Source organism: Molothrus ater, chromosome 14, assembly GCF_012460135.2.
Source record: "Molothrus ater isolate BHLD 08-10-18 breed brown headed cowbird chromosome 14, BPBGC_Mater_1.1, whole genome shotgun sequence".
Classification (NCBI taxonomy): domain Eukaryota; kingdom Metazoa; phylum Chordata; class Aves; order Passeriformes; family Icteridae; genus Molothrus; species Molothrus ater.
In genome coordinates this window covers 14265906-14385812 of record NC_050491.2, presented here as the reverse complement: position 1 = coordinate 14385812, position 119907 = coordinate 14265906, and the positions used below count along the sequence as shown (strand labels likewise).

The window sequence follows — 119907 nt, the reverse complement described above, 5'->3', positions numbered from 1 at the left end:
GTGAAACTGGGGGCTATTTGGTACTTCTGCTTGTCCATGGGATTTATAGATTCTTGTGCTTTGTTTAAATCCAGAGCAGGGAGCAGCTGCCTGTGCAGGAGCTGCTGTGGTTCACAGCAAATATGGGAAATGTTCCCTTTTTCCCCAGGCTCAGGTCTGATGGGGTGGGGGCTCTGCACACTGGGGGGCTGCAGCAGGCCCTGCGGCTGGCATTAAAATCCAGGAGGAATGAAGGGATGCAGGACATCCCAGCCGTGTGACAGACACACAGCCCTCACTGGGGGTCCCCTCCTGTCCCCACAGAGGGGGCTCCCAGCTGGGAGCTGGCTCTGCCTCCCAGATCCCATCTAGAGCCAGAAAGGGTTTCCTGATGTGTAACCTCCACTTCACCCCATGCCACACGTGGACGGGGCAGTGGTGGCCTCACAGCCTGTCCTGTCCCCACACAGCTGTGGTGTCCCCACAGTGTCCCCGCTCCTCTGCTGCTCCAGTCCCTTGCCTCACTCCCACCCCCTCAGGGGGTTCTCCTTCCAGGGGATCAGCTCATCCACCCCATCTGCCACACCAGCAGGACTGGCACCACCTTGGCATGGCTCCTTGGGGTGGGCAATCCCTTTTCTCACGGCCTGCTCAGGGCTGGCAGTGCCACCTCAGCTCCCACACCCCTCATGCAGCATCAGAGCCACGCTGTCACCCCCTGGATGTCCAGGATTGCTGTGGGATCAATCCCAGGGGCATTTGGCTGCCTGGGCAGTGTGTCCTGGGCTGGGGTGTGCAGAGGGGCAGAGGAGCAGCTGTGTTTATTTTCCATCTGCTGCAGGGAACAACAGGGGGTATTTTATTTTTTTTTATTAGTTTTATTTTTTCAAGGCTTTGTGTGTTCTTCATCAGCCAAAATCCATCATGTAAACATCCTGCTGTGTCTTTAGGAGGGGGGAGGTGTCCGGCCTCCCACTCTGCAGGGCTGTCTGTCTTGCCCACCCCCAGCCACCAAAGGGGGCACAGGGGAGTGCCAGCATCCCTCCAGCTCAGCATGGTTCCTGTGACCTGGCTGGTCACCCCAAGGATTCCCAGGAATCCCCAGGAACATGGGAGACATCCTGGCTGCAGACTGCTGCCAGTGCCAGCCCCGAGTACAGTGCAGCATCCAACAGGCAAATATCTGCCAAAAATGGCTCAGATGCTGTCCCTTCAGAGGGGGATGAGGTGGTGCCTGCTGGGGGGAGGAGAGAAGGGCATGTCCTGGGGTCAGTGGGTTGGGATACCCAGGAAAGCTCCCAGCCTGCATCCCATGGGCAGTGGAGTTCATGGGAGGCAGAGAGGGCGGGAGGCTGAAAGGTGGAGGCAGGAGAAACACCAGGATTTGGGACCACAAGGACCCTGAGGGTTTGCTCCGAGCATCCCACAGGGCTTTCCTGTCCCCTGCTCCAGGCAGGAGCGCAGCCATCTCCTGCTGGGGTGTGTGGCTGGATGAACCAGCAGTGTCCCAGGCAGGGTCAGAGTGCTGTGACCAGAATCCCAACGAGCAGGGACTCCCTGACCCCTTCATCCCCTCTGCAGCCACAGCCCCACATCCCCTGCCTGCCCAGCTCCTGGTGTGACTCCTGGGGGACACGGGTGACATGGGGACATGGAGCAGGAGAGCAGGAGGCACCGTGCTGGTGGCAGAGGGCTCTGGAAGAATGTGGTCAATCACCCCCTTGAGATTCCCAGTCCCTGGGGCTGTGTGGGAGCAGGAGGGGAGGGGCAGCCCTGGCTGCTGCCAAGGCTTCATCAGCAGGTTTGTTCCGAGTCGTGGCCAGCCTGATTAATCCAGGCTGCCTCTGCTGGGCTGCTCATTCCTGAGCCTGCCAGAGAGCACATTTGGGACTATTATGCACAGAAAATTGTGCAGGTTCTGGCTGAATTGCCGGTGTCCAGGGAAACGGAGCATTCCCTCGGTGGCACTGATGCTAATGGTGCTGCAGCAGGGCCGGTGCCTCTCTGTGGGTGTCAGACACACTCAGGGGACAAACCCCGAGGCTCCAGGGGACACCAGTCCTGCTCTGAACGGGACAGGGAAGACCAACTGCTGGCTCAGAGCATCATCATCTTCGCAGTGGAGAAAGAATCTGACTGTGAAGGGATCAGCAGCCTCAGGCTGAGGGGCAGCTCTGGGGCTGGGGGCTGGGGTGAGGCCTGTGGGGACATCCAGGCTCCAATAGGGACATGTAGCCTCCAAAAGGGCCATCCAGCCTCCAAAAGGGCCATCCAGCCTCCATTGGACCAGAAACACAGCCCCAGCACCCAGGAGAGTTTGGCGACTGCAGCTTGGCTTTGTTTACCCTGCAACTTTCGGCTGTGGCTGGAGTTTGTTAAGGGGTCAGGGGGTTTGGGTTGTTTTCCTGTACTTTACAATTTCCTATGTGGGACTTTATGAGACAAGAGGGCGCCTCCAGACACAGAGACACTTTGCTTTGGGTTAGAAATGGAAGGAAGGGAAGGAATAAATGCACCCAGGCATCACCTCCCCCTCCCTGCTGCCTCTCTCTGCCTCACTATCTCTCCTCAGTCCCTCACCAGCTTCCTCTGGCTTGGGGGAACCTTGTTTAAAGCAAACACAATATATTTTTAATGAGGCCTGTTAATTAGCCCTGGCCCCAGCCTGCTGCACATGGATTCCTTGGAGCTGGGCCGGGGCTCTCCAGAGCTGCCGCCGGCTCTCGCAGAAAATCACGGAATTGCTGAGGCTGGAAAAACCCTCTGAGATCAGTGAGTGCCACTGTCCCCCAGCACTGCCAAGGCCATGACTAACCATGTCCCCAGGTACAACATCCACACAGCTTTTAAACCCCTCCAGGAATGGGGATTCCACTGGACAGCCCTCCCCATGAAGAATTGATCCCTAATATCCAACCTAAAGCTCTCCTGGGGCATTATGAGGCTGTTTCCTCTTGGCCTGTCCCTTGTTCCTTGGGAGCAGAGCCAGACCTGCTTCTTCTGCCCCATGTGCAGGCTGAGGGCAGGTCCCCATCATGCCAAGGTGACATTCCCCCTTGTCACAGCAGGTTCCTGCTGGCATTCTGCTCCAGGCACGGGCAGCTGCTGCCCCAGGACCTGCCCCTGGCACTTGTTTGTGCACAAAGACTGGGGCTGCTGCATTGATAAGGTGCCAGCAGTGCCTTTCCCTGCTCTCCCAGGCCCGGAGGGCAAACATTCTTGGCATATTTGTCATGTTCAGCTCAATACAGCATCCTTCAGAAAAGGAAAAAAAAATCAAATAAAAGCAAATCCGGTTCTTCCACTGCTCCCTTCAGTGTTCTTTCACACTTCAGCTTTTTCGTTGTTCCAGCCCTGAAGAACAGTCTGGATGGGGAGGCCTGGAGAGCTGCAGCCCTCATCCAGATGGGGCAGGGCTGGGGGGGGGGGCTCAGCTTGGGGTAGGGACACTGGAGGAGCCCCCACTGTGTCCCTGATCCCCACGGGGACCTGGGGAGAAGGGAGCTGGAGGTGCAGTGGGGCAGGTGCCCATGAGGCTTGGGGGTGGCAGGGACATGGGGAGGGTGGCACAGGGTGGCCTCAAATGAGACCTCAAGAGCATGGAAAGGGTTTCTCATTGTGCATTTTTATTAAGTTAAACAGAGCTCAAGGATTCCCTGCCACCCTGGAGTCCAGTGGCTCTGCCCACTGTGGTGGCACCAGACCAGTCACCCACGGCTGGCCCAGCACCACCACCTCACCTCATCCCATTTCTCTCCCTCCTCAGTAACCACCCTCCTTTTGTGCGTTTTGTTCTTCCACCAAAGCTCTCAACCCCCCCTCCTGCAGGTTGATAAACACTTGGTTTGAGGTGAGCAGGTGACTTCCATCCCCAAACTCTGTCAGGAGCGGCCCTTCCCTTCCCTTCCCGGCGGTGCCACTCCCGGCACCGCCCATGCCGGGGCTGCTCCCGTTCAAAGGCCACCTGGCTCCGGGGGCGAGAGCTTCAGAGAGCTCGCCCAGCTTGGGAAAAAGCCTCCCAGGCTCTTCTTCCCCAGCTGTTTTTGCCTCCTGAGCCCGGGGGATGAGGCTGTGCTGCTGGCATGGCTGCTCCCCCGCCATGATCCTGCCACCTCTGCCAGGAACACAGCCCCAGGGTGGGATGGGATGGGATGGGATGGGATGGGATGGGATGGGATGGGATGGGATGGGAAAGGGGCCACAGCTGCCCCCAAGATGTGGGTTTGGGGGAGTCCAAGGAGCTGGGGGAATGGGGAAGCAGCAGGAAGGGGTTTGGGCAGATCCCTGCTCCTGTGGGCAGCTGCCCATCCCACCCTGCCAGGACCCAGCAATGCTCACGGCTTTCCCACTCCCATCCCCAAATCCACCCCCAGGAAAGTGATGTTTTTGGAGGAGAATGAAAGGAAAGCCAGGGAACTCTTGCTGTGCTAATTCTGTCAGGGAGCCAAGGAATATGAAGCACCCCTTTGTTTTTTGGAGCAATTATCCTCCACGATTTGGCTTTTGGTATCTCCACGTGTGTGAAATGAGGGATTATATCCCCCTTACCCATGGGGGGATTGCTGCCTCCTCTCCTCGCTGCCCTGTGCTCCCACCTTCTCCTTTCCCCCATTCCTGGGCTGTGCCACACTTGGTACCAGTCCAGCTCCCCCTGCCCTGCTCAACGAGTCTGAAAGATGCAGAGCATCCCTAAAAACAGAGAATCCCAGAATCACTGAGGCTGGAAAAGTCCTCCAAGACTGAGTCCAACCTGTGACCATCCCAACCCAGAGCACTGAGTGCCATGTCCAATTGTTCCTTGGACACCTCCAGGGATGGGGACTCCAAACCTCCCTGGGCAGCCCCTTCCAAGGCCTGACCCTTTCCATGAAAAAAATTGGTCCTGATAATAAATCCTGGTCATGGATGTTTGCTACAACAGAGAGTTCTGGCTGTTTCCCCAAGCCATCACCTGCAGCACCCCAACATCTCCCTGGGATGGATCCCCCTCATCCCAATGCCCACCCAAGCAGACCCATGGCTCCCACTCCTGGATCCAGCTGTGAAGCAGCAGCTGTACCACTCCAGGGAGTCTCTGATGCTCTGGAACTCCAGGATCCTCCCTGGCCACAGCCCCACCCTGAGCTGTGTGATGGGGAGGCAGGAGCTGTGTGCTCCCTGTGCTGGCCTAGATCCCACCATGCAGATTTCCAAGCTCCAGGGATGGGATTGGGGCAGGGAAATGCTCTGCAGTGGCTCCAGAGCCTTCCCCTGCTCTGGCTGCCCCCACGCTTGGCTCTCCATCACAGCAGCTCCTTCCACCATATCCCATTCTGAGCCAAAGGCTCCCTGAGACCCCCCTTATCTCTCCTCAGGGCTGCCAGGTTTTACAAGGGGCTTTACTTTAAAGTGCACAGCAAATCTGAGGAGTGTAAAAGCAGAGCCTGGAATGCTGCAGGGCCAGTGGATGCTGCAGGGCCAGCCCTGTCTGGGGACACAGCTCTGGGGTCCCCTCCATGATGCTGCCCGCCTCAAACGTGACACTGGAAACAGCTGCCAGAGAAAACATTCCTGGGTTGGCTGGATGAAGGATTTGAGCAAAGTTCCTGCCTTTCCTCTCCTCTAAAGGGAGCTGATGGAAAAGATGGGGAGTGGTTTTTTACATGGACAGTCAGTGACAGGAAAAGGGGAAATAGTTTTAAATTAAAAGATGGGAGATTTACATTGGCTACTAGGGAAAATTCTTCTCTGTAAGGGTGGGCAGGCCCTGGCACAGAGTTCCCAGAGAAGCTCTGGCTGCCCCTGGATCCCTGGCAGTGTCCCAGGCCAGGCTGGACAGGGCTTGGAGCAGCCTGGGCTAGCGCAAGGTGTCCCTGCCCATGGCAGGGGGTGGCACTGGATGAGCTTTAAGGTCTCTTCCAACCCAAACCACTCCATGACTCTATGATTTAGCAGCCCTCCCATCTGTCCTTCTCCCATGGAAGGCACTGGAGACCTCACATGCACAGAGGTTGTGGCAGGGAGAAAGCTGGAATGCTCCGTGTGTCCCTGTAGGAACACACGTATGTTCCCTGCAGGGAAACCACAGCAGGATAAACAAGGCTGAGCTCCTTGGGCTGTCCCACATCCAGCTCTGGGGAGCAACTCAGACCCCCCTCTCTCATCCCTCCTGCAGCTGCAGCTGCCTCCGGTTTGCAGAGGGTCCAGGGGGCTGGGAAACCTGGAATCGGCCTGGGCTGAACAGGACGTGAGCAGGAGCATCTGTCCAGCAGTGCTGGGCATGGACACGGCGTTCCCGGGGCCAGGGGAGAGGGCTGGGAGCCAGCTGTGCTGGGGGATTGCATCAGGAGCATCCTGATCCTGCAGTTCCCAGTGCCCCCTGCACAGTGTGACAGCAAGACAGGCTGGGAGAGCTGGGGGGGCTCATCTGGACAAGAGAAGGCTCCAGGCAGAGCCTAGAGCCCTTCCAGGGCCTCAAGGGGCTCCAGGAGAGCTCATAGGGACTTGGGACAAGGGATGGAGGGACATCCATCATGGATGGATGAGAGGGAATGGCTTCCCACTGCCATGGGGCAGGGTTAGATGGGATATTGGGAAGGAATTCCTCCCTGTGAGGGTGGAGAGGCCCTGGCAAAGGGTGCCAAAGAAGCCATGGCTGCCTCTGGATCCCTGGAAGTGTCTGAGGCCAGGTTGGACAAGGCTTGGAGCAGCCTGGGGTAGGGGAAGGTGCCCGTGCCCATGGCAGGGGTGGAAGGACACCCTGGTCTGTGCAGCCCTTTCCAGCCCAAAGCAGTCTGTGATTCCATGGTTCCCTGGGCAGAGGCTCCATGCTCACTCCCCATGCAGCTGGGGTGCTTTGCCTTTGCCTCCCTTTCCTCATGGTTCCAAAGGAAGGTTTGGAAGCAGCAGCTGCAAAAGTGAGGGTGAAAACCAAGAACCTGTGACTTAAATTTGGAGGATTTTATCTGTGTGAAGGTTCTTTGTGCAGTCTTGGAGCTGGTGATCCTGATGGGAGCTGCTGTGATTCCAAGAGGATTCAATGGCAGTTCTGCAGGAGGTTTAGTCCCAACAAAAGAGAGGAAGAACAAAACCACCTGGAGGAAGCAGTGGAACCCATTTCCTATTGGAACGGCTGGGAAGAGCAGGAATCTCTGCCCAAAGCAACGCTGGGCTCGTGCAATGTCTGGCCAAAAATTAGCCTGATTGTTTCTCACTGGATGAGGACCTGAGCAGAGGAATTCCAGCCCTTGGAAAGGGATACGGCAGCCCTGGCGGGTGCAGTGGGTCTGGGTGCTCCCCAACGCCCACATCCCCACCAAGCAATGGATTTCCTTATCAGAAGCACCTGGCAGAGACCCAGCTGCCCAGCTTCATTAAAGGAGCTGTCAGCTCCATGGGATGGGGGTCTCCTGGCACAGGGAGGCGAGGGACGAGCCAGCCCCTCTGCTCCTGGCCTTTCCTCGGGAACATCTCTGCCTGGAGGCTTTAATGACAAAGCCAAATGTGTGTGAGGAGGTGTAAGCCAAGGAGCCCGTGCCAGGTCCTGCTACCTACTTAATACCTGGGGCCTGTGCCGTGCTGACGATTCCCGCCTGGATAATGAATATTTTTAGCACTCTGCTAGAGTGCTTTTAGTGCCCGGAGAGGCCCTTCCTGGCTGGCTCCAAAGGCGGTGCTGGGGCTGCTGATGTTATTCCAAGGATGTCTTCCCCTATACAGATCCCAAAGGACTTGCAGAATATCCTGATCTCTTTCTCTTTTATGATGATTTTTTTTTTTCAACTTTCTCTGATGTAAGCGGAAATAAATCCTCTGCTTTGGAAACAGGGAAAGCTGCCGGGCCCTTCCCGGCTCTGGCACCGGGCACGGAGCGGGGACAAAGGGCAGATCTGTCCCTGTCACCTCCTCCAGAGCCTGGGGCTGAAGGAAAGGTCCATGCTGGGAGCAGACAGGGGGGTTGGCCCTACCCTTTGGTGGGAGCGAGGGGCTCCATCTGGAAGCACTAAGGATGGGGGGAAAGCCGAGTTTCCAGTATTGTGTTTGGCTGGGATCTTGTTGTAGCGACTGCTGTTAATGCAAATCCCGGGGTGATTCGCTCCAGCTCACTTAGCGCGAGGCAAAAAGGCAGGATTTCTCCAGCTGGAGCCAGCAGCCAGGGCAGCAGAGGAGGAGGTGGAGGAGAAAGAGGAGGAGGAGGAGGAAGAGGGCACTGGGATGCCCAGCTCCATGAGCTGCCCTGGGCACTGCAGGGAGGAGCCGGCTGGGGTCTCCTCATGATGTCTGGACATCCCTCTGGGGTGTTTTCTGGGCTTTTGGATTATATTTCTGAAATTTTTGACAGTTGCTATGGTTGCTGTTTATATCCATGACACCGGGGGATGCACACCCACCCTGATCCCTGGGAAAGAGGCCTCACTGCCTGAGCTCTGGGGGTTTTGTGTCCCACCCAGGGGTACCCACTGCCTGCACTCCTCTGCTCTGTTCATCCCTCTCAGAAGAGCTTTTTTCCTTGCAGGTTTAAGTAGGAATATGGGATGGTTGGTGATTCCTGAAGGGAAGCATTGGGGGTTGGCATGGGCAGCTCGTCACAAGCACCCACAGCCACTGGAGGCAGGATCTGCTTTCCCAAACAGATGAATTCCTCCAGCCCTGGAGCACTCCCTCCCCTCTCAGGTTACTCTGCTAATCCCAGCAGGAGAGGCATTGCTGATAACTGGGAGATGCTTCGGGTGGGAGGTGTCGGGATCCTCCATCCAGTGCTGGAGGACGCACGTGGCAGCCCCAGAGTCACTTCCCACCTTGGGCAGAGCTCTGGAGAGCTTCACCCAGGAATGAGAAAATTCCCTGTGACATGGGGAGCGAGCCCTGACACCTCTCTGTGGCTGGGGGCTGGAGCTGTGGATTGCTGGAGAGGGTGTTCCTGCCCTCCCAGGGATCCGTGTCCTGGCCCTTCCCACACCCAGGGCACGGGCAGGGCAGCAGGTGACAATTTGAGCAAAAACTGATCCCATTCCAGGTTCCTGAAGTCACTGTGCCTTTGCAATGTGCTAATTCCTGGGCCCGCACAATAATTGATTCCAGATCCCGGAGCAGTTTTGCAGGAGGGCGATGGATCTTGGCAGCCCTTCCCACCTCCAGCACGGGGAACCTGCAGCTGCAGTGGGACCAGGGCACAGCCCCTGCTGAGGGAGGGATGGTGGGAAGGGCATCAGCCTCCCGGGATGCTGCAGGGCTCAGATCCAAGCTGGAACGGCCGTGGGTGGCCATTCCATGCATCCCACCTCCTGATCCAGCTCATCCTCCCCGGCTGCTGCACGTGTCCCCCACCGCAGGGACATCTGCTCCTGCTCTTCCCTCCCCCCTGCAATCCAGGCCGGAGGTGCAGCTTCAATCTTTCCAAGGGTTCAGGAAGGTCAAAGACTTTTTCCGATGGTTCTCACTGGGCTGTGCCTTCCCCGGATTGCATCAGGGCAGGAGAGTGCTCGTTATCCCCCACATCCGACCCCACGGTGAGCTCATTCCTTGGCCGGGCTGTTCCCATCCCAGATGGATTTATTCACCCCTCTGCCTGTCCCACAGCACGTGGATCCCACAGTGTTTTTCCTATGGATCTGCCCTCCAGGGCAGCTCTAGCTGGAACATCCACAGTGTGTGGGTGAGGGAATGAAACCTCCCCGACCCCCTGCCCATGTACCAGAGCAGGGGGGTTCCAACAATTCCCAAATCCAGGCTCTTCACGGCTATCCAGGGCAGCGCTTGGAGCCCAAATGGAGCCTCTGCGGCTGGGGAAGGTTGTGCTGGGGCAGAAGCAGCTCTAGCTTGTTTTTCCCTCTAATAAAAAACTAATAAAGGAGAAAATGAAAAAATAATTTTCTGGAATTTGGCTGTGTCTGCCTGATTTCCTCTGTCCGATACGCAGGGATGCGGATGTGCTGGCATGTGAGATGTGGGACACTGCGGCATGGATGCCTCAGGGCAGGGATCTGCTTCCCTTTTTCCCTTTCTCCTTTTTCCCTTTTTCCCTTTTCCTCTTTTTCCCTTTTTCCTTTTTTCCCTTTTCCCTTTTTTCCCTTTTCCCTTTCTCTTTTCCCCTTTTCCCTTTTCCTTTTCCCTTTCCCATTTGTCTTCCCCTACTCTTTTCCCTTTAGCTTTTCCCTTTTTCCTGCTCCTTCCTCTTGCTCTTCTCCTTCCTCTTCCTCTTCCCTTCCACTTTTACATTTCCCTCCCCCTATTCCCTTCCCCTTCTCCTCCCTCTTTTCCTCTTTTCTTTTTCTCTTTCCCTGTTTCCCTCCCCTTTTCCCCTCCCTCCTGCTGCAGGATCCCACATCACACCGCGCCTGTTCCATCCCTCCTGCATCCCATCTTTTCCCTGCTTCCCACTCAGTGCCTCCTGCCCTTTCCACCCTCTCCACAGCCACCATCACCCTTGGCAGGGCCCAGCCCCCTGATCCCCCCTTGCTGTTGTGCTGGGCTCGGAGCATTCCCGGGTGTAAATCCCTGCTCAGGGCCCATCCCGTGTTATTTATGCTCCCGCCGGGACCCCGCGCTCTTTTATCCTCCTTTTTAATCCGAACCAGAGAGGGGTTTGGCTTAACCCAGTCTGCAGCATTCCCACTCTGGCCCCTGCCAGCCCTGCTCCTTGGAAATTCAGATAAGGGGAAGATTTATTCCGGCGAGGGGGGGGTTAAGGGAGAGTCACTTTTGGGGGTTCTTTGAAGATAAATTTAACTTGTTCTTATCTGCTGCACTTAACCAAAAGTTAACGCTGGGGGGGCTGTTGGAGGGGGTGGTTTTAATCTTTGGCCTCTTCCATTTTGGGTTCATTCCAGGGACATCCATCTCTCTGGCCAGGTAAAGAATTCCGGTCCCTGCCAGCACTGGGAGAGCTGGAGATGCTGTGGATAACTACAGGATCCTGCCCCCCCTGCAGCACTGACTCATCACCTCTTTGGGGTGGGGGTGGCAAGGGGGGTGTCCCAGCCCTGTGGGGCTCTAATCCCCCCCAGATTCATTGACAGCCCTGCCCCCATGCCTGAGCTAATGAGCACAGGGCTAATTAGCGCCCCACGTGCTCAGGGCCCAGCTCTTGGCGCCAGGAGTTATTAAGGTGCTGCCAGCTGGGATCCCCATGCTGGGAGGGGGGTTCACAGACCCTATCCAGGAGCTGAGCCCTTGCCTTGTCCCAATCCATGAGGATCCCTTTGCCAGACATGTCTCTGCCTTGGTCTGGGGACAGAAGTGCCCCAATCCCTTCAGGCAAGCATCATTTTTGGGGTGACCTGAGCAGGTGCAGGTGACATCCCTGGGGTACCTGTGCTCGTGTCCGGGCAGAGCACATAAATACTTTTTTATTGGTGGGGATTTTTTATTGGTGGGGGTTTTTTTGTTTTGTTTTCGGGTTTTTTTGTTTTGTTTTTGTTTTTTTTGGTGTAGTTTTTTTTTTTCCTATTATTTGTTTTTGGTTTTTTTTCCTTCCACAGTTTCTTGTGGTAGGAAATTTTGGCCAGGATGTTAAAGATTTTCCTTGTGCGAGCAAGGAGAGGGTGAGGTGTAGAAAGCATGGAGAAAATCTTTGCCTCCTGCCTGCGCTCTGTGCAAAGCCAGCCATAGGTTTGCTGTTCCCACATCATTTTGCTGGAGCCTGCCTGGCACCCAGGGCCCCCATCCCAGGAGCGGTGACGATGCCTGGAGCAGCCACGTGTCACTGCAAAGGCCACTTCCCGGGGCTCACTGGGATGCTTGTCCCTGACCTGTGACCTCAAGGTCAGCAGGTATTAACAAACCCCCCATTCCTGGGGGGAAAGGAGCCCCCATCCAGCCCAGGAATTCACAGCTTTGTGGAGTCAGAGCATCCCGGGATGGGCACTGCAGCTCTGGATCCCTCTGCTCCAGGCCCCTCCGGGCCAAGGGCTGGCTCCTATCACTGATTCCCATCACTAATTTATGTCCCAGGGCTTGGGCTGCCTTAATTCACCCGAGGAGGCAGGGCAGGTCCTGGCAGCAGCCGTATTTCTGCCAGAGGTTATCTGGGAATTCCGCCTGGCTCTGCCGGGGGTTATCTGGGAATCCTGCCTGGCTGTTGTGACCCTGCACGGGCTGAGCTGTGCCCTCCCCTGCCAGGGTCCCACTCATCACCCCAGAGCACTCCAGGACTGTCACCTTCCCCCCCAGGGTCACTGGATGTTGACCTGGCACAGACTGTGGGACAGCTTTGGGGCAGGAGAATGTGGGAAAGCAGGGAGGGAAAGAGTTCTGGATGGGGATCCCGGTGGTTCTGCTTCCCAACTGGGATTTCCTACAGTGTCTCCCTTGGCACAGGGGCTATTTAAGATGCTCCGACCAGCAGGAAATAGTTAAAAGCAACCACAAGTGTCCAAAATTTAAATAGAAAGGACAAATGGTGGAGAGAAGAGCTGAGGAAGGGATGAAATCCATGATTTTCCTCAGACTGCACCAGCAGCTCCAGAGGGTGAATCGGTTCCTATCCATGGAGCAATGATGTTTTCCAGGTGCTTTGTGCTCTCTCCATGCACTGGGCTGGGTGGGAAGTGCACAGGAACCATTTCCTCTCCATCCCACCCCCCTGGAAGGTGGATGCTGGTGGGGCAGCAGCGATCCATCAGGCTGAGGACATTATTTGGGTTTCAATCAACTGGAAACGAGGGAGTACCTGCGGAACAGGAGCGGGAGGGGGCTGCATGTGGCTGTTGAAAGGTCGGGGGCCCTGGGGATCTCTTGCCTTCTCCTGATAAATGGAGGCTGTGTGTTCCAACCCCATCCTGTGTCAGCTCCTCTCCACCAGGGAATGGCATGGGGGGACCTTCCTGGATCTCACTGGGGCATCCTCCAGGACTGGCTACGGGTAAATAAAGGTGTCCCCCTGCTCTAACTCTTGGTGCCCTCTTCATTAGGCACAGTGTGTCCTTAGGGATTGGATTCCCAGCAGGCAGGAAAAGCTCCATGTCCCCACATCTGATGTGGTCAGCAGCGACCTCATTTTCCAAATCTCTTTCTGGAGGAGCTGCCCTTCCTGAGCCCCTGGAAATGGGATGTGGGTCCTGTCCCCACAGTGCTGAAGGACAGGATCCCCCTGGGAGCCCTTTTCCACTCACCAGCATCCTGCAGGTATGGCCTGGATGAGCTGGGAGCATCCCAGTGAGCAGGAATGGCCCAGGCAGGACCTCGGCTTTTGGTGGTGGCAGTGCCAGGGCAGGGAATGGTCAGGGAACGGGCAGGGAATGGGCAAGGAACAGGCAGGGAATGGGCAGGGCACAGGCAGGGATCAGGCAGGAATCAGGCAGGGAACAGGCAGGAATCAGGCAGGAATCAGGCAGGGATCAGGCAGGGATCAGGCAGGGAATGGGCATGGATGCCATGAGCCACAAAATTTTGGGAAATCCAGAGTCCTTCCTTTGGAGGGGACATGGGAAGCCCCAGCCCTGCCAGAAAGCAGCAGGGACAGCCCTGGACCTTTTCCAGCAGAGAAGGGATCCAGGAAAGGCAAGGCCGAGGGCAGGAGCCTGCGGAATGGGAGCTGCAAAAGGTTTTTTCAGCCCTGAGGAGCAGAACTTGCCTGGAGGCAGGAGAAAGGACAGGAAACAGAGTAGGCTGAGGCAAGGGTAGGGAACAAAGTCCTCCAGCACTTCAGAGGGAGAAGCTCTGCCAGGGAATTTGTGCCTCCACGAGAAAGCCACAGGCAAGAAAAGGGAAGTGAAGGTGGGAAGGACACTGCAGAGGAGAGGGAGGATTTTCTGTGGCTGATTACTTTGGAGCCAGCATCCCTGTGAAGGAAATGCCAGGGGCGAGGGGCTGATGCTGCAGAGGAGAATCCCAAAATCATCAGCCCCAGGGGCCACCAGCCTCTCCAGGAGTGCAGGAGGATGGAGCAGCTCCTCTGCCAGAGCAAAGGGATTGGGCTGGGAAGTGGCCAAGGAAAAACATAATTGTTGAAAATGCTGATTCATCAACTTTGTCAGGAGCAGATCAGCACTATTTGCCTTTTTCACTGCAAAAAAAAGAGAGACAAAACCTCCCCAAATTATTGAACACGTTTTTCTGTCTTGAAAACCCTGAAATTAAACTTAATGACAGGAAAACATATTAAAAATAAATGACCATCGTGACTGAAACAAAAGCTTGGGAAAATACAGGGGGAGCACATTTGGGTTGTCCTGAGCTCCTCTCTGCAGATCTTTTCCCTTCCCCCACATCATCTTTTAGCTCCTTTTTTTGAGATGTCACATCCCCAATGCCCAGTGTGGCAGCTGGGAATGGATTTGATGGAGAGGAGCCCATCCAAGAGGATGATGAGGACAAGATGGGGAGGCAGGAATCCACAAAGGATCCTGGATGGAGCTGTGAGCTGGGAATTTAACCTGCACCTCTTGACTCACTTCAAGCCAACATTGAACCCATTCTGTATTCTGCTCCCAGGCTTCCCAGAGAGGTATTGCAAAGTCCTTGAGGCGCAACAAGGTGCTAAAGTCATAATAAATAAGGTTTTAATTAAGCTTGTGGTCCCCAAAAAAGACCTTGGTGAAAGATGGGAGCAAATCCCACCGAGGGAATCTCAGCCCTACAAAGAGTGAGGCTGTGTGAGACCTGTAATGGCTCTACCAGAAGGGCTCTCCCTTGGACAGAAAGTGAGAAAAGATGCCTTAATTGCTAATCCAGAGGAATTCGGAGCCACAGGCACAATGTCCCCTCCCCAGTGCTGGGAGGATCGGCAGGGAATTCCTGGAATGATTAATCATGGGACAAACTCATTACAAACATACAGAGGTGAACCCAAAGACTGGAGGCTCCTCTGGAAAAGGGATTTTAGCAGGGGAGAGGAAGGGGCTGGAGCAGCTCTCAGCAGTGACTGCTCTGGGTGACCACGGTGGCCCCAAGGAAGGGCAAGGGGTGGCATTTCCTGGCTGCTGTGGGGAAGGGCTGCTCCTAAGGGAAGATCCCCACTGGAACTCACTGTGCTGGGGGCTGGAGCAGCGAGTTTAGGATCTGGGGAGCTGCTGGATGCTCCATTGGCTGTGCAGGGTGACCACAGGACATCCCTGAGAGCAGGACATGAGTCCGTCATCCTTCTGTCCTGTGCAAGGGAGGGCACATCCCTGCAGGACCCAGGGAAGGGATGTGCTGGGGGGGTGAGGGCAGCGAGAGGGGCAGGAAACTCCAGTGGGAACCTGCTGGGAAATCCAAGAATTGTTTATGTTAGAAAGGATCTCCAGGATCATCGAGTACAACCATAAACCCAGCACTGCCAAATCAGCCTCTTTGGGGAGCTGAAGGTGTCTGGAGAGCTGGGGGGCAGAATGGGGACCCCTAAATGCCACAACCCTGCAGCTGGGAAGTGGCCAGGGCTGGAAGGGATGGCAGGAATGGCAGGAATGGCAGGACAGGTAGGACTGGCAGGACAGGCAAGGCTGGCAGGGCTGGCAGGGCTGGCAGGACAGTGGGCAGCACCTGCCCCCCCAACCCGCTTGCTCAGCAGCATCAGTGCAGCCCCAGGTCATGCTTTCCCATCTCCACAGCACAGCTGGGAGCCTGGGGAAGCTCCCAAAGCCCCGGGCCGTGTCTGGAAGCACTCGCTGAGCCGGAGCCCGGAGGATGGGGAGGGACGGGCGATGAGTGGAGCCGTTTGTGTGCTGGGGACGCTCTTCCTGACAGGAGCCGCCCGGGGGCAGATCCCGGTGTCCCGGGGATTCCTCCGGCTGCCAGGCCGATCAAAAATCCCTCACACCTCCAGGGGAGACGGCGGCGTGGCCATGGCCCGGCCCCGGGCAGCCGTGCAGGGCTTCTGTGGATCTGGGGGTGCTCTGGTGCAGAGCTGGGGGATGTTCCTGTGGCTGGATTTTCTCCTGAGCTGGTGGGAGCAGCTGGTGAAGCTGTGGCCGCTCCTGTCCGGCTGCTCCAGCGTTCTGGAAAAGCCCCGTGGGGTGTCCCAGGAGAGGAGACCTGAGGGAAGGAGGGGTGGGATGCCCTGCATTCACTGAGGGGTGGGATGTCCCGACATTGAGATGGTTCGGGGGTGGGATGTCCCCACATGGAGGTGCCTTTGGGAGCTGGGTTTCCACACATTTCCCTGGATCAGGACAGTTGTGCCCCCGTGCGCTGACCCGGGGAGGCTCCGAGCGGCGCTGGGAGGGGCAGCGCAGGTCCCGATCAAAGCCGGGTCCCTCCCGCCGAGCCCCCAGCGCTGCCCCGGCATCTGCCCGGTAATGGCTTTCAGGTGTCCCACCGGGAACCGGGCAGGGAAGTTCAAAGGGAGAGGTTCAAAGGGAGAGCGGGGGCTCCTGAGCGAGCCCAGGGTGCGGCAGGGCCGGGGGCTGCAGGGGACAGGGACGAGTGGGGGTGTGACACCGGTCTGCCCTCCCTCCTTGTGGCACCCAAAGGCTGATGATTGTTTCCCCCAATTTCACAAAAAAAAAACCCCAAAAAAACACAACCAACCAAACAAAAAAGTCCTATTCCCTGCCCTCCCGATTTTGATGAAAGATTCTGAAAACACGATTTTCCTCATCTCTTTCATGTGTAGGGGAAGTGCTGGTCATTTTCTGGCCAGTCTCACTCCCTGTTTTCCCTCCTCCCGTTTTTCCTTATCGCGGCTGGGCCTGTTCCCCACGTGCCAGGGCTGTGACATTGGCCCGAGGTGGCAGAACCCACACCAAGAGTGAGAAAACGGAGGACATGAAAGTGGTTTTATCTCCCGGGATAGACATTAACACCTTTCACCCCACCTAATGATGCTGTGGGGAGGAAAAACACAAGGAAAGAGCCCAGGAAAGGGGGATCCAGAGCTGCCGGGGAGAGGATGTGGATACCCAGGATGGGTTTGGGTGCTGCTGGATGGCGCTGGTCCCACTTTCCTGGCGGAGACTTTGGCATCCAGGGGCGATGGAGCTGCTTTGGCAGCGAACACCTGCGGGGCTGGGCCAGGGAAAACAAAGGTGAGGTGTGGGATGGAGGGCGAGGGGTTCGCGGGGTCGGCCGGCTCCTTATCTCCCGCACTGTTTACTCCAAGATTAACCCGAGCCTGCAAGATGCGAAAGTCCAAGGAAAAAGCAAGGCTGGGGTGGGATGATCGGGGGCCTCTCCCCCTTCCCCCGGCGGGATGGCCGCGCTCTCCAGGAGGGCTGGGGTTTAAAGTCCAGGCGATTGCCGGGTGATTTACGACTCATTATTCTCTGGTGCAAGAGCTGGTTAATGAGCAATCAGGGGTTGGGCAGGCGCGGGGGAAGGGGGGAATTGCGAGGCATTTCCCTGGGGAAGGGGCTTCTCTCCCTGGGGCTTCTCTCCCCGGGAAGGGAGCAGGGAACAGCGCTGGAAGGCCGGGGAAAATCATTCCCAGCCCCCTCAGCTCAAGGACAGGGCAAAGAATTCCTGGATCTTTTCCATGTTTTACACACCCCCTGCCACCGCGTTTAGCTGTTTCCCCATTACTTTCCAATCATGCCAGTTATCAGGAGCCCATTTATCTGATAATCTGGGACTTGGAATTATTCCATGTTTTTGTAGTAGGTGATAACACTTCCCATCCTGCTGACTCCATTAATTTGTCTGGAATGGTGGGGACGGGCGCAGGAAGCATTCCTGGAGAAAAGTCTCCCAAACCGGGCCAGAACCAGCTGGATTATGGTAAAACCTGGAAGAGAGGGAGGCAGCTCTGCTCCTCTCCTTGCTCACAGCCAGCCAGCCATTCCTGCCCAGCGAGGGCATCCCACTCCCAGCGGGGCCTTGGAAGAGTCAGGATGGAACAAGAGGATTCCCTGCACCCCGTGCCCTCGGGGCTTTGCCTGCCCTTCCCCACAGAGTGCGGCACAAACATCAGCAGATAAAAAAATCCCACAAGTGAACCCCAGGGCAGGGAGGGAGGGGAATGGGAAGCTGAGCCAGACCGGCAATGCCTCGGGAAGGCGCCGCAGGGAATGGCTGTGCCTGGAGCATCCCAAATCCCTGCCAAAGCCCGGGCAGGAGCGGGGCAAGGCAGCCCCTGGCTGACCCCAGCCCTCCTGCGGGATGGTGCATCCGCCTCTCTGGAAGGTTCTGGAGCTCCCATGAGCATTCCCAAAGCTTTGATTCCTGTCCGGAGCGGTCCCGCGGGCCAGTCTGTCCCAGCAGGGCAGGGACAGCCGGTCTGTGGCTCAGGGACAGGGCCCAGCATCAATCACTGCCCCGGGAGGGCTGGACGATGTGCTGCCCACGGGTCACCGCCCGCGGCCAAAGGGCACTGCCCGAGGCTCTGGCTTTGCTCTGGGAAGTGGCTCTGGGATAACAACAGCCCCGGCTCGGCTCATCCCACCTGCAGGGAGTGCGTCCATGGGGCTGGGACAGCCCCGGGGCTCCCAGCCCGGAGCGGGGGTGGGATCAGTGCCAGGAGGGATTCCCAGGGGGATTCACAGAGCTCCGGTCACAGGAGCCACCGAGCAGCCAGGGGGAATTCCCTGCCTGGGATGCCTGCAGGGGATGCTCTGCTGGAGGTGTGGGATGCTCTCCCATCAGGAGTGCTCCCCTGTCCGTGTGGGATGCTCTCCCATCAGGAGTGCCCCCCTGTCCATGTGGGATGCTCTCCCATCAGGAGTGCCCCCCTGTCCGTGTGGGATGCTCTCCCATCAGGAGTGCTCCCCTGTCCATGTGGGATGCTCTCCCCTCAGGAGTGCTCCCCTGTCCATGTGGGATGCTCTCCCCTCAGGAGTGCTCCCCTGTTCTTGTGGGATGCTCTCCAGCCTGTCAGACACATCTGGTGGGGCATAAGTTGCTTTTGGAGATGCTGAGCGAGTTCTCCCATCTTTCCCTTGCATCCCCGACTCCATTAAAGCACTTTTCAGCTCCAAGGTCAGCACAAACCCTCAGCTTCACTCTGTGTTTCAGCTGCAGCATCTCCAGCCCTGCAGCTGGGACCAAAGGGTCTGTCCCAGTCCCTGGCGTGACAGTGGGGACACCAGAGCTGCTGCCACCACAGCAGCAAGTGGCTGCTCTGGGGAGAGGCAGGAAAAGCAAAGCCCAAATCCCAGATCCAGGAGCGCTGGGGGAGACCCAGCTCCTCCCTCCCAACCCCTCCTGTTTTGTCTGGGCTGCAGCTGCGGGGAACCAGCAGAAAGTGGCAGAGCAGGGACAGAGGGCCCAAATCTGATTTAAGTCGGTGCATTAGGCCAGGGATTATTTGGCTCAGGGGCTGCTGGCTGTGAGCAGGATCCCAGGGAAAAGCTTGGTTTGGGATGTGGGGAAGAGCTGCCACTCCCCAGGCCTGGGTCAGATACACTGTAATTAATATCAGCCCGGAATTAGGAGGGATTTGGAGGCAGAATGGCCTGAGACTAAGCCAAACAGCAACGTGATCTCAGCTTTGTCAGAAATCCCTTCCTAAAGGACTGGTGCTCCCTCACAGCAGCGGGGCTGGGAGGCTGCCAGGAACTGTCCCCCCTGTCCCTGGTCATCCAGGGACCCTGCACAGGCCTGGGATCCCCCCCATCCTGCACCCACAGCCCCAGGCATCACCCACAGCATCAGGAAACGCTCAGAGCTCTCACATGGTGCTTCAGAGTGGCCTCTCTTAAGTCCCCTCTGAGGAGGGCAGAAGAATCCTCTTCCTCCCCAGGGATCAGATATCAGGGAGTTAAGCAAGAAACAGGATCCAAGTCCTCCAGTTCCTCTCTAAGCTGCCTCTTACACAATTGGGTGCCCCCAGGATGGTCCCTCTGTCACCCCTCACCTGTGACCCTGTCAGGTGACAGGCTGGAGCATGGGAGGGTGGTGGCTTTTCTGTGGGATCACAGAGCTGGTGCTACTTTTGGGACTTTTGGGCTATTTTGCCATCTAGGACATTGCAGAGAGCCCAGGCTGCAGGTCCAGAGGCAGGAGAGGAGAAGGAGGAGGAGGAGGAAGGTGGGCGCTGGGGCTGCTTTACCCAGAGAAATCCTCGTGTTTGACCCACCCACACTTTTGGGATCACTGTGGGATTACACCAGAGCAGGAGGAGAGGCCCTTCCTGCTCCCCCAGCCCTTGGTCCCTGCTGCTGCTCCAGGGGCATCACACCCCAAACTCCTGCAAGATGGAGCTGCAGGATCAAGTTCCAGGCCTGATTTCCACATCCTGCTCCTTGCACGTGCCCAGGTGCTCTCCCCAGAGCCCAGCAGCCCCAGCTCTCCCTGCCCTGGATTCTCCCAGTCCTTCCTCTCCACACATTTGGCCCAGGCTCTCTTTCCCTATGCCAAAGTCAACACGGCCATGGCCACAGCCCGGTGGTGACAGTCCCCAGCAGCCCATGGACAGGTAGGAAATAAATAATGTCAGGAGATAAACAGAGCAAACACGGCCTGGGTGCTGCATTTCAGGCAATATTTGCAGACCAGGTGTGTCCACCCCACCCTCCTGAGTCACCCTGAGCAGGGTGTGGCGGGGGGGGTGGTGCCCTGGGGGCTCCCCAAAGCTCTTCTGGGGGTGCAGCCCCTGCTTTCCCCACCTCTTCTCCTCTGTGCCCTTAGAGGGGCACCCAGAGCACCCCCGGGTCTGCGCAGGGAGCGTTGCCCCCTCAGCAGACCCCTCTGGTCCTTTCCATGGACCACCCTCACCAGGGTGGATGTCAGGAAAATTGGGGAACCCACAGCACCCTGAGGATTCCCCAGGAGGTTGTGGAAGCACAGAATGGTCTGGGCTGGAAGGAGCCTTAAAGATGATCTTGTTCCAAACCCCTGCCACGGGCAGGGACAGCTTCCACTCGCCCAGGTTGCTCCAAGCCCAGTCCATTCTGGCCTTGGACACTTCTGGATGCTCCTTCTGGAGCCCCCAGTGCAAGGTGATGTTTGATTCAAAGGAACTTTGTGTTCTTTGAACCAGGAACTGAGTTTCCAGATCATCCAAGAGGTTGAGGAGCATCTTTAGGGACCTCAGCTGACCCTGGTGAACCCACAGCCAGCAGCAGGAGCAGCAGGAGCTGCCAGCATGTCCAGGAGTTGTCCCAGAGCAATCTGGCTTTACCCTGCCTTGCTCCCAGCTTTGCCTTTTCCTTCTCTCCTCGCATCTGGCCACATGTGGCTGTGTCACTGCCACACCCTGAGCCTGCAGACTGTGTGCTCCCTACTTCATGAGGGAAGGGCCTGAAGTGTGGCTCACATCCCAAATCCAGCCCTTGGTGTGGCAGTGACAGATCTCTGCATCCAACGGGGAGCTTGGAACGGGCTGGACCCTCTGGCACAGCCTCCAGGGATGTGCAGAGAGATCCCAGGAGATCCCAAGCTGCCCCATGGTCCTGCTGGGCTGGTGAGGGATGGCTCCTCTCTTCCAGGAGAGGTTTGGATGTGGCAGAGATGCTTCTCCTGCTCCTTCCCGGCTCTGCCTTGGCACAATTCCCACAGAGCTGGTGGGGCTGCCCTGACCTCCATGGAGTGACTCTGCTCCACCACAGCCACATCCTGGGATGCTGCACCTCCACTCTCCATCGTGGTGGCTCCAGGGTGTGGCACAGCAAAGGGACACTTCCCTTCCTCCATCCTGGTTTGGGCTGCCTGGACAGGTTGGTATTTCATGGATGCACTGCAAAAATCAGAGCACTTGGGAAAACTCACAAAACAAGACTGAATTCCTAAAAAAAAAAAATCATTTGGGAAATTCCTTGAAGCATCATGAAGTGCAAAGGAAAAAAGTCCTGCAAAGCACAATGAAAATTCTTCTAAATCACCAGGACAATTTCTAGAATTCCTCATTTGAAGAATTTCTAGAAAAATGTGGAAGAATCTGAGAAAAGTCCTTGGCTGAGGTTTCCTGGATGGAGAAGTTTCTCAAAAGTATTTGGAGAATTTCATACCGATATCCTAGACTGAAGAATTTCTTGAGAGCCCTTGTGGGAGTCTTGGAATTCATTGGGATGCTCCTAGACAGGCTGCAGATAAGGAAATGCCAGAAAACTTCCGGGAGAGAGAAAACTCACGGGGAAAATGGAAGACTCTGGGGAAGTTTGTATGTGGAGGAAAGTCAGGGAAGCTCTAGGGCGTTCCTTGAAATATTTCAGATTGGAGAAGTCTTATGAAGCCCTTGAACATTCCTGGAAATGTTCTAGATACAAGTCATAGGAAATTCCTAGGAAGCCTTGGATTGCAAGAAAGGAACATGCCCTCCCCAAATTCACAGGACAAGACCCTACAGCAGCTGTTGTGCTGTGGATCCCAAGAAAGCTCCAGGAATTTCCCAGGAGGTTCCAGGTGAAGGACTCAAACATGGTGCCCACCCTGGCTCCCTTTACTTTCCATCCCAGGTCTGGCAGGATTTGCCTGGAGCTGATCCTGTTTTTCTCACGGATGCGGAGCTGACCCTGCAGATCTGATCTCAGGGTGGTGAGAAGTCTCCACTGGTGACAATTCCCACAGCTCCATGAAGCCACTTGGTGGGAAAAGCATCAAATCCATTATCCAAGGATCCTGTTGTCAGTTTTCCCATTCCAAACCTCTATAACTTTGAGTTATTTGTCTCTTTACCCCCTTTTTCCCCAGCTCATTTTAACTCTCTCCACACAGGTGTTATCCCAAACCCTGGATCAATGTGATCCTTTCCCCCACCATCTCCTCGTTCCCTGGCATGGATCCATCAGAGAGGCAACAGATGAAGGAAAAAAAGGATATTTTTCCTTTTGTTCTCTCTCCTTACTCCAAGAATTCTTAATATTCCACTTGCCTTTTTTGACTCTTGCTAATCATGGGAAGGAGGCTTTCAAAGGGGCTCGGCAGCGTCTCCAAGATCTCGTTAAATCCCAATAATTGCTGATACGGAGCCGCTGCGCGTGGCCGGGTGGGGGAAAAGCTTTTCATGTTCATTACTCTGCAATTATGAGCAGGGAAGTTCATCTGCCATTTTATTGCTTTGCTCCATACGATCATTCCATTCCGCTGCAACTCCTCGGTGCCAGGAGTAATTTGGAGCTGCTCCAAAGTGCTTGGCTCTGCTCTTCCCTCTCCTGCATCATTTTGGGGGGCACCAGAGGAGATTTCTGGCCAAACTCCTATGGGACCTTGTTGAAAGTCTTCTCTCCTGCACAAACAGGCTGTTCCCCAAATCCTGCCATCCTCAACCAGGGATTAAAATTCCCATTTATCCCTGGGCTGCTCTTGCCTCACCAGCCAGGGCTGAGTGACCTTGCAGAGACCTTCTAGAAACCCCAAATATTGCAACCTCTTTGCTCCAAGCCTTGTCCAAGGGCTCAATTACTCTAATTAAGGTCATGTTACAGCATGGCCGGTGTGGACACACCGGCCCCAGGACTGCCAGGGCTCGGTGCTCATCCCACTTTTCTCCTGGAGGCTGGAGACTTGGCAGGTCTCTATCCCAAGCAGTGCATGAGCTGAATGACCTGGAAATTCACGGGCACCTTCAGCTGCTGGGGCAAGAGGGATGATCCTTAGAACCACAGAAACCCTCTGGGACTGTGCAGTCTAACCATGTCCCAGCACTGCCAAGGCCACCACTGACCATGTCCCCAAGTGCCACGTCCACATGGCTTTTAAATCCCTCCAGGGATGGAGACTCCACCCCTATGGCAGGGCTGGACAACCCTTTCCATGAGGAATTTTCCATGATAGCCAAGCAAACCTCCCCTGGCAGGACTTGAGGCTCCCTTATTCCCTGGGAGCAGAGCCTGACCCCTCTGACTGCCCCTTCCTGTTGTGCAGAGCCCCCTGAGCCTCCTTTTCTGAAAACTGAGCCCCCCCAGCTCTTTCAGCCACTTCTGGTGCTCCAGCCCCTTCCCCAGCTCCATTCCCTATCCTGGACTTCCTCCAGCCCCTCCATGCAGCAGCACAAGAGCAGCAGAAGGTGGGGAGGGATTTGGGAAAAGCTCTTTGGACTTGACAAAAGCTCTCGAGGTGCTGCTGATGGTCCTGGCTCCTTTGGCCAACACCTGCCAAGGTCGGACAACTGGAAGGAAGGGGGCGGCCAAAGGGCCTCTTTTGATCCAGATTTTGCTCTTTCCTGAGTGAGGAGTTTGATGGGAATTGGTTTAAAGTAAACAGAGGAGTCCTTGCAGGGCTGGCAGGATCCGCTGGGGTTGGCGCTGCCCCGGACAGGGAGGATGAGGCGTGGGATAATTCCCAGCATCCATAGGATGTTAGTGTTCAGACTTCATCAATAAGACTCTTCTCCTGCGGCTCCCCAAAATGTTTATGGAAGAGATACAGGAAGGGAGGAAGATCAAACCTGCTCTGGCGAGGCCTTGCTGGCTTTATCTGTGGTTTATGAGGTGACCAGACCTTGGCGGCTCTGTTTTAACTTGTTTTGATCTGGCCGTGCTTTATGACGATTATTCTGAAATGTTTTGACAGGCCTCACCCGTCTGGGCCACTCTGCTGGGAGTCTTGGGGCAGTGCTCCCACAGCTTTTCCATAAAAACCCAAAAATTCACAGGGGAAGATGATGCCCGTCCCGAGGATGTGGCACTCATGTCCACCTGAGAAGACTTGACTCACTCATGGCCCTTCCCCCTGCTTGGGGTTTGCTGGTAGTGCCTTTCTGAACTTTGGGAATGGTTTTCCAACAGATGTTTGGGCTCTCATATTGCATTTTTGGTTTTTCCCCCAAAAGTCTCTCTCGTTTGCACACATTTAGTACTTTTAGTTAAAGAATTCCCAGCTGCAAACCACATTTCTTGGAGGATCATTCCTTTGTGTTTCCAGTGAAAATGGGAACATTTCAATAAATCATTCATGGGTTCTTTTTAAGTTTTTTTTATGGCCAATACTTGGAGCTGCTGGCTGGATTTGAGGACAAGTCAGATGTGCCCGTCTGGAGGGTGGTGGGGTGAGCTGAGCTGGGCTCCCAAGGCCAGGGGAGATGTGGGAAGATGCCGGCGGTTCCCAGGGATCGTCAGGATTACATCAGAGGCAGCATCTTCCACACCTCCTGTTTACTGTCCTTCCAGCCAGGTCTCCATCTCGGAGTCCTCAGGAACTGGAGCCTGGAAATAATCATGGAATCACAGGAAATAATCATGGAATCTCAGCATGGTCTGGCTTGGAAGTCACCTTAAATTCCATTGTGTCCCACCCCCTGCCATGGGCAGGGACACCTTCCACTATCCCAGGCTGCTCCAAGCCCTGTCCAACCTGGCCTTGGACACTTCCAGGGATCCAGGGGCAGCCACAGCTTCTCTGGGCAACCTCCAGGCACTGCAAGGGGCTCTGAGCTCTCCCTGGAGCCTTCTCCTCTCCAGCTGAGCACCCCCAGCTCTCCCAGCCTGGCTCCAGAGGGGCTCCAGCCCTCGGAGCAGCTCCATGGGCTCCTCTAGACTCTCTGCAGCAGCTCCAGGTCCTTTTTGTTTTGGGAGGCAGCTCTGCAGGTGGGGTCTCACCTGATCAGGGCAGAATTCCCCCCTCCCTACTTCCCAGCCAGGATCAGCCCAGGCCTTGGGGGGTTCTGGGGTCCCTGGGGGCTGAGCAGGCTCCAGCCTGGTCCTGCTGGGTGTGCCCAGCCCTGCTGTGGAAGCTTGGCATTGGCTTATCCCTATCCAGGATCCTGATTCCTACTGGGAATTAGGGATGTGCTGCCCTCAGCGTGGTCTCTCCTCTGTTCTCACCTCTGATGGACTAAACCTGCCCCTCTTTGCCCTTTGCCTCTTGGGGCAGCTCAGAGGGATTAGAAGATGAGGGTAAAATTGCCTCCTGCTAATTCATGCAGGATAGGCCCAGGTGGAAGGAGGATGGGCCCAGGTGGAAGGAGGATGGGCAGGCAGCGAGCTGAGGCCGTGTTTGCATCTCTGTGGGTGTTTTCTTCATTAAAATGCTGTGGGAAGAGGTTGCCTCGCCTGCCTCCGTGTTTGCTGCTCCTGAGCTGGAAGCAAGAGCCCTTTGTCAGGGAAGGAGTTTTGGCAGGAAGGGCTTTCCGTGGGCTGCCAATGGTGTGTGGGCACTGGCCGTGGCTGTGGCTGCTGCCCATGGGTACCAGGGCTGTGGCAGGGGACTTTTGGACAGTGTGGGTTTGATTTGGGCCACCCTGATGGCAAATCTTGGTGTCCCTTTTAATGGCCAAAGCCCTTTCTGTGCCTGTCACCTGCATTTCTGAGCCCATCTCTCTGAGGAGCCCTCCATCCCCCTTATCTGCTGTGGGTGGTTACTGCCAGGAATTATCATCTGCCTCAGAATTGCTTTGATCTGTTGCTCCCGGAACAGGAAAACACACGTTTTCTCTCTTTATTTTATTTTAAGCATCGTTTATCAGCATAGCAACACCTTTAGGTGAAGGGGCGTGTGGGCAGGGCCCCCAAACCTCTGAGGAAAAGGCTTGGGAGCCCCTGGAAGGATGGGATGGCTCAGGATGGGGGTGGAGGGGACCCCCTGTGCCCCCCAGAGCGGGAGGTTTCACAGAGCCGGGCATCCATCGGGCTCCTGATGCTATCCTGATGCTCTCCCGATGCTCTCTGTGCCTCCAGGCAGGGTTTGCCAGCCCTGGAAGTGCCTTGGAGGCAGCGCTGAGATGGATGCTGCTCACTGAGCTCCTTAATTGCTTTTAGTTGTAGACTTATTAAAGAACAAGATTTAAATAACGTCAGGGGGAGGAAGGAAAAAAACACCTCAATAAAAACAAGCTGAAGGAGAGAGAGGAGAAGCTTCCCGTGGTGCCGAGCGGGAGCTACCCGGGAGGAGTCATCAGCAAAGGCTTCCAGGTTTCCTATTTTTCCTCCAAATCTGCTTTGAGTTTAGGCAAATCCCTGAAGATTGCCCATGAATAGTCATGCGGGAGCTGCCCTTGCCTGTGCTCCAGCCGCTATCCCAAAAAACCCCAGATTCCTGGCAAAAAGGAGATGAGAAAAAGCACCAGCTTTTCCTTGAATATTCCTCATTATTCGGGCAAGGCTTGCAGACACTTGTGCTGAGATCTGATAGGAAAAGATTTGCCCAATTATGGAATGGAAACGGTCCCGGGGGTCGCAGCCAAGGGGGAGGGAGCGGCTGCCGAGGCTCAGCCCGGGCACGACGCCCCTGCCAGGCAGGGAGAGCTGCCCCTGCCCCTCCTGGCACAGCCCCGCGCGTGTGGGCGTCAAACTGAGAGGGGAAAAAATCATCCCGAGCACCTGGGGGAAATCCAGCAGCGAAAAGGAGCCAAAACACAGCGGGAAAGCTTCCCTTGATCACCCCTTGGTGTGCTCAGGGGTCGGGGAATGGGAGATGAGTCCCAGGTTTGCCCTGAGTGATGGAGGCAGATCAGAGGATTCATCCCAAGAAAACAGCCAAGGAAGGGCGTTAGGAGAGGGACTCGTTGTGTCTCCTTGGGATGCTGGGATCATGGCAGGAGGTGGGATGAGGGTGCTCAGGGATCCAGCATGAACTGGTGGCCCTTGGCTTGTCCTGGGTCTCTCAGTGGGATGAAGGATTCACTCAGGGCTTGGAATTCACCCCAGATTGCCTCATCTTTGCTTGGTAGGAAAGACCTCTCCCCCAAGGAATTTTCCAGAAGTTACTCTGGATGTGGATGTTGGGTTTTCAAATATCAAAGGAACAAAGAGCCCTGGGTCACGCGTTTCTTTCCACTGCGTCCGGTAATTCCACCAGCCGTCCCCTTTCCCTGGAATTCAGCTTTTTCAGGAGGAAAATGGCTCAAAGAGGAGGAAAATGGCAACAAAAGGGGGAGAAGACGAGATAGTGAATGAGAAGGAAATGGGAGAATGGGATGCTGGCAGGGCAGGAGCTCCTGCACCTCTGGAACCAAATGCTCGGGTTTGGGGTCTCATTCCTCTGTGCTGAACCCAAAAGTGCCTGGCCTGATCCCAGAAATTCTTTTACCCCCTGAAGTGGGGGGAAAAAAGGAGAGGAGGGATGTCCCTTGGCTCTCAGAGATGTCCCTTGGCTCACAAAAGGGGTCCCTTGGATGGCCAGGGTGTCCCTGTGGAGCCGGGAACGGCAGCGGAGCCGGGAATGGCGGCGGGAGCAGGCGGGGAAGGGGCTCGGCCGCACGGGGCCGGTCCCTGCCGTAGCTGCAGCTCGTTAAAGTCTGGCTGGAGGCGAGAGAGATCCCTCGATAAAGATGTGAAGCGAAATCGAGGGTAAGTACAGTAATCTCCCAACTTCCCACCGGGGTGTGAGCGCCCAGGTTGTAAATAGGCTGGAATCAAAGACTCATAAACCATGCAAATTGCTCCGCGTGTGTTTGTCTGTCTCCTTCCCATGTCTTTGCCCCTCACCTCCTTCCTCTGAGTCTCTATCTCTCTATCTCTCCTCTTTCCATGAGCTCTGCTCTGCTCCCGACGAGCCTGTTCGGGCGAGGGAGGGACGCTTTAAAAGGCATTTTTGTGGTTCTGGGCAGCAAGTCAAAAAAAATCTGCTTTTTTCCCCCCGTGCCACCCTTCCCCCCCCCCCTCCCCATTCCAGACTCAGGGACACGTCACCCCAAACCTCCACAGCCATCAAAATAAACATTAATTAAGATATTTCCAGTGATCTTCACTGTCACAAATTACCAGCCCCACAAAAGTAGCGCTGCAACTGCTCAGGATGTTCAGTTTATCCCTTTTTGTGATTGCTGGGACATAAAAGTGAATTTCTCCACTTTCCTCTTCTGCCTTTCAGCCCATCCTGCTCAGGGAGCCTTCAGCGGCACCACGGGGCTGAAAACATCCCCAAAACCTGCATGGAGTCCGGGTGGGAATCACAGAGCCATGATCCACCTAAAGGGGAGGATTTTACAGAGCCTTGTGCTGTGTGGGAAGCTGGGATCCTCTTCTGGGTGCTGGGGGGTCGGGATGAGGTGTGGGAATGTGAGGGTGCAGGGATGTGGTGGTGTTGGGATGCTGGGATTAGGGGAGAAGGATGGCAGGGAATGCTGGAGGGCAGGGTGAGGGGATGCAGGGGATTGCAGGATCCAGGGATGCAGGGGCACAGGATGCAGGGGCACAGGGATGCAGGGGATTACACGATGCAGGGGCACAGGGATGCAGGGGATTACAGGATGCAGGGGCACAGGGATGCAGGGGATTACAGGATCCAGGGATGCAGGGGCACAGGATGCAGGGGCACAGGGATGCAGGGGATTACAGGATCCAGGGATGCAGGGGCACAGGGATGATGGGAAGCACAAGTGCAGGGGTGCAGATGTGCAGGTGTGGGGATGCAGGGGATTAGAGAGGAGACAAGATGCAAGGATGCAGGGGCACAAAAAGGGATTTAGGGGCACATGGATTTGGGATGCAGGGGCACAGGGACACAGGATTGCAGGGGCTACAAGAGTAGGGGTGTGTGGGTGCAGAACTGAGGATGCAGGGATGCAGAAATGCAGGGATGCAGAGTGGATTCAGGGCACGGGGATACAGGAGTGCAGGGCTGTAGGACTGCAGGAGCGCAGGGCACAGGGGTGCAGCAGTGAGGGGTCCAGGGGGGCTGGATCTCCCTGTCCCGGCTCCTGCAGCCGCCCGGGAAGCAGCGTGGGCCGCCCGGAGCCGGGGCTGGCAGGGCAGGGTGGGGAAGCAGGAAAGGGAGCCCCGCTCCTCCTCCCCTCGGGGAGAGCTGTGGCTCTCGGCGGGAGGCTTGCGAGTACACACAGACTCTCTGGAGCCTCCCATGTAAATCCTGGCAGGACGCAGCCAGCTCTGAGCTCATTCACGTGAGATCACCGGCTGGTTCGGGGCACGGGGTGGGGACGAGCCGGGAGCTCTCGGGACCCTGCCCCGGGGGCTGCTCGCCGCTTGGGAGCTGCGAGAAGAGCTCAGCACATCCAACCCCTCTCCCTACAGGTCCCTCTTACAGCAGCACCGTGCCCGTGTGGCCACAGACAGCATCCCCCAACCTCTGCAGACAGCTGGCAGGAACCGGCTGTCACACCCGGGTGCTGGCTCTGATCCTGGGCATGGCTCGTGGGACACTGGGGGTGGCAGGTGTGACACTGGGGATGGAAGGTCTGACACTGGGTATCAGGTGTGACCCTTGGGGTGGGAGATGGGACACTGGAGGAGGCAGGTGTGACACTGGGAATGGCAGGTCTGACCCTGAGGATGGTGAGTTTGACCCTGGGGATGGAAGTTGTGACGCTGAGGATGGAAATTGCGACACTGGAAGTGGATGGTCTCATCACAGGGATGGCAGGTGTGGCCCTGGGGATGGCAGGTGTGGCATTGGGAATGGAAGATCCGGCCATGGGAGTAGCGGGTCTGGCGCTGGGGACAGCAGATCTGATCCTGGGGACAGCAGATGTGATCCTGGGGACAGCAGATCTGATCCTGGGGACAGCAGCACTTGGATTTTGCACCCCGGCCGAGGAGCAGAGGCCATGGCAGGTGATGGAGCAGCCCCGGGAGCGGCGATGCCTCGGGCACATCCCTCGGCAGCCGCGTGTCCCGGCACAGCCCCGGGCTCCCGGCACTCCCCCTGGGGCAGGACACAGCCCCGGGTCACCTCCTGCTCCTCTGCCACCTCCACCGCTTTTCCTTTGGTGCTCGAACCCTGCGGGAGCTTTGTCTGCCGCTGCGACTTCCCCCGGCCGCTGCCGCTCCAAAGAAAACAGATCCGTGTGTTTGAAAATCTCAGCTTACACAGCATTCCTCCAGCTTCTGCTCCTTTTTGGGGCTTCTCCTTCTTTCCCTGGCTCGCTGACCTGAAAATGCACTTTGTGCTTTCCCTGGGAGAGGGGGATGAGGAGAGCTCCGGCATAGCTGCATACTAAACCCCTCGGATTTTCCCGAGGTGCCGCCGCCGCTCTCCCGCTCCAACAACTTTTTAATCACTCGCCCCAGATAGACCCGATTACATTTATTTTTTTTCCCCCCTCGAACAAAACCATGGCGTTTCCTGTGCTCATTTCTGGCTATTTAGGCCCCTTTCATGTCTCCCTGCCTGTGGAAGGACGGCCGGCCCCGCACACCGGGATAGCGGCGGGAATTGCAGCGGGAATTCCAGCGACAAGCTGCTTATCTTCGCTGCCAGGTCATTAACGAGCTGTGGTGCCTTTTGCAGGTCATTAAGAGGGATGTTAAGGAATGACCTCGGCAGTGTCCCCTTGGATATTTGGATATTCCCGCCTCCTCCAGCAAGCTCTGCATGAATGGATATATTGCTACCTCATATATATATATATATATATATATCTCATATATATATATATAAACATGTATAAATATACATAAATAGTCTATTAAAATGCAAAAATTCCTTTATCATACATGAATACACAAAATATATATATACACACATATAAATATATACTATATATATACATACACATATATAATACATATATACCCACATATCTATCTACAAAATTGCATCCATATATCTATCTATCTATCTATCTATCTATCTATCTATCTATCTATCTATCTATCTATCTATCTACATATATAAAAATATATATATAGACCCATTAATATATATCTATAGATGTTTCTTTTCCCACCATATTCCTCCTGTAATCTGTAATGTGCCGTTCAGGGCTGCTCCTTCTCCAGCCAATTTGAGGCATTTTCCTGATATTTTACAATAATGGTCAAACAGCTAAAGGCAGCTCCCTGGCATGGCTTGCCCCTCACCTTTGCTCTTACAAGAGTGAGCTGATTCCCTTCTGGTGGGGTTTTTGGGATGCATTGCTTGATTTTCTGGGAATATCAGTATGCTCAGGACCCCTCTGTGCCCTCTCTCCAAGTTTAGGGTGGCACCAGCTGCCTGCCAGGGATTTTTCTTGTGGTTTTTGTTGTTCTTTCCCTCTCCCTTTGTCTTTCCCGGGGCACAGCCCAAGCCATGGGTTTTCTGGAGATGGGGAATGATGTGTCCTGTCCCAGAGAGCAGCAGGAGTTCAGAGTCAGGAGAGAATTCAGCCTCTCTCACCCATTTCTGTGGCCTCATTCATTGAAGCCAATATTCCTTCCTTCCCAGAGGTCCAGAGGAAAGGGAGCTGCTCCAGTGAGGATGTTTAGGATTAAAACTCTACTCCAGTTCCATTAAAGCTCATGATTAAAGTGCTGGACTCCAGACAATGCTTCCCTGACTTCCCAGCTGCTCCCCCAGCTCCCACTTTCCATCTCCAGCCCAGCCCCTTTTCAGCCACCTTTGAATTTTCCCCTTTCTTGCAGGGTTTTATTCTTTCTCTTTATTTTTTTTAAACCCCAAATCCATGAGTGGCCACTTCTGCAAGTGATAAAAATCTTATTCCCTGCCTTTGGATTTTTTTTTCCAGGCAATTGTAGCTTGCAACACCTTAATTATCGCGGCTCTGAAAACCGGTTAAAGATTTTAATACTTCCTTCCCCAGCCTATTATGCAGCGACTTCTCAGCCCCATAAAATGTTCCTCTGGAGCCCCATGGCCTCGTGCTGCTGCATTTCCCTGCTCTATCCTTTCCCCATGGATTAAACACTCCCAGCTCCCCCTCTCCCTCTCCCCTTGGGGCAGGTGGGAAGCGCCCGGATTTCCAGGTGGAAAATGGGGCTTTTTGTAATTGAAATCCTATGACACAGCCAGCAAAAATGTTGCATCATTTTTAATCAGGCAGCACATCTGCAGAAGGTGCAAGATTCCCGGAGCCTGAGCGCGGGAATGATGGGATAAATCACGGCAAAGGCAAATCCTTGACATCACCTTCATTGCTGGTTTTGATGCTCTGATTTCTCGGCTTCCCTGGCACCCATCCTGCCTGGCTGGCTGGTATTCCATGGGTGCAAGGCTCTTTGGATGTCTCCATGCATCCCAGAAAAAAAAAAAAAAATTTTTTTTTCTTTTTTTTGGTTTGGTTTGGTTTTTGTGGGGTTTTTTGGTGGTTTGTTTTTTGTTAGGTTTTTGTCGTTTGTTTTGTTTTTTGTTGTGGTTTTGTTGTTGTTTCTTTCTGTTTTGTTCTGTTTTTGCTTTTTGTTTTATAGAAATTTGGGTTAATCACGAATTTTGGTGCCATCTCTGCAGGGCTCCTTGGAAAAGCACTTTCCAGGGAGAGGGGCTGTGCCTCTGCCGGGCTGTTGGGGATCCACGTGCCAGCCCGGTGGGATCTCATCCCTTTCATCCTAAAAAACACTTAGGGGGAATATCTCCCTGGTCCCACGGTGCCTGTGGGATGAGAGAAGTTTATTCCCCACCGATGTTTTATTTAGGTGAGTTTTAAATAACTCCAGCGCTTTCCTGGGGGAACCATCCCCTGGATTTCTGCACTAAGCACTTTTTCCTGGTGTTCAGCCGAATCTTTTTCTTTCTTTCTTTTTTTTTTTTTTTCTTTCCCTCTGTTTTATCCCATTTCTCTCTTTTTTTTTTTTTTTTTTTTTCAGCTCAGAAATTTCTCAGGTAATTTAAATGTGAAGTGGCTGTGGAATACATTGGGCTGCAGCTCATCACTTGATGAGGGGCTGATTGGGCTCGGAGAGACTCTGCCAGCAGGGAGGGAGGTGGGAGAGCCGGGAATTTTGGGAATGATGCCGGGTGTCACCCGTCCAGTCCTTCTAGAATGGAGCAGGTAGGGGAAAAATGGCCCAGATGATACCCAAAAATGTTTTAATGAGGTTTCAAGGTGAAGAGAGAGGAGAAGGAAGCCAAGAGTCCAGAATCCATAGGATGTGGGAAGGGCACAGCAGGAATTGTGGGAGGGGGGCATGAATTGGGGACGAGGCAGCTCCTGGGCCCCCAAAAAGGTGAAGAATTTGGGAATTGAACAATGTCCTTTCTTGTCCCTCACCATTTGCAGGTGAGGACTCTGGGGGAGCACCAGGTCTGTGGGTGGCTCTTGGATCCCTCATGGAATGGGAGCCTGGAGCAGCACCCCAGGATGGAGCTGTGGGGGAGCTGAGTCCCCCAAAACTCGTGACATCCACATGGGAGTGTCCATGGCAGCCCCAGGAAAAGGGAAGGGAGGTGGAAATCCCGGTAACTCCTTATGGAAGCACAAGGATCATCCACCGTGCCTGGGATTTTGGGCATGGATGGGGTTTGTGGTGCCCTGGACCTGCTCAGAGCCCCCCAGGATATGGATCCCTTCCTTCTCCCACCTGGAGCCCAGATCCCGGTGTCATGGGTGCACCTGAGGCAGGGAACCATTTCCCATTTAATTTATTGGGTTTTTTTATCCCTGACCCATCCAAGGAATCGCCCTGGTTGTTTGCCACTGATTCCTTCCCGTGGCTGGGTGGGAAAATCGGGTGCTCCGCTTCCCTGGGCAGGTGTTTCCTGCTGGGACAGCACCAGGAGGGCTGGGAAGGAGTTTTCCCACTCTCCCACCCCTCCAAGGTGTCCCACTGCCCGGGGTGAGCCCTGCTCCAGTTCCATGGGGCCTCTCCCACCTTGAAGTATTTGCTTTGGTGTCCCTGGCACATTCCAGGAAGGGCAGAGGCCGCAATCCAGTATTTTCCTGGTGTGCCAGGTGTGGCTGTGCCAGGTGTGGAACTCTCCATGGAGAGGTGACCTTTGGAAGCTCCTGCCTGGCTCAGCTGTGCCTGCCTCACCTGCTCCTTCCCCCATCCCAAGGATCCACATCCCCCACTGGGGTGAGCCCACGGGGTCTGATCCCAAAGTGTTCCCAAAGGGATCCTGGAGGGATCCTGTGCCCTCCTGGCCGGGGTGGGGTTGGGGATCGTCCTCCTCCTCCTTTCTAAAGGATTCCCGGGCTCCCGAGCCCCACCTGAGCCGGAGCCGGGAGAGCGGCATCGCCATGGCAACGGGGGCTGCTGTCAGCGCGGGGATGGAGCGGCAGGAGAGCGGGAACGGGCGGGGAACGGGCAGGGAATGGGGCAGGGAACCGGGAACGAGCACGGAACGGGGCAGGGAACGGGCAGGGAATGGGGCAGGGAACCGGGAACGAGCAGGGAACGGAGAACGAGCAGGGAACGGGCAGGGAACGGGCAGGGAATGGGGCAGGGAACCGGGAACGAGCAGGGAACGGGCAGGGAACGGGCAGGGAGAGCGGGAATGGGCAGGGAACGGGCAGGGAATGGAGCAGGGAATGGGCAGGGAACCGGGAACGGGCAGGGAACGGGCAGGGAGAACGGGAATGGGCAGGGAACAGGTGGGGAACGGGCAGGGAACGGGCAGGAAATGGGCAGGGAGAGCGGGAATGGGCAGGGAGAGAAGGAATGGGCAAGGAATGGGCAGGAGGAGAAGGAATGGGCAGGGAGAGAGGGAATGGGCAGGGAATGGGCACGAAACTGGCACGGAACGGACAGGGACTGGGCAGGGAGAGAAGGAAATGGGCAGGAAATGGGCAGGGAGAGCCAGAAATGGGCAGGGAAGAAAGGAATGGGCAAGGAAAGGGCAGGGAAGAAAGGAATGGGCAAGGAAAGAGGGAATGGGCAGGGAAAGAAGGAATGGGCAGGGAACAGTTAGGGAGAGGGCAGGGAGCAAGCAGGGATCCAAGGCCCCTCTCCCAGGACATAACCAGGTGCTCAAAAATATTTAAAAAAATCACATTTTTGGATGTTTTTCTCATTCCTCAGGTGTTTCCCTCTCCTTTGGATCGGGATGGCTCCAAGAGCCCAAATCCCTCTGCTCCCTGTGCCCAGGGAGCCCCACACCCCATGTGCCACCCCTAGCTTGGGGTTTTCACAGAAAAGATGGAAAAATCACACTTAAACCCTCCAATTTTCATAAATTTTGGTAATATGGAGCCAATTTGACCCCGATTGTATAATTTTTAAAATTATTTTCTCAATAGAAATAGAACTGACTCTGCCATTTTTTTTTTAAATTTTTGAGCTTTAATTTGAATTATTTTAATAAAAACTGAAGGGACTCGGGGGGGTTTTGGTTTATTTTTGTACTCTAGAGTGACTTTTTTGTTTGTTTTTCAATTTTCTCAACACAAATGAAAGTGATGCCAAAATTTGTTGGTTTATTTTTGTTACAGAAAGGAACTGACTTGAAGGTTTTTTTAAAAATTTCCTTAATAAAAAGTGAACAGACTCAGGAGGGGGTTTTATTTTATTTTGTTTTTATTTTATTAATAGAAATTAAACCAACTCCAAAGGGGTTTATTATTGCTCTTGTAATAGAAAGTGAAATGACTCCAAAGATTTTCTTAACAGGAAGCAAATTAATTCTGGATTTTGGCTCCTCCCTCCTCATGGCCCAAATAAAAAACCATCAAAAATTACAAAAACTCCAAAAATTCCAGAATGCATTAAAAAATTGCCACAGAAATAAAACCCCAATTTTAAATAAAATTTTAAAAGAACCTCAAAACCCTCAAAAATAGAAGAAATTTTTAATAGGTTGAAAAAAGAAATTAAGGAAGAAAAGCTCCAAACAATTCTGGAAATGAAAAAAAAAATTAAAAAGTTGAAAAAAAGTTCAGAAGACTTAAAAAATCAAGAAAATTTGGAAAAACATTTAAAATCTAAAAAACCTCCTGAAAACCATCCCAAATCTCCCAAACCTAACCCCCCCCCAAAAAATAACCTAAAAACACCAAAGGAAAAAAAAATTAAAATCAAGAAGATTTAAGAGACTTAAAAAATGTAAAAACCTTGAAAGAAAAATCTTCAAAGAATTAAAAAGAAAAAAAATAGCAAAACCTTAAGAATACTAAAAAAGAAAAAATCAGAAAACTGGAAAGCTACATTAAAAAGTTTAAAGAATCAAAAATTGAAAAAAACTTAAAACTCTGTAAAAAAGTGAAAACTCCTCCAAATCTTAAAAAAAAACTGGTAAAAGGAAATATATTTTTAAACACTTAAAAATGTCTAAAATTTTCAAAAAAATCTTTAAACAAAGTAAAAAAAGTCAGAAATGGCTTAAAAAACTTAAAAAAGTAAAAAGAATTGAGAAATCTTTTAAAAAACAGAAAAAAAATTAAAAACTGAAAAATGCTCAAAAAACTCCAAAAAAGAAAAATATTAAAAAAAAACTTTAGAAAAAAGCCCCAAAATATTGAAAGATCTTTACAATACCCGTTGAAAAAAGTAAAATATTTTTTAAACTTTCAGAGACCCTCCAAAAGGTTGAAGAAGTGGAAAATCTTTTTTTAAAAATGAGAAAAAAAGAACAAAAACCCTGGAAAAATAAATAAAATAAAATTTGAAAAACTTAATTAATTTTTTTAAAATTAAAAATGTAGATAGCGTCCAATCCGCTGGAAAAGCAGCCCCAAAGCGGTGGAATGCCTTTACCCCCTCCCAGCCCGGGATTTTTGGGAATTTTTCGGTCCCGCCGCCGCTCCGGGCGTGGCCGGCGGCGTCCGCTGGGGGGCGCTGCAGGATCGCGGCTGAACGGGAGGGCGAGGCCAAGCGCGGCGCGCAGCGAGGGGGCTGCCGGGCTCGGCGGGGATGGGGCCGGGCCGGTGCTGCGCCCATACCGGCGCTCTGCCAGCTCGTCCCCAACGCTGTCGCCTCTTCACGTCCCCCCGGTAACCCGGTAGCAACGGCGGGCAAGCGGGGGGGGGGCAATAAAAAAGTAAAAATCCTCCGCGCTCCCCTTAAGAACCCACAATGGGCGTGCCCTCCCGCAAGGCCCCCCCCGCTCCGCTCAGCCATTGGCCGCCCGTCCGGGCTGTCCGCGCCGCTGCCTGCGCGGAGGGGTAGAGCGGCTGCCGCGGCGGGCGGCGCCTCAGTCGGTGCGGGGCGGGCGGAGGCGGCGGGTGGGGAGCGGAGCGGGAGGAGGCGGCGGCGGAGCGTGATGGGCGCCTGACGCCCGGCCCGTCCCGCCGCCGAGGGACGATGGCGCGGCCCCGCGGCGGGCGGTGGCTGCTGGGTGTCCTGCTGGCCCTGTGCCGCCTCGCCGCGCCGCTCGCCAAGAGCCTGGAGCCGGTGTCGTGGAGCTCCGCGAACCCCAAGTACGTGCGGCGAGAGAAGGGGGGGGGTCGGGAGGGACGCGCCTCGCACCCCCCGCGGGGAAAAAGGCACCGAAACCGCGTTCTAAATGCGGATTTAATGGAAACAGCCAGGTTTTTAAGGTAAAATCGCGCCTGGAGGCTGCGGGCAGCGGACGGAGCGACCCCCGGCTGAGGACGGACCCGCGGCGCCGCGCTGCTTTTCGTGCCAAAAAACCAAAAATCTCCTTCCCTTTTTTCCCCTCCGTTTTTAACTATGTTTTTACTTCTCGCAGCTTTTCCTCTCTTGAAATCCGTTTTTGTTTTTGAAAACCACGTTTTGTTTCTTGATTTTTAATTTTTTTTTTCTTTTTTCACGCCTCGTTTTTTTTTTTTTTTCCTCCCCCGGATCGCTGCTTCCCTCCAGCGTTTGGATTTATTACTTTTTTAAAATGATTGTTATTATTTTTTCTGGGTTTTCTCATCCGAAATCAGCCGCGGAGGAAAGCGAGGGGATTCGTTCCGCCCCCACCTCGGGCTGGGTCCGAACAAAGCGGGCGGTGGGGCTGCTCCGCCTGTAGAGCCACCTAAATTCTATAACTTATAAATTTTTATATACATCTCTGGATATGGACGTGGCTGCCGTGCAGGAACAATATGAAGGGCGAGGAGGAGGAGGAGTGGGGGGTGTTTGGTCGCCCCTACGCCGGGGCTGGTGGTCAGGATGGGTCAGTGGCCCTTGCTCAGCTTTATCTTGTAGATCATAGAATGTTTATTTATCTTACGCCTTTCTCCCTTCAAAAAAAATCCTGCTTTTAGCCTGCTGGTATTTTTTTTTTCCCCACCACACTTCTCAAGGTAAAAAATAACCCAAAAATAATCCAAAGAGTTTTTGAGGGTTGGAAAGAACTGAAACAATTTGGACAACCTTCCTGCCTGGACACGTATTCCAACCAAATGTTTATTTGCTTGGTTTCTCGGTGGGGAAAAAGGAACTTTGCAGGCGCACTTTGCGTGTCCCCAGCTCTGGAAGTGCCGGGACGGCGGCTCCGTCACTTCGTTCTCCTCGGTGTGTTTTTCCTTTCCTTTCTTTGGAGTTGTGTCACTTGGCTGGGAGCAGAGAGAGCCTTTTTCCTCAGGAATTGCCCCGCTGGATTCGTGAGCTTGGTGAGGGGCAGGCAAATTGCTTCCAGAAAATAGAGTTTTTATTTGGGGAAAAGGCAGCTGGAGGTGGAGGCGACTCCGGCTTGGTGCTGGAGGATGCCATGTCACCCCTCTTCCCTTCCTTTTCCCTGGTTTTCCTTAAGCTACTGAGGACTGGGAAGCTGGGAGGAGGCCGTGGCCATTGGCTGGCACAGGGGTGACAATCCAAGACTTCCCCCTGAGCCCTGGAGTGGTGGCCTTGGGGATGGGGTGCCCAGAGAGAACTTGAGGGGTTCCTTCATTTTCCCAAGCTGGGAGCTTGGTGGTTTTCTGTTCCCAGTTTTTGGGGCTCAGCAGTTTCTGCCTTTGGTTCACGCCTAGTTCAGAGCTCAGAGGTTGTCCAGGTTTGGTTTTCCCCCAGTTTGGCTCTCAGTGGTTGCCCACTCTCAGTTCCCCCTGAATTCAGGGGTTGGAGTTGTCCACCCTTGGTTTCCCCCAGCTGAGAGATCTGAATTTGTCTGCTTCCAGTTTTCTCCCAGTTTGGAGCTCGTTGGTTGCCCACTCTCTGTTCTCCCCAAATTCAGATCTTGTTTGTCTGCCCTCAGATCTCCTCCAGTTTGGAGCTCGGTGCTTTTGCACCCCCAGTTCTCCCCAGTTTGGAGCTGTTGCCTTTCCTCCTCCAGTTTGGAGCTTGGTGCTTTGCCACCCTCAGTTCCACCCCGCTTTGGAGCTCAGTGCTTTCCCACTCTCCATTCTCTGGGAATTCGGAGTTTGGGGGTGTCTGCTCTCGGTTGTCCGTGGATTTGGAGCTCAGAGGTTGTCTGCCCTGGACCCAGCTTTCTGGGAATGTGCCATCCCGTGTGGGGCTGCTCCTGTGGGTGCTTCCCCATCCCTGTATCCCCACAGGGACAGGAGAGAGTGAGAAGCGCCCGAATGTCGGCGTTTCCACCCAGAAATGGCTCTGCCGGCACATGCACAGGCAAAACCCATGGAAGTGTTTTGCCTCAGTGGGGACTTTCGGGGCCTGGCCGTGATCCAGCTCAGATCCCTCCAGTCCGTGCCCCTGTGGAGCAGCCCCGGATCCTCGTGTCCGGGATCCGTCTTTGGGATCCGTCGCTTTCTTTCCCAGCTCCGAGCTTTGCCGGCTGCGTGGCATCGGGCAGAGCCTCCTCACGGCCGCTCCCAGCAAACCCAGGCTGAGGAAACCAGTCTGGGGATTGTGCTGGGCAAAGTCCGGCTCCAGCTGGAGGAGAACTCATGCTCTTGGTTGGATTGGGATTATCTTCCAGATAGAGCCATAAAAACCCTTCGCCACTGTACTTGGGCTTCCAAGCCCCTTCCTGGGGCAACGCCGGGGCTGTGCCAGCCCCCATCCCATTCTGCTGAGCTTTAACTCTTGTTTTTAGAGTAAAGAGAGCTAAAGCCTTTAAAAATAACATAGCTAAGTGGAATTTTCCAATGAATCCGAGGAGCAAGCGTGGCGCTCCGGGCCCGGCCAGCCTCAGCGCGATTGCTGTAAATAAGGAAAATATTTTCCTGCCCTTTCTGGGCAGCTGGGAGCTGTGGGCTCCCTCTCCACCAGCGAGTCTGGGGCTCCTGGTGTTATCAGAGGGATGCTGATAACACATCCAATAGATGGAATGATTTCCTAATCGAGTTAAGTCAGGCTTAAGCTCTGTCCTGCATTGGGAAGCCCAGGTCGGCTCCTGGGTGTGTGTCCCAAAGCCAGCGGTGAAATCATCACCCACTTCCCACTGTGAGGATGCTGAGTCTTGAAAGAGAAAAAAATAGGCCTAGGAACGGTTTTGTTGGAAAAAGTGATAATTGTCTCAAACCTGTGCTTGGGATGAGCTCACCCTCTGAGTGAGCTTTCCCTGGGATGCCTGCAGAGCCCTTTGGAAGGGGGCTTGGAGAGGCAATATGGCTTTGATTTATTCCATCATGTCCAAGGGGGGCTTTGGGGAAAGTGCTTCTGGGATTTACTCGCCCCTTTGCTGTGCAGCCGGGGGGCAGTGGGAGCGTGCTCTCCTTGGACAGCCGGGAATTGCCAGAGGAATTCTGGCTAAATCCTTTCTCAACTCCCTCGGCTGTAATTTGGGAGAAATATTGACCCTGGTGGGCTCCTGTACCGGCCGTTAAAGGGAAACATTCCTAATAAAATATGGTTTGGAAAATTCATTTCAGGCTGGAATTTGCCTCCCCAGAAAGTATTTTAATAAGGAGGTGGGGGAAATGGGACACATCATCCACGCCGCTCCTGGAGAACGCCTCCTTTCGCCTCTGCTTTTCCCTCTTCCCCTTCCAGAAAGTTTTGCTCAGTTCCAAACTTGTTAAAAACCAAATAAATGCATTTATTTAAGAAAAAAAAAAGGTGAGGGAAAGAGGGAAAAAAAACCCAGACAAAAGTCTAATCCTTCGTGGTATTTTTATTCTGCCTTTAATGACATGATGGTGTCCCATGGAATTCTGTCAGCGCTGGGGTTGAAGCCTGGCAGATCTTTGCCTCTTTTAATGCCGTTTTACGAGGGACAAAGTGCTTGTGGGAAGGCTGTTTCCGAGGGGAAAGGCTGGCCTGGAGCTGTGGAGCAGGGGGCTCGCACTTGTCAGAGCAGATGGAATGGAATTACGGGAGCCGTGGGCGCAGGAGGCGCTTCGCAATGTCAGGATTTAGGCAATAGGGAAAACTCGCTGCTTATTTTTAATTAAAAGTCGTTTCTGACTTGTGGACACTCCCCCTTCCTGAGGCTGAGAGGTGGAGAACGATTTTAAACTAAAAAGATGGGAAGTTTAGGTTGGATATTGGGAAGAAATGCTTGGCTGTGAGGGTGGGGAGGCCCTGGCGCAGGTTGCCCAGAGAAGCAGTGGTGGCTGCCCCAGCCCTGTAATTGTCCAAGGCCAGCTTGGATGGGGCTTGGGCCAACCTGGGCTAGTGGAAGGTGTTGCTGCCCATGGCAGGGAGTGGGCCTGGATGGGCTTTAAGGTCCCCTCCCAAACCATTCCAGGATTTTTGATTCTGTTTTCCCATCAAGAATCCCACGGCCCCTATGTGCACCCTGGCCTTTCCAGGGCTTTGCTTCATCTCTGATGGCTGGCTTGGGCAAAGCAAGCCTGGACAGCTTGCTTTCCAGTTGGAGTTTCCCTTTGGAAGGGGGGGAACCCTTTGCTGGGTGCCAGGCCTTTGGGAGCCCTCCCAGCTCCTGCTCCCCACAAGGCAGAACCCCCTGTGCCCAGCCCACGTTTCACCGGAGGCGTTCTCCCTGTGCCGGGGGAAAGGAGCACCCAGGGCTCCTTGCGGGTCGTTTGGGAATGACTTCATTAACTTAAATTAAAAAAAAGGGAAGGCAGGGCTGCGGCTCTTGCAGTAGCAGGGTAAATACCGCTGGATTCCATAAAATGGATTTAACTGCTTCCTTTAAAAGAAAAAAAGAGCCGTGATGGGGTGGCTGATTGATTGTAAAAGGAGCCGGAGCTTTCTCCGGAGCAAAACAGCTGCTGCAGCTCCTTGGATCTGCCTGGCAGTGGGGCTGGATGGGGCTTCCATGCCAGTTCTGCCTGGGAAGGGCTGGCAGGGGCTGCTTTCCTCCACTGCACCTGAGCTGCTGTGTTGCTTTGGGGTCTAAGCTGTTCCCTTGAATCCTCATCCCAAACAGGCTGGATGTGGCAGGGCGGGATGTGCCTGTGCCCTCAGTGGTGTGGTCAGCTGGGCTGGGTGTCCTTCTGAGCAGCTTCACAAAGTGTTCAGTGGGTTCCCCCAAACAGCTTCGCTGGGTGCTCAGGGGTCCCCCCAAGCCCTGTCCATGTTTTTAGAGATCATGGGTATCACAAAGAGCTGGAGTGCACGAGTACTCCCTTGCATGACGTCCTTCAGGGGCTTTTTGGATTGTCCCCTGTAAACCAGAGGCTTAGCAGTGGGGATGATCCCTTGTTTCCCTGTAGGATTTGTATGTCCCAGCTTCCCCCCAGCTCTTCCATAGCTTTGTGCTCGCTGCCCCTGTTGCAGGGGCACCCTGTCCTTGGCACAGCAGTGGCCGTGCTGCCGGGGAGCCTGTCTGCTCCAAGGAGCGCTGGACTCCAGTGGGAAAACATCTTGGAGCGATCAGTAGCACATGCTACTTGGAGTCTGGCAGCTGGAATAGGGTGGGGAGAAACAAAGCTGATTCCGTTCTGTCTCTAATTAATGATTGCTGGGATCAGGGAGCAGGAGCAGGACTCGCTCGGCGCTATCGCGGCGTCACATCTGGGCAGGAATGCACGGCCGGGCTGTGGGGCTTTTGTTGTGCAGGGCTGAGGGAGAGCCCAGCTCCTTGCTGCTGTTTCTCAATGCTTTTCCCCTTCCCATCCCTTGTTCTGGGTCGGGTGGTGTGGCAGAGAATCCTGCTCTGGAGAGCAGGAGGGATGGTGGTGCTGGTCATCCTGCTTGTGGAGAGGGTTGGTGCAGTCCTGGCATCCTTTGGGAAGGGTTTTCTTGCCCCTTGTGGGTTTTCTCTTGCTTGATCACCAGCTCAGAGCTTCGGGGTCCCATCTGTTGTTGAACCCTGCTGATCTGCTCAGGGCTGTGCTGGAACCTCTGGATTGCATCTCCAGTTCGAGCATCAGAGCTCAGCTCATGGCTGTGCTGGAGCCTTGGGATCCTGTCTGTGATTGGAGCAGTGGTGCTGGGCTCATGGAGTCTCAGGATCCCATCCCTGGTTGGAGCCCCAGTGCTCTGCTCACAGCTGAGCCTTGGAGTCCTGGCACTCCTGGCTCCCCCAGCCTGTCCAGGCTTGGTCCCAGAGGAGTCGGACAAGCCAGGGCTAAACGTCCTGCTCGGTGAGGCTGGATTTGTACACAGTGGGGTTTTCCTGGCCCCTGCCCTTCCGTGGAGCAGGTTCTGCTGGAGCTGGAGCGGAGGCTGCGGGCGGTCTCTGGAGCGCAGCTCGGGGGCCTCCAGTCCCTCCCCCCTGGAGGATGAGGGGACAGGTTTGGGGGGTTCCTTGTGGTGTTGCAGTGAGCAGTGGCTTCTCTGTGAGCTCTCCCTGCCGGAGCCCCCGGGCGGGATCCGAGCCGGCTCAGGTGCCGGCGTGGCAGTGCTGCCCCGGCCGAGCTGAGCTGAGCTGAGCAGCTGCACTTCAAAAATGCCAGCTATTTATAACTCTGGCTTGCCTGCTCGGGAATAACCTTTTCCTACCCACAGCCGGCCCTTCCCAGGTGGGCTGCTTGCCCTTTCTGAGGCCATGGGACCCGGCTTTTCCATGGGGGGCTTTGTGAGGGCAGAGCCGGGGATTTGGTTGGTGTCCAGCCATGAGCTCCTCTTGGTGTTTTTCAAAGGCTCTATCCCTCTGTGGTGCTATGCCTGCACAGAGATCCACATGTGTCATGTCTGCTGGGGCTGGGCTGTGGTGAGAAGACTGAAGTCACCTGGTTTAACAGGGATTGGCCCTTGCTAGTGCCAGTGTGGAGGTGCCAGGCTGGGATACTTGGGATTCACTGCACAAGTTGTCCCAGCTCCTTCTGTCCCAGCACCTTCAGGTCAGAGTTTGGGAAGTTCAAAGCCCTGGAGTGGGTGCCCTCCCTAGTTGGGGGTCCTGGCTGGTTTTGGTGGCACCCAGGCTTGTGTCACTGCTGGTGAAAGGACATGAACATCCCACTTCCCAGCAATCCCTTTCCTTACCCCTGGCATCCTACCAGGATGAGCCCAGCCCTGTGTACCAGCTGCACTGCCTGGCTTTTGCCATTCCACCTCTTCTGAATAGATACTTTGGGAAAAGCAAAGTGCCTTTTCATGGCTTATGAGCTATAAACCCCCTTACACCACTCCCATTGATCCCAGAATGTGTCCATGTTTTCCTTCTCATTAGGCTGGGCAATGTCTGCGGTTGCTCGCACAGGGCTGAGGTTCGGCGCCGTCTCCTCTTTGCCACCGATTTTTCCCTTTTAATGGATTTCTGAAACGCGGGAGCACGGCCTGGTGTGCGGGTTGGCAGGCAGGGCTGGCAGCCTCGGGATGTGGAGGGATGCAGGGATGTGCTGGTGCTGGGCTCCGCGCTCTTTGTCTGGGCTTGCTGTAGTATCGCAGCCAAACGCGAGAGGGAGGGACGCAGCCCCCTACTCCCACTGGGATTTCGGGGGGCAAATCCTCCGTGGGGTTTGGAAGGGGCACAGAGGCACCCCCGTTAAGGCAGGGTGGGCGGTGTTCCTGTGCGGGGATCGGGTGGCTCCCGGTGCCGGCAGGGATGCCGTCGTGCCTTGCCTGCGGCCGGCCGGGAGCATATGGAAAGGATCTGGGTGTAATATCCCGGGCTGCTCCGCGGCTTTGCTGAAGAGGCCACTTCAGCAGGGGACGCGGCGTGGTTAGTCCTCCCAGCTGACACATCCCAGGCCTTCCTCCGACTTGAAAGAGCTTGAGTTCGCCTTTGAATCTGAGGATTTATAGCCCTTTTAGGCCTCTCCAATAAAAGCACTGCTCCCTCCTCAGACAGAGCCCACCGTCTCCCTCCTCCGGGCTCATTATCCCGGGGATTTGTGTTGCTTGCTCTCGCTCTGTTGTTCGCTACTGCCGCTTTCTTCAGATGTGTGGCCGAGAACTTCAGAGCAGAAAAGCCGAGCTGGAGTGGCCGTGGGGCCCGGCCTCACTCCAGGTTGGAGCAAGCATGGATCTACATCCAGTGGTGTTCCCAGAGAGAACCCTTATCTGCTGATGATCCCCTGCAATTGGGGAGCAGCAGTTCCTCTTTGTTCCCTGTGTTCCTCAAGGATTGTGAGCAAACCAGGATGAGCTCCCTTTGCGTGGAGAGCTTCAAGCGAGTGTCTGTTCCATATGTCCATCCCATCTTCCTCATTCTGGCACATGTAGACGTTGGAGCACCCTCAGCCCCACAGATTTCTGCTTTCTAGAGGCCCCTCAAGCCTCAAACTGTTTAAAAGGAGGCTTAGGAAAGAGGCCAGAGAAACGACATAATAATTATTGTATTACAAATTGTTTCCTTTAATGGGCCCTGTCGGATCGCTCAGTCTGCTAAACACATTGTGCCCTCCCCCAGCCCCTTCCCACTGCTCCAGCCTCCCCTTGAAACCCTGGTTTCAGAAAATTCCTCCTGGTGAGGAGCTGGGGTGGTGGGATGAGGGATGGGGCTGCGTGTGCATCCACCTGCTTCCTCAGTTCTCCACTTGTGAGGGGAGATGGGGTGGCTCCACTTCAGAGTGGGGATCCTGTCCCTGCAAATCCCTGCCTATTCCCCATGCTCCAGAGTTTTGTACTACCCTGAATGTTGCATATTCCAAGGGCTTTTGTCTGGTGGCACCCTCAGCTGGTTCTCAGGGCTCGTGGACATTGACTCAAAAACCTCTTGCTGTGCAAGGGCTCCCTCCCTCCTGTTCTTTCCTGGCGTTCCGGTGTGTGCTGGCAGAGGCTCCCAGGCAGCTTTTTGGCAGCTCCCAGCCCCGAGGGCTGTGGGGTGTAAGCAGAGGAGCCACCAGCGGCTCTGTGAATTTTTTCCTTGCCCCCCAAAGAATGAACGTGTTGGAATTGGGCAGCAGGTTACGTTTCTTCAAGGCCAGGCAGCAAATATGTTTTAAATTTGGCAGCCGACAGCGGAGAACGGGTGGGAGAAATTTTCCAGGTATTGCATTACACTTTCCCCTGAAAGGGCTCTGCTTTGGGGCTGGGGATTAAAGGGAGGAGAGGAGGGGGACCCTCTCCCTTTCACGTACTCGCAGCCCTGCTCTGAGGGTGCTGGGACTGGGGTGCCCTCCCTGGGTGCTGCCCGCCCCGGGTGATGCCCATCCCGGCTGAGTCAGGCCCTGCTCAGGGCAGAGCTGTGCTGCGGGGGATGATCAGGATTAATTTTTGGGCTTCCTCCCTCTGGGTGCGATGGGAAATTTCCAGCGTGCTCTGGGCACCGCCCCGGCCTGCCGGGCTCTGCCTGGCCCCCCTCCTCTCCTCTCCTGTCCTCCTGTGATGTCTTTAATAAATGCTTTATGCAAGAGCAGACCTGGGATCCACTCCCAGCACGGACCTGGGGCTCAGCCAATTAGTCAATTATTTCAAAAGAAGAAATTAAAAAAAAAAAAAAAAGATGAAGTGTTATTTTTGTAAGGGAAGGTCTGGCCCATGGCTCAGCCAGCAGCCCCTCTCCTATGGGAAGAGCTGGGGTGGGGGAAGATGGGGAAGCCCCTCCCTCAGTGACCACAGCCTGCAGTTGCTGAATTCCCTGTGTCCCTCTCGTGTCCCCCCATGTCACCAGGACAGGGAGCTGCCCCTCGCACCAAGCAAGGGGAGGGTGTCTTGGCAGCTGCCTGTGCCCTCTGCTCCAGGCTGTTCCTCCCAGCCTGTCCCTTGTCCCTGGGCAGTCAAGTGGGTGGTCCATGAGTGTCCACCCCTGCTGGAGCTGGCACTGGTGCATCCCATTGTTCCCAGCTTCCTTCGCAGCATGTGAGGAGGAGGAGGAGGAGAAAGAGATGCTTCCCCAGGAGGTGGGAAAGGCTGTCCCAGTGCCATTGGGGATGCACAGCCCCCTTCCCTCTCACTGGGCCAAGGAGGCCTGGCTGGATTGGGGTTTCAGGAAGGCGCTTGGAGGTGTGAAGGGCTGGAGGCAGTGGAATTTCCCCTTCAGCTGTGTTTGGGTTTAAGATTTGTATTATTCTTCTTTCATGGAAATTTTGTGAGGCTGAGATCTGGTTGTGCATCCCAGCTGGTTTGTGCCCCCTTTTTCCTGCAACCCCCTTTCCTTGTGCCCCCCTTCTCCTGCCCCCCATTAGCAGTGCCTGTGCTCAACTAATTACTGAAATAATTGAGGCAGCAACATCCTCGCAAAGCAGTGGAGGGAGGGGAACGGGAGAGGAGAGTCCCTTGTGCTTCCTGGACCCCCAGCCCTCTCCCACTGCTCCATCCTTTGAGCTTCATGCTTGCTGCTCATTTAATGGCAATAGAAGAGCTTTTTCCTGTTTTCCTTCTTTTTATTTCATTTCCCCGAGCTACAGGAAGACTTGCTGGATGTAGGGGATGGAGGAAAGCCTGCTTGTGTTGCCTTGGCTTGGCATTCCCTACCTGCAGTGAGTGGTTCTGGGATGCAGGGATTGTTGGGGGGTGTCCTATAGGAGTCCATTCCCAGGAGCAGCTCCCGATCCTGGTGAGGTTTAATGCTCAATTCTGCTTTTGATCTCTGCTCTGACTTGGTGAGCACTGGGTGCTGTTCCCTAATTACCCCCTTCATGTGGGGCTGTGCTGGCTATTTGTGTTCACCCAGTCTCTCCAGAAGAAAAACCCACCCTGCGAGGGTGTGTGCGGGGTGGGGGAGCCACGTGCTTTCCCAGACCACGGAGGAATCCTCCGGGCTCTCCATATAGCCCTGGGTGCTCCCACCCACGGCAGGCAGTTTCATGCTCCCTGCCTGGTTTCATAACATCCAAGAGAGGCACGAAAGTCTTCATGAGCCACCTCCCTCTGCTGTGTGTGGAGCTTGTGGGCTCGGAAAGGTGGGCAGGGGTGCCCTTGTTTGAGGTGCTGGGGATTTTCTGGATGTGTCAGCCAGCTGAAAAAGGCCTGGTGCCCATCAGCCAGCCTTTGGTGGCTGGGTTTTCCTTTTGGGGTGCAATCTATACGTTGTCCCTGAGCATGGTGTGGGATGAGGACAATGCCAGGGAGAATGCAGGGACTATCTAGCCTGGGGAGGGGGTGTTCAGGGTGCTGGGGAAGGGTTGTGGGATCCTCCTGGCTCCTGCTCTCCTAGACAAGGCCTGTTCCTCCTTGTTTTTCCTCTTTGAGGATGGAGGCACGTGGGTTGAGGATGGAAACACATGGTTTGAGGCTGGAGGCGTGTTGGTTTAGGATGGAGCACATGGTTTGGGGATGGAATTGCACGGGGTGCGTTGGAGGCATGGGGACCATCCCACAGAGCTCCCAGAAGTTAATCCATGCCTGTAAAACAGTTGGAGGTTTTTTGGGGCATCAAACTCAGAAGTACAGTGTTGAAAGTGCTGCAGCATCATACCAGGGCATAGGCAAAAGAGGCAAATTGTTGTAGTCCTTATCTGAGTGGGCTTCTTCCTGAAGGTGCCTACAGGTCCCTGCTGTGCCCAGTTCTCCTGTGACCTGGCAGGAGGAACCTTGCCCTCCCTGCTCTCCATCGGGAAAGTCTCCACTGCCTCGTTGGGGTGAGGGATAAAATCCCTTTCCTGGTTTATGACAGAGAGATTGCTGATACTGGGCATGGTTCCTTACAAAAGGAGTGGGTGACAGATACAAGAGTGCTGGGATAATTGCTTCCAGATGCTGCCTCCCCTTGTCTCCGGGGCTGTGTGTGTTCCAGCGTCCTGCCAGCTCCAGTGAGCGAAACCAGGGAGTCATCCCAAAAAACAGGGCTGGCTGGAGCAGTGTCAGACAGCTCGGAACGCAACGACTCCTGATGTCACCCGAGCTTCTGGTGGCCACTGTGATCCTGTGTGGCTGTGGGAGCAGGTTGGCTCGCAGGGGCTCTCCCAGTTCTGCCAGCCCCTGAGCTGGGGCTGCAGGAGGAGTGCCGAGTGCTGAGGGACTGGGATGTGCCCTGGAATTGGCAGCACCGGCTGCATTGTGCACAGCAGGCGGCTCTCCCGGATCCTGCCTCCCCTTGTGCCATAAACACGGCATTTTTGGCATCTGGGCTTTCTTGCAGAGAGCCTGCTTGCTGCAGCAGCATTAATGATTATTTATTGGCTCTTAATGCCAAATAATGTCAACATCTGGCTGACGCAGCACACGCAACCCTCCTTCCGTGAGGCATCTCCGAGTGCTCAGCGTTGGGTTGGCGTTGGGCTTGTGCGCTTTAGGAATTAGAAGGTAGCAAATGGTGGGGTTGTTTGGATACTCCCCTGAAGGGACAGATTCTTGAAGGGCTTCGCTGCTGACCTTCTCCTTAATTGCTGCTCTGCGGCGCCGGCAAGACCAGCTCAAAGGGAGCAGTGAAGCGTCGGCACCGGCGCTCGGCCTAGGGCCCTGTGAGGGGAATGCTGCTCCCTCCCTTCTGCCAGGATGGTGCCTCTCTCCGTGAGATTCCCTGTGCCTGGCAGCTCAGAGCTCCACTCATAACACCTGTGTTAAGGTTTCCATTCTAACCTTTGTATACACCAGCAGCTGATGCAGGATTTTTCCCAAGGAAAATCCAGCTGATTATAAAGGTACCAGGGAGGAAAAGGGTGGAAAATGGCATTGCCGTTCTCACTGATGGACACAGGCTTTACCTCCCTGCAGCTTTCCCTGCTTTCAGCCCCAGACAGAGCTTGGAGGGAAAGAGAAAGGAAAATGTGAATGGAGGAAAATTTACTTCTCCTCTGATTCCTGTGTGGCTTCTGAAGGTGAGAGTTGAGTCACTTTGCCTGGAACCAGCTCAGCAATTCCACCTCGTCCCCAGAGAGTGTCTGAAGTCACGCAGGGAGAAATAATGCTGGGGGTCAAAAATAGACGATGACAATAGGACGGGAGGACTGGAAAAGCTTTGTGTCAGGCAAGGTGGACGGAGCCTGGTGAACGGCATTGGGATTGTGCACTGCTAGTGCTGGGCTTTACTGGGTTAAACTGCACTTAAACCTCATTTGCACTTGGAGCCTGGAGCAGATTTCAGTCTTGGGTTTTCGGGTCCATCCGGCAGGCTGGGGAAAGCACTTCTGCTTTTAAGGGGCTTGGAGAAGTGAGGGAAGGATGTGGCACTGCTGGGGCCAGGGTTGGGGAAGGAAACAGCTCAGTAAATCCAAATTGCTGGAGGAGGACAGGTCGGACAGGGCTGGGGCAGAGCAGAGTCTGGCACTGGCACCTGTGGAAGTGTTCCAGCTGCCGTGGCATTTTAAAGACTCATCTGCAGAGTGAAGCATTTATGCTCGATCCACTTCATTGCCAGTTGGGATTCTGTGCAGTCATGACAAGCCCAGAGCGCTGTGTCGGGGTTTCCCAGTGCCACCAGTGTCCTCGGTGCTGGGAGCAGGGTGTGCAGTGCTGCTCGGCCGGGACAGCAGAGTGGCATGGTGGCTCCTGCAGCCCTTGCTCGGGGCTTTTGTCGAAGCTCTCTGAAACCGTCTGTGGCCACCGGAGCCTGTGCAGAGCCCCGGGCGACAGCGGAGGCCGGGGCAGCGAGTCCCCGGCCCCGCGGAAGGGACGCGGCCAGCGCCGTCCCCCGGGGCGGCCGCCAAGCAGCAGGCGGGAGGAGATGGGGTCACAGCTCCCGCTGGAGCGGGACCAGCAGCGATTCCGGCTTCTCTCTTAGTTTCCAGCTCTTTTCTTTCTCTCCTGTTCCTTTCCCGCTGGCAGCGCGCTCGGCCCGCTCCTGGTGCTGCGAGGACAATGGGGCTGCGAGGTGGGGCGGGAGGGGGACGGAGATGAAAGGGGAAAAGTAAAATCGAAGCATGTCTGGAAGGGCATTTTGATGTAAATGGGACTTTTTGATAGACTTTGAGAGACACCGGCAGAAAGGGCACCGGCCCCCTTCAGCGCGCTGAGCTCCGGGCTCAGCTCTTTCATTTCCTCAGGAAAAGGGCATTTTTTCACCTCCTGTTGAGTGCAGCCACGGTCCCTCCTGGTGCTCTCCATCCCCATCGCTGCCCGTGTCCTGCTGTGGAGCCCTGTGTGCATGTCTTAAATGAACTCCAACAGCCGGAGCTCCTGTTCAGATGGTGAAAGCAGTGGCTGAAGCTCAGGAAAGGGAGATGGCTGCTTGCAGCCCATGGGCGGCTGGGAGGACCCGGCTCCATCCCACCTTCCTCCCCCCGGGCAGCTCCCTGAAACCTTTCCCGTCCCGGGGAGGGCGCGTGTTTGATCCTCTCCCGTGCTTTTGATCCCAGCCTTTGTCCTTGGCACCGTCTCGCAGCTCTCGCGTGTCGGTGGAGATGTGGCCTCACCGTGAGTCATCCTCCTTCCTTTCTGCTGCTGTTTTATTTTTCCCTTTTCCTTCTCCTAAGAGAGCACTTAGTAAAAGGAAGCAGCGCATTCATCCAGGAAACGGGAGCACAACAAACGCCTGCCGTTTATCCTTTCAAAAGCGTCTCCCTTGAGCTGTTGCTGCTGCTTAGACAGGCTGAGGAGAGAGGCAGCTGCTAGTGGGGGGCCCGGGGATGCTCCCTTGTGCATCATCCCTGGTCCCTGGTCCTGCCTGGCCGTGGGGAGCCCTTCGGGGGTCACCTTCCCCTGTGCTGGCAGTGGGGAGCCCTCGGGGGGTCACTTTCCAATGTGCTGGCAGCTCCTGACCCTGCCAAGGTGGGAGGAGGAGAGACGAGGACAGAGCTGCTCCCTGGAGAGAAGTCTGACAGGTTGGGGGGCTGGGAGGGGGGGCCAGGAAGGTCGGTCGGAGCTGGCATCCATGTTCCTGTGCCAGCACTGGGGAGCCCAGGAGGAGCTCTGTCACTTCTCATCTCAGCCTTGTCGCCTGAGCCCGGGGCTGGGCTCGTGTCCTCCCCGCACCTCCCTGCTGCTGCCTTCACTTGTCTCACACACCGAGCTGTCAGCAGCCCAGAATTTACTGCTGGCATAAACCCATCAAAAAGCCAAACTGTTGGTCGGTAAAAATGGCAAAGCAATTGCAGGGGAACTTGTTTCTTCCTCTGACAACTTCTGAGTCAGTCCTTTAATCTCTAATCTAGGTTTATGGTCATTTTATTGAAATGCTGGGCTCTGTGGAAAACTGACATGTATGACCATCATAAACCAGGAGTTATGGGAGCCCAGAATTGCCTTGATGGTCTAAGTGTCTGCAGGAAGCATTTTTAAAATCCGTAATTGGGATTTATTGGCCATTGTGGCTCAAACTGTCAGGAGAAAATAAAATAATCAGCCTGGGATTTTTTTTTCTCTTCGGCTTTTGAGTCTTTCCACATATTCTGAAATCTTTTGGTACTTTGCTTCTGTGTTTAATTCCCTTGTAATGGTGGTATGTGGATGTGAGGAGGGAGCCCAGCCCTGTGGGTGCTGTGGCCCCCATCCTGGCTGTGCAGGCTACCTGTGCCCTCCTGCCTCCGTGTCCTGTCCAATGGAATGGCTGGGATCTCATCAGTGTCCCACGGGATGTGGTGGTCATGGACATACAGGGGATGTGGATTTGGGGATGTGGAGCAACAGGCGAGCCTGGAGGAGGCCTCTTGGCTGGTTCCTCATGTGGGGTGACTGGTTCAATGGATGAGGAGATTTGTGGGTCGGTGAGGTGTTGCTGGAGATGGACGTAGCAGGAAGTGTGTAGTGGGCTGGCACAGGGAGAAGAGACACTCCTGTGCCCTGCCAGAATCTGTGTCAATCAAAGTACCCATTGCCATGGAGTTAAAACATGCCAGCACCAGAGCTTGAGGCCAGGGGCACATTTTGTACCAGCAGCCCATCCAAGGCAGTGCCATGGAGGCGGGCTGGGCCATGCTGGAATGGGCCAAGCCCCACTTGGTGTTTGGCAAACCTCGGGAAGGACCTTGGTGTTGCATCTCATGTTCATTCTTTTTGGATATGTGCACTGACTCATCTTTCAGGGTTTTTCTTCCCAGTCTGTGAGTGACTCCTGTGCTTTGCCTTATGCCTGTCTGTGTCCAGTGGGGCATGGACTCATCCAGGCTATGGATGGCTCTCCTCAGTGCTGCCATTCCCTGGCTTGCTGCTGCAGGATGCACCCGCCAAAACTCCTGCCCCTTCCCCGTTATCTGCCATTCCCAATTTTCTCTCCATTAACTTGCGACCGCAAGCAACATCCAGCAGTGCCAGGTCCAGAGTTACCCTGGAATAATCTGCTGGGCTTGATAAATATCTCTGCTTCTGTTTTGTTTAACAAATATCTCCTTTAATGGCACAGCTTTTTGTTAAGCTTCCTCGCATTATCATCCCGCTTAATCATGCAGGGTGACTTCTAAAAGTACTTTTTTAAAAAATGCCACTTTTTATCCAGGTTTTAAAATTGAAACTCATTTTTTATCCAGAGGCAGGATATAAATGAGTCTACTAAAATTAGATTAATCCTAATAAGAATGTCAGTTATCATTTCTGAATACATTAATTTTTTTCTTAAAATTTTACATGCCTCTTTAGCTATAATTGCTGGTGTAATTTCTTACACAGACATGGTGTGTCCTCATGGTTGACAGAAATACTTAATGCAATGTCGACACCGCACTAAGTTCCAAATTAGTGCGTCGCAGACACTGCCAACGGTTTGAACTTTCTCCTTAATAAGTTAAAAAAAGAGAAAGGCAAAGAAAAAAACACCTTACATGCAAAGAAAGACTTAAATGGATTGAGGGAGTTGGAGTGAAGTGGGACAGTTGGAAGCTAGAGCCCTATGAAGGGATTTTCTGGGAGAGGGAAGCAGGAAAGGGCTGGAGGAGCTGGAGGTCAGGGAGGAGATTTGGGGTCCAGCGAGGGGTTTGTGGCTTGAATCCTGGCAGCTGCTGGGCAGGATGGAGGAGCTGAGGGTCAGGGAGGAGATTTGGAGTCTGGTGAGGGATTTGTGTGGGTGAGTTCTGCCAGGGGCTACAGGGCAGGACGGGGAGGACGCACAACAGCATTGGTGCTGCTCACTTGGAGTTTTTCCAAGCCCCAGGGCAAAGGACCCCCCTCTTCTAGGGGGCACCCCAAAACCATCGCTCCAAGGTGGGGGTTGGTCTCTGCTGTCACAGCTCGTGGGTTTGAGGGTTGCTCTCTGTTGGGAACTGGGAACTGGGCTGTGCCTCAGCGGGACAGACAGACACCAGCCTTGGAATGAACTCTGGTTGGATTGGTGGCATCAGCCCTCTCAGGCTCCCAGCGTGGTGGCATGGCTGGGACGTGGCCCCAGCCTGGTGGCACACACACTGAGTGGGGCGAGGAGCGCTGCTGGGAGCGCTGGAGCGAGCGGGATCTTGGGACAGGGCTCTGGGGGATCACATCTGGCAGCAAAGCAGGGGGGCAGGATGTGGCTGGGGGAGACTTTGGTCTCTCCTGCAGCTCTTGCCAGTTTTCTTCCATGAGTGTGGGTGGCAAGGCGGAGGATTTCGTCTCGGGGGGAGGATTGGGAACACTCCCCGTCCGCAGGCAATTGGAAACTGCTGGCGCTGGAGCGGGACAGGCTGGGTGCTCTGCCCTCCTCCTCCCCAGGCCCAAGGGCTGGGTTATTTTTAGGTTTAAACATGAGCTTTGCTTAGTGCCTTGTGAAAGCTCCCTCTGGGAGCGGGAGCCATGTGTCCCGGCAGAGTCTGGTGACGTCCTTGGAGGTGGAAAGAGCACCAGTCCTGAGATCTCTGGCTGGGTTCTGGTTCCTCTCCTCTCCCATTCCTGGCTGGAAGTTGTACACTGAATTGAAGTTCAGCTGTACATGTAAATCTGGCCTAAAAATAAAAGCAAGTACAAGCCAGATCTCTTTGTACTGGAGGAGGGATTAAAACCTGACACTCCTGTGCTGTGCTGGCCTCTCTGCTGGCCCTTCCCTCAGCTGCTGCTCTTCCTTTCAGACTTCAGCTGGGTAAACTGGGAGCAATGGAAGGGCTGCTGAGGGGGATCACAAGAGTGTCCCAACTCCTTCCAGTGGTGAAACCTTTAGGAGGGTCTTTTTGGTATAGATATGGAGAAAATTTGGGCTGTTGTTCCAGAACATGACCTCACAGTAAAAAGGGGTGTGGGCAGCACTGGGAACATGTTCTGGGGAGAAAGGGGCAGTTTCTGCCTTGCTGAGTGACATCCAGAACAGGACTGGTGGAGGAGGCTGGATCCGGCTTCCCTGCAGAGCTGGCTCTCCAGGCTTTGGTGATGGCTCAGTTATGTGCAGGAGGACAAGAGAGGAGAGAACAAATGAACTTTTGAGGTCCTGTGACTCATCTTCAGCTTTTTCTCCTAGACCTAACCCAGCCCCATCCACCCCCGTGGAGCAGGGCCAAAGGTCTGGAGCAGCTGAGTGCAGCAAGCCAGTGGTGGGATTGGTGTGGGAGTGAGGAGCATGGGGTGACCTGGTTCAGCCTGGAGAAGGGAAGGCTCCAGGGAAATCTTGGAACCCCTTCCAGTGCTTAAAGGGCCTCTAGGACAGCTGGAGAGGGACTTTGGATGAGAGACAGGACAAGGAGAATGGCTTCCCACTTGCCATAGGGCAGGATTAGATGGAATTTTGGGAAGAAATTCTTCCTTGTGAGGGTGGAGAGGCCCTGGCACAGGTTGCTCAGAGAAGCTGTGGCTGCCCCTGTGTCCCTGGAAGTGTCCAAGGCCGAGCTGGACAGGGCTTGGAGCACCCTGGGGTAGTGGAAGGTGCCCCTGCCTATGGCAGGGTTGGAACTGGGTGGTCATCAAAGTCCCTTCTAGCTGGGCAGCTGTGGGCAGATGTGCACATGGCCTGTGTTGGGATGGGGGCTGGGAAGCTCTTAATAACCCCCAGTGCCAGTGGCAGCCGAGCAAGTTCCCAGTAATGACGCCGGTGCTGAGGGCTGGTGATTTGCAGCTGCCTGGGAAGATGGCGCTTCCAGACGGGAGCCAGGGCTGGAATGCCAGAACTCGTTTGGCCACTCTGGGAGCCGGGGGATCAAAGAGGCCCAGAGTGAGTCAGGGCGGCGCGGTGGGGGTGACGCTGCTCCCCTGGGACCAGGGGCTGGCAGGGCTGCCGAAACCCGGGAGACCTGTCAGGGCAGGGCAGGGCATCCCACAGCTGGGATGGGGAACCCTCCGCAGGGTTTGCTCCTCCCTGCCCCGTTCCTAACGTTGGGATTAATCCTTGAAACCGCAGCATTGCATCCCCAGGCTGAGCCAGAGCCCCAGGGACCTGGGTGGGTGCTCTGGAGCTGCCTCCCAGCCCTCAGTAGGATCTCCAGGGATGGAAAACCAAGCCCTGGGACACAGTGAGGGGCTTCTGGGAGCCAGGGGAAATCCAGGAGACCTTGTGGTTTCTGCTGCTCCCCAGAACATGTGTGGGCTTTATTTTTCTGGTATTTCTCAGAAAAATGGGGTGGCTGGTGGCTCCTCTCCCTTGCTTTGGAGGTGGCCAGTGAAGTGGGAAGCTGAGGGATTTGGGGAGCTCTCTTGTACCCCTTAGAATGCAGCAGCAGGAGCACTCAGTTACTGTCCCGTGGGGTGTTTTGAGACTCCTGGCTGCAAACTGTGTTTGTGGGGTGCCAGGGTTATGTGGGGTGTCAGGTCCTGGGGTTCAGGGAGGATGGGGCTCTTTCTCTCCTAAGGCCCAACTACCAGCTGTAACTTCAGCTCTTGGCTCTTAGCTTTCTGTTCTTTTTTTTTTCCAACTGAGCTTGAAAAGCGAGAGGTGGGAAGAGGGGGGATCTTGGAGAACACCGGGGTTGCTGTCAGGTCTGATGTGCTGAACCCCCCACCTGCCCTTCCCTGTGCCCCCAGCCCTGCTCTGGGGAGGGGGGCCTGCAATTTGCCTCCGTTCTGTCCCGACTGGGGTTGATCTGCATGCGAATGAGCGGGGCTTGGCGGGGAGGGCTTGTCTTGGGTTCCTTGGGCATATTCCTGCTGCTTTCCCTTCCAAGTGGGCGCCCGGCCGCCGCCACAGCCCCTGCCAAAGTAATTCTTTGCTTTGGACCGGGAGACGAAATCTCCTCCGTTTTATTTCGGAGGGGTCAGGGAAGGAGTGGGAACCCCGCTGATCCAACCGTGTTCCCTTTTAACCTGCCTCTCCCTCTCTCCCCCGTCCCGGCCCCCCGTCCTCCGGATGAGCGGGGCTGTAGCCAGGGCACGAGTGGCCAAACTGAAGCCGGAAAACACACGGAGCCGAGCGGGAACATGAGCTGTTTCCGATGGATCATTTAATATCTGCAGCATCCCGGGGCTGGGACTGCGCCGCTCCTGGTGCCGTCAGGGTTTTGTGATGCCTGACGTGTGCTGGGCTCTGTTGTTCTGCCTCCGTGTTCTCCCCGTGGGTTTTAGGTGGTGTTTTTTGGCATGGGGGTCACGGTGCAGCCTCCAGCTGCCAACCTCTGTTGGGGTAGGGATTGGGGTGCGGGTAGGAGAAGGTGAGCGCCCACTGCCGCCACCGCCCAGCCTCATTGTCTCACTTCTCTCTCCATTCCTACGCCAATTAAAGCGCCGTGTTGCCATTCATGGCCCTTATGGTTTTGTTCAGTTGTCTGTCAGCTCTTGTCAAGCCCTGTCCCCTTCCCCTCCCCCGTTTCCAAAAACAAAACCCCTGACAAACCCCCCTTTGAATCCCCTCTTACCTCACTCCCAGCGTGGGGCCCCATTGCCGGGGGATGCCGGCGGCGGCGGCGGGGAGACCGCTCCCCACGCCGCCTTTGTGGGCCGCCGCCGCCCCCCAGCCCTCGGCCTCCCGCTTCTGCCAGCATTAATTAGATAACTCGGCCCCTCTTGATTCCTCCGAGGGGAGAACGGGACGATCCGACTCCAGGGAGAAAATATGGCTTTTCTTCCTTTTTATTTTTTGGCCGAGCCCTTGGTTCCGTCGCTGCTGGAGGTGCTTATTGTGCTGGGAAATAACGGGTTGGGGGGGGGGGTGTGTGACGGGGGTGAGCCCGCGGGACTCCCGGTGTTCCTCATTCCCTGTCTGGACCCCAGGCGGGCGTGGGCGGGAGCCCGGGGTCCCCTGAGCCCACGCCAGCGGCTGCGGAGAGTGCTGCAGGTGGCAGCAGCAGCCTGCGCCAGTGCTCTGGCCCTAATTAAATCGACTCCAAAATCCCTCAATTAGCAGCAGGTTTTGTTTCCCCCCCTCGCTAGGTTTGCACTGAGGTATTTCGGGTGCAGCGTCTGAATGCATGGAGTGTGCGCGGACTTGGGAGGATGGAGCAGCACATGGCTGCTCTCGGCAGGCCCGGCTGCTGTGAGGGCTGGGAGCCTTCCCTCTCCTTCCCCTTCTCTTCTTCTTCCTCCTTGGGGCATGAGGGTGGTCAGCAGCTGTTCCTGGAAGTGATGGACTGGCATCAGGATACATCCTGGCCGAGCTTGCAGTGGGACAAAGGAGAACATTCTCCTTTTGTGGGTGCTGCCTTTGCTGGTGGTGATCTGTCATCCTCCTTGGGGCTGCTGGGGAGTCTGGCACTAGGATACTCTCCCTGGCCATGCTGTAATTATGGGGATAGCTCAGGGAGAAAGCCCTTCCTGCAGCCCTGCTGTGGCCCAGGAGGGCTGAGTCACTGGGCCCAGGGATGTCACCAGCTGTGGTGGCAGCTGCTGGCTCTGGGTGCTGAGGTGTGGCTGGCATCCTACAGCATCCATGCCAGATTTCCTGAAGCCTGCTGACATGTTCTGCCAGCATCCTGATGGCTAGAACCCTCTTCTGCTCTTGGATGGTGGTAGGAGAAGAGGTCTAGACTGCAGGAGGGGAAAGCAGACCTGTCCACAAGCTACGGGTTTGCAGTTGAAACCAGGATCCTGCTCCTGACTTCCTGCTTGAGAAACCCAGCAGTGGTGGGTATTTTCCTGAAAAAGTGGGCTCTCTGGTGTGTTACCCAGATGTTGGACAATGGCTTGGTCTTCAAAGCTATGGCAGTGACTGCAACACGTGAGCAAAGCTCAGGGAGCTGTAGTGAGACATTCCCTGCTTCCCCCATTTCCTGAATCTCACCTTCCCTGCTTCCATGACTGCTCAGGGTAAGCAAGGTGCTCTCTCAGCCTTCAGTGTTTGAGGCTGCCTGGGGAGAGTTATGGTCCAGTGTTGAACATGAGGCTCCTGTTTGCCAAACCTCTGTGTGAAGCACTGGAGTGGCCTCTTGGCCATTGCCAAAGCGTGGGAATCCCCAGGGCCACTGGTTTCCCTGTGAAGTGCTGGGAGCCACGCTGTGACTGGGGCTGGTGTTTGAGCATGGACAGACCACACTGCCTTGGGCATCACCCCCCTTTCTGGACAGAGAGGGGCAGTTTGGGTTTGTTTTCCCCTGAACTTGGTGTCTCCATCCCTTCCTTCCCATCCCAATGCTGGCTTGACCATGACCCAGAGTCGGTCACAGTGCGGAGCTCTCCGGGTGTCTGTGCCAGGGGGACACTGGCTTGGGCATCTTGTAACTTCACCTCAAAAAATGTCACCCCTGGCACCCGGACGTGTGGGGTGAGGGTTTACCAGCTTGTGAGGAGCCTCCCAGCTGGCAGAGAAGCAACAAAAGGGTTTTGGGGAGCAGCAGAGTTGTAAAATGGCATCCCAGAGCTGGGGGGGTCGGTGAGCGTTGCCATGGAGACCCGTTTATGCCTCACTGATGCGTCGTGTAAATCCGTTTGGAAACGAGAAGGGCCTTTTGTCTTTGGAAGGGTTGAATGGGCCTCATTAAACCCGAGATGAGGAAAAAAAAGGGCCTTAGAGTGTATCTGGGAGGGGGACTGGACAGGACGGCCCCGGGGGGGCTCAGCAGAGGCTGTTCCCTCTCCCAGGGATGGTGAGGAGCTGGGGGGGCTGGAAGGTGAAAAATATCTCCTTGAACAGCAGAGACCAAAGGAGTGGAGGAGATATGAGCTGCTTTCAGATACCTGGGATTGCTGGCTCTGTGTGGCCACCTCGGCTCCAAAAGGATAGAGCAGAAATAGAAGAGGGCTGCTGAAGGGCAAGGAAAATAATTATCCATAGATTAGCAGGGGGAAAAAAGATGGCAGGCTCTTCTAAAGGAGACTAATAATAGAGGAGCACATGAAAGGAGTGGGATCTGAGAGCGTGGGGGTTCGTGTGCTCCTATTTACCCTCTTGTGGTGATGAGCGGTGCGATGGACGAGTGAGAAGGCGACAGATACAGAGGGAGGAACCTTTTCATTCCACTTGTAATTAACTTCCTTCCACGGAGTATCTTTGTTCCCAAGAGCTGAATGGGAGTCAAATAGGAGAAAGGGGCTGTGCCTTTGTGTACTGGCACCACTTTGGGGAAGGGCTGTGGATGTTGCTGGTGTGCTGGGATCAGGTGGGCCTTTGGGATTAGGTGTAATTCCTCTGGTTTCATTGTTCTCTGCTCTGGAGAGGTGAAGTGAGGTGGGTGGGGGCTGCTCTGTCTCACTGATACCTCCTGGTGTCAGCAGGAGAACCTCTCCCTGTGACAGGGGGTGGCTGATGTTCTCAGCTCAAGCTCCCTGAGGACCATGTGGTTGTCCCTGTCTGGTAATGCTGTTTGATCTGTGATGTCCCACTTCACCTAAATTAGGTTCCAGTTTTTACTACTGATCTCTTAATTCTCTTTCTTGATGAAAATTCAGATTTTGGCAAGGGCAGAGGTGGCTGGATGTCACCAAGGGAGCTTTGGACGAGCTGCACAGAGACCCTCCAATGGCAGGAGTGTGATGTGGCTCTGTGACATTGGGGTATGGAAAAGAGCTCAGGGAGGTTTGGACAAGTGAGGCAGAGGGGGCAGGATTGGATCTGTGTGTGGCTGGGCACCAGCAAATAGCAGGGTTCAGGAGTGTTTTTCAGGATCCCACACCCAGTTTGAACATGGAGCTTTGGATTCTTTACTGGATCTGGCCCTTTCCCATCCCTTCCTTGAGGAGATTCCTGGTGGGTGGGAGCTATGATCCATCTGGAAGGACTCGCATGCTCTGTTGGTGTAGAGAGCTGGGCCCATGGGGGCTTCAGCTGCCCAGACACCAGGAAAACCTCCCAGCTCCTGCAGGTCTCGCTCTGCCGGGCACTGTCAGCCTTCCCTGCCAGACGTACACGTCCTCCATGTAAGATGCAGTTATTTTTGGATTTCTTTGAAGCAAACAGCATTTAGCATATGTCATCTTATATGTATGTCAGCATCAGCGTTAGGACATCTTCTCCAAGGAGAAGATTCTTGGGAAATGTTGTTCTGTTTCTGCCAAGCCTGAAATCAGGTGAGGGGCATCGTATGCTGTGGACGTGGGGAAAGGTGATGCTGCCCCAGAGATTTTGTGGTTGATGTGGTGCAAGGAATGCTTGGATCCAGGGGCAGAGCAGTTGGAAAATATGTCAACCTATTATTTTAAAAAATTGTATTTTTAAGCCATTTTTTGGTCTTCCCTAACAAAGAGGTGAGGGTCTGTTGGATTTTAAGGTTCCAGATGACTTATCTGCAGGACATTTGTGTCCGTGGGATTGCTGGGAATGTGTTGGCTCATCCATGTCTATCCATGTGTGCCTACAGGGAGGAGAGGTGCCTGCATGGGAGGGGGTGTGGAGGAGTGGGGTATCATTCCCAGTATAACTCCTGATCTTGCTCTGGCTGACTTGCTTGGTTTTCCTCCTTAGCTTGTTCTTCGTCCTGTCCCAGCAAACCCTCTCTGGGATGCCTGCCTGGCTCTTCCAGCAGGTCCCACCTGTAGCCCCTGGTCGCTCCATCAGATCCTACATTTTGGACCCCCAAGGGGAAGTGAGGGGGGCTCTGCAAGGGATTGGGGGCCCCACCAACAGCCCCCCAACTCAGGGCAGGGGAGAGGCTGCACTTTAATCCCATCTCCCTGCTCCGGCATCCCGGCATCCTGCTGCCAACAGAGCTCCCGTTGTTTACCCAACTCAGAGGAATCGGTTTACAAGGCTCACAAATCCCCTTTTCACCTTTCCCATCAGAAAACACCTCCCGAAACAATGAGGAAATTGGACGCTGCCACCTGATCGCTCCCAAGGAACCTGCGGGGCCGGGAGCTGGGGGCCTGCAGTGGCGCTGGGGATGGGGACGCCTGCCTGGGATGGCCGGGATGGTCCCCTGGCTCTGCAGGTGGGCAGCCACGGATGCCACCCAAAAATCACCTCAGGGGCTTTAAGGGATGAAGCTGCAGGCCCTCTCCACCTGCTCAGCTGGCAAAAAAATACTTGTTTTAAGCTTTAGTGGCTGTGGTTAATCATTCCCACCCTCCTGGACACCAGGAGAAATGATGCTGGGATGTTACCTGTGAGCTGGTGATGGTGCCAATCCCAGGATCCCAGAATGGTTTGGGTTGGAAGGGACCTTAAAGCTCATCCAGTTCCACCCTCTGCCATGGATAGGGACACCTTCCACTATGCCAGGTTGCTCCAAGTCCTATCCAACTTGGCCTTGGACGCTTTGGGGATGGGGCAGGAATAAAGCTGGAGCCATTATCTTCCTCCTCCTGCGTGGTGGGCAAGGTAGAGGAGAGGGTGATTCTTAATGCTGAGAGTTGTTTCAGCCTTAAGGTTGAGCTAAGTTTTAGTTTTCCTCTTTTTTTTTTCCCTTCCCACCTTAAAACAGGGAAATCAAGCTGTGTTTTCCAGAGGAACAGCAGATTTCCTCTTCCCTCCCTGAAATTACAGTGGGTGCTCTGAGGGCACGATGAATTTCCCTATTAATTTAAGAGTTGCTCTGTTCACTCCTCCGGGTTAAGATAAATCTGAAGACATGTCCTTGTGAAGACAAGTCAAGAGTGTAATTCTTTTTGTCTTCAACGATCCCCTGGAACTAAAATACCTCGTCTCCAGTACTGGCTGAAATCCTGTGTTCAGGCAGCATGTGACAATTTTTGGACGTTTTTTTCCTCTCCTTTTCTTGTGATAAATGTTGCTTTTCACTGTGTATTTTAAAGGAGAATTTCCCAGAGAGCCAGCCTCTGGCATTGTGGGAGCTATTGTTGGTCTTCCCTAGGACGATCATCACAAGCTGTTCTTGTGACAAAGCAGAATTTTTGGGAGAAATAAAGATCTCTGTGTGCGGTGAAAAGCTGGAAGAGCTGCTTGAGGGGTTCGAGATACATGCCTCAGGTTTATATCCTCTCCTGTGCTGCCCAGGCTGTCATCTGGAAATGGCCCTGCTGTTAGAGAAGAGGGGAAATGGAGGAGAAAAAAGTCAGGAAAATTGGAGGACATAGGGAAAACACTCTGTGTGCAGGTGGGGAACAGCAGTTGGAGGGAGCAGCGCAAAAGCTCCATGCACAGAGAAGTGGCTCTGTCTTGCTCCATGTTTGTTTGGATCTGGAAGATGTTGAGCTAATTCCCAGAAAGCAGCCGTGTGCTTCTGGAGCTGAGACTGAGTGTGGAAAGGATTTGCCTCCTTGTTTTATCCTTACATAAACCTAAGGTAGGCCTTGGTCCTGAAGTTCCTGAGATGAAGAGGTGCCAGCAGGATGTGGTACTGGGAGGTTCTCAGCTCCCTCAGCTGCTTTGTGGCCCCTCCCCTGCTTACAAATCCATTTGGCCTGATCCCAACAGGCTGGTGGCCCAGGGACCGGTTGGTTTGCAGGTGTTGGCCAAGGTTTTGGCCACAGAGGTGTGATAGGTCCTCCTGGTATGGAGATGAGGGTGGATAGGAGCCTTCTTCTCCTGCTCCGGCGGTGCAAGACATCTGCTTGACTTGTTTGTGGCTTCCTGTTTGGCATCTTCTGGGCAGGAGGGAGCTGGCAGGAGCTGAGGAGGGAGCTTGAGTCACTCCAGAATCCTGTGCCAGGAAGCCTCTGACTCAGCCCAACCGTGGAGAAAGGAGTGTGGGATCCAGCTGCCTCTCGGGGTGGGAACCTGTGCAAGTGTTCACTTGTGCTGCGTGTCTGCGGCCAGGCTGGGAGGGAGGGACAGGGGCTGCTCCCGCCTCCTGCTCCTGCTCCAGCCTTGCATCAGGGCTCTGGCCGTGGGTGGGGAAGCCTTTATCGCTCCCAAGCCTTTGGAAGTGCCTGCTGGCCACTGGCCAGGTGACCTACTTGGTAGTGTGAAGCAAAGCATGGCTCACCTGACGGCAGTGCCTGGACGGAGGTGGGCTCTGCATCCCACCTGCATTCCTAAAGACCCTCCGGGGGCCAAGTTTCCCACTGTCTCCTGGTCACCATCTGCCTGAATAATGGCTTGTACAAAATTCCCTGCAACCTCACATGGCCAAGGTGCTACTGTGCCACTGGTGCTGGGGTTGGGATGATCCCAGCTGCCCCATTGTGCTGCTTTGGGTGCTACTGTAGCTGATGTGGAACTGCAGCCAGGCAGGGAGGATGGACCTGTGACCCCTCTAAATCCAGCTTCGTCATGGGGCTGTGCCCGCCATCCCTGTGCCATGCTCTGGGTGCCTGAGATGCTCCTCTGACCTGGCAAGCTGCAAGTGAGGTGCAGATGATGTCTGCATGTCTGCCCTGCTACTACAGCTGGCACTGAGCTCCAGAGCCTGTGCCAAGGGCACTTGGGGGTGCGTGGGCTTCAGCTCCGCCTGCCTGCTCCAGCCCAGCCTATGGATCTGCTAGGCTCCTGCAGCCAAAGGCCTGGTGCTGGTTCCAGCTCTGTGGCTTCTTGCTAAGACTTGCATGGAGCCACAGAGCAGGTTGGTCTTGTGTGTTTGATCTTCCTTCCATGGAGCCTGCAGCTCCAGCCGGAGCAGCTGGCTGGGGGAGAAGGTATCCTGGCCCCATCCAGTCTCCAGGGTGGGCTGGCACAGGGATGGGTTGTGTCCGACAGCAGAAGGGGAAGCATGGCCACGCAGCCTTGGCAAAGTGCTCGCTTTGCATTTGCCGTGCCCAGATTACGTGAGGGAGTTGCAGCACAGATAACTCTGCAGGAAAATCCATTCCCACCTTATCTCCCATCAGGAACGCATTTAGTTGCCTACATCAAAGTAGATGATCTGCTACTTCCCTCCTTGCTGCCCTAATCCTTTCCTTCACGCTGAAAAAAACCTAATCAGTGCCTTGCCCCACCATAACGAGATCCGAATGTTAATTATCAGCATCTTACCTTCCTACCCTTCCCAATGCCCTGCCTTCCAGCCCCGAATAGCTTTCCTCCCTCCTTGCTCCTCTCCATCCGGTCCTCCCACGCTCCTGGGCACGCTGTTGAGCCTGGCTCAGTAGAAGTTGTCCTGCAGGATGCTTCCTTCCCTTCCATTTAAGGAGAGGAATTCCTCCGGGAGCTGGGGCGTGGACGGGATCCCTCCCTTCACCCCATTGTCAGGACTTCTCCCTATGCCTAATTATTGCCTGTCCCTGCAGGAAGCTCCTTGCCTGGCCGTCGGGCAGAGCCGCGGCGTCTCCCAGCCCTTTGTGGGAAGACTCATTCCCAGTTGGATGCCAGGCTTGGGGCTGGGAAAGGTGCCCACCCTTATCATGGCTGGCGAGCGGGACTGACCCAAGCCAGCCCTGATTTTGTCAGCAGGAGCCTGTGCTGGCTCCATGAACAGGCTGAGTTGGTGAGGGAAGAGGAGAACTTGTTTTCGGTGTCAAAACCTGTCTTACAGAGGGGGAGCAGCAGAGCTGAATCACAAAAATGGTGTCAGATTGGGGTGGGCTGGGCTGGTGTGGCCTCTCCTCCAGCGCGTGGTAACCTGTTACCCTCCTCTCTTCCAGGTTCATGACTGGGAAGGGGCTGGTCATCTACCCAGAGATTGGGGATAAACTGGACATTATCTGCCCCAAGGCGGAGCCGTCCAAGCCTTACGAGTACTACAAGCTGTACCTGGTGAGGAAGGAGCAGGCGGATGCCTGCAGCACCGTCATGGACCCCAACGTGCTGGTGACGTGCAACCGGCCCGAGCAGGAGATCCGCTTCACCATCAAGTTCCAGGAGTTCAGCCCCAACTACATGGGCCTGGAATTCAAGCGGCACCAGGATTACTTCATCACATGTGAGTCGCCCTCCTCTTTCTCGCTGCCAGTCCTGGCTCGGGAGGGCTCGGGCGCCTGGAGAGTGTCACCAGGCGCTTGTGTGTGACTTGGCCGGTGCAGAGAGCTGACATGGATGGAAAATATGTCCCGCTGGATGGGAGCAGGGGGAGGAATGTGTCACTGGCCGAGTGGGTCACCAGTCCCTATCTGGCTGCTCTGCTGTGTCCTCTGCCCTGCTCACGGCTGGGAGCAGAAGCACATCCCCATCTGGGGTCGGCCCCGGAGTGCTGTCATGCCTGGAGCCTATTTTTTGCTGCCATCTTTGCTGGAAGTGTTGTGGGGTTTTGCTTTGGGGCTGGGGAGAAAGAGGAATGGTGATGCTTGTCCTTATTCCTGGGTATTGCCTCCAAGAGTAGCAGTCCCAGCACAAGGAAGTGCTGGTGGTGTCCAGAGTGTGATATGATCGAAGTGGCTGAAAAATTCTGTACGCTGGCTTGTTCTGTTTGTGTCTTGGTGCACCATGGCATTTTATGGAGGGGAGAGAGAAGAGGCTGGAATTTTTTTGGAGCCTGTGGTCTGTGCGTGCAGGGGATTGCTGCACAGAAATGTATCCCCCTGTGCCTGCTCTGGTGTGGATGGAGGGGGAGCTCAGCCGTGTCTGGGCAGTGCTGCCAGCTCTCTCTTTGTCCCCTCCCCTCCTCCTCAGCCTGGCTGTCCCTGCCTGGCTGGGTGCACTGCAAAGGGCACGGTGGCCACGGCTCAGCTCCCCTCGCTGCGTGCCGTGGGCTCTGCGGCGAGCGGCTGGCACAGGGGTCACTGCCCGTGTGGGGGCGAGCTCCCAGCCGTGGGAGCCGTGTGTTCCCGGCTGGAAACAGGGTATTTTTAGCCTGGAATCTTTGGGAGGGGGCAGCAAGGCCATGGCAGGCAGTGGAGACGGGGGGGCTGTGCTGTAGCGTGGTGCTGTGGTGAGGCTGCTGGTCTGGATCTCCCCAGTGAGCCTGGCTGGGGCTGTTGGAATCTTGCTGCAGAGTAATTTGGGATAAACCTGATGCAGAGGAAGCAGCCGGGCCTGGCTCTGGCAGGTCAGCCTTGAGCCCTCATCACTTCTGTCATAGCAGATTTTGCCCAGTGGTGACAGGGGCTCGCAGGGGGCTCTGTTACCTGTGTGGCCATGGAGATGCCAAAGTGGCTTCTGCATGGTCAGCCAGGGAAGTTTCCCTAACAGGAGGGATGACAGCAGGGACGACCTGGCACTACAACCTGCAGAGCCAGCTTGGCTCGGTGCTGGCAGCGACTGTGGGCTCTGCAGGGCTGAGTCACTGTGGCAGGGCCGGGCTCTTCCAGAACAATGGTCACTGTCACTGTCCAGACATGGGGATGTCTGTCCTGTGTCACTTGACAGGCACCAGCTTCGAAGCCATTGTGGGCAGGACACCCTGGTTCCAGTCCAGTTGTCCCAGATGGGCTGGGGATGCTAAAACCTGTGGTACAACTCCCATCTCCCTTAGCACAGCTGCATCAGCCTGGTGGCTCTGGGATGGCAAAGTTCAGCCCTTCTGCTATCCTTCAGCTGATGAAAAGCTTGATTGAATATAAGCTTTGCCTGCAGTGGGCAAAAATTTGGAAGAGAAGCCAAAGTGCCAGACTTGGGTCAGCCAAGCATCTTGAAGCACTTGGTTGGTGGCTCCTCTGTGTTTGGGGGTCAAGTTCAAGCACTGACATGGTCATCAAGCTAATGAGGGCTGAAATTGGGGTCCTCTGACCTACAGCCCTTAGGACTCTCAGGCTGCAAAGAGCCCTCAAAGACAAATAGGCTCCCCAAAACGAGCTCAGGAGGTGAACAAAGCACCGAGAAGAAGAAATCTGGGATCCCTCTTATGGTAACCAAGTCCATCAGGAAGGTGGAGGCAGACAGATTTACAGCCTCTGAATTACCCAAATTTTAAGGAGCTGTTTTGCATTTCACACGAAAACTGAAGTGAAAATCAACCTCCCGGAGCTTTGGGAGGTGCTTTCACAAGCGGCTGCCGGTGCATTGCCGACTCCAAACGTGGCTCCCGCGGGGCCCCTGCAGCTTTGAGCCGATGCCAGCTCCCCTGCACGGCTGCCAGCACACCTGGGTCACTGCTGGTGACCGGCTCCGGCTCGCTGCAGATCCGACGGGACACGCAGCCGGGATTTTGCAAAGACAGCATAGCCCAGGTTGGGAAATCCCGGCTGTGCGTCCCCTTGGATGTTGGGCTGAGCCTTTTAAACTCATTTTTTAATATAAAATCCTATTTATCCTTTTGTTCCTGGTTTCAGACTGTATAGGGATGCAGCGAGCGGGGTGCTTGGAGCATCCCTGTGGGATGCCCCCCCTCTCCTCAGGGGGCCGGCAGTGCCCTCTGCCCCTGCCTTGGACCGTTTCTGACTTTAATTTCTCTTGACTCCTCCAAGCTTTGATGCGAAACCCCTCGGAGCTGGGAGCTGCCAGCTGAACTTTGGCCCCTGGGTGGGCTGAGGATGCTCCTGTGATCTGACCATACCCTCTGCTGAGCAACCCCAGGAGTTCTTTCTGCCAAGAAATAAAATAGCCAAAAAAACAAAGTCAAAAGTCTCCTGAGCAGACCACCCACATGTTGTCTTTTTTTTTTCCCCCCCAATTTTTCTCCCCTCCCTTTCCCCAAGCTTTGCCTGGACACACAAAAGGGTTTTTTTCTCCCTTTTCATTTCTAAGCCGGGGAAGCAGCGCTGGAGCCGAGGGGAGCAGGGCGTGTGCCACTCATCCCCCACCTTCCCCAGCGGCTGGAAAACCTCCTCACCGGAGCTGGGGGGCTTCCCAGGGTCCCTCTATTCAGGACTGCTCCTTGCCATCGCTTTGGATATGCCAAGCCTTGTTTAGGGACACTTTTATCATGGAGGGACACGGCCCCAGCCCTCGGCTTAGCAATGAAAAGGCTTTTGAAAGCTGCTGTTCCCTGTCCCCGTCCTCTCTGGAGCCTCACACTGACCCCCTCCACACCAGCTCCAGGCTTTCCTTAAAAGCATCTTTGCTCCTGGGGATGGATAAGGAAAGGTGATGCTTATTTCTAAAGCTTTCCATAATGAACAAGATGCAGCAGCATCTGCCTGCAGGTCTACACTGGAGACAGAGGCTGGGGGGGCATGAGGGACTCCAGCAGGACATGGGCACCATCCCCAGGATGAAGTGCTGAGAGGGTGAAGGAGATGGGAATTTGGGAATTGTGTGTTTTATATCATGATGCGCTGTGGGTGTTTCCCTGCTTGCCTTTGGTGTCTTGGTGTGATTCCCTGTCCCCAGTGTCCCGTCCCCTCCCTTCAAAATACTTCCCACCAGAATAACCTCCCCCCTGCCTGGTGCCTGCACTCCTGGGATGTCGTGGGCAGCTCCAGCCCCACCATGGCTTATCCAGCCCTGCAGGTTCAGCTCCCTGCACCTCCCCTCCTAATTCACTCCAGCTCCTAATTGCGTTTGCTGCTCCTCTTTGAACTTGCTCCAGTTTTACTATCTCTGGTAATGAGGTGCCTGGATAGAGATCCATTAATCCCCATGTCCTGGCAGCAGGGTGACGTGAGGAGGAGCTCCTGGAGTGGCTCCCTGCTATCCCAGAGCTCTGGATCAGACAATCAAAGAATAGTGTGGGTTAGAAGGAACTGTTAAATGTCACTTAGTCCATCTCTAGAATGTCTCATCCCTGGAAGTGTTCAAGGCCAGGTTGGATGAGGCTTGGAGCAACCTGGTGTAGTGGAAGGTGTCCCTGCTCAATGCAGGGTTGGAACTGGATGGACTCCCATAGTTCCCAGCTCCTTCTCTGGTTTTTGGGGCTGGTGGTGGTCCTGGCAGCCCCTTCTGTGTTCAGTGGGTTGTAGAGACCCCAGGCAAACCTCACTCAGCCTCAGGGTGCACTCCAGGCAGCTGTTTGCAGATGTGGTGGTGGTGGTGCTGAGGTGTTCTTCCAGGTGTTCTTCCTCAGTGTCCAACCTGTCCCATGAGCCTCTTTAAAGCACAGAGCCCTTGTTTGATGACAACGCTGAAGGAAAAACAAGGTCCTAGTAGATGCTTCCTCATAAATCCGACACATTTGCTGTTTATTGTGAGTCCTTAAGCCCTTCAATCCATTTTTGGTGTAATAATGTCCGTAATCCAATCCAATGCTTTTTGGCAGCGGGATGCAGTGAGAGCGGATCTATTACCCTGAGTGTTGTGTTAAAGCCCTTGTCTTGCATTTCTGTTTTTAGATGCAATTAGTCTTAACCTGGCAAGAGTTACTTGTTGTAAACCATCGCTGCTGCTGCGATGTGGCTTCGTCCCCGCGCCACGCTCCATCAGCGTTTTCCTGCAGCTCAGCATGAGGAAGGGGGTCACCTATACCCTGCCAGCTGCCAGGATCATCCTTCCTTGTCGGGAGCTTTTTTGGGACACGTTGCCATACTTGCTTTTCTGGCTGTGCTCCTCCAACTTCCGTTGGTTTGGGAAGCCTTCAGCCCATGCCAGTGCATGGGTGCAGAGCCGCTCGCGCTCCTTCCTGCATTCCTTGGGATTTGATAATTCCCTCCCTGGTTCCTTGGGCTGGGGGCTGTGCCAGGGGGGGCTTTGTCAGCCTGCCAGCTCTTTGCTGATGCCATTTGAATGTGGCCACTTTCATGTGCTCCTCATGCTCCTTCCCACAACTTGTTTGGTGGAGGGGAGTTGAAAGCCCAAGGGCCGTTTGATGCCATGATGGGAGCTGTGAACTTGTGCTGATAAAACTCCAATTAAGCGGCTTCCTCATTCTTCACCCAAAGGGGCCCGGCTTGCGACACACCCGGGCCAAGCAGAGCCGGCCTGGTGGCATCCATCTGGTTTTGGGGCTTTGCTCCTCCATCCCCATTCCCATCCCGCTGGGAGCCGCTGGCAGGGGATGGTGATGCCGCGTGGGAGCCGCTGGCCAGACACAAATGGCTCTAACGGTGTCCTGCTCCCGACTTCAAAGCCCGGGCCCTGGCCATGTCAAACCCAAATAATGGCCCTTAGACAACACGCGGTTCCTTGTCTTGCAGGCTTGTCTGAAGAGCGTGACCACAGTAAATGTGATTTTGTTGAGCCCTGTCCCTTAAGCCTCTGCCTCTTTTCTCTTCTCCTCCTCCCTCCTGACCTTTTCGGCTCAGCGCTGTCCCCGGACAGCCCCTGGCAGCTGATCTCATGGCTCAGCCTTTCATGGCCCTAATAGGGATGAAAAGCCCCCTCAGAAAGGGCCGGTGTCCCAGGCCCGGCCGGGAGGTAAATACCCCGTGCTTTGATCTGCTCTGGGGCCAGGGGGCCCTGCCTGCCACAAACCCCTGCCCAGGGGTCCCTGCCTGCCATAACCACCCACCCAGGGGTCCCCATGCCCGCTCATCTCCCTGGCTGCTGGGCAGCCCAGCTCTGCCTACAGCCCTGGCACAGCAAAGGGCTCTGGAGCTGGGCACTGGGTGCTGTCTGCCTGGGGAATTGGGCTGGCTGCATCCGGGATGCTCTTCCCCAGGAGAAATGATTGGCAAGAGCTTCTCTATCATTGTCACGACCCCTTTAACATTGTCATGACCCATTAGGAGAAAACAAAACATGTTTAACATGTGACAATAGAGATGGCAGAGGTGGTGGCAGTGAAGAGGTGGCATCTCCCCCTGCATCACCTGCCTGATCTGCTCTGGTGTGGTGGGAGGCTCATGCCAAAGCAGGTTTTTTGGTGCATCCCATCTTCCCTTTCCTCACCCTGGCTCTTCCAGCCCCTGCTCCTCCTGCCATGTCTACAGCAAATCCCAGGGCATCTCCTGGAGCTGCAGCTGCATGGATTCTGGTGGACCTGGTTCTTCAGTGGTGGTCACCTCTGAGGACTTCCTCTGGGACACTGGAAGCGATTAAACTTGGCTGCTTTTGGATTAACCATTGAGTAGGAGACTCTTAAGGCAGAAAGAGTTTTCAGCTTGAGGAATTGAAACAATTCCTGGCATACTGGTGTGGCTGGGAAGCTGTGCATGGATAAGTGCAGGCAGCTCCTTCCTTGGCATATTTTTTTAGATAACCATAACCTCAAGACCCTCTCCCTGGGCTTTTCTCCTGGGATTCCTATTGCAATCCACTGCTCCTGTAGTGCTGGGAAGAGGCTTGTTGGTGTTACTGCAGCTCTGAACTGGTGTGGAGGGGTCTGTAATGGTGAGTGCTGGGTGTGTGATGGTAGGTGCTGGGATGTGGTGGTGGATGGTGAGTGCTGTCTGTCAGACCAAGGGCTCACTGGGAGCTCCAGGAAGCACCATCACTCTGTCACTCTGTCAGCTTCTCTGTCCCTGATCACCTGAAGTTTTCTCTGAGCCCCTGGGAGTGTGGATGGAGCCTGAGCTCAGGTGGGCAGCTGGCATCGGCCTTGCAGCTAGGGGATGGCACTGTCTATCTCCATTCCCTTCCCAAAGGATTTCTCTGTCATCTCCCAGAGGTTTTGCTACCTAACAGGAGAGATTTGCACCCCTGTTAAAAGGCAATAAGTGGTTTCCTCCCCTCCTGCTCCCAGCGGGGCCCACATATGACTCTGGCAGAGCCTCAGGTGGGGAATTATGTGGCACTTTCATCCTGACCTGTCTCCAGTTGCTTGGAGTGACCACAGAGACTGCACAAATCACCTTCCTCTCCCAATGATGTGCAGGACCGACCTGAAGACAAAGGGTTTATTTAGGGCTGTGGTCCCTGAGCTGAGCAGGAAGCAGGATGGACACTGGGAGTTTCCACAGCTCTTCCACACAGTGTTCATGATAAAGGGCTTGAGTGAGTCACCAAGCTGTGGTCCTGCAGCCAAGATGTGCTTTCCAGCCTGGATGAGGTTCCCTGCAATCCAGCAGTGACTCTTAATTATGATACTAATTAGAGCTGGTTATAATTTTCCACCAGAAAGCTGTTTTAATGGGAAATTAGCTCTTCACTTAAGCATTACTTGGTTAAAGTGTCTTTTTCCAGTGGATACTTCAGTGTTTGCCTGTTCTCCCTTTGCCCCAGGAAAGAGTGGGAGAGAGTGGAACCGTAGGTGGTGAGGATGAGTGTGGTGAGTGGTGTCCTCCCTTCTTCCAGCTGTAGCTATGTGTGTCCTCTGCTCTCTATAAGGAATGGGGCTAATTTAACCCTTTAATTTGATTTTGGGGGTGCTGACCCTGGCCAAGGAAAGCCAAACCCCATCCCACACAAGCCCCACATAATGGTTTTCATTTCTATTTCCAGCAGTGCATTTGAACTGGGGATTTTCCCACTGTGTTTGCTGGAGCAGGGAGTGTGGGCTGGGGTGTCCAGATTCCCAGTTGCTGCAGGGACAGGCTCCTCACCTGCCCTGCACAGCTGTGGGGAGGGACACAGCAATCCCCATTGCTCCATGGCATGGCAGTGCCCTGATGGCAGGGAGGAGAGCAGAGGGGCCCTCCCGCGGTCAGCAGCGCCACTGGAGCAGCCCCCAGGCCCTTCTCTCTCCATGCCAGACCCTGGGGCAGCTCTGGAGCTGGCAGGAGTGGCTGTGAAACCCAAGCCTTGCCGTGCGGGGACGGGACAGGGCCGGGCTGGCTCACGCAGGCATTTCAGGGGCTGCAGGGCCCCTTCCCGGCGCAGCTGCCTCGGAAAGGCTGGGAGAGGGCTGGGAGAGGGCTGGAAGGCGGCTGCCGGCCCCGCTGGCAGTGTGACAGCGTGGGGTGGGCTCCCTCCACACAGCCCCTGCCCCGGCACTGGCAGCGGCCCCAGCCGGTGTGCTGGAGGTCAGGAGAGGGGCTGGGGGATGTGTGCGGGGTGGGGGGCTCGTGTCCCCACAGTGGGGCTGGCTAGGAAGTGACACCAATATTAATATTACCAATAATGGGATGCCCTGAGCCGGAGCTGCATGGCCCTGATGTCTGGGAGAAGCAGGAGGAAGAGGAGGAGGAGGAGCAGGGGCTGTAACCAAGCTGTGCTCCCCGGCGGCCCCAGGGAGTTGGTGTGCAGTGGAGCAGGCGGGTGCCTCTGCTCGGTGACCTGGAAGTGGCTCCGTGTCCCCTGGGGTGCCAGTGCTGGTTGGGATGGGGGGGAAGGAGCTCAGTGCCCGTGGTGGTTTGGGCTCCAGTGCAGCACCTCTGTGTCGGTACTGAGGGGGTGTAAAACAGCTTGAAAGACCTGGAGAGGGGAGGTGGCAGGAGCTGGGATTTTATTTGAAGTGCAGTCTGCTCGTGGATTCCTGCAGGGATCTCTGACAGTGTCTGAGCACATCAGAGATGTGGGAGGTGCATCTCCAGGGTGACCTGTAGGGGCTTCACCTGTGCCAGGAGGGGCTTTCAGCCCAGGGGTGTCTAGGCTGGGCTCAGATTGCTCTGCAAGCTGCCCCTTGCCCCCATGGTCTTGGCAGGACCGGGGTCAGGCTGTGGGGCACTGGTGGGATGCTGCCACCGCTCCCAAAGTGATGGAAACACGAATCTCGTGCAGGTCTGGGGGTGAGGGGGTGCTGGGGATGGCGGCCGGGCTGTGGCCACGCCGTGCCTGGCTGGGGCTGGAGCAGGGCTGAGCTGCACAGATGGAAGAGTGATTAAGAGCAATAAAAGGAAAGAGACTTGGATTCGCTACAGTCTCAGCACATTAATTGTGCTTTGGGGCCCAAATCATAACGCAGCCCTGCTAGAGGGAATCCAGCAGAGAAACCAAACATCTCGCTCTGGCCAAGGCTGACCATTTAAGAGACCCTTGCCTTCATCTCTTGCCAGGTATTACTTCCAGCGTCTCCCATCTGCCAAAACCCGAGTTCTCCTTTGAAATATTTTTAGGGGAGGGAGAAAAGCTCTGGTGACACCGAGTGCTGGCGCTGAGGAGGCAGCAGGGACAGCACATGGCATTGCTGGCTTGGAGACGGGACCATGGGGTTGTTGGGGATCTCAGCCATCTGTCCCAGCTCCGTGGTGTGTGTCACTGGGCTGGGTGGGCGTGTGGGATTCCAGGAGTGGAGGTCCTGCCTGGCTTCCATGGTGGCTGAGCATCTCCTCTAAATTGACAAGCAATTACATGGTTAATGGTATCACTGTTAAATCCTCATCACTCAGCAGCCCGGGGCTTAATGCTCCATTAGGGCAGAGGCATCTGATGGCTCTCTGGGCTGGGAGCAGCCTTTGGAAGTCAGCCTTTGGAAATCACTGACCAGAGGTTACTTTTGCTCTCCCAGTCTTACAGCCAACCTTTGAATCCATCCAAAATGGAATAAGGCAGGAAAATGCTCCTGTGTGCTCAGTGTTGCTGGGTCTGGCTGGACTGAGCCTTGCTGGTGTGGCATGGGGAGGTGACAGTGTTGTTTGAGACCTGCCATTTCCTATTCCATGGCTATGCCCAGCTCCTGCCTGGCTTCCTTTGTTGTGTCACAGCTCTGCCTCCTGCTGCTGCCCTGCAGCTGCCTCTCTGCAGCTCGGGGCTCTCCCAGCTCTCCTGCAGCCGTGCCTGTGGATTTAACACTTTCCTCTGTGGGTTGCTGACTCTGGATTCCATCGGCAGCTGAGGATTGGTGGTGTCACCACAGCTCACCCTAACCGTGGCAGTGAGCGGCACAGGTACCTGAGGGATCCATCAAGTGCCACCCAGATCCCAGTGTGGATCCTCTGCAGCTGGGCTGAGCTGAGCCTGGAGCCTTCTGCTGGAGCTTCTTCCACTGGGAAAGCAGGAAACGGAGCAGGAGGAGCAGCTCTTCATCGCTGAGCTTCACAGGGCATTGCACTGGAGGAGCCTTTCTCGATGCATCAGGGACCTGCTGCTCTCACATCACCCTGCCCTACATGTTCACATCCAACTCTCTGGACTCTGCACCATTTGGATGGATTTGGGGATTTTGGATTTTGACTTTTGGAAGTCCAACTAGCTGCGTGGAGCATCCAGCTTCTCTCTGGCCCATTGTGGATTTACACAGAATGTGGAAGCTCATGTCCTTGTGTCCAGAGGCTATTCCAAGACCATCACTGTGGGTTTTACAAATGTTTTTCCTTTTTTGTTCCCTCAAGCAACTGATTCATTTTTCCACGTGGTTCCCTCTCAAAGCTACTTTCTCCCTCATCACTTCCATGGCTAGAACAAGAAGAAACTTTGTGTCCAAGTGTGGGGTGGGAAGAGGGATGCTCAGCTGTGTCCCTTCGTCCATCCCTGTGGCTCCAGCTGCCATCCCTGTGGCTCCAGCTGCTCCCTCTGTCCTCTTTGGACCTTTAATATTTTTGTTATATGTGGATGGAATGTCTTCATAGTTATTTGGAGAAACTGCTGCCTTTGTGGAGTCTTCTGGTTTCCCCCACTTGAACCGCGCTTGCTTGTTACCACATTTTGTTACAATTAGTTAATTATTTATAAATCAGACCTCCTGAGGCCTCGCAGGGACTGGTTTTTACAGACTGCTGCCTTCTCCCTCGATGGATGAGTCTCTTTGAGATGCAACAACCCGTGGCATGGAGCTGGGAAGCTGGGAAACAATTCAAGGAGCTGCTTCAGGCTGCGAGCTGGGATGTACCTGCTGATTTCACCCCCAAACCGGCACCTCCGGCCTGGGAGAACTGGGCTGCTGAGCCTTCTGCTGGAGTTCACTTCTGATGTGTTTTTATGGGGAGTCTGAGCTCAGGTCCATCCTGTTTGGATTCCAGAGAACTCGTGCAGGCTGTCAGGGGCGTTTCTCCACATTCCCAGGCATTTGCGTGGGGCTTGGTGCTGACAGTGCTGCTGTTGGAAGGGCTGCCAGCAGATCCCAGCTGGATGCACCATCCCAGCTGGATGCACCATCCCAGCTGGATGCACGGCTCCATCCCGGGAGCCGCTGGCAGGGGGGACCCCACTGTGGGAGAGGTGTTAACTCAGCAAATGGCCCAAGGACTTTCTGATTAGGAAAACATTTGCTGGGGTTTCAGGCAAGAGCCTTGATTGCACAGAGGTGTTTGGAAAGAGCTGATGGACTTGGAGCCTGCTTCCTGGAGGGGTCTGGGTGTGCTTTCCAGTTTATCCCAGCGTGGAGGCTCATGGAGGCACCCAGCCTCCTGCTGGGTGCCTCATTGCTGTGTACTCCAGCCTCTTCCTGTTCCCTCACCAACACCCAGCAGGGTCCAATGGATTCATCCCAAATTTCTGTCAGTCACCTGCCCTCCCAGACCTGCTTTTTTGCAGGATGGAGGCAGGAATTGGGCTGCACAGGGAACCTGAAACCCTGGGGCTGAGCTTTGACTTGAGGCTCTGGGAAGTGTTGGCTGTGCTGTGCTGGCCAAGTCCTGCCTTGTGTCTGGAAAATTATCCCTGGACTCCATGATTCTCCATCACATTGCCTTCCCCAAGCTGTTGCTGAGCTCCTCCCAGGTTTCCCTGCTTCCCTGGGTGAATTGATCCCTGTGGTTAGATTTGGTGGAGCACTGGGATGCTTTGTGTCTGCTGTGATGGAGGGAGGTGATGGGGTGGGAACCATCTTTGTCCCTGGGCAGATCCAGCTCCATGCCAGGCACAGTGGCCACATCCAGGCCCCTGGTGGGGTCAGAAACAAGTTTTTTGAGTCTGTTTAGCAGAATCTGCCATTTAGGTGCTTAATCCTGAAATCCTTGTGTTTGGGTTTATTCTCTCTTGTGTCCCCCCTGCCCTGAGCCCTGCAGAGGGCTGGAGGATGGGGGAGGATGGGGGGAATCTTCCCTGTGCTCCCATGGGATCCAAGGGCTGAAAACTCCGTGCCGGCTCCAGCGAAAAGTTAATGTGAATTTAAGTGACTTCTGCCCTGCAATTAGAGCCCCCGGAGTCCGCTGGGGCTCTGAGTTTACATTCTTCACTGAGGCACAGGGTGTAATTAGAGATGTATAATTTAAACTGTGCATATGCAAGTGTTCCCATTCTGCACCAGGAGCAAAGGAAATTATCCAGGAATTAAAGGGGGAGGAGGGTGCAGGCATGGAGAATGGCTCACTTGTGTGGATGTGGCAGTGAGAGGAAGCTGCAGGGATCATGTCCTCAGTGCTGCAGGCACATTTGGAAGGAGCAGGAGCTGGGAATTCAGAGGGCTCTGGATTGGGGTGTGAAGATGTGGCTGTAATGGGGAGTCAGGAGTGAATCCCTGGGGTAGGAGGTGCCAGGGGATAGCTGGGACCTGCTTGGCAGTGCCAGGGGACAGTGAGGACCTGCACAGTAATGCCAGGGAACAGCAGAGAGCTGCCCAGCAGTGTCCTTCCAGCTCCTAGGAACCTGTCTAATGTTCCCTCTCTTTTCTTGCAGCCACTTCCAACGGCACTCTGGATGGCCTGGAGAACCGGGAAGGAGGGGTCTGCCAGACACGCTCCATGAAGATTGTCATGAAAGTGGGGCAGGGTGAGTCCTCCTGTTCCCTGGGGTCTCCTGCTGCCCCCTGAACCAGGCTCCCTGCTCCTCTGGGGGATGTGGGAGTTCAAGATTCCAGGGAAACTGAGGCCAGGCCAGCTGCTCCTGGGAGCACTCTTGGGTTAGTTCAACAGAATTTCATTTTTAGGACCTTTCTTCCTGCCTTTTTTCTCTTGCCAACATGGCGCATGTGCGGAGCACTGGGATTGAAAGGGAGCGATTGTTCCCGGTTACCTCGTGGGCCATATTCCAGCGGGAAGTGAGCTCAGCACAGGACCCATGAGCCCTGCAAGTGTCTCAGGGGGCTGGCACACGCAGTGCCCCTGTGACTTCCTGGGCATCCAAGGGGGGATTGTAGCTGGCCAGGCATCAGGGATTGAGCTTGGTGGCTCTCAGCTCTGGAGGCCACCAGGCTGTGGGGACTCTGGTGGCAGTGGGACAGCAGGGATATCACTGTCTGACTCTTCTCCTGGAGTTCCTGCTCCCCACCACCTCCATCCCAAGCTGCTTCCCAGCCCCATTGATGCCTCGGCCTCATTTCAGCCCTGACTCGGATGCGCAGCTCCCGATTCTGCTTCTCATTATTGTGTTTGCACGTTGGGGCCAATATTTATAATAAGCAGGCAAAGCTGTGCTGCAGCCTTGGCCTCCTGCCTGCCCTTCCCTTCCTTTCCTCCTGCTGCCCGAGCAAGAAACCTGTCCCAGCCCACGCACGGGAGCTCTGAAAACAGCAAACCAGGGAATTAGGGTGGGGACCTGCTTCCCACAAGCCCTGGAGCACCTCAGCCTTGCTCTGCTGCTCTCGGCATCTCCCAGTGCTCCTGTGCCCCATGGGAGTGGCTGACAACTGGGGGCACTTCTTTAGGGGGGAACAAGCTGCTGCCTTCCAGGTTGGACCAAGGCTTCTCATCCATCTCTCCCCTTTCCCAGATCCCAACGCGGTGATCCCAGAGCAGCTGACGACGAGTCGGCCGAGCAAGGAGTCAGATGACACTGTGAAGGTCGTCACGCAGAGCCCACGCAGCAAGGTCCCAGCAGTGGAGGAGCCTGGCAAGCCAGGTGGGTATTCAGGGATCCCCAGGAGAGGGATGGGGCCAATGAAGCACCTCCAAGTTCAGCTTGTTGCATGGATCCCAGGGATACCAGACTCTCTGGATCCGGGAGCTGGATGGGTTTGCTTTAAGTGTTGTGCTCATCTCTGCTGTCCTGAGCCCAGGCTGCAGAGCAGCTCGGGTTTGTTTCCCCAGCTCCTGGCAGAGCTTGGCAGACAAGTGCTGTTTCAGCATTCTTCCTCCTCCTCCTCCTCCTCCCATGTGTTCCTCACAGCACATCTGAGAGGGCTTGGAGAAGGTGAGGTCCTTGGGTGTGAGAGCCCTTTGAAGGTGGTTTCCTGAGTTCCTGACCCCTCTGAGAGCAAAGTGGAATCAGATGAATCTGTGAAGTTTTTCTTTTCTTCCTGCCTGGATCAGCCTCTAAGCACTGCCCCTGTAGGGGGCTGCAGCTGCCCCGGCCCAGGGGTCAGTAATTGGAGACTGGGGGGCTCTGGGTGTCAGAGTCCACATCCACCAGGGCATCCTGGTCTGGATTGGTGTCACCTGGACACAATCAACACTCTGCTCCATAAGCTGGAAGATGGGAAGGGGAGCAGTGGTGCAGGATGGGGAACAGGGCATGTGGTGCCCCCTCTGTGGATGCCTGGGGCTCCTGCCTGCCCTGCCCAGTCCTTCCCAGGGATGTGTGGGTCTAACTGGGGTGGGAAGGTGGGGAGCAAGTGCTGTCCCCTTGGAGGTGAGGGTCTCCCCTCCTTGGGAGCACAGCAGGAGAATTTTGTGCTGAGTTTGGGGGGCAGAGAGGGGCTCCAATGAGCAACTCATCCCCCTGCTCCACAGGTGTGATCCATGCATGGACAGAGCACACATCTGGCTGCCTCTCTGACCCCCATCTCCCCTTGCCTTGCAGGCTCCGTCAACCAGGACGGCCAGGAGACCCAAGGTCCCAGCGATGGCTTCCTGAGCTCCAAGGTGGCCGTGTTCGCGGCCATCGGCGCCGGCTGCGTCATCTTCATCCTCATCATCATCTTCCTCGTCGTGCTCCTGATCAAGATCCGCAAGCGGCACCGGAAGCACACGCAGCAGCGAGCTGCAGCCTTGTCCCTCAGCACCTTGGCCAGCCCCAAATGCAGCGGGAACGCGGGCTCAGAGCCCAGCGACATCATCATCCCCTTACGGACTACAGAGAACAACTACTGCCCGCACTACGAGAAGGTGAGCGGGGACTACGGGCACCCCGTCTACATCGTGCAGGAGATGCCCCCGCAGAGCCCAGCCAACATTTACTACAAGGTGTGAGGAGCAGCCTGGGAACGGCCGATGCAGCAGCGCGGGAGCGCCGGGCGCGGGGCTGGCGCCGCAGGGAGGAAGCGAAACGTTCCCCCCGCCCCAGCACGGCGCAGGCAGCGCCGGGAGCGGCGCCGGGGAGCGGAGGGCTCAACGCTCACGTGCTGATTCTCCCCTTTGTATTTAGTTTTGTAGTTCTCAGCTTTTGTAATCCCAAGACTCTGAGGGTGAGCCTTCAGCCTCCTCCTCTTCTTCTCCAGACTGTGGCCGGCCGTGGGGGGCAGGCGCCGTGCCTTTCTGTGCTCGGGACACCGCTGGCAAACCCGGAGACTCCACCTCCCCTTTGTGGTTTGGGATTTCCCCGCGTCACCCCTCCGGGCCTGTGGGAAGTGCCCGCCAGCACCGCAGGGTCCCGGAGCCTGGAGCGACGCCGGGGCCTCGGTCCCAGGAGCAGCGAGCGCACAGGGGGATGAGGAGGAGGAGGAGGATGCTTTGCCATGGTGCCAAGATGCAGACAGCTGTGCAGGGAGGAAGCTGGCAAACCCGATTTACTACTACTACTATTATTATTATTATTATAATTATTTTAATTTTTTTGTAACATTTTTATTTTTGTGAATTCCGGGCAGGACTCCGGCCTGCCACCTCTGGGCACACGCCATCACCTCCTTCCAGCACGTCATCCTGCCGGCCACAGGGCAGATCCCGCTCCTCCCACTGCCCCTGGAAACTTTTGTGTTCGTAGCTGTTGACTCTTGTTTTAGTCTCTTTATAAAAAGAAAGAAAGAAAAAAAATTTCTATCTCCACCCTGTCTCAAGCGTTCAGTGCGCGAGGGGCTGGACACTGCTCCTGCCCCACGCGGAGCAGCCGTGGCCTGGCAGCTCTTCCCAACCCCTCTGGAGCATCCCACTGTGGAAAAAAGCCTTTGGCTTTCCTTCGGGCTGGGGCTGAGCCTGCTGGAAGCAAAGTAGGGGGTGGCAGGGGGAAGCTGCAGCCCCCTCCCAGGCTGGGCATACTGCAGGTGGTTCTCCTTGGAAAGGAAAACTGGAAAACAAAGGTTCCCAACTTGCAGCTTGTGCCAGGAGTGTCAGAAGGAGGCTGGTGCTTGGGATTGGAAGCCCCCAGGAGGCTGGAGCACCAAGCTTGGCTTGGTTGGGAGCTGAGCCAAAGGCTTTTTCACCCTCCTGGTTTACCTGAAGAATCCAGTGCCCCTCGGTGGGACCTGATTTGGGGACCAACCCCACTGTGCCTGTTCCCTGCCCTGCTCCTGGTGCAGGAGCATTCCCTGTCCTGCCTCCTCCTGGGGGTCCCCAGCCCAGGCTCCCCTGCCCTTGCCTTGCCCATCTCCCACCCAAAACTGGAAGGGGTTGAGCCTGTCTGGTGGGATCATTCCCAGCTTCCTCTTCCCGGGAGGAGCCGCCAGCACCGTGGCTGATGCCAGTGAGCCTGGCAGGGCTGGCAGTGCCCTGTCACTGCCTGTCCTCGGGCTGTCCCCCCTTCCTCACTTTCTTTTCCTTCCAGCAGTAGCTGCTTTTGCTCAGGGAGCAGGAGTGGGGCCGGCAGGGCTGTTCCTGCCTGGGCTGTTCCCGCCTGTCCCCAGGGCCCCAAATCCCGCGTTAGGAAGTGCCCAAAGAGCGAGGGAGCTGCTCTGCTAAAGTGCCTTGACAAGGAGCGAGTGGGGGCGGGGGCAGAGCAGGGACAGGGGCCCGTGGCCTGGGAGGATCTGGTGACCTGGGGGGACCTGGTGGCCCCGGGGGGATCTGGTGGCCCAGCTGCTGCGCTGGGGTTTGGCCCTGAGCGGGATGGGAGCATCCTGTGGTGTCACATTGTTGGGTTTAGGGCAGGAATTTGGGCTGGAGCGGAGTGGGGTGTCCCAGCTCCCCTCCTGCCCTTGGCATCCTGACGTGATTCTACTTCCAGGGCCCCAAACCAGCTGCTTCCCTCGGGAGAGATGCACCCCAGTGGGTGCTCGCCCTATTCCCCATCCCAGCACTGCTTCCCCCGTGTAGCACCTTCCATCCCTCTCTCCTCTGTGGGATCCACTGCCCATCCTGGCCTGGGAGCCGCCTCCACCAGGACCCCCCCAGGACCCCCAGTGGGGAAATCCCAGAGAATTGTGTCTTAAAAAAAATCCCTTCCCTCTTTCCTCTGCCAAACCTTAGCCTGTGTTTCCCCAAGTGGGAAGAGCCCTGGCTGGGTGGTGGTGGCAGTGGTGATGGTGACAGTGGCAGTGGAATCCGTTAGGAATAGTGACTGAAGTGGAGGGGGAAGTGAGGGGACAATGTAATTTTGGTTTGGTTTTGGTGGAGAAGGGACAGAGTCTGGCCACAGGTTGTACCAAAAGTGATCTGACAGTGCTGATGGCTTCTCATGGTGTTTGTCCCCATCTGAGGTCTCCATCAGTCCCACTCCTGCTGCTGGGAACAGCTGCAAAATCTTGTAAATATGTGAAGAAAGGGTGAAATCAGAACTCTTGGTTTTTGCTGAGCACCTCGGGCTGCTGGGTCCTGGATCAGAGTGTGTCCCTCGGGTTCTTTTCTTGGAAAGCATTGAAATTTGGTTGATTTTCCTTTTTTAAATTTTTTTTTTATTTTTTTGTTTCCTGCCCCCCCCTCCTTTTGTTTGTGTAAATACTAGTCTTTTTTGGAAGAAATAATGTAAAGATGTTTTGTATAAACTCCGAATTATTTTCTGGTTGCTTTTTCTTAGAAAAACAAATGAGAACTTAAAAAAAAAAAAAAGATGAAAAAAATAGAAATTTTAACCACAAGAACGGGTGTAAAACATTGTCATAGAGCTCAGCCTGGAGCCTGTGGGCTGTGCTGGAGTGTGGGAACTGCCGGGATCGGGACTGGGGACCTGCCCTCGATATAATGCAGGATCAGATGGGCTCCAAGCAGAGAGTGAGGCAGGAATCTGGGGTTCTGTTCCATCCCAGAATCTGTGGCTCATTCCCAATGAGTCCCAGAGCTCCGAACCCTGTCCTGGCCACAGGCAGAGACTTGGGGACCACATGGTGATCTAAAGGGACATCAAATTTATCTGCTTTCTTATCTTTAACCAAAAAATCCCTGACTTGGGGATGCAGAACTCCATGCAACATCCTGAGATCCTGCTCTGTTTTTCTGGGCCTGTGGAGCTGCTCCTGGTGCAGATCCCTTTCCCCAACTATTCCATTTTGTGTTTGCCTATTTTGATGCCAACTGCCATCTCACCATGGCCCCATCTCTTCTTGGTGCCAGGGCTGGGATGGCTTCTCCTTAGCCGTGCCCAGTGCAGGGTCCCTGCCCAGGGGTGGTGGCCATGCCTGGAGCCATCTCTGGTGTCATGTGGCTCTTGTCGTGGGCAGCTGGAAGGCATCAGGGAGCCCCCAGTTCTCCCAGTTGCTCCCAGGAGCTGGGCTCTGAACCTGCATTATATTGACAGAGGGTTTCTGGGAGGTTCCAGAGGTGCTGGAGCAGGGATGGACAGTCCCTCTCTCCATCCCGGCAGTGCCGCGCCCCTGCTCGTCCTTCCCGCGCTCCCACATTTCAGAGCTGTGCCACCTCCACATCCCACGGCGTCACATCCGCACCGTCCCTGTCCCGAGGGGCCTGGCCCTGCCATCAACCAGCTGGGACTGCCACTGCCCCTCCCCTGTGCCACCACCAGAACAGCCGGGCTGACAGATTTTCCCTGTCCACCCTGCACTGCCCTTAGCCCAGGGGTGGATACGGAGCCTGGACGTGCTCCTGCCGCGGGGCACACGGGATGGGGCTGGGGCCGAGCGGGACTGGTTGGGCACCGTGCGGGGAACCGGGCACAGGGGGAACCAGGCCCCTCTGTGCTGGCACCTCCTCGGCTGCAGGGCACATCCTGGCTCCAGCCTTGGCATCCCCATGCTGGTTGATCCTCCTCGGCTCCCGGTGGGGCTCCGGCGGTGCCGGGATCCCCTCGGCCACGCTCCCGGCGCCGCAGATTTTCTTTCTTCGTGTCATGATCCTGGTTTTGATTCCTTTCGCCTTCTCCCAGCTCTCCCGCCCAGTAGCATATCATCGGCATCGGTAACAGCTCTGTGGCAGCTGAACTCCATGGAGCCGTGATGGAACCTGATATATTGTTAAATAAAAGGGTTTTTTTCCTATGGAATCCTGGCTGTCTCCCGTGTGCTTTATTCCTGCCCTAGGTTTGAAACTGCAGACTGAGCTGAAGAGATCTGGAAAGAGTTGGCTGGGACAGATCCTCACCAGCAGATCCTGGAGGGATCTGGTGGGTTTGGTTTTCTTAGGAAAAATTTGGAGATTTTAGTCCAATATTTACAGCATGGACTCAGGACTGGATGAACTCAGGGTTGGATATGGATGGATAGGGTTGGGCACTCCATAAATATGGTTGGACCTGGTGATCTTAAAGGTCTTTTCCAATCCAAGTGATTTTGTGTTTCCATGGCTCTGTCCCTGCAGCTAGAGGCTCCTGGGGGCCACTGGATTGCCCTCAAGCTTAAAGGGCTGCTCATGTACTCTGGAGTAGGCAGAGCCTATTGGGAGCTGCTGGTGGCACAGGACAGGGATGTCCCATTCCTGGCAGGAATGAGCCTGCTCCAGACAGGCACAGGGAAATGCAGGAAAGGAGTGAGGCTGGCTCCTCCTCACCCTGGAGTTGCTTTAGGAGAGGATGGAGTCAAGGAAGTTCCTGCCTGCTGCAAACCACACCTGCTCCAGTCCAGGTTGTCCTGTCAGGAATTTTGGGTGTTGGATTCTGGGGTGACCCACAGGGGTATGGGAGGGAATGGGTCTGGTTTATGGGATCTTAAAGTGGGGCTGAGGCACCAACCAAGAGAGACTGGAGAAAACTGATCCAGCCTGGAGGGGTGAGGTGAGCCTTGGAGATGGAACACAGCAGGATAGTTCAGAGCTGCTTGGGCTCAAGCAGAACCTCTGGGACCATGCCAAGAGCCTGCTGGAGTGAGCAGGGAATGCCGGGATGGGGGTCGGGATGGGGGGGCCCTGGGGTGCACCAGCTGGGCTCAAATGTGGTTTGCTGGTTTGAAAACCCTCCCTCTCTGCGTGCTTTGATCCCAGTGGGAATGAAATAAGGCTTTTAATTCTAAACAGCTTCGCTGGGCCCTGATGCCTGCAGGGAGAACTGGAAGTGCCAAACGTGCTGGGACCTGCCAGCAGAGGGAAAAGTGCTTTAACAGGTTCCTGGAACCCACCCCCGGCTGGGAGAGGGAGGGTCCCCCCGGCTCTGGGGCTGCTCTGGGTGGGACCAGCATGGACTGGGGGGTGCAGAGCCTGTGAACCCCACGGGGTCACTCCTGGTGCTCCATGTGTGCCCAAAGGCGGCTGCAGAGGGGTTCCATGGACAGGGATGTGCTGGAGCTGCTTCTCCTCCTGATCCCTCCCCTGTGTGAGATCCTGCAGAAGTCCCCGTGCTGGGAAAGGTTTGGTTGGGAGCACTCTTGTCCTTGTCTGCGGTGGGAGGGGACATCAAACCCTGCTGCCAGTCAGTGCCCATGGGGACATGGGAGCCGAGGCCATGCAGTGGCTCTGCTCTGCTCCCAGGGGCTGGCTGGCAGTGAGGGATCAGCAGGATCCTACCCGGGAGCCTCTGGATCTGGAAAGTTCATTAAAGCTGCAGAGCTGCTGATGGTTTTGGATGTCCATCAGGACTGGAGGAGTTATTTTAATTATTTCACATAAAGGAGCTTTTTGTTGAGTTTATTAACTCGCCCTTGGCCGGATCCCATTTGGGAGTGGGGCGGCTGCCAGGCCAGCAGAGCTGGAGCGTTTGGGGGGATTGGGATACTGGGGGTAACAATGTCCCTGTTGCAGGAGCATTTTGGGGTTAAGGATGCCAGGGTCACCCCAGGTGCAGGAGCAGTGCCACCGTGCCATGGCCAGAGTGGAGCCCCTAAGGAAGGGGAGCCCATATGGGAAGCGCCTGTAGGACCTGTAGGTTAAGGGATGGGAAGCTCAAAGCCCCTTGGAGGAACGTGAGCAGGGAATGATGGATCTGCAGCACTTCCAGCTCCAGTTTGAGACCAGGCTTAGCTGGAGATGGGACATTGGGGCTCAGGATGAGCTCTGGAGAGGGGGAGCACAGGGCAGGGATAGCCCCAGGATTCCCGGAACATCAGCTCCATGTGCTGGGGCTGTGCTGGTGGCCCTGGTGCTGACAGGATGCTCTCCCTATTCCACTGATCTCCCTCCTAATCCCAGCACTGCCAGGGCATTGCCATCCCTGGAGCTTCCCTCTCCCCTCAAGGCCCTGAGCAGCAGTTGCTGCTGCCCATCCATGGACGAGCTGGCCCTGGGAGGCAGCAGGGATGGAGCTGGAGCACTAGTGCCTCCAGCCTCTGCTCGTCCCAGCCTTGGCTGTATTCCCTGGATCTCAGCAGGGCTGAGGGTGAGCAGGACAACATATCCCAGGTTTCCTTTCCAATATCACACCCCATTCTCCCATTGCTGCAGCCCATTCCTGGCCTCATCCTCACCCTTCCCAGAACACTCAGCCTCCTCCTCTGGCATTTCCACTCAAGGGGAGCATCTGAACCCCCCAGCCTGGAGGAGCTGGATAACAGCAATTCCTGCTCATAAACCTTGGCTGGACCAGCTGCGGCCGCCCTGATTGGGAAGTTTATCCTTGTTTTCCCTACAGTGTATCCAAAATAACTAACAGGTTTTCCTGGTTGAGGCAATGGGCTTTTCCCACAGCCAGGCCTTCTGCTGCATCCACTGGCTTGCTTGCACCTGGTTTCCAGGGAGAGGGGCCTGGAAGATCCATTAGGCTGTCGTGGAATGCAACGAGTCCCGCGGGCTCCGTAATAAGGGCAATAACGGGAATGCACTGGGGGGCTGTTTGTCACTGGGATGGGATGGGATGGAATGGGATGGGATGGGATGGGATGGGATGGGATGGGATGGGATGGGGACACGCAGGGGATGGGAAGGAGGTGGGAATGTGGACAGTGATCTGTGTGTCAGACGCTGAATGGGATGGGAGGAGGAGAAGGGTGAGGAAGAGGAGGAAAAGAGCACAGCTGGTGCTGGCACGGCAGCGGGTCGGGCTCCAGCTCTCTCCCTGTGTTTCTGTGCCACTGCCAGCCCCATCCCTGTGCCAGGGCAGCCATCTGTGCCCGAGGTGGAGCAGATCTGGGCGGAGTGGGCCCGGCGCCGCTCGCACAAAGGCCCCGCAGTTGGACCCAGAGGAGCTCAAGTGCTTGGAGAAAAGCGTCACACGCTGCCAAGGTTTTCCCTCTGCAGGCAGGCCCGGAGCCAGCAGGGATGGTTGCAGCCTTTTTCCCCTGGCAGTGCTTCCAGCATCCTGAAAAGGCTCTTCCCTGGTCACATCCCAGCCAGCCAGGATGTGCAGGGGCTCCTGTGAATGACCTCCCTGGCTTTGCCAGCAACTCACTGGGATAACCATGAGGGAAGGGCTGGGCTGGAGGGGTCACAGGGCTGGAAAAGGTGAAGGAGAGTGCTAGGAAGCCATGGGGGGATGGGGAGGAAGGTTTGTCCCTGTGAAACAGGGAGCTTCAGGATAAATCCTGTAGGTTTTGGTTCGTTAAGAAGGAATGAACACGGCTCTACAGCAAACATCAGTTAATTATGTGCAAGGTTTTAATGTTCCTGAAACACAACCCTTGGAGAGGGTCCCCCAGCTGCTAGAAGGGGGTCTGAAGGAAACACAGAGCTTTTCCTTTTGTTTTGGATGGAGGACGAGAGAAAAATGGGAAATATCAGTGCTGTGGCCACCCTGAGAGCTGCTGCTGAGCCAACCCAGGATCCCACTAGTGCTGGGGTGTTCTGCCTCTCTGCAATCCTGGGAGTCTGACGGCGGCTTGTCCTGCTTTTCAGCAATCCTGGGATCCTGATGGGGCTTGTTCTGCCTCTCACTAATCCCAGGACCCTATGAGGGCTTCTCTCTCCTCTGTGCCAGTCCAGGATCTGGCTAGGAAGTTGCCCCATTTCAATGATCACTCTGTGCTTCTCCCCTGTTCCCCAGGGCTCAGGGAATAAGGACACCATGACTGGATGTGTCCAGGGGGAGCTGTGATCCAGGCTCCCATGGCTTCACCCTGCCCCATGCAGGGATGTGGCTGAGCCTTTGTCAGCTCCCATGTCCCAGGGCTCAGGGATGGGATTTGGGCAGAGCCAGGACAAGCTGGGCTGCTGTTCCCATCCTGCAGCTCCTGTTCCCATCCCAGGATCGCCTCCAGCCTTGGACCTGCCCTGGCTGGGAAGGGCCGAGTGAGGCTTCAGGTTTCAGCCCAGCTCCCCCCTAATTCCTGCAGCCTGGTGTAATCCTCCCCAGCGAGCCCAGCGCCAGGTTCCTGCTGGAAATTGGCTCTGGCTGTGGCTCTGGGGTCTTTGTAGGGAAGCTGAGCCAGAAGGAAAAGCGAGCTGGAGACTCCAAAGGGCTGGGGGAGGCTCTGCTCTCCTCACCTGGGGGCTGGGGGAGCTCAGGTGGGGACGTGGCCCAGCTGGTGTCTGGAGTGGGGTGGAAAAAGCCCTGAATGCTGCTGAGAGCTGGGGTGGGATCATCCCTGCAGCAGGGGATGGGGTGCTATGGGGTGCCAGCCCTGCCCAGCAGCAGGCAAAGGGCTTCCCAGGGTCCCCCAGCTGCAGATGGGCCTCTCCTGGCAGAGATGAGGCTGGGGAGGGATACAGGGAATGTATGGGGAGATGAACCAGTGGATGAACCCACAGCCAGCAGCACAGAGGCAGTGCCTGTGGGGTTATTTCCCTTTACATCAGCAAAGGAGCTTTCCTGCTGCCCCAGCCCCAGCAGGGAAAGCTGCCCTTGGAGAAATGGGGTGGAGAGCTCCCATGGCTGCTGTCCCCGTGGGACCCCCTGGTGCCCCCCAAACTGTGGCTGTGCCAATGCCCAGCTCACTCCAGTGCCAGGACTGCAGGGACTTGAAAGGATGGCAGCTCCCATCCTGCATCCATCACTTTGTCCTGGCTGGAAGCGAGAGAGCAGCTCGAGAGAAGGATGCAGGATGAACAGTGGCTTCCCACTGCTTGATGAGAACTGGGATTGGCCATTAATTATGGGCTTTACAGGGCCAGGCGGGGGGGACCTGCAGGGGCTGGATCTCAGTGAGGGTTGAGGGGACCTTGTGACCAGAGAAAAGGTTTCCCAGGGGATGGATGGGAAGGGCTGAGCTTCATCCCAGCGGGGGAAGGCAGCTCTGAGCAGGCAGAGGTGGGTCCTGCTGAGGTGTGCATCCCTGTGCCAGAGCCTGACACCTCTCCTCGTCCTCCCTGGGCCTCCAACAATAATCCCGGTGCCGGCCGGGCTCTGCTGCTCTTGGACGCGGGAGTGGGGCCGGGGCGCTGGGCTCGCAAGGCGATATCCCGATATCCCGGCAGCGGGAGCAGCCGAACAAAGGCGCAGTGTCTGCGCCCCCCCGGGGCACCCGGAAACCCGTCCCGGCGTGGGGGGAAAGGGTTAAGGAAGGCTGAGCCTCCACACATCCCGCGATCCTTCTCAAAGTCAACAGAGGGGCAATTAGCTCCTAATAAAGGGGGAAGATGAGCCTGGGTGTCCTTGGGGGGTGCAGAGGGCTGGGGGGCCGTGGGGTGGGCGGCGCAGGGGCAGCGGGGCTGAGGGGGCTCATCCCGAATCCCAGGAAATGCCAGGCTGTGAACAGCTCTCTCACAGCTCAGGCAGAGGCAGCGAAGCCTGGGGGTGGGGATTTTATTCCATGTCTTATCATAGGATCACAGAATCATTAAGGTGGGAAAATCCCGCTGAGATCGTGGAGTCCAACTGCTCTCCCAGCACTGCTGCGGCCCCAGGTGACACTTCCACATGTTTTTTGAACACTTCCAGGGATGGTGACTCCATCACTTCCCTGGGCAACCTGTTCAGGCCTGACCACACTTTCAGTGAAGAAAATCCTGCAGCGTTTCTCAGAATCAGTTTTGCACCTTCCTGATGATCCCAGCTGCTGGAGGTGGATTTCTAGGCACAGAACCCTGTGCATGTGAGGGGAGTGCAGGAGTTCCCACCAGGAATGCCATTTGGATGTTGGAACCCCCTCGTTCAGCTGGGGATAGGCAGGGGGCTTGGCAGGAGCCAAAAAAAGGCTCTCCAGGAGCAGCAGTGGGTCTTGGGTGTGTCCTGCCTAGAGATTCTCCATGGGATGCTCCATGAGATGATCCATGGGATGCTCCATGGGATGATCCATGGGATGCACCATGGGATGATCCATGAGATGATCCATGTGATGCTCCATGAGATGATCCATGAGATGATCCATGCGATGCTCTATGACATGCTCCATGGGATGCTCCATGAGATGATCCATGAGATGCTCCATGGGATGCTCATGGGATGATCCATGGGATGATCCATGAGATGCTCCAGCCCTGCCTCATCCCACGCTCCCTCCTCTCTTCCCCGCGGCACCACTGGCTGCGGGAGAGCGGCGGGGAGGGACGGGCGGGCGAATCCTGCCCTGAATGGGAGAGAAAGGCTCTTTCAGGGAGTGCAGCCAAGCACGGAGCGCGGCCGCAGCCGGGGGAGGCCCCGCGGCCCCGGCGGGACGGGCGGGGAGGACGGAGCTGGAGCACGCTGGGATCTGCCGAGCCCCTCTGGATCATCCTCACCCGGCACCGGGGCTGCTCCTGCTGCGGGGGGGTTTTCCAGCCGGGATGGGCACCTCGGCTGTGGAGCCCCTCCTGTCTCCAGCATCAGGGGATGCTGGCACAGCAAAAGGCTCCTCAGCTGTGTGGGATTTACCCCGCCAGGAGCAGGAGCAGGCAGCCGGGAATGCTCCCGGCCCACCCCAGAGCTGGGGATGCTGGGGGAGCAGTGGAGGGGCCTGAGGGAGCTTGGCTCTCACCCTCCATCTGCAAAATGGGGAAACCATTCCTTCCCCTCCAGCAGGTTTTTAAAGGAATGGTTTTGCCCTAGAAGTTCCATAATAAACATTTCCCACTTCACAGTGTCCTCTGGGCATGCTGGTCCTGCCCAGTGTCCCATGCCCTGCTCCCCAAAACCTTCCAGCACCAAACCTGGAACTGGCTCTGCCGTGGTGGCTTTGTTTCTACCAGAGTGGGGTGAAACGTGTCCAATTAATGCTGCGCTCAACAAAAATATGCAGTTTTGGACTGGCCTGGACTATTCATTCGTTCTGGGTTCGTGGCCAAAAGAATGGATTTTTAAAAATATAAAAATGTCTCACTTCAACATTTTTTAAATCAAATATTTTGGCTTTGCCTTTGGAGTCAGAACGGGGAGATCAGGTGAAGCCGTAGGGAGCACTTCTAAAAACATTTTTTCCAACCTAACTCTGCCTTCCCAAACAAACTTGGCCTTTTCTCTGGCTGTATTTAACGTGGGATTGTTTGTTTATCCTCGTGCAGACCACGGCATTTGCTTTTGTGGTGTTTCTTGTTTGTTCTGGGATCCTTGAAATGATTTGGGTTTTGTTATTATTTGCTCACTGAAGGAAACCCCAAATCCGTTATTTTCACACCTCTTGTTGCAGTGGGGTTTCTTCCAGAACTTTCCATTACCCACCAACAGGAAGAGGGATTTGGGGCATTACTTCCCATGGATGGACCCTTGTGGGGTGGTTGGTTGTTTTTGGGGCATGTTCTTTAGGGTTTTTTAGGGTTTTTTGGGTTTTTTAGGTTTTTTAGGTTGTGTGTGCTCAGGCTGGGAGGATTTTGTACCAGCAAAACCAAGGGGATGCCATGGGAAGGTGATCTCTAGGGATGTGTCCTGCTCCACCACCCGCTCACCCTCTCCTCAGGGAGTTCCGGAAGATCTCTGAGGCCTTTTCCAAACTCAGTAATTCCAGGATTCTGTGTGGATACTGGGCTGGGAGGCGGGTGATGCTCCATGGGGAGCAAACGGGGGCTGTTCCCGTGTGAGCTGAGGCTCATGCCCTGCTCCCCTTCCCCTGGCTCGGGCACCTCCAGTTCCCCCTGATGTGCAGGTAAATCAGCCTAGGGTTAGGGATGGTCCCAAGGAAAAAGCTGTGGAGGCAGCCATGCTGTGGCAGTTCTGCGCTCCCCTTCGGATGCCTTTCACAGCTGCAGTGTGCCTGGAGCTTGGGGCTTTCTGCTTTAAAAACCCTAACCCTAACCCTGACCCTTACCCTAGCCCTAGGCAGGTAAATCACCCTCCCATGGACACCCTCCTCCCTTGTCCTCCCCGGCTGCTCCTCTTCCTGCTCCTCTCCGTGGGTTTTTCCAGGGGGATGCTGTGCCGGTCGCTGGCCTTATGGGCTGGGAGCAGCGAGCCGTGGCTGAGGGAGAGGATGGTGGGGGAGGAAGCTTTGCTTGTCCAAGGCCTCCTTTTCCCTGCTTCTCACCATTTCCCAGATCCTGGCCCTGCTGGAGCGGCAGCTCCCCGGCATCCCTGCGCCGGCTGCGTCCCCCAGGACCGGCTGGGCTGGTGTGACAGGTGTGAACGGAGCGGTGGTGACACAGCTACGTGTCCTCATTCTTCACTGTGGCCTCTGTGTGCAACATTTAATTGCTTTTGTGCCGTGGGTGGCGAGTCCGGCAGCCCAGGATCCGCGGCGCCAGCAGAGCCGGCTCTCCCTCGCTATTGTCCATGCTCCTGGAATGTTGGAGCTCTGGCACAGCTCCGGCCTGAGAGACTCCCGAGCCAGGCAGGGAGCACCCCCCAGACTGAGATAGAGACACCTCCAAGCCATTTCAGGTCCAGGGAAGCGTTTGCAGCCATTTCCATCCTCCCTGTGCCCACATCCTCCTGCCCCAGGCTGGCAGGGGGCAGGGAGCTGGAATGGTGAGGGGGGTGCTCATGGCCAGCTGAAGATCCTCAATGCCTGGTTGGACTTGGCATGAAAGATTGGTTGGAGGCAGCCCCATCCCGCTGGCCACGGGACAAGCCATCAGCTGGCAGGGACAGGAAGGGGCTGTGTCCCCCACGGTGGGGACAGGGGGATGGCACCAGGCAGGGAGAGCCCCCACTGCCCTCCTCCTGCACGGGCTCCAAATGCTCAGGCCTGGTGGGAGGCTGCGGGTTCTTTCCGGGAAGAGCAGAAGGGTCCTGCAGCTCTCAGCAGCCTCCTTGGCTGGGGGCTCGGCCACCTGGAAGAGGCTGGGAACCAGCCTGGTTTGGAGCAGCCTGGTTTGGAGCAGGCTGGATCCTGTTTGCCCACCTGAGATGTCTTGCACGTGCACAGGGGCTGGGGGAGGGAGCTGGGTCCTCTTGGCACTGGCAAGGGGCATTTGGGGAGTAATCACATCCCAGGACAGGGTCACCCCACCTCTGCTGGCATCCCTGGGTGAGGTGAGGAGCAGGATGCTCCCGCATGGACCCCTCGTGCTGTGCTCCCCATCTGTGCCTGGAGCATCAAGGACCCACCACTCCTGTGGGTTCTGAGCCCTGGGAAGATCCAGCCAGGAGCTTTCATGGCAAATCTCAGAGTTCACCAGGGCTGCAGTGTGTGGTGAGGAGGGTGAGAGATCTGGAGCAGCCCTGGGAAATGTGGCAGCTCCTGCACCTCCTGCAGCTCTGTGCTCACTGTACTCAGTGTTACTGGGAATCTCAGCCTCTCCTCTGGTCCCTGCAGCTCCACGTAGAAAATCTGGGAGCCACAACTGATGACGGGCACTTCCCTCTATGGCTGAGGCAAAGAGTTGTTTATTATTACTATATTATTATTATTATTATTATTATTATTATTATTATTATTATTATTATTATTATTATTAATCTGGGGCTGAGCCACCCCACTGTCCTCTCCCTCCCCTGACCCTCCTCTCCCTTGGGGCTCCCTGGGATTGTGCCTATCCTGGGAGAAGAGGAGCTGTGACATTCTCAGTGTGTGGCCATCAAGCCCCAAAAGTCCCCTGTGGGGGAAGGTGCCAATCCCATCCCAGGGACCACAGGGAACACATTCCCCCTCAGCTTTTGCAAGTGCAAAGGTGTCACAGTCCTTCCCGGGGCACAAAAATTCGGGTGGCAATAATGGACATGGGAGAGCCATGTGCTGCTCTGAGCCTGCCCTCCTGCTGCTGCTGGGGTTCTGCTCCCAGGATGGATGGTGCTGGTGCAGGATCCTGGCATGGATCTCTCCTGGTACCCTCAGGGCAGGATGGACACAGGGGAAACTCAGGAGGGGCTGCACAGAGCAAGGAGAGAGGGACGGTGTGGCTGTGGGAAAGGCAGCCCCGGTCTCAGTGATTTTGGGGCAGGAAAAGGGGTTCTGACCCAGATTCTCTGGGGTTTGGGTGCTGCTGGCCCTGTGTGATGGCAGCACCAAAGCTGGAGCTCATTTGAGCTGGAAATCATTACAGTGCCAGGCATCCTCTCTGTGAGGAGGGACCAGCATTCCCCATCCCATCTGCAGTTCTGGGCAGCAGCTTTTGCCCAGGGCACTGGGCAATGCCAGGGCATAGAATTGTAGAATCCTGGAACAGTTTGGATTGGGAGGGACCTTAGACCTCCATTCCACCCCCTGCCATGGCAGGGACCCCTCCCACCATCCCAGGTTGCTCCAAGCCCATCCAGGTGAGGTGGGAAGCCAGCAGTGTTCCAGCTCTGTCTGGAGCCCCAGCATCAGCTCAGTGCTCAAAACCAGGTCCCAGCATCCCTGTCCTGCTCCCATGGCTCAGTCCCAGCTGATCCCTGCACCTCCCCATCCTCCTCCTGATGCTCTCAGGCTACAGATGCCCAAATGTTGCCGTGGCTGTGCCTGCTCTGTGTCCTCTCCCAGGGCTGGGGGCTGCAGTGGTGCCTCTCACATCCAGCTGGGATCTGGGCTCCTCTCCAGGCACAGGAGCCTCAGTGGGGCTGTGATTTACCACCATCATCTCAGTGCCACGGGCAGGGCAGCTCTCAGCCCTTCCCACAGCTGCTTCAATGACCTACTTTTAATCCAGGGCCTGCCATGAATTAGGGGCAGCAAAGCCTGGGCCAGGTTTTGTTTGGCCTTTCTGGGGTGGGTTTTTCCCCCTGTTTGGGCAGTGCAAGTGGGAGCCCCCTTCACTCTCAGGGACTCTTTCAAGTCAGCTCCTTGAAAGACTCCCCCAGAACTGCTTCTCTCTTTAGTGCAGTGATTAAGCTCCTCTCCCCACCCCTGTATCAAATCCAGCTGCAGAGCTGAAGAGATTCTTGGCAGGAGGCTCAAGACAGAAACAATACTTCAAGTGGAGAAGGGGGGCTGGGGGCCAGAGCTCTTCCCAAAGCCCTGGAGAGCTCTGGGGCTTCATTAAGGGGATTTTTGCAGCCTGTGGTCAGAAAATCCTTCAACTTTGTAGCTATAAAAAGTAAATTTCCATCATCTGTTTTGCCCAAGCAAATGAAGGTGAGCATTCCGTGCTGGCGCCTTGGCTGGATCCAGCTGCGGGTCACCTGAGGGAAAAGCTCTCTGAGATCCTCAAATCCAACCATTCCCCAGTGCTGCCAGGGCCACCACTGATTGTGTCCCCAGGTGCCACACTCCCAGGCCTCTTACACCCGCCATTGCCCTGGGCAGCCTGTGGCAGGCTTTGACAACATTTTCCATGACAGAATTTTCCCAATTTCCAGCTAAACCTCCCCTGGCACAGCTTGAGGCTGTTTCCCCTTATCCCATGGCTTGTTCCTTGGGAAGAGTGGCTTGGGTGGCCCCAGGTGCCCATGGATGGGTGACAATCTCTGCACATCCCAGCATGGAAAAACCTTGGGTAGCTTGGGAAGGCGGTGCCCACAGGAGCCTTCCAGACCTTGGAAGTCAATAAAAATTGGGTGGGGGGCAGGAAGGAGTTATTAAAAGTTGTTTATAGACTTGGCAAGGAGGGAATGGGGTTGATCCATGCCAGAGGCTGCCCATCATAGAATCCCAGAATGGTTTGGGCTTGAAGGGACCTTAAAACTCATCTTATTCCAGTCCCTGCCATGAGACACCTTCCACTGGACCAAGACAAGGAGGTTTAAAACTACACTGACAGGAATATTGGCCTGCCTAGGGGGGCACATCCCTCCCCAGGGCTCCTGCCCTCATGCCAAGCCTCTCCCATGGCACTGGAGGACAGGGAGCCAGGGAGGGAATATCCAGGGCATCAGCAGCCGGTTTGGGAGGTGAGGCTGCCCCGGGCAAGAGGCAAGAGCAGACCCAGAGCAGGAATGAATGTGAGAAAAGCAGACTTTGCTCTGGGTGGGGAATCACCGAGGGATTAAAGGTTTAATAAGATCAGAGGGACAAAGCAATAATTAGCCTAAATTATGCTGTAATTTAGGAAATTAAAAACAAAGCCTCTCATGTCAGGGGAATAACTCTGCCAGCAAAGTGGGGGAAGAGCTGAGGAGCAAAGGGGGACGTGACAACGTGGGGCAGGGAAATCGGGGGAGCGGCCGCAGCTCGGCCCCGGAGGGGCGGTGGAACAAGGGAGGGATGGAAGGAGGGATGGAAGGAGGGGAGCCTGGAGGGTGGGGGGCTCAGCCCTGGCCCCCAGGGTGTGCTGGGCGCGCAGGCTGGGACAGGCACCCGGCTGCAGCTCCGCCTTCCCTGCCCTGCCTGCAGGAGCGGGGCTGGAGCTCAGCCCTGGCACTGGAGGGGGGTCCCCACTTCATCAGCCAGGCCTGGAGTGTCCCCCCTGTGTCCCCAGGGCTTTGAGGGGCTGCTGGCTGGTAAAGCCCCTCCTGGCCCGGAAAAACCCGACCGTGGCTGGGATGGGAGCTGGGGAAGTGGCTCCAGGCTGGCAGCAGCGTTTTCACTGGTGCTCAGGAATTCGCCTGGAGAGACAATCAGCTCAGCCCCCAAGCCTTAGCTCATTACAATAACATCAAGATTAAATGGGATATAGGAACAGCTGTCCTAAAGCTCCTTAAAGGATCTGAACAGATGTAACAAAAATAGATTTACATTTAATATATTAAGTTTTTCCTCCCTTAACATTTAGATCATTTGGTTTTTTTAATAGTGTTTTATCTCTGCCTGGGCCTTCCCCAGCCCACTGTTAGCTCCAATCTCTTGTTCTGCAGCACAGGCACGAGGAGAAGCCCCATTGCAGGGAGCAGGGATGCTGAACTGGCCGTTTTGGGTACATTCACATTTGGATCAGCTGCCCAGCTGCAAGTGAGATAAATGTGCAGAGCAGAACTAGGGCAGTGAATGCTCAGAGCAACTTTGGACCTGACCCTGCTGAGCCTGGGCTGCTGCAGGCGCCTGCCTGTGGCTCAGGGAGCTGATTCCTGATTCCAGGCTCTGTGTCACCGGATCTGCCTGGTGACAGGGGATGCAGGGACAGAGGCTTGCTCAGCTCCACAAAAGGAAAGAGATGGAATAGCTCCCCGGAAATTTGGGGGAAAAAAGATAAATAGGGAGGGAAGGCATTTAACTCCAGTGGTTATATCAGTGTGAGATCAAATGGTTCTAAATTGGTGAAGAATTAATTTAGGGCGGGAATTAGGGAAAGGTTTTGACCAGGTGATGGGTTGAGGTTTGGAGCAGCCCCTGGGGAAAGCAGCCTGGCAGGGTCTGGAGAGGAGCTCAGTGGATTTCAAAGAAATCACAGAATGGTTTGGGTTTAAAAAGGAGTTTAAATGTAATTTCATTCCTCCCCCTGCCATGGGCAGGGACACCTTCCACTCACTGTCCTCCAAGCCCCATCCAGCCTGGCCCTGGACATTTCCAGGGATGGGGCAGCCACAGCTTCTCTGGGCAGCCTGTGTTCTCACCACCCTCAATGTGAAAAAAATCTTTCCTTATATCCAATCTAAATCTTCCCTTTTTATTTTTAAACCACGTCCCCTTGGCCTGTCACAACAGACCCTGCCCAAATCACTATCCCCACCTTTCCTACAGGTCTCCTTTAAGGACTGGAATTTCATGGGGGCATTTGTGCTGCTGGACATTAAAACACCAAACACAGGGAAATTTACCAGGAATTTGAGTCAGCCTGAAGGACCTGGACGGAGGTGCTTCATTTTGGTGGGAATTATGGTGGGTTTTTATCCCTTCACCCCTGGTATCTGTGAAGAGAACTCTGACCTTCCAGGGCTGGGAACCAGGGTTTGCTGTGTGCATGGGACAGCAGGGAATGTCACGCACAGGGAATGTCACACACAGGGAATGTCACACGCAGGGAATGTCACGCACAGGGAATGTCAGAGCATCCCTCAGCCACGGGGTTTGGAGCACCCATGTGCCAGCTGTGGACCCTGGCTCTCCTTCCCTCTCCCAGAGATGCTCCCTGTCCCTCCCTACTCCTCCACCACCACCTGTCCCCTTCACTACTCCTTTCCTTCCTTTGTCTCTTCCTTCCCCTCACTCCCAGCCCCTTTTCCTCACCCGCTGTTTCCCTTCCCCCCGGAGCAGGTAATTTTGCTCCCGTGTCCTCGCATCCATCACCGGCACAGCCGCGCTCCCGGCCCCTTCCCTGGGACCCGGCTCTTGCTGCAGGATCCGCCGGTAAATTGCTTGGATGGCAAACGAGCACCTGGGCTCATTACGGGGACATGGTAATTACCTGCCTGCGAGGGAGAGCGGCACCGCCGGCCCCGGGGATGCTCACCGGGGTGGGTACAGGCTCCGGGGCTGGGAAAGGGGAGAACTGACCCCTGAAGCAGAGCCTGAACCCTGAACCCCTGCAGTCCCTCATGGCGGGAGTGTCGGGATTTTTGGGCAGCCCCAGCGTAGGGAGGGATTTTCCAGCTGGGGGATTTTCCCCTGGTTTTTCCCTTGTGCCTCCTGAGCAGCTTTGCTCAGGCCTTGGAGAGGAGGGCGTTCAGGACACGCTGCCTGTCCAAGGGCACTGCCGGACACGGGATTTGTCCTTCCCGTCCCGCGGCCGCGGGGAACGGGAGGAGGTTCTGGTCTCCTTCTCGAATGACAGCTTTTCTGCTGAGCAGCTTGTTCTCTCCTTGAGGGCGGCTGCTGAAGGGCTGCCAGGCTGGGTGGTGGCCACTCTCCTGCTCCTCTCTGAAGGATTTCAGGAGCATCCTCCGTGCTGGAGCCAGCGCTCGGCTCCCCCGGCTGGGGAAAGCAGCAGCCCCAGGCTCCGCCGGGCCGGCGCGGGGCCAGCTCCCCCCAGGACAGGTTTTAGCCCAATTTCCAGCCCCTGTGCCACAGACACCATCTGCCAGGGCCAGCCCGGCGTGTCTCACAGTCCCCCCCAGCCCCAGGCCCCCGGCCCCTCCCAGCCCCGTCTCTCGGCGGTGGCTGGGGCTCGGTTTTCCAGCGCTGCTGGGCACACGCCGCACCCCAGAGTGTCCATCTGTCCTCCAGTAATAACTTGGAGTCTGCTGCCTAATTTTAACCGAATCTGACAGCTCTTTCGAGCACGTCATTCCAGAAAGTCTCCAGCGAGACAGATGCATGGTAGCCAGGCAGCTTCCGATGGGAAGCTCCAATGCTCAGGGAAACGTCAGGAGGGATTTGAGGCTGGAACTGCTTTTTCCAGGCAGGGGAAGGAGCTGTGCGGGGATGGACCCCTTGTGCCCCACGGCCGGGCTGCATCAGGGCCCCCCACGGGGCAGGACCTCAGAGGGGTTCTTTGGACAAGGACAAAGTGTCTCGGCTTTCCCGCAGCCCCTGCAGCCCCCTCCCCGCTGCCCCAGCCCCCCACCCGTCTGTCAGCTCCTTTCCCCGGCCCGGGCGTTCTTCAGCACCAGCCTATTCCTCGGTGATGAAACGGCCACTCAGCCGCTGCCGGCGAGAGACAGTGACCTTGTGTGTCCCCTTTCGGTCTCCTGGAACAGCAGCTGAAAGATGGGGACAAGGTCAGTGGCTCCTGCCGGCAGGTTTATTGCCGAGGAGGGGCGGCAGCTCCGCTCCGGGTTCAGCTGCCGGAGGCGCTCCCGAGGTTCCAGCAGCACGCACAGAACCAGCCCCGCACCTCCCAGCCTCGGGGTGCTCCAGGGTGAGGGGCAGCGCTGTTCCACTGCCTGACTCGGGATGGAAGGCTGGATATGTCTTTGCTGCCTCCATCCCTCTGTGTTTGTTTTTCTCCACTCTCACGGCCGCTGTGCCGTGGTGCTGGCGGGAGCATCCCCGGCCCCGTGCGGATGACTCGGTGCGGGCAGCAGTGCCAGGGACCACCCCGCGGCTCCGTCCCCTTCCCTCTCCCGCATCCTTCTCCTCCCGTTGCGTCAGGATGAGCTCAGCCCTCCCTCGCCCGCGGGCGCCATGGCCGGGGTGGAAAATCTCCCCAGGTGGGAACTGGGTCAGCCGGAGCGATGGGAGCGGTGGGAGCCGGGCCGGCACTCGCGGCACCGGGCCGGTGATTCAGAGGGTGCCGGCTGCTCCCTCTGAGCCAGGGCTGATTCAGCAGGGCCGGGGAGCTCTGCTGCTGCAGGCCCGGCCTTTGGGCCACCCCCTTTTCGCTGGAAATGTAAAGGACGGGGTATTTTTATAGTTTAAAGGGTTGCTTTTATGTTAGAGAGGGAGTGAGAATCCCAGGGCAGCTGCCGCACATCCAGCACAGCCCTGGGAGCGCTGGGCAGCTCCTGCTGCTGCATCTGCTGAGCCTGGAGCATCCCCCACCTCCCTGGGAAAACTGGAATTCCAGAAGGCCTTGGGCAGAGCAAAGGTCTGCTCCTGGCAGTGACAGTGTCTGGCGTGTACCCCGAGGTGCCACCACACACTCTGAGGTGCCACCGTGCACCCCTGAGATGTCACCGTGCACCCCCGGGAGCCTCAGTGTGACCTCTGGATGTCACAGTGCAGGAATGTCCCCTGTGGCACCTCCCCTCCCTGGCCACTCTGTCACCCACAGATCCAGACACCTGCCGTGACAGGGCCTTGGGGACAAATACCCTGTTTGCAACAAAATCCTGCTTCAAAGAGTTCCCAGCACCCCCGTGATATAAAAAGAACTCGCCTGTCTGTAACAGTATTAAATCCATCACCGGGAGATTAAATTCTAAAGGGATTTTGGCTTTCAATATAAACAGCAGATTCTTAAGTGCCTCTTCATTTTCTGCGTTTAGGAAAGACACAGAAAGGCCTAAAATCCTCCCAAATCCCTTGGCATGGCTGAGCCCGGGAGCTGCTTCGTGACTCCCCTCGCTGACCGGGCTGCGATTCCTCACCAACCACCCCGGGAACAGGGGAGCTGCAAGGTCCCCGCTCCCTTGGGGCACTGACAAGGCAGAAATACCAGGAGAATTCCGGGAGCTGCCTGTCTGGAGCTGGGGAGATGGGGAAAGAGCGGGGAACAAGCTGTGGAGGGCGAGCAGGGGCTGCAGGGCGGGCACAGAGCATCCCCCGGGATGAGGGACGGTGCGGGGCAGGAGCATCCCGCGGGATGAGGGAGGTGCGGGCACAGAGCATCCCGCGGGATGAGGGAGGTGCGGGGCAGGAGCATCCCCCGGGATGAGGGAGGTGCGGGGCAGGAGCATCCCCCGGGATGAGGGAGGTGCAGGCACAGAGCATCCCCTGGGATGAGGGAGGTGCGGGGCAGGAGCATCCTCCGGGATGAGGGAAGTGTGGGGCAGGAGCATCCCCCGGGATGAGGGAGGTGCAGGCACGGAGCATCCCGCGGGATGAGGGAGGTGCGGGGCAGCTGCCACCCGGGCCAAGGTGCGAGGTGCGAGGTGCCACGTTTCTCCCGAGATCCGAAATTTCCCGATCACATCCCAGACAAGGCCGGGATGACGAAGCCCTGACGAGACACCAGCCCCGGGACAAATTCCGGCTCGGGCTCTTTGTCTCTGTCTGGGTGTGGTCCCGGGCCGGAAGGGAGGGCTCGGGGTGTGCCCCCGCTGTCTGGGGGTGCCTCCCGTGCCCCGCTTTCATCTCCCCACCCCCAGCGCCGCTCTCGGGCCGCTGGATGGGGGTGATGGGCTCGACACCTCCCTGCAGGAGCTGAGCTCCCAGACATTCCCCCCGGGCAAGGTGAGCCCGGCTGGCTCCCATCCCCTGAGTCACTCCGGGCTCGCCGGCAGCAGCCAGGGCAGAGCTGGCAGTGCCACCTCAGCCCACATCGCCTGCTCCTGCCACCGGGGAAGCACCTGGAACACGGCACTGCAAGAGGTTTCACCCCTGGCCACTGCCTCGTTCATCTTCTGACTTCTCAGAAGAGTGCCTTGAATTTGTTTGATTTTTTTTTTCTTTTACTAAATTTTATTCACAAGGGTTTTGGTTTTTTTTTCGTACAACTGAAAATTGACACTAAAACTGCAACAATTCTCCATGGTCCCATTCCACCTTGGCTGGCCAAGATTCTGGTTCTTGTTGTCTTGGATGCTCCAGTGGTCCCCCGGCAGCAGAAGTCAGTGTGGATGTTCATGCTTGGGGTGTTCATGTGAGTTTTTTGGAGGTGGCTGATTTTTTTCAGGGGTTCTCCCTCATCTTTTCCTGCCACAGGCACAGCTGTTGCCCCAGTGCCTCGCTCCATGCTGGAACTTGGCTCTGGATCACAGGCAGCAAGGGGTTAACGGAAACGCTGCTTTGAAGGTGATTTCTCCTTTATTAAAAAATCCCCAGCCAAAGCAATGTAATTCCATAGGAAAATAACCCAGCTCGGGAACGAGGAACCACCTGAAGGCTCACGCTGGCTCTCATACCCTTTTCTCCCAGCTCCAGCATCTCCTGGTGCATATTTGCCATAAAAGCAGCCACAAAGAGCTGTTGGGTCATGTAAAATCCTGCCCCAGTGGCCACAGCCCACAGCAGCCATGCCCTGAGCTGTGTTATCCCAGCCAGCTCTGCTTCCCAGGCATGGCCCAGAGAGCCTGGAGGGATGGAGAGGGGGCTGAACCTGCCCAGTGAATAAGGGAGATCTGCCCATGAAGATGCTGCTTCTCATGGACAGACTGAGATGGTGCAGCTGGAACAGGGATTTGTGCTGGAGTTGGATCCCTGGCCATCCTCTGGTGGGAACGGAGAGCCCTTTTCACCTCCCCAACAGCAGTGGAGGCAAACATGACCTGTAAGGTGCAGGGTTCATATTTGGAAGTGTTCCAGGACAGGCTGGATGGGGTTTCGATCAAGCTGGTCCAGTGGGAATGTCCCTGTCCGCGGCAGGGGGTGGCACTGGATGGGCTTTTAGGCCCCTTCCAACCCAAACTCTCTTGTGATTCATTCTACATTTTGTGATTCATTTTATGATTCCATGGTTCTCTATAAACAAACCCTTCTTAAATCTTCCTTATGAAGTCTAAAATATCAACAGACTTATTTACCCTCCAACTCCTCCTCCGTACCAAACACTGAAATATGAATTCCGCTCCTCCCTGTTACAAAACATGACACAAAGTGGGAACTTGTTCTCTCAATCTCCACCACTATTAAAAAATAAATGCAAGAATTTGCATCTCTCTTCCCTCACACACCTCAGCAATAAACCAGGATATCTCTCTATATCATCTTTCCCCTCTTTCCCATCTCCAGTATCCGTGGGGTCACAGCTGGGCCACTTCTACAAAATGAAAACCTCTCTAAGCTCAAACAGTTCAATCCCCCCCAGGATGTTCCAGCTTCCAGGTAAACCCCGGCTCTGGTCCCTCCCTGTGGCACTGGGGGCTGGAACAGCAATTCCAAAGCTGGAAGCAGCAAACCCAGCGTTGGGATGTGTTGGGAGCTGTTTGCAATCAACCCCAGCACTGGAGTCAATGCACATGAAACGGATTTAGAGCAATTATGGAGAGCGGAGAAATTAGTAAAGAATCAGAGGCTGTTCCTGAACAATTCCCAGGCAGGAAGAAAGAAAACAAAAAAGGGCAAAATGCTTGGAATAAGTTGTTTGCTATAAATAGTCTGCCCGGTTCGAGGAGCTGGTGACAAACAGCGTCGGGGGAAGGCGAGGATAATGCAGCACAAACTGTACTTTGTTCATTTATTTGACAAGTGTAGCTAAATTTTAATTATTTATGATTAGACTTCGTAATGTGCTCGCACATGTTCTGAGGAATATTTTCATCCTGGTAATCTGAGCCCTTGCTCCAGCACTGTCCAGGCTCTGAAATCCCTGCAGCTCTGCAGGAACTTCCAGGCACAGGGAATCCATGAGGATCACCCCATCCCGCTGTGTTTGTAACCCAGGTAAAGCCCGGGACGCTGGAAAACCCGGAATTGTGAACCTGACAATGCGCCTTTAATCTTTGTCACTTCACATGCCAAATCCCAGAAGTGCTGAATTATTAAGTCTAAAGTTCCAAAATAAACTCGCACTCCGAAGATTATTTCCATATAATTTGAAATTTCCTGCTCTAATAACTCCTGCGCTGGGTCTGTCTCCTGCCCTAATCCTGTTTGGAGAGGCTGAGCCCAGCCCTGGGCCGGGCTGAGCCCCTGGGGTGGGCTCACCTTCCCCTTCCCTCCCCAGACAAACCCCCAGCCCCACAACTGCTGACGGCTTAATTATTGCCTGGGATAATTAGCACGAGGAACCAGCTCGAGTCCTCTCCAAAGTCATTTCACTGAGGAAATCAATCTGATCCCTCCCAAAGGGCTCCGCTGCCAAACTTAATTCCAAATAATTGGACGGAAAACTCCTTTAATGCTTCAAAGGGGGAAATGTGAGGAGGTGGTGACCGGGCCCTGGCACCCTGTGGGTGCCCACCGGGATCGGGCATTCCCTCACAGAGATCCTGGGATCAGGAGCCCCTTGCAGGAATTCTGGGATCAGACATCCCCTCACAGGGATCCTGGGATCAGATATTCCCTCACAGAGATCCTGGGATCAGACATTCCCTCTCAGAGATCCTGGGATCAGACATTCCCTCACAGAGATCCTGAGATCAGACATTCCCTCACAGAGATCCTGGGATCAGATATTCCCTCACAGGGATCCTGGGATCAGGCAGCCCCTTGCAGGAATTCCGGGATCCGGCATTCCCTCACAGGGATCCTGGGATCAGACAGCTCCCCAACTCCCTGGGGCTCTGTGGGTTGCTTGAATCACCCTCTTTCCCTGCTCCAGTAACCCCAATCCCACCTGAGGATGCTCCAAAGGCTGTGGAATATTCATGGGGCTGGAATTCCCCAGGCAGGGAGCAGCAGGAAGTGAGTGCCGTGGGCTGTGGGTGGGCACAGGCAAGGATTGGACCCAACCAAAGCTATTTTTGCTGTGAAAAGGAAAACTGTGCCTTTGCTCCCTGGATTATGGATCTGTGTGTTTTTCCCCCTGCAGTAACTGGAGAATAGAAATAAAATACTGAATTATTAACTCTAATTACCCCCAGAATTACTTCAATAACAGTGCAATTTCACAGACGGCTGCTGCAAGGACAATATGCAGGGATAAAAGGAGAAGAGAATCCACTTCCACCACAGGAATGTTTGCAATTTATTATTTTCACATTAACCCTTCTTTTTTTTTTTTCTTTTTTTTTCGGTTCCTCATCTTTTCCTTGGCGGTGGTCAAATTTCAAACACTCCAAAGCATCATCCCGATGTGTGGCTTTGTTTCAGGAGGATCCTGAGCTCTCCAAGCTGCAGAGCTGGGCTGGAGACTGCACAGGGATGGAGCCACAGGGGTGGACTGGCAGGAATGAAGCTCCAGGGATGGAGCAGCAGGGATGGACTGGCAGGAATGAAGCTCCAGGGATGGAGCAGCAGAGATGGACTGGCAGGAATGAAGCTCCAGGGATGGAGCTGCAGGGATGCTCCTGACCTACATCCTTCCCTGCCCTGCTGCCCATCCCAGCAGGTGGATATGGGAGCCCCCAGCCGTGGGGGATCTGCAGCCTTGGCAAGGTTGGGGACACACTCAGAGCAGTTTTTAGCCCTCCAGCTTTCCTGGGTTTTGTTCCAAATCCAGACCCAATCCCAATGAATTCTAGATGAGAGCCTGTGCTGAGGCCAGGCCGCCAGTCCCCTCCTCCATCTCTGCAGGTGTAGCTGGTTTGATTTTCATTCCCTTCCTGAATTTCACAGGCTCTGGGGAAGTTCCTCAATGAAAAAAACTTCAGAAATTTGGGAAAATGAGACTTAAAACACGGCAATGTTCCCTGGTGGTCATGGTCCTGATCCAACAGGGACAGGAAGAGCTCTCTCCTCACTGGGATGGGGGATCCCTGGCACTCCCTTGCTGGTGCCTTTCCCCACACAGCTGCATTTGGGCTGTCCAAGACCCTTTTCCATGGGATTTGAAGCAGGTGCTCCTGCTCCCAGCCTGGTCTCCCGTTGGGTACCAGGACAGAGCAGCTCTTGGCATGGCCGGGATGCTCGGGCTCAGTTCCCAGGCAGGTTAATCCCGAGCAATCTGTGCTGCTCCAGACCTGAACTGTGCCCTGGAGCCTGTCCTGCAGCCTTCACAAGCACTAAATCAAAGGGGGCTCCTGGAAGGGGGAAGGGGAAGAGAGGGAAAAAATGCACTTTCCATTGGAATGTGCCCAGCCGGGTGACTCAAAGCAGGAGCAGCCGGTGGCAAGCAGGCAGCTGGCAAGGGGCTGGCAGGGCTGGCATGGCCTGGGCCTGACCTGCCAACAGCCTCTCAGGGCTGGATTCAGGGAAAAAAGGAATCCAGACCAAAAACACGGTGGCTTGGAGAGCAGCTCCATGCTCTTTGCTCTGGGTTGGGAATGCAGCATCTCCATGGGGCAGGGAGTCAGTGCAGTGTGACCCAGTGACAAGGGACAGAGCTGGCAGGGGGATGACAAGGTGGGGAGGTTACAGGGTGAGTGATGGCACTGCAGAGGGGCAAATCAGCCTTGGTAAGGATGTGGGCAGGGATGGGATCCAGGGACCCATCCACGGGGGAGCAGGATGGGAGAAGTCACAGAATCCAGAATGGTTTGTGTTGGATGGACCTTAAAGCTCAGCTCATTCCACCCCTGCCATGGGCAGGGACACCTTCCACTATCCCAGGGTGCTCCAAGCCCTGTCCAGCCTGGCCTTGGACACTTCCAGGGATCCAGGGGCAGCCACAGCTTCTCTGGGCAACCCAATTCATATCCACAACCACATCCAAACCCTTTTCTGGGATGAACCTGGATCCCAGCTCCATGCCCATCCTGAGCTGCTGGGGACTGTTCTGGCGTCCTGGTGCAGTGTCCCCACGGATGGGATAATGCTGGCAGTGCCACCCAGAGCAGCTCTTTGTGCCCACAGCCATGTGCCATTGGTCACCACGTGTCCTCCCCTGGGGTCACCTCCCAGCCTGGCACTGCTGGGAGAGGTGACCCTCTCTGCTCCTGTGTTTCCTCTCCATCTCCCATCCTGGTTCCTGGCCGGTCCCACGGCTTCCTGGTGCTGAATGAGCCACAGGAACTGGGACAGATCCTGCCCACAGGCAGGTTCTGACACCTCTGATCCCTGATTGCATTCTCTTTGTGCTGCTGGTCCCAGTGAGGAGCGGGAAGAGAGCAGCAGGCTCCCCTCTCCACAGCCCTGCCCTTCCCAGGCTGTGCATCCCTCTTGCCAGCAAGCATTGCAGTGGAGAGCATCCAGCTTTTCCCTGGAGCAGACACTTGGGCCGGGATCAGCCCTTGGAGGAGCTGGCTTGGAGACAGGAAGGGAAATCCCTGGACTCTGGCAGGCTGCTGCAGGAGCTGAGAGCTCCGCACTCCCCTTTTGGGGAGTTTGCTCTTCTTTCCATGGCTTTGCCTTCATCTGCTGGTCAGGACACAGCTGGCTCTGGGAACCTTCTGGGAACCTTCTGGGAACCTTCCCTTCTCCTCAGAAGAGGAGGAGAAGGTACAGCTCTGGGCATTGGGAGATGCTGGTGTGAACTTCCCTCACGCTCATCTCCTTCTGCATGGAGGCTGAGGCAGCACGTCTCCCTCTGCCCATGCTCCTGCTTTCCAAATGGAATTCCCTTTACTGCCTTTCCTGGCACTGCTCTCCCAAGAGCTGGCTCAGCCCCTCCTGCAGGACCCTCCCCAGGGTCAGTCCCGAGGTAGTTCCCATCCCCAAGGTTTTTCCAAGGCTGGTCCAGCCATGCTGTTGCCTCTTGGAATGCTGTGTGCTGCCTTCCCTCAGTCCCTGCCGGCCCCACTCCATCATCCTTTTGCCACAAGGAAATCATTGTGCCTGATAATGCATTAAAGCAATTGTTATTTCAGTGATTGTGCTCATATTTCCCTCTTTGTTTTCCTGCCAGGCTTGAGGGGAAACCTCAGCAGATAAATCAGGGCTGGGAGCAGGTGTGGGAGCAGCTTTTGCCGTGCTGCTGGGATCACATGGATGCTTTGAAGCACGGACCACTGGCTCCAGCAACACCCGCACGGATCCCTGGAGGGATGGCATTCCCGGTGCCCCACAGCCACCTCTGCCACCTTGGAGCTGCTCTCCTGTCCCTTTATCTCAGCACTGTGACCCCCCTGAGTGGGGCTGGGCTGCCTTTCCCTCTGTGGGGCCCACAACAGGAATGTGGTGGTGCTGGGATGGGCGGGAGCAGCGGGATCTGCCCTAGGATGCTGCAGGATGCTGCTCTCCTGAGAAAAAGCAGCTGCTTGGGGGGGCAGGAGCCCTCCAGCCTGGGAACCAGCAGGGCAGGGGGAGGCACAGAGTGCCCAGACGTGCTCCCTGAGCCTCCCCATGGCTGGGAGCTCTCCCGAGGCTGCAGCACTCAATGGGAGCTTTCAATGCTTCCCTCCCTGTCCCTCCTCGCCGTGCCCCGCGGCCAAGACAGACCCCCCTCCTTGTCCCCTTTTTAAAAATAAATCATTTTGGGATGAATTCCATGCCAGTGAACAATGCCAGCCCGGCTGTGGCAGGGATGTGAGGGTCCATTATTCCATGGGGATGAGGGGCAGCCGCAGGCAAAGCAGCTCTGGGGATGCTGAGCACCCTGCCCTGCTGCACTGTGGAAGGGATGTCCCCTCCCTGGGAGCTGCTGTCGCCTCCCCTACACTGCTGAGGGACCCCAGACTGCACCCCCGGGGCTGGGACCCCCCCAGCTCCTCCCAGCTGGGCCTACTGGGAAGGACTGGGATACCCTGGAGGAAGGACTGGGACTGCAAGGCAGGGTGGAGAGGGAAAGGGGCCCATTCCCAAAACACTTTGGATAGCTTTGATAATTAGCCAGGACTGGGAAGGGGAATGATGAAAGGTGGGAAGGATTTGTTTAAGCACGGGGTGTTTTATTGCTTTCCTCACTCAAAGTCGCTCTTTAAAGTGGTTGGAAGATTTTTTGCTCTTGTTTTGCCTCAGATGTTGAACTGTAATTACAGCCAATGCACCAAAATACCTGGAATGTGAATAAACCAGGGAAAAGCTGCTCCCAGGGTTTCATTCTGCCCCAAGCTCTCCCCACCTTGCTGCTGCACAGGGGGTCCTGGTGGGACCCAGCTCAGCCTGGGGGTGCCAGCACATCCTGGTGATGCCCATGGGCAAAGCCACGGCTGGGCAGATCCTGGCATGAAAGTTAGGGAAGACTTGGATGGAGATTTGCCACCCTTTTTCAGCCCAGAATTGCTGAGATCCTTCACCATCCTCTTCCTCATGGCTGTGCCTGGAGGCAGCAGCAAGGCTGAACACAAATGGTGTTTTCTGGAAGCTGGAGCTCCTCTTCCCAGCCCCTCCATCCCCTCCAGCTGCTGGAATCCAGGGATGGGGACGCCCTGGACACCCCCAGCCCAGCACACTCACACACCTCCTTCCCAGCCACAACTCTGGAAGGGATCATTCCCCCCTGTGTGTGCTCACTGTGCCAGAGCTCCTTTCCCAGGAGGAAATCCCAGCAGTGCCCATGGTTTGTGCCCCTTCCCCTCGAGCTCCATGAGGATGGGGTTGAGTTTTCCAGGGCAGGGAGTCAGGGCAGTGCTGCTGCTCACCTGGGCTGGCTGCTCCCTCCAGGAGGGGCTGGAGCTGGCAGGGACCAGCAGGGATAGGGGAACAGTCATTGTGTGGCTCAGCCTGGATCCAGAGGGATCTGGGGAATCTGGGGGGTCTGAGGTGTTGGAAAGGGGCAGGGTGGGGTGGTGGGGAAGTGTCAGCTCCACTGGGGAGATTAAGATGTTCTGTCTTGGCCTGGCAGGGGAGAAACAAGGAGAGGAGGAGAGGCTGGATGTTGCCACGTGTCCCTGGCAGCCCCTGACCCAGGAATTCTCCTGTTATTGATTATTCTTATGGATTTATTATTCATAGTCCTCTCTAAGTGCTCAGAGTTTTATGGGCAAACAGAGCCTGCAGGTGATGCCCTGAGGCACAACATTCCCACCAACAGCTCTGACAGCTCCCAGGCCTTCCCAGACTGCCCCACTCAGCCCCTTCCCACCCTGGGAAGGGAATGGGAACATTCCCTTCATTCACAGACAGGAATGGGAACATTCCCTTCATTCACAGACAGGGAATGGGGACCCCAGCAGCCAGGGGACCCCAGCTCAGCTCCAAACCAGGGCCATGCTGTAGAAGGCTGGGTAGAAAAGAGCCCAATTAAGATAAAATCACAGGAAACTGATTATTAATTAGCGAGTAATTAGTTATCTCTGTGCCATCTGGAGGGCTGAATCTGCCTGTGTGGCACAGGATTGTCTGCTGGGTGTCCCTCACCATGCAGCTGCCCTGGGTCTCTGGTGGGGACCCTCGCTGGAGCCCAGATCTCCTCTGGAATCTCTGCTCCAGGCACTGCTCTCCCTTTGTGTCTCAGGAGGAGGCACAGAGGCATCTGATGCTGCATTATCACATGTTTTTCTGGGTTATTCTGCCAGGCTGTGAAGGGAGAGCTCTCCTGTGGGCCCATCTTCGGTGCAAGGCAACCTGAGATATTGAAGAGCTCAGAGCTGGAGAATCCTGAATGGTTTGGGCTGGAACGGACCTTAAAACTCATCTTGCTGCACCCCTGCCATGGGCAGGGACACCTTCCACTAGCCCAGGCTGCTCCAAGCCCCATCCAACCTGGCCCTGGACACTTGCAGGGATCCAGCCATGAGCATTCTGCTGGGAGCTGTAAGAGCTAACACTCAGCCTCTTCTCCAAAGAAAAGCTCACCTGTGCTGAAGTGTTCCAAATTTTCAGCCTCAAGCTTCAGGCTGGGGCAGAGACCCCAAATCCAGGAGCTCCCCCTTTGCTGCCAAGATCTGGGGGGCTCAGCCCCTCACCAGGGAGGTGCCATGTCCAGGAGCAGCCGTGCTGTGCCACGGACTTGAGCGTTCTCACTCCTACACGGCTCATTCTCTGCCCTCCTGCCCCTCCAGAATCGTCACCAGGCCTGTGACTGCCAACCCCCTCCTTTCTGTGCCCTCTCCTGCCTCCCTCCTCCTCATCCCAGATGCCTCAGCCTCACAGGAGTGCCAGGAGAGGCCAGAGGTGTCCACACACACTCCTGATGTCATTCCTGGGAGCACCCAGGGGATGAGAGGGGACATACAATTGATAGCAGCTCAATTCCCTCTCAGGACTTCTCTGGAGGGGATTTGTCTGGCAAACAGCACCAGAACAAAACCTGAACGTTTTCCTAAAAGAAATAAAACAGAAGAAGACAGAATGAAGATGGTCTGGGTGTTCCAGGGTTGGTGCAGCCCACATCCCACCCTGTGGGGCTGGAGCTGTGTCCCACAGGCACAGACACTGAGTGGGGCTGGTGGGATGGGATGGGATGGGATGGGATGGGATGGGATGGGATGGATGGGATGGGATGGATGGATGGATGGATGGTTTGGGCTGGATGGGATCCCCTGGCCAGGCAGAGCTGTGCTGTGGCTGTCTGGCTCCATTGTTCATCTCTTGGCTGCTGGAAGCATCATTTGACCCTTTCCCACCCTTGGGAGATGCTGGGGAGGTTTGGCTGGGGGTGGCTCCTCCTGCATGGCTGAGTGTCCTGCGGGGCCAGGACGTGGTGCTGCCAGAGCTCTGCTCCTCCTGCCCCATTCCAAGGCCTCCTGCAATAAAGGCAGTCCTGAACTGGAGCCAAGGATTTGTCTTTGGCTCTCCCTGTGGTAACAGCTTGGAGGATTTGAGGCCTTTGCAAGCCCTTCTGAAGGCTGTGCTGATGGGCCCCTCCCCGTGCCACACATTTCATCACAGACCTGGGCAGAAACCACACGAGTCCACGGAGAGGCATTTCTGCTGCTCCAGAGACAGCAAGAATGCTCCCATGCAAATGTGTCTGGGTTTTGCTTCCATTTTGGAGCCCAAAGCAGCTCTGTGCCTCCCATTTTCTGGCTGCCAGAGCTGCCCTGGGCTGGACTGGAAAACTGAAGCTGTGGATTGTCTTTCTTCTGGGAAAGGAGGGAGCAGCTGACTGGGGACTTGGAGGGAATCAAAGTCCTACCCAAAGGGAAGGGGGGAGCTGGGCCTCTTTCTGTCAGACTCTGAATTATCTCTGGGTCCCTGAGGACATCCCCAAACAGGACACAGGGTTTTTCCACTGCTGTGGGATTTTTCCTGTCTCCCCACAGCAGAGCACTGGCTGATGGTAACTCTGTGGCCTTGGTGTCACCTCAGTGATGTAATGAACATTCCTACGTCCTCCTGCTCATGGACACTGCCAGATCCACACTGGCCTTCCCAAGCTCCCCAGGTATCCTGTTACTGTTCATCCATGGGATCCCTCCCTGCTCCTCCCCACCTGCTGTGATTCTCCACTCCAGGCTGTTCCAAACCCCATCCACCCTGGCATGGGTGGGGAGATGAAGATCTGGGATTGTGGAGACACACACAGAGGCCTCTCCTGGGTTCCAGAGGGAGGATGAGGCAACCATTCCCCACCTCTCCCTGATTTCTGGGTGCCCATCTGTGGGAATCCAGAGAGGAGCAGCTGAAGGAAGAGAAGAGGAGGACAAGGTGAAGCTCCAGGCATTGGGAGATGCTGGTGTGAGCCTCCCTCACCCTCATCCCTGCCTTCATCCAGAACGGATCAGCTGCTTCCTGCTCTGCCTTTAATTCCTGCCATTTGTAACATCTGAGTTGTGCCAAAGTGGTCTCGAGACCTAATTCCTATTTATTGCTCCTTTTGAAAGAGAGGAACTGCTCCATGAATACTGAATATCCAGAGAGATGGACTGATGCCACCAGAATTCCCTCAGCTGGCGAGGATGAAGTTGGCAAATCCCAGGTGGAATCCTGCCCCACCCCTTCTCCAACTGCTCGAAAATCCCTAAATTTCTGTGGCCATGTTGATTTTCTTCCTTTTTTTGGCTCGATGAGGTTTTGCCCTCTACAAACAGAGCAGGGAAGAGCCAAGAGCAGGTGGCTGAATCCATCAAATAAATGGGAAACTTCCTAGGAGCACCAGTGCACCTGGGCCAGAGCCAGGATCTTCTGTTGATATTTTAATGACGATAAATGCAATTAAAGAGGAGAAAGAGGAGCATTAAATTAAATAAAAAAACCAAAGCTTGGAGATTATGAGCTGGTGAGTTCACGACCCTCTCTTGGTTTTCCATAGGTGAGGGGAAGGTGAGGGAAACCTCTACCCTCAGAGCTCCTGTCCTGTCCCTCTGTCCCTCTGTTGCCTGTCCTGGTGGGGATTGAATAATCCTGGCCTTGGTTCTCACCCACACTGATCACAGAGCTGCAGCACCAGACAATTCCAAGTCCTCCAACATCTCACGCTGTTGGAGAGGGATATTCAACGTGTGCTCTCTCTCTGCTGTTCCTGTCAGGCTGAGCCTCATCCCAGCTGCTGATGGGACATCCAGTACCTGGTTATCCCACCCCTGGGAATGTCCAGTGGTCTGCTGGAGGAAGCATTGTGACATGCAGCAGGATTTTACCCTGAGGGTGGGCAGGACCTGGCACAGGGTGCCCAGAGAAGCTGTGAACCCCTGGAAGTGTCCAAGGCCAGGTCGGACAGGGCTTGGAGCAACCTGGGAGAGTGGGAGGTGTCCCTGCCCATGGCAGGGATGGAATGAGATGATTCCATGCATGTCCAGCAGTGCCAAGACTGTGGTGGTATCAATGGGCAGACTCACCTGGCTCCTGGAGGAGCTGGAAGAGCCAAGAACACCTGTTTTTCAGCTGGAGCAGTGTTAGCATCATGCAGGGGGATCACTGGTGGTCCCAAATCACTGTGGGATTGGCAGCTTGACATTTGCTGGATCCCACCAGGAGCAGGCAGCTTCCCAGCGTGGGAGCACTGCCCTTGGACGCGGTGCCTCTGTGTCTGCCGGTGCCATATCTCCTGGATCTGCTCCTGAGCCTTTCCAAGGGCAAGGACAGGACAAGGGGGTTTTGCTGGGCTGGACTAATTGCCAGGTTTCCCTCATGCTGGCCTGTGCCGTGCTGAGCCACTCCTTCCCATCGGCTCCAGTGTTCCTAACGAAGTCCCACGGGCTTCCCACCTTCCCTCGCCCCTTCTGGAACAGTCACTGCTCCCGAAGAATTTAAAGCTCCTTTTGTTCAGGACTAAAAGTGCCTGAAAATAATCATTAAAAAGGAAATTAAATTAATTGAAAAGGGAGCCATTCCAAGCTGGCTTCCTTCTAGCCCTGACAGATTTTCCATCTGGGTTTGCTTCACCTTGGGCTGGGTATGAACCTGCATCTCCCAGAGCTGCCTGGGGGAGGTTTCTTTGTGTAGGGATGTCTTGGGGGATGGCGGTTGTGCCCAGAATGCACACTTCCCATGGCTGCTGGCCATGGGGACACAGCAGAGCAGAAGTGACCTGCTGTGGTATCCCAGGAATACCAGCTGTGTGTTACCAGCTGACTTTTTCCCTCCACCAAAAATCAATTATTGCAAAACCAGCACATCAGTGCTCCAGTCCTGGCTCATCCTCCCCTTCCCAATGTGGTCATCTCTGCCATGGGGCTTCAGGACTGGGCTCCATCTCTGAGGCTTTCAATGCAAAAACCCAGGGTGAGAAATGCTCCAGCCTGTCCTGGGTTATTTTCTGCCCCTTTCAGAAAATTCTAACCCTGAAATGCTTCAGCCTGTCCTGCATTATTTTCTGCCCCTTTCAGAAAATTCTAACCCCATCCATGGATTTCCAGGCCAAAGGGACCACTGTGACCAGCCAGGCTGACCCCCTGCATTCCACAGCCTTGGCAGAGACCCCATTGCTCGTGCTCAAACCGAAACAGATTTTTGAGAAAGATCCTCAGTCTCCATGAAAAGCCTTTGAGTGATGGAGATCCCACTCTGTCCCCAGGGATTCGTTCCAACGCTTAATTGCTCTGACGGCTCAAAATGTGCTTCTTATTTCTAATCTGGATTTGTCTTGTTTCAGCTTCCAAGGAGGGATGTTGTAATGCCTTTTCCTGCTAGATTAAAGAGCCGGCTGCTATCAGAAATCTCTTCTCCGTGCATATGCTCGTGGCCCGTGAGCAAAGCACCTCTTGGTCTCCTCAATAAACCAAACAGCCGGAGCTTCTTCGCTCTGTCACTGTAATGCACATTTTCCACTGCCTTGACTCACTCCCAGCTCGTTCCTGAACCCGTTCCAAGCTCTCCTGCTCCGGTTGGAAGTGCAGATGAGAGCGTTGAAGGCAGCATCCTTCTCATGCCATGTGGCCTGGTAGGGGTGGTTGTCCCTCTTCCTTTGTGGCTCAGCCAAGGATGACGCTCCTCTCTCTGGATTTGTGCTGCTCCGGCTGTGGGGTCACAGGACCTTGGCACTGCCAGCTCTGGGTGTCACAGGAGTGGGACACAGCTGATTGTCCATGGATGCACTTCCTGGGTCTGCAGGACCCGGCTATTTCAGGTCTGATGAACCAGAGGTGTTCCAGACAGGCTGAGCTGTACCCTGTCTCTGCTGGAGGCTTGGAGAGCTGCCCGGGAGGGGAAAAGCAAAGGGAACCCAACGACCCATGTCCACCCACAGAACTCCCTCTGAATCCTGGCCTTTTCACCCAGTTTCCCAAGTTTGATGCTGACACAAGGTAGAATTTATGAAGGCCCAGCAGAGCTCAGTGGGGTTTGGTTGGGGTGGCTGTGGGAAAAGGGAGGGGGAGAGGAAGGGCTGGAATTTGTCCAGTTCATCAGTAAAAGTCAGTGTGGTGGGATTCACCCACTGGCTCATTAGCTCTGGGACTCTTGGAGCTGCTGGAGCTGTGGGAGCAGCTCCCTGTGAGATTAATCATCTGTGACCCATCCAGGCTGGGCTTTGGCCTCCTTTCCAAAGCCTGTGCTGTTCCTGTTCCCTACCCACCGCCGGCCAGAGGTCGGTATCCCTCTTCCCCACAAACAATGGAGCCGGGGCTGCAGCAGCCAGAGCAGCTGCTGATGGTTGCCAGCTGTGTTGCCTTAACATCTTCCCATTATCTCCAGCCTGCTGGCTAACCCCATCCTGGGGGAAGCTTCGGCCTGGCTTTGGCAGAGGAAGGAGTCTCCCTCCCATCATGGAAATTTGGCCGGGGGATGACTCGCTCTGCCCTAAACATCTGCTGCCGGCTTGGCGGGAGCGGGGCTGCAGCTGGCACGGCCGTGGGGTGGTCAGGAACACCCACAGGAACATCCACAGGAGCATCCAGAGGAGCACACACAGGAACACACACAGGAGCACACACAGGAGCACACACAGCCTCCCCACGCCTGCCCTGCCAGTCCTGGGGATGGGACACCAGGCGGAGCCTGGATGTGGGGCAGAAGGACTGAGCACACATGGAGGGGCCTTCACCAAGGGGAGGGCTGCTCACCTGGGACATCCCTTCTTGAAGGATCCAAGGATTCCTCTCAGCCCTTTGGCAAACTCTGCTCTGTGAGGATTGGAGACTCTGGATGAAAGTGCCAGAGCCTGGATCAGGGACGGGAGGAATTGAGCCCCCGAGGTGGTCCTGAGCAGTGAGGCACAGCAGGGGTGGGACATGGAGCAGCCAGACCAGCAGGCTGGATAAACCAGCAGTGCCTTTGGCTACAGACCTGCCCATGGGGAGCTGCAGGAGCAGGGTGGGAGCAGGAGCAGGGGAGTGGGACACTGTGGGGATGGGATTGGTGCACTTTGGGTACACAGGGAGCCATCCTAGAATGGTTTGGGCTGGAAGGGACCTTTCAAGGCCATCTAGACCAACCCTCCTGTAGGGATCTTCCACTAGACCAGGGTGCTCAAAACCCTGCCCAATCTGACTTTGGATGGTTCCAATGACAGGGCATCTCCCACCTCTCTTGGCAGCCTGTGCTGGTGTTTTACCTCCTGTCAATGTGCAGAGGGGTTTAATCCCCTGAAAATGTCGATGCTGATGGAGCTGCAACACTCCCAGAGACTGTCTCACATGAATGCCGTGTGCTCTTGTTATTACAGAGCTGGATGGGATGTGGGATCTACCATCTCCTGCCTGTGCTCCCTGCTCCTGCTGGGGCAGAAAACCTGAGCCCATGGATCCAGCCCTGTGTCTGGATGTGGCACTTTTCCTGAGTCCCTGCATGGCTTTCCAAATCCATGGCTGTGGAGCAGCAGGAGGGAGCTGGGGGGAGGCCGTGCAGAGGGGCCCTGCCAAAGCTGGAGCACGAGAGGGAAAACGAGAGTCCCGAATAATTTGAGAACCTGACCGTCTCTGGCTGTTCAGGTTTTGTGAACATCCTTAACGGAAACACATGTGGAACGAGCTCTCTGCGGATCTACCCGAGAAGGCTTTTCCGTTTTTGCTGCGTTTGCAAACTGCAGACAACTCCTTCTCTCCACCTCGGTGAACTACTGAGCAGGGACCCTGGACTTGCTCCTCCATTTTCATCCAGAGCCTCTGCCAGCGTCATAAACCCAGTAAAACATTATGGCACTTTGCACCCACTGGGAAACCAAATGTATTTTAATGTAGATTTAATAGATTTCAGGTCTTTCTGTTATTAAATTTGCTTTTCATTCACCCCCTCCCCCTCTCTTTGGTGCCTGAGACTCAATGGGAAATTTGAAGTGTATTAAAGCAGCATCTCGCAGAAACAAATCCAGATGGCCTGGTACAAATCAGGGGAAAAAAATCGCATCAGAATCCATTAGAATCCCAGCCCAAATGCAAGGCACATTCCGACAGGCAGAGCCCTCCCCGTTCCTCAGCTCCTCACTCCATGACAGCCAGGAAACATGTGCTTCTTGGGAAGGGGATGGACCTGACAGCCTGGAAGCTGCCGGCCAGATTCCCCCGTGGAGAGCTCTGGTGAAAATAGGCACTGGAAAGGCTGAGGTCAGCTGGGGTGTTCTGGTTTTTCCTCCCTTTAACTGGGAGCTGAACATGACCCTCAGGCTCTGGCTCTCTCAGAGGAGGGGATTGTGCAAACCTCCTGTCCCACAGGGTGATGTTCCAGGGGCTCTTCTTCCTTCAGGGTCAGCCTGTCCCTCCAGCCAGCTCCAGCAGACTCTATTCCCACTGGTTTTCCAGTGCCAGAGGATGCTGCTTTTGGGATTGCAGGCACAGCTCAGTGGAGATGGGACCCAAAGGGGTGTCAGGGGCTTTGGTTCCTCTCCCTGCTGACTCCCAGTAACACAACACAGGATCATGAAATGGTTTGGGTGGGAAGAGGCCTTTAAAGGTCATCCATGGGCAGGAACACCTTCCACTCCCCCAGATTGCTCCGAGCCCTGTCCAACCTTGTACACTTCCAGGGATGGGGCACCCACAGCTTCTCCGGGCAACTTTTTGGGATGGAAATGGGTGGGAATCATCCTCCTGCCTGGGGGGAATCTGCTGCCAGCAGAAGATGTTGGATAGGTCACCCTGTCCATTCCCTACCAGCACACATATGCCATGAGCAAGGCTCCTCTGGAGCATGCAGGGTGGTCGGGACTGCAGGGAGAGGCTTTGCCAGGTAAACAACCACCATTCCCCATTTTCCACACTTTATTAGTGCTTCCAACCACTCTGGTGAGGAAGGACAGCCCGAATTGCCAAGTGAGAATGGATTGTTTCCCTTTCTGCTGGAGCGAGCACCGGTGGGATGCAGAGGCAGCAGGGAGCTGAGGTGAGGGCCGGAGCAGGCAGGATTATTTATTTCATCTGCACTGACATTTGTGGAGTGCTCCTCAGTGGAATTCCCCTCCAGTCTCCATGCCCGCTCCTCAGGCTCCAATCCCCACATGGCCCTGCTCTGTTTGCCTTCAAATATTCAAGCAAACAGAATGAGTTACAAGGAGGAATGGCCATGGAAACAGTGAATTTTAAGGCCCTCTTGTAAAATATTCATAGAAAGCAAATTTTGAATTAATACAAAATGTGTGTGCTGAAGCCCTGGTGCTCAGAGTCATCTACTCAGGGAAGGGAAATAATCCCAGCTGACCTATAGGGCCAATAAAGCAGCTTGACTTTGGAATTCTCGCAGTAAACTGCCTGTGAACAAGACACAGGCCAAGAATTATGTGCAGAAATTATTCATTAAGGGCCTAATCCAAAACCCAGCTAAGTCAGTGGAAAGATCCCCCTAAGTTAGGCCCCAAATAATTCTGGATAATGAATACATTGGAGAAAACAGCG

General features: G+C 55.5%; 1 protein-coding gene across 1 annotated transcript; it reads left to right on the top strand.

Annotated features, from left to right (window-relative positions):
• The first annotated feature begins 37490 nt into the window (after positions 1-37490).
• Positions 37491-80893, top strand: EFNB1 (ephrin B1). Its single transcript, XM_036402095.2, has 5 exons — positions 37491-37651; positions 65865-66142; positions 78343-78435; positions 79375-79503; positions 80404-80893. Exons 1-5 carry the CDS (start codon positions 37536-37538, stop codon positions 80790-80792), a joined length of 1005 nt encoding a protein of 334 aa, XP_036257988.1. The 5' UTR covers positions 37491-37535; the 3' UTR covers positions 80793-80893.
• Positions 80894-119907: the final 39014 nt, after the last annotated feature.

What these genes read in the sequence shown, in the direction of transcription:
- EFNB1 (XM_036402095.2), top strand. Translation starts at nt 37,536, where the DNA reads ATGGCGCGGCCCCGCGGCGGGCGGTGGCTGCTGGGTGTCCTGCTGGCC. An exon ending in TGGAGCTCCGCGAACCCCAA is followed by an intron (nt 37,652 to 65,864) that starts GTACGTGCGGCG and finishes CCTCTCTTCCAG; the next exon opens with GTTCATGACTGGGAAGGGGC. An exon ending in TGTCATGAAAGTGGGGCAGG is followed by an intron (nt 78,436 to 79,374) that starts GTGAGTCCTCCT and finishes CCCCTTTCCCAG; the next exon opens with ATCCCAACGCGGTGATCCCA.